This window comes from Euphorbia lathyris, chromosome 9, assembly GCF_963576675.1.
Source record: "Euphorbia lathyris chromosome 9, ddEupLath1.1, whole genome shotgun sequence".
NCBI classification, from domain to species: domain Eukaryota; kingdom Viridiplantae; phylum Streptophyta; class Magnoliopsida; order Malpighiales; family Euphorbiaceae; genus Euphorbia; species Euphorbia lathyris.
The window spans coordinates 32,406,504-32,550,682 of record NC_088918.1 but is presented as its reverse complement, the minus strand read 5'-3'; the positions used below and the strand labels follow the sequence as shown (position 1 = coordinate 32,550,682).

At 34.5% G+C, this 144,179-nt stretch overlaps 6 protein-coding genes, 1 non-coding gene and 1 pseudogene across 10 annotated transcripts; 5 read left to right on the top strand and 3 right to left on the bottom strand.

The window, feature by feature from the left end:
* Positions 1-1,689: 1,689 nt before the first annotated feature.
* On the top strand, positions 1,690-9,422 carry LOC136205514 (pentatricopeptide repeat-containing protein At4g13650). Of its 2 annotated transcripts, none has more exons than XM_065996144.1 (7): positions 1,690-2,217; positions 2,395-5,569; positions 5,741-5,822; positions 7,002-7,076; positions 7,180-7,297; positions 7,607-7,773; positions 9,289-9,422. In XM_065996144.1, the coding sequence occupies exons 1-2, from the start codon at positions 2,119-2,121 to the stop codon at positions 5,470-5,472; spliced, it is 3,177 nt and encodes a 1,058-aa protein (XP_065852216.1). In that variant the 5' UTR covers positions 1,690-2,118; the 3' UTR covers positions 5,473-5,569; positions 5,741-5,822; positions 7,002-7,076; positions 7,180-7,297; positions 7,607-7,773; positions 9,289-9,422. The 2 variants fall into 2 exon arrangements, with proteins under 2 accessions (XP_065852216.1, XP_065852215.1); XM_065996143.1 differs by having other exon boundaries at positions 7,176-7,297.
* On the top strand, positions 9,156-10,238 carry LOC136205516 (NADPH-dependent aldehyde reductase-like protein, chloroplastic). Its single transcript, XM_065996146.1, has one exon. It carries the CDS (start codon positions 9,282-9,284, stop codon positions 10,083-10,085), a length of 804 nt encoding a protein of 267 aa, XP_065852218.1. The 5' UTR covers positions 9,156-9,281; the 3' UTR covers positions 10,086-10,238.
* A 1,330-nt stretch (positions 10,239-11,568) lies between these two features.
* LOC136205515 (myb-related protein 2-like) lies at positions 11,569-13,473 on the bottom strand. Its single transcript, XM_065996145.1, has 5 exons — positions 13,212-13,473; positions 13,058-13,134; positions 12,911-12,968; positions 12,683-12,837; positions 11,569-12,594 (listed from the first exon to the last, which is right to left on the bottom strand). Exons 1-5 carry the CDS (start codon positions 13,420-13,422, stop codon positions 11,851-11,853), a joined length of 1,245 nt encoding a protein of 414 aa, XP_065852217.1. The 5' UTR covers positions 13,423-13,473; the 3' UTR covers positions 11,569-11,850.
* A 16,125-nt stretch (positions 13,474-29,598) lies between these two features.
* LOC136207449 (NADPH-dependent aldehyde reductase-like protein, chloroplastic) lies at positions 29,599-31,671 on the bottom strand. The gene is made up of 2 exons (XM_065998699.1): positions 31,243-31,671; positions 29,599-30,430 (listed from the first exon to the last, which is right to left on the bottom strand). Exons 1-2 carry the CDS (start codon positions 31,629-31,631, stop codon positions 30,022-30,024), a joined length of 798 nt encoding a protein of 265 aa, XP_065854771.1. The 5' UTR covers positions 31,632-31,671; the 3' UTR covers positions 29,599-30,021.
* Positions 31,672-50,485: 18,814 nt separating this feature from the next.
* LOC136207670 (small nucleolar RNA R71) lies at positions 50,486-50,592 on the top strand. Its single transcript, XR_010676800.1, has one exon. It is a non-coding gene; the product is annotated as a small nucleolar RNA R71 (small nucleolar RNA).
* Positions 50,593-73,467: 22,875 nt separating this feature from the next.
* LOC136207326 (uncharacterized) lies at positions 73,468-88,838 on the bottom strand (annotated as a pseudogene).
* Positions 88,839-91,354: 2,516 nt separating this feature from the next.
* LOC136205417 (uncharacterized) lies at positions 91,355-106,200 on the top strand. Of its 3 annotated transcripts, XM_065996008.1 has the most exons (17): positions 91,355-91,643; positions 93,969-94,100; positions 94,547-94,684; positions 95,956-96,006; positions 96,673-96,762; positions 96,866-97,012; positions 97,236-97,346; positions 97,558-97,614; positions 98,128-98,862; positions 99,262-99,441; positions 99,973-100,135; positions 100,219-100,364; positions 103,116-103,394; positions 104,136-104,270; positions 104,365-104,546; positions 105,412-105,521; positions 105,968-106,200. In XM_065996008.1, exons 1-16 carry the CDS (start codon positions 91,551-91,553, stop codon positions 105,476-105,478), a joined length of 2,706 nt encoding a protein of 901 aa, XP_065852080.1. In that variant the 5' UTR covers positions 91,355-91,550; the 3' UTR covers positions 105,479-105,521; positions 105,968-106,200. The 3 variants fall into 3 exon arrangements, with proteins under 3 accessions (XP_065852080.1, XP_065852079.1, XP_065852081.1); XM_065996007.1 differs by lacking the exon at positions 105,968-106,200 and having other exon boundaries at positions 91,356-91,643; positions 105,412-105,683; XM_065996009.1 differs by lacking the exons at positions 97,558-97,614; positions 105,968-106,200 and having other exon boundaries at positions 91,356-91,643; positions 105,412-105,683.
* Positions 106,201-131,025: 24,825 nt separating this feature from the next.
* LOC136205450 (glucan endo-1,3-beta-glucosidase 8) lies at positions 131,026-134,639 on the top strand. The gene is made up of 2 exons (XM_065996048.1): positions 131,026-132,104; positions 133,456-134,639. The coding sequence occupies exons 1-2, from the start codon at positions 131,776-131,778 to the stop codon at positions 134,567-134,569; spliced, it is 1,443 nt and encodes a 480-aa protein (XP_065852120.1). The 5' UTR covers positions 131,026-131,775; the 3' UTR covers positions 134,570-134,639.
* Positions 134,640-144,179: the final 9,540 nt, after the last annotated feature.

The window sequence follows — 144,179 nt, the reverse complement described above, 5'->3', positions numbered from 1 at the left end:
TGTGACACAAATACATTTTATGAGAACCAATGCCTATGAACTAGGGCACACTAACACTCTGTGGAGGAGACGCCCAAAACAACTCATGTACAAGCATGATGCGTGTTTTTGTGCAGGAATTTGGAGTTTAGGGTAGCTGAGAAAAGCTAAGAGGATGAAGGGGAAACAATCTGGTGGGCTATAGTGGAAGCGGAGAATCTAACCAGGATCGAGCATTGATTCAACTCAATGGCGGATAAATCATTGAGCCTAAGTAGGCATCAATAGAAGGAAGATAAATGGTGGCGCATAGTCAAGTCAGACGAGAACATCAATCGAACGGAAGTGGGGGTTATAAAGTTAACGAGCATCGATTTTAGGCAAACTATGGAAATGTCCAATCAAGTTGGGGAATTCCATTAGTGAGCTGATAAAGAGTCACAGTCAGAATGCATAAAGGTAAATTCGGTGGAGCAATAGGCTTACATAGTTCGGACGAGGAAGATTTTCGGGAGCATGATTTTAAAGCAGACATCGACCTCAACTTTAAACTCAAATTGAGGAAGAAGGACGAAGCAACCCAATATCGGGAGTCGATGCAAACGTCGGAGACAAAAAAGGGAGGCAAGCTTGTGAAGTTGGAACCTTTGGCCGACAAGGCCATATGTGCTACAGAAAATTAATGTGATCCAATTCAAGAGAGCGAAAGAGATCCAATGAACAATAGCAAGATGGTGGTGAAACAGTTGGTGTGGCAATTCTACTGAGAGGAAGCTGGATTTTCGATAACTTGAAGTATTTCATTTTCTTGTACACCTGTGTAAGTGTTCTTACTTTTGTCAAATGAAATGAGCCCCCCCGTATGGTTATATGCAATCGATATATTGAAGATTCAGACTAATATCATAATGAATAATAGAAGAATAAGATGAAGACCCTGAATAGTCAAAGAAGATCCAAATGCAAGATCCGTAATAATGGGAAATTTTTTCGCATCTCAAAACTTCAAATTTTTTTTTTTGCTATTATTAAGGAGGAGGGATTTTTCAAGTACTGCGGGAAAAGTTATTTATAAGTCGAAGATTGGAAAGTAGCGGAATGATGGTAGAAATCGACTCAATTTTTCAGTGATATCGAGTAGAGTTCAGAGAGAGCGGAGATCAGTTTGCGAATCAAGTGAGCAGTCGACTTGTGCGAAACCTCGTTTGCCATTCAGGGAAAAACAAAGATCTCCTCGTAGGAAGCCAGCTCGATCAACGAGGACATTGATCATCTAAGTGGGGAAGTATGTCATGGGGGGAGAGTTTTGCCATAGGCAAATTTGACCCAAGGCAGGGGCAGGGCCATCTCAAGGCATCGGCGCGCGAGAGTTGTGGCAGGCGGTAGGGAGGATCGGGCCCAATGGGTGGCTAGACATATCAATGTTCACTGACCGTAGACCGTGGGCTTCAAGTAAACGTAAGAAACACTATAAGGGACAAGGTCATCTAGCGTCGAATCTCCACCAAACTCTGGACCAATTATCGGAACTGGTTTAAGCGATCCATCTTAGTCTTCTAGGGACTAGGAGAGTCGGACATCCGACCTTTGAGAAGGGAGATTTAACCACGAGTTGGCCCATAGTGTGGGTCCTTTAGGACGAATGGATGGGATGCTCAATGTTCAAACGGAAAAGTCTATTTCGGTGGGAATTGACTGGTTTATAAATTGATCACAACACAGCCGTATGCAAGACACTGTGCTATAATATCACACTCTTTTATTCCTTTATCTTCGGACACCAACTTATCATAGGAGATTCAACGGCTGACTGCTTTTTAGATGAGTTTACTCTTTCACAGCCGAGGTTTCTCAGCCTGCACCAAACCTCGTAGAAGGCCCTCATTCCTTTTCACAAGATACCATTCCTCCTTCCTCTTTTCTATTTGCTTAAACTGACTCTTCGGATCAATTTCAACTTTTGGAGCCATGTTGTATAGTGTTTTAGTAAATGCAGCTATTCAACTCTTCAGTTCCTCGATGATTAACACATTGAAGTAGAGGCCTCGCGAATCATGATCCATATCTCTTCACCTTCGCCGTGGGGTTAATAAGGTTGCTCTGCATTCAGTAAACACGAGTCCTAAGCAGTTTAGCCCCATGTCTCTTCGCAGTTCGTTCTCGAAATCTTTCGCTTTCAACTTCCCGCGCAATTTCAAAGAACCGTTACATGGAAAGCCCACACATTGCCCCCGAAAGGTAGAACCCATTTCCCTGCATTCAGCTTATTGTACTTCTAACCTCTTGTCGTCTCTTCATTGCTTGTAATTTTAGTTTCTCCAGTTCCTTGTCTATAAATTGCAATACAAATCCATACTTGCAAGAAACACGAGTTCCTTTTTTTTTCAAACTGAACTGGGGTTTTGTTTTTCTTAGTGTTTCAGGAGGAGTTTGAGTGGTTCGCGATTAGCTTGTAATGCTTTGGATGAACCATATGAAGAGAAAATTGAAGGGAATTTAAAAGGAATTGAGTTTCTGCATTTGATGGATGAGCGTGGAATTCGCCCCAATTCTCAAACATATTTATGGCTTTTTGATTCCTGCTTGAACTCTGGGAATTTAATTGATTGCAAAAAGCTTCACGGGAAGATTCTGAAGGTGGCTTTTGATAGAGAAAGTGTTCTTTGTGATAAGCTTATTGATTTCTATCTCACAGCAAACGATTTGAATAGTGTAGTTAAGGTTTTTGATAATATGCCTAGCAGAGGTGTTACTACTTGGAACAAGATATTGTCCAGCTTTCTTTCTAAGAAAATGAATAACAGGGTTTTAGGTCTGTTTATGCAGATGGTAGAGGAAAATGTAGATCCGAGTGAAGTTACATTTGCCAGTGTTCTAAGGGCTTGTGGAGGTGTTAATGTTGCTTTTCGAAATGTTGAGCAGATTCATGCTAGGATTATTAGCCATGGGTTTGCAGCTAGTTCCATTATATGTAATCCTTTGATTGATTTGTATGCCAAAAATGGGTTTGTACACTCTGCTAGAAAGGTTTTTGACGAGTTATGCGTGAAGGATAGTGTTTCTTGGGTGGCTATGATATCTGGTTATTCACAGAATGGATATGAAGAAGAAGCTATTCGCCTATTCAATGAAATGCATGTATCAGGAACATGTCCTACTCCATATGTATTTTCCAGTGTTCTAAGTGCCTGCACCAAAATAGAGTTGTTTGATATTGGGGAGCAGCTCCATGCCCTAGTTTTCAAGTGTGGATTTGTCTTGGAGACCTATGTCTGCAATGCGCTGGTCACATTATATTCCCGCATGGGGAATTTCATATCTGCTGAACAAGTTTTCAGCAAAATACAGACTAAAGACGAAGTCTCATATAACTCGTTAATTTCAGGGCTTGCTCAGCAGGGATACAGTGATAGGGCATTGGAATTGTATAAGAAAATGCAGCTTGATTGCTTGAAACCAGATTGTGTTACAGTTGCAAGTCTCTTGAGTGCTTGTGCGTCTATAAGGGCTCTCTCCAAGGGTGAACAACTACACTCTTATGTGATGAAAGCAGGAATGTCTCTAGATATCATTATTGAAGGTTCTCTGCTTGATTTTTATGTAAAGAGCTCTGATATAAGTACAGCCCATAAATTTTTTCTCACAACACAAACAGAAAATGTGGTCTTATGGAATGTAATGCTTGTGGCTTTTGGGCAGTTGGATAATTTATACGAGTCATTCTGGATATTTCGGCAAATGCAGATTGAAGGATTGTCTCCTAATCAATTTACCTATCCAAGTATTCTTAGAACGTGCACATCATTTGGAGCTCTTGATTTAGGGGAGCAAATCCATTCCCTAGTCATAAAAGCTGGTTTTCAGTTTAATGTGTATGTCTGTAGTGTGCTTATAGATATGTATGCTAAAAATGGAAAACTAGATGTTGCCCAAGGAATTCTTAGAAGACTACCTGAGAAAGATGTTGTTTCATGGACAGCTATGATTTCAGGATACACACAGCACGACTTGTTTGCTGATGCTCTTAGACTTTTTAATGAAATGCTGAACCAAGGGATCCAATCAGACAATATAGGTTTTTCAAGTGCAATTAGTGCTTGTGCTGGCATTCAAGCACTGAATCAAGGACAACAAATTCATGCTCAAACTTATGTCTCTGGTTATTCACAGGATCTTTCAGTAAATAATGCACTTGTAACTCTTTATGCTAGATGTGGAAGAATTAAAGAAGCATATTTGGCATTTGAAAAAGTTGATGCTAAGGACAGTATAACATGGAACGGATTGATGTCTGGATTTGCACAAAGTGGATATTGTGAAGAAGCGCTAAAGATCTTTGTTCAGATGCGAAGATCTAATATAGCAGGCAGTCTATTTACATTTGGCTCTGCAGTTAGTGCTGCTGCTAATATAGCAAGTGTAAAACAAGGGAGGCAGATTCACGCCATGATTATAAAAACGGGATTTGATTCCGAAATTGAAGTTTCTAATGCTTTGACCACATTATATGCAAAGTGTGGTCGCCTTGATGATGCTGAGCGTGAGTTTTTTGAGATGCCTGAGAAAAATGAGATTTCATGGAATGCTATGATCACAGGCTATTCTCAACATGGATGTGGTATCGAAGCAGTGAATCTTTTTGAGAAAATGAAACTGGTTGGTCCAATGCCCAACCATGTCACTTTTGTGGGCGTCTTATCAGCTTGTAGCCATGTGGGTTTGGTTGATGAGGGTCTTGCCTACCTTGAGTCAATGAGCAAAGAGCATGGCTTGGTGCCTATGCCAGAACATTATGCATGTGTTGTGGATCTTCTCAGTCGTGCAGGTCTTTTGAGCCGAGCAAAAAAGTTTATTGAGGAGATGCCATATGAACCAGATGCAATGGTCTGGAGGACCCTTTTGAGTGCTTGTACAATTCACAAGAACACAGAAGTAGGAGAGGTTGCTGCTCGCCATCTGCTGAAATTGGAACCTGAAGATTCAGCAACTTATGTTCTTCTGTCCAATATGTATGCTGTGGCTGGGAAATGGGACTATAGAGATCATACCAGACAAATGATGAAAGAGAGGGGTGTGAAGAAAGAGCCAGGACGTAGCTGGATTGAGGTTAAGAACTCGATTCATGCATTTTTTGTTGGTGATAAGCTACATCCACTAGCAGATCAAATATATAAATTCTTGACTGATCTAAATAAACAGGCAGCCAAAATTGGCTATGTCCAAGATCGATACATCCTGTTGAATAATTTAGAGCAGGAACAGAAGGACCCAACTGGATATATTCACAGTGAAAAATTGGCTATTGCTTTTGGACTCCTTAGTTTATCTGATCCCATTCCGATACATGTAATGAAGAATCTTCGTGTCTGTAATGATTGTCACACATGGATTAAATTTGTATCAAAGATTTCAAATCGGACAATTGTGGTACGAGATGCGTACCGCTTTCATCATTTTGAAGGTGGTGTATGTTCGTGTAAAGATTATTGGTAACCGAAATTGCATGAGCATTATTGGAAACCAGGTTTCAGGGGGGTCCAGACACATACCAGAGTCTTGGTGGAATCTTCATCTGCTGATAAATTTCGTGGTATGAAATGAGCAAAATGCTAGTGGTGTAGACTAATAACTGTCTACTTTTTTTTCTTTTTAATTGTATGATCTGTTAGCTTGTTATAAAGACTTCTTTTAGAACTTTGGGTAGGTAACTTTCTCCTATGATAATTCCTTTGAGCTCTTTCTACTGTTTGTTTGTCCACAGTCAGTCCTCTCCAAGGTCCAAGCTATACCCTTTCATACATTATGGTAGGAGTGAGTGAAGTTCGTTTCTGTAGAAACTGCAGGTAATTTTTCATCTTTAACGTTTACAGGTCACCTCGACTGGCCTGTGAAGATTCCATTCATCTGTTTCTTCTTTCTTCCATTATTATTATTATTATTTTGTGAAACACTATTAAATTTCCAATCTTGCTTATTTATGGATTTCATTCTCTGTTTTTGTTTTGCAAGTTAAAAAATCTTAACTGCTTCTTGTTTATTGGGGAATGTTTCGAACCAAAATTCACTGTGATTTTCAATATGTAAACCTTGAAGAACTTGTTTGAATTTGAATTTGAACTTGTTGATGATGATATTACTGAAGTTTGGCTGAAGTTCACTGTTGCTACTCCTAGGTCGTTGACAACGTAAGCATAACAAGTCCCTTTTTCCTCATGGATTTCATACACCTGTCGTCTCTTTGTATGATTGAATGTGGGAGTTGGAAACTCCTTGATTTTCTGTGGTTTAAGAAGAATGACTTCAATTTTAAAACCTTTTAGCTCATATCTCATTTCTGCAATGATTTTCTCATCCAACCTTTTCATTTGAGCAAGAACCTGATAGTGTAATGAGATTTGAGTCCGTTTGTTGATTATTATCCTGCACATGAGCCAATTACCTTTGGTAGTCCTCATGTTAGTCTGTTTCGTGCACTAGGTGCAGGTCCTTGATTCCTGAAAATTATTTAATCCTCCAGTGTTGCTTTCCGTGCCACAGTGGAGTTGTAGCATTTTGGTCCCTTAACTACCTATCTTCGACATTAAATTGCTCATGCATCAACACATATTTTGTTTGGAAATTCCAATGCTTGAAAACAATTCAGGCTTTTCACAAGATTTCATGCTTCTATTTAAAAGGCATCTGTTTTGTTTAGTACCTTTGCTAAATGCTAATTGTATGGGTTGTACTACATTTCTTTCCCTCCAAACTCTCAAGGCACAAAGCTCCAGACCCCCCTGCGCCATGCACCTTTGCTAAATGCTAATTTTGAGCCAACACGTCATTGGATTGTCTAGTCTATGTTCTGAAGTCTTCTTTTCTCTCACTTTTCCCTGTTTATATGATGCATGAGGTGCGCGAGGGCTCTAATTATGCAACTCTTGTAATGACGAATTTGATGATGCATGAATTTAACTGACATTAAGTTTTCTTTTGCTGATGGTGCTAATTTAACTATTTCTTTTGCTGGTGAAATTCTTCAGAATGCAGAGGAACTTATCAGCATGGGCATGCATCCAAGTGAGATTATCAGTGGATACAGCAAAGCAATAAACAAGGTTTATGATTAGTTTATATGCTCTGGTTTCCTCAATTAAAAAACTGTATTTGAATTTTCCTGCTCGTAAAATCTCTTTCCTAAACATTTGCTCTTCTAGACAGTTGAAATCTTGGATGAATTGGTAGAGAATGTCTCTGAAAAGATGGATGTGAGAAATAAGCTGCTGTTGCTAGCAAGCAATATGGTCAAGGAGATATATTATCTATTCTTATTGCTGATGTGAGTTGTAGCACATCTCGTTGATTATAAATAGTTGGTTATACCTTGTGCTGAAAAGAGGGCGAGCCTTGGCGCAACGGTAAAACGTTGTTGTCGTGTGACCAGAGGTCACGGGTTCGAGTCTTAGGAGCGGCCTCTTGCCAATTAAATTGGCAAGGGAAGGCTTGCCCCCAATACACCCTTGTGGTGGGACCCCTCCCCGGACCCTCGCTCAGCGGGGACGCGTAATGCGACCGGGCTGCCCTTTTTTTTTTTATACCTTGTGCTGAAATTTAATCTTTCTACTCGTATTTTAATTATTTATTACAGGCCTGTATTCAAGTATGTCCAAAGAACCCAGCAAATTTTAACGTGGATAATGATTCGGCAGCAAACCTTGTGGGCTGAGAGGAGGCTTGCATGATTGTAAAATAGTTCGTGGAATGGTATTGAAAAGGGATGCTATAGGTACTATAAAGAGACTAGAGAAGGCAAAGGTGTGTTTTCTAGCATTTCTGTATATAGACTTTGTGGGATTTATGGGATCAAATTCGAAGGTGTTTATGACATCATAGAAAATGTTTGAATAGGGAATTGTTGCCTTAGAATTTGGTCTTGTTGCTCCTGGACAAAAAGAATAAAGAAAATATTTCCGGGATGATCATTTCTCGAGTTCACTTTGCAGCTCATTCACATGTTATTTGGTTTAATTTTTGTACCGGCACACTACCCATCCGCAATTACATTTATGATTTATCTGTGTGCTCAACTTGTGTTGCGAGCAGATCTTGAATTTCATTTATGTCAATGGTTGTTAGGTACTTGTTTTTCATGATTTTTGTTCTTTGGAAACTACTAAGATTTAGGCAATAGCAACTTGCAATATTAGAGGTTGATTTCTTCATCTTGATTTTATTGAATATTGATACTCCCTCCATTCCCTTATATAAGTCATTTTAGTTTTCCAAAAATTTTAGTTTAGTTTTTCGGTCTTAACATTAATTTTTTTTTATCTCCATGTGTTTTTGAACCTTCCAAGGTTTATTCCCCAACCAACCGTGACATGAGAGAGAATCTTTTTTAGTTAACCAATGTAAATTCATTAATTTGACTTTATATTAATTGTATTTCTTAATTTACGTGAAATACCCTAGAATGACTTGTATAAGGGAATGAATGGAGTAATATTTTTCAGCAGTGGGTTGGACTACTAGCATATATTGTCAAAGATGAAGTGCGAGAAACAGTTCAAATTTGTTTCCTGTTGAGAAGCTAATTGAGCCAAAAGTTTAAACTGATAGTTAAAACTTTTATTATTATTATCTCGGGTACGTCTTTGCACGCGAATGCTCCCGTGGGTTTAAGGCGTATACAACACAAATCTATCCAGCTATCTGTTTGAAATTCCATTTACGAATGGAGTTACCAAGATTTGACCCTTGACTATTTGGTGGTGTAAGAGGTTTGATACTATATCAAGGAATCAAATTGATTCAAAAGTATAAGCAGATAGTCAAGGCGCAAAAATAAATTCCATCGTTATCTTTGAGTGACCTGCAGCAATGGATGAGGACTGGTTGTAATTATGCAACTCTAAAGTGATGCTGTGATGACGAATTTGATGATGCATGAAATTGCACGGTTTAATTGATATTTAATTATTTCCCCTAATCTATGGTGTAAGCATTGACGCAATGCACTTATTGCAATCAACCACTTTGTTTGTGCTAATTAAGGCAATAAAATATAATAAGCGACTGCTCTAGCATGTTAGTTTGCTGACTTTGAATTCAATTTTCTTCCTAGCTGCAGTGCCCCTTTTATGGTTCTATTTTTATATGTAAAAAATTAGAGGGAAGGGGGCAGAAATGGAAATCTGACCGTTGACTTGTTTTGATAGAACTAAAATCGTATACAATTATGAAGATTATAAATAGAAATGGCATGAAATTGCATCACAGCATCTCAGAGGATCTGTTTCTTGCTTTTCCCTTATATATATCATATGGCAGGTGAAATTAGTTCTTCCCAGCTTCCACTGAATGGTCGTGTAGCCATAGTCACCGGAGGTTCAAGGGGCATTGGCCGAGCCATAGCCACACACCTTCTATCTCTTGGTGCAAATGTTGTGATTAATTATGTTTCAGACTCAACCCAAGCTGATCAACTTGCATTGGAGCTCAACGCCTCAGCAGCTTCATCATCCCATACTCGAGCTCGAGCAATTGCTATCAAAGCTAACATATCAGACCCAGGTCAGGTAAAACAACTTTTTGATACAGCTGAGCATGAATTTGGCTCAAAAATCCATATCCTCATAAACTCTGCTGGAATTATGTATCCAAAGTACCCAACTTTAGCCAATACAACAGTGGAAGACTTTGACATGACTTTCAATGTCAACACCAAAGGAGCATTCTTGTCATGTCGCGAGGCAGCCAATAGGTTGGCTCGTGGAGGCGGAGGAAGAATCATCGCCATATCGACTTCTGTTGTGGGTGCAAACTTGCCTGGATATTCAGCCTATGCAGCCTCCAAGGCGGCCGTTGAGACCATGGTTAAGATCCTAGCCAAGGAGTTAAAGGGTACTGGAATAACTGCTAATTGTGTTGCTCCAGGTCCAGTGGCTACCGAGCTGTTTTTCGCTGGAAAAACTGAGGAGACCATCAAGAGAATAGTTGATGCTGTCCCTTTAGGCCGGCTTGGACAGCCTAAGGATGTAAGTGAAGTTGTGGGATTCTTGGCTACTGATGCTGGTGAGTGGATTAACGGCCAAATTATCAGGGTTAACGGTGGATTTGTTATCTAAATGGTTTTGACTTCCGTATTCTTATATGTTGAATTCCAATTTTATTCTCCTTGCATTTCTTTGAATTTTCGTTAAAGCTTTGACCTTTATATGTTTCATTCTATGAGGAGATAAAATAGTTATAGTATATATAAATTTTGGGTAAATTACACTCGTCGCCCCTGAACTTTTCTATTACTTTCAGTATGGTCCATGAACTTTAAAATCATGAACATTGCACTTTACTAACATAATGACCACTTTTAATGTTGATTAAAATGATCACTCCAATAGAAGATAACATTTCGTTGCAGATATGATGAAACTAATATTCTAAGAAACTTTAATTCTTGAACTTTTTAATTTTGAAATCATTCAAGTGTTATTTGGTTAAGAGAGAAAAAATAGTTGTTCAGAGAAAAAGTTTGAAAAGTGGTAATTTGTTAAAATATTAACTTAGATCCTACAAAGTAAGTTAAGATATTTAGGAAATAAAATAATTTGTTTAAAGTTTGAATTTATATTTTTGTTATGTTTATTCTTTAGGCAGATTTTCTGCACATTAGTTAACTTTTTTATTTATTTATAAATAAGTGGGTACTACTCAATAAAAACATTGAATGCTTTTATGATTCTTCCTCCAATATTTGAATGTTCATATTTTCATATTAAAAATAATAATATTAAACAACTTCAATTTTTAAACCATTTCATTTTAAAATCAGCATGGGTCATTTTGAATTGTAAACATTAAAATGAGCTATTATATTAGTAAAATGTAAAATTTAGAAACGATAATGTTCCATTTTTCAAATTCGGGGACTATGGGAGTAATTTAACCTATAAATTTCTTAATTTACTTTTTCCCAATATTAGGAATATATTTTTAGGAGTTACCGATGCAACTCTAACCGCCGGAAACTATCCCATATATGGGTAGTCTTCCTTTTCTATTAGCTTGGTGATGATTGCAGCACCGAATAGATAAAGGGTTATGCATTTTTTTTCCCGTCAACACGACATTAGTTTTTTCCCTAGATAGAGGTGTAAAAAGTTTTAAACCTGACCATCTATATTTACTTTTTGTACTCCAAACAATCAAAAGCTTATTCTCCTACCTTCTCGCCCCCAGATTACTCCAAATTGGAAAAGTGATGACAAAATTTTACAATTTCTTAAGTTAGAGATAAATTTATACCCAAATTTGAACCATATCCCAGAAAATAACATTGCAATTGCTTAAAAGAAACAGTATCATCTGTTAAAAGAAATGAAGAAAATAACATGTAAGATGGTTTTTGAAAACATATTAAGATGTTATATGTTCATCTTCTTTGTGCAATATTTTTTACTTGGTTACTGCACTTTCCCTATGTTAAGATAAACAAGTTCTCAGCAGTAGTACCACAATAAGGCCTTTGAGTTCAGCATTTATTCTATGAACCATGAACTGTGATTACTTGATTTGAATCTAATATTGATTATTTTGATTATGAAATAAGCATTTGTGCAGCTAACTGGAATTTAATTTGTTCCTCTTTCAACTCTTTATCCTTAAACTCTAAATGATATATAAGGTAGAAAAGTACACGTGTTGGATTGATTAGCACCATAAGGTACTAATGCTTGCTTCATCTTCTGCTCCAACTTATTTCACTGAAATTGAATTGACTTTCCCGACTGCTTCGCCTGGAGGAGCAGCAGGTTATCAACCATAACTTGAACCTCCTCCGGTTCTAAAGTAAATTCAGAATCAGAGACCCTTTTTCCATTTCAGTGAACAATCTCAGTTCCAGCTGAAACCATTCAAGTCAAGTTGCTTACAACCTGAAGCAGCAGCAGCATCAATTTCGTCGTGCGAATTGAGATCCAGTTTTGTATCAAAGTAAGGCAATCTATATCCTTGTGACATGTTCTCATTCTGTTGTTTACTTGAATCTACCCTCTTGTTAGTTTGATCATTATCATTATTCCTAATTCCCTTGTATCTTCCCTCAGAAAAGTTGCTAGTACTTGTCTTTCCACTTTCTCCCTGGACTCCAACTCTCATGGATAAATCATTGCAACTTCTGTCTGGAGAAAACATTCTCCTTTCTGCAAACATTTTGTCTTTAAGATGTTCACTCCACTTGAATTCGGTTTGATGTAGCATGTGCTGATCTTCTGGTATATCTTTTGTCTCCAACAAAAGATTGCCACAATAGGGTCTCAAACCCATACCAGTATTATGCATTTCTTGTTCCTTTTGAGACCCTTCACAGGAGGTTAGACAACTATCCATTGAACAATCCGTGGGCGGAGCTGCTTGTGTTTGCTGGGGGCAGAGATCTTGTAGTTCTTTCAGCTCAGAAAATGCAGAATTAAGGCATTGAGTTGATACTTTGGACACTAATTCAGAGAGTTGAACTTTGGCCGCTTCGAGTCCCATAGTACCTAAATTCTGCCTTCCCAGAGTTTCTTGTGCTTTCTCTAGAACTGCTTGTAGATATTTTCCTTGAGCTTCTATTCGCAGTTGTAAATGTCGCTGCACCTGAGAAAATATGAATAGCAGGTTCATTAATGGTTAATGAGGGTTTTAGCAGCACCAGAAAATGTTTTTACAATCTTATGTTCCTTACCTCTAATTGCTCATGTAGCCTTCTTTGCACTTCAATTTGCATCTGCAGTGCTTCACTGATGTGTAAGCTCTTGTTTGTTTGTGATCCAGTGGTTAAATTGTTGATATGATTAACATTTGCTTCAGTTATTCTATCACTTGTCACAACAGCAGGACCTGTACCAAAGATTAATTTTCAATGTTTTGCAGCAACAAGTTGAAAATTTGGAGATAAATTGTTCATTCTTACCTATTTTATTGCTTCCATTATTAGGTTGCCCATGAATGTTCTTGCTAAGCCTGTATTTCTGCAGATTGAAAGATGATGTTCAATTAAAAAAAAGAAGCAAATGAGTCCTGTAATTGAAGAAACTGTGAGATTAATAATACACTTTACTTGAAGATGACTCTTTAGATGATACAAGGTAAGTCCTGGAATCCCCATAAGTTTCATAACAGTTTTTGGAGTAGCTTCTGCAAAGTAGTAGAAGAAGAATGATTCAATATGTGAAATTCACTAAAATATATAGGAACTTTTGTATGGTACTCACTATCTGCTCCTCCAAGCTGATTGACTGCTTCGGTGAACCGCTCATGGAGGTCCGGTGTCCATTTCAATCTAGGCTTTGCATCAGTTGAGAGGACCAATCCAGAGTCTCCAGGACCATTCACACCTTGCAGGAACAAATGCCTTTCCGGAGGGATTGCCATTCTGGACGAGGCGTGGACGTTCTTTCCTTGATGTTGATGATGATGGTACATCCTTTTTTTCTATTAAAATGTTGAACTTAGCTACTTAGTTTTATGTTGAATGCCTTGGCCTCACCTATCTGACAAACACAAGCTGGCTTTTTATAAAGCCAAGTTACAAGAGAGAGGGAAGAATAGAATCTTGAGTTGATGAAGACCTGACCGAATCCGGTGTTAACAGTGACTTTGTTTTCCTAATTATGATATGAATTCATATCAACATTAACTATAACGCATTGCATTAGATACCAGAATTGATGCATATGAGTCTTTTTTAAGCAAAAGTAAGAATCTTATTCCAGGATATGAGAGGAATCCACTACTACTTCTATTGATCTCTCTCCTTCTCATGGAAGATTCTCAGATTTTATTTATTATATGATTGATCTCTTGGTGTCAATGTTGTTTATATTGAAAGTAATGATATTTATCTGAATTTTAAGAGGAGGAGAAGATAGGGACACAAAAACATTGTTTGAAGTGGTTATATTTGGAGAATTTGGAAGAAGATTCTGTTGACTAAAGCACATAGAGACTTTGGGGAATTAGATACAAACAAGAAAGTAAACAAAAATGGAGCAAAGATGCTTGTTCTTAGACATAGTTTGAAGGCAAGGAATGGAATAAGGAATACATTCTAATTTGTCTGCTTGAGTAAGTTTGGTACTTATTCAGAAAAGAGGGCCCAATTCCTTTTTTCATCTTCAATTAGCATAAGACAGCCGGCGATGCACCGACGAATCCTAAGCTTCTGAGACCCACTTAATAAAGATAAGTTTGTTTGTACTTCTCTCTATACTTGCATTTTATCAAAGGAAGTGACAATTCTTGCCTTGACTCCTGCTCTGCTCCCATTGGCTACATTCTCTTGTATGAATCTATACATTGTTAAACTAATTCATATATGTTTTAACTTCTCATTAATGTTAAAATGGAGTCATCAACTTATTCTCTCAAATTTGGACTTACTTGCACAAATGATATGTAACCATGACGCCATGGTGAAATGTTTTAACAAGGAGTATACTTAAATGATGATGTTAAATTATCCCATATCAAGAGGGAGCTATATGACTCAGCTTGTGTTCACATGATATCATAGCCTTGTGTGCTATTAGGATTGCAAATGGGGCGGAGTAGGAATGGGGATTACATCCCCTATTCTATCTCCATCTGGACGGGAAATCTTCATATGGGTCTCTGTTTATGAAATGAAGAAAAAAGGGTTCTCGTCCTATTCTAAATAGATTTTTTTAGTGAAATTTAAACTTTTTGCAACTATAATTTATAAAAAAAAAGATTAGTATAAGTAATACATCAATTATAATTCATAAGTAATACTATCAATTTATCAAATATAAAAAATTCATTATTTTAAGAATCTCAATAGAGAATCCTCATGGAGATATGGTGGACATGCAAAGGATTGAGATAGAGGTTTCCATCCCTACCCTATCTTTGCCTTTGGGGAATTTTTTTCCCTATTCCCATCACATGGGAAAATAAATGAGGATTCTCCGTCCCCGTTTGGGCGAATCTCCATCCCATTATTTGCAATCTAAATGAAATATTGGATTATCCATTGATATTTGCTTAACGCTCCAAATGATTTGGTTACTTAGAGGGTGTGTTAAATATCTTAATGAGGGAGCTATATATGTGAAGCAATCATCTCTCTTTGAGATATATTTTCAAATGATTAGGCTTTTGTTTAGGATGACGAATGAGCTGAATACACGTCGAAAATGAATAGAGATTAACTGGACTATATTATGCTTTAAAATTGTGAGACCTAAGAAATGAAGCTTAAGCCAAAACGGATAATATATAGTCCCCGCCCCACCTCCATCTTTGGAGTCTCATATTCACTTTGATATGGTGGACATGCAAGGGATGAGGATTCCTATGAGGTGGAGATAGAGGTTTCTGTCCCCGCCCCACCTCCATCTTTGAGGATTCCCATCCCATGCAGAAATAAATGGGAATTCTCCATTCCGGTTTAGGCGAATCCCCATCCCATTAACCTATAAGCAATATTAGGTTTGATATTTGTTTCACATTCCAAATGATTTGAAAATTTAGGCATCGAGGGGTGTGTTAAATATCTCACATAGCTTAATGAGGGAGCTATAAGTTCCTTCCCTTATATATGTGAAGTAATCCTCCCCTTTGAGGATGTGTTAGGTTTTTGTTTACAGATGACGATGAAAGCCGAAATAAACTGAATTCCATGTCAGAAATGAATAAAGATTAATTGGGCTATATTGTGTTCTAAAGTTGTGAGACCTAAAAATGAAAATTGAGCTAAAACGGACGATATCTACGTGTTATCTGGAATATATTGCTTCACACTTAGAGTCCAATATTCACTTTGCTTTTGACAAATTTTAGAAAGGAATACACATAATGTTTCTTACAATTTCACCAAAAAAAACTAATGTGTTTGCAGCCTCCATGTGATAACAATAATCTCCATAAATGTAAAAAATAATCAGATTTGTTTATGGATTTGCACTAGTAAAAGGTAAGCATGTGTCAAGTGTATGTTGTTGATGCTTATGCTGTTATATTAAATTTCAATCAAGGAAGGATCAGTTCTTGAGTTGAGGTGATCATCAGGATTTATACTCTTTTACCTATTTAAAATATACAGAATATCATCATCATCATCATCATATTGTATTGATCAACAGCTAGCTAATGCAGAATAAATTCTTATAATAATAATATGGAGAAAAAGATCTACCAACTTACACTAAACTTGCACGACATCAAATATTTATTTGATCGAATGAGGACATTTTTGGTATGCAGATAGATAGATAGATAGATAGATAGATACCCATTAATTCAATTAGTGCTTCTGAAACATTTAAGTATGTTCATTAATTAAATAAACATTTTTTCTTTCTTGTGTAGGGTATAAATAAAATTCCTATTCCTTTGAACAAAATCTTAGTTCCAATTGGCCTTTTTATGAAGATCAATTTGATTCTGATATGTAAGGATATGTTATGCAGTTTGAGGAGGAATCTATCAAAAAGTCCTCTGCAAAAAAAGTATTAAAGTTGGAATTCCTAAATAGTTTGTATGCATGTGGATTGGAATCATTTACATTAGCCATGATAGCTACCACATTAAATTCTTTTCTGCAGTTTTGTTGTGATTTTCATACATGATCATATGAGGAACCGAAATGCACGCGTAGAAAACGGTAATGGAAACGGAAAAGAAACGGAAACGGAAACGTGAAAAAGCTAATGATTGGTATGATCATTTGATTAATATAGGGGTGGACATGCAGGCTATATAATTGTGGATGAATTATGTTAAAAAAACATTCTAAAGTCTGTATGTTTAGCCATTAATGGAATAAACAGAAGCATTATGAACTTTCATTTCTTGTCTGAATAATGATTATATTTGCCAAAATAGTGTTGAGTTTAATGAAAATTTAAAGGGGTTGTTTCTCTGGGTATGCAATAGAAGAAAGAAAGAAAGAGCAGTGTTTAATTATTAATATTATTCTCCACTTGATGTTCTACCTTGTACTTACATTTTCCTTTTATGGATTCTTTGATTATAATAATTATACTTTTTGGGAGAATGAAAAGGGGGTTAGAGAATCATGTTAATCATAAGCAAAGGGGTACGTGTTGGATTTTGATTGGTTAGATGTGGGTTTTTATTGACTACATGGAATGGAGATTGGGAGAAGTAGAAAGTGAGAAATGACCACGGAATGTATTCTATGCAGAAAAAAGGAAATGGGAACATTAGAATCTAACTCAAAGTAAGGCCAATGAGTCATATTCTCAAGTCAAGAATTATGTTATTCCTTTCCACCCAAAGCCACTCAAAATGGGTTCCCCAAACCCACCATCCCATACTTTTTCTTTTGGCTAATATTGCTACCTAGATAGATGCCTTTTACTCTTGGTTTAATCGCATTTACGGTCCTCCAAGTATTAGAAATAGATCGATGTCACATAATTTTATTTCTGAACGTTAAACTCATCTAACTTCGCATTTGATTTCTCATGTAATCCTTTTAATAACAGCCGAATATTATCCTCTGAGCATATGCGAGACGCGTGTGTCAAATGCTCCAGAGCTGTATATCTGATATCCGGACAGTGGGTGATAAACGAAGGACATGGGATATGCGCATGGGAGAGTCCTGTGTGGACAGGTCCCTAAAGAGGCGATATATGTAGTTAGGAGCAGAGACAGGAAGCTCTAACCCTAGGGGTGGTTCCAACCCATTGTCTTTAGTAGGTTATGGGTTAAGGGTGCAAGATGCTCCTTCCCTCCAAATCTATATGTTGAGAAAAACTTGGCTTGGAAGAGAGTAAAATGGGATAGAAAAAATTATTTGGCCTTAAAAGAATGTAGTTAGATTTTATATTGCCAAGTGGAGCAATCTTGTATTCGTCCGTTTACGTAGTAGCTTCTTATTGGGTCATTAATCCACCAATAGTAGGTGAGATCTTACCCTAATAAGGACAACTGAGAGAAAGAGCAGTCGACACCTCTCTTGTTTTGCAAGAAGCAGTCCGACATTAAGAGATCTGACGATAAAAAAAATTCCACAATTTAGCACCTTTTAACCGGATTTCGGTAAGAGCATTTACTGGAATGCACATGTGGATGACACGTCAGACAATTTTTCCATGAATAATTTTTTTCGATGATATGTCACCAAATCCAACCCTACATGTTTATGTTAAAAAAACCCGACATGGACATGTTCTCTTTTTTACTCGGGTCAGGTCTATTTAACCAGGTTGAGTTTGGTGACATGTCATTTAAAAAAAATCCACGTGGAAAAATTGTCTGACATGTCATCCACGTATCCATTTTGATGATTGTTATTGTTAGAATCTGATTATAAAGACTATTGGAGAAACAAAAATACAAAATTGGATGAGTTTAAAGTTTAAAAAATAAAGTTTTATAGCATTATTGTTTCATTTGTGATATTTAAAGGAGTAAGAGTGAAACTAACCCTTCACTCTTTCATGATTAGTGTTGTGTCCTTATAAGTAGGGAATATTTGCCATGTTCAGAGACTGCTTAGGTTTTATTTTTTAACATTTTTAAAACTTAGAATAAGTACCATTTTGCACTCTTAATCCTATGCTGACCATAGCCTATTATTCCTGTCTCTGTCTATCTCAATTTAAGTTTGTCTTTTTATGCTTTTATACACATTATGTTCCAATTTATATGCATTTTGGTATAAACAAAAAAACAAATGAGTTGAGAATATATATACTTTTACATGTCCATGTGATGTCCTCCTCCTCACAAATGCTTACTGGACTTTTAACTTAATTGTAGCTTTCACATCTGACCATTTTATGTTCAAGAATCTCAAGAATTATATGTAATTCATAACACTTTGGTTTTATTTTTGCTTTTTTAGTTAGACATTGATATGTATCTTATGATGAAAAGTGTTGTTAAACTTTGCTATAAAACAATAGTTTACATGTTTTTTTTTTTTTGAAGTAGTAGTTTACATGTTTATTCAATATTTAATACAAGTATTAATTTTGATTCATGTGCATTCTCTCACATTTTTTGTTATACAAAGTATTATTTTGGTTTATTTTGTATTTGTTGCCTAATTTCTTAATTTATACAAGTGCTTTAATTTTGTGTAGGGTGTGTGAATATATATATATATATAATAATAAGGTTCAACTCAAAAATGTGCACATATGACTTGTAGATTTTGTAGTCATGTTTGTGGTTTTGATGAGAATGTTGATTAATATGACACAATATTAGGTGATGTTTAATAAAACGGAAATTTAAATGCTGAAAATATAAATACTGAATTTTAAGAGTTGAATATTATACATGCTATTAAATGATGTAGTTGTTTGATAAATACAACAAATATTTGCTAAATGATTGAATGATAAAATATTAGTTGATAATGTTCAACTTAAAATTTTAAGTTAAATATTTTGACTTATTAAAATAAATATTTTTTTAACTTAAGTAATTAAAGAATTGTGGTTGTCAAACAGACTTAAAAGAAATAAGTGTTGAACTAGTCATATTCAATTAAGTGATTTTTTTATTTATCAAACATGGCCTTAGTCATATTTCAAATTTTGGATGGTCCAAAATAATAAAAATATATTTGTTACTCGTACTTGTAATTAGCTATCTTAAAATATGTTACAATTCACCTTGTTGGGGACTCTTACTAAGGCACGTTATAAAAAAAAAACTTAATTGTAACGGGCTTCACCGTCCATTACGAGATTATTTGTAACGTCCACAATTGTAATTGTAACTGATTGTCCATTACAAATAACTAGGTTTTTGCCTATTACAAATGATGTATTTTCTAGCAGTGGAATTGTCATATTGTCACGCAGAAATTGAAGTTGCTCCTTAGAGAACGCTTTAGTAAAGACATTCAAAGGTTGATCCATAGTGGATATATATTGCACAACTAGAGCCTTCGATTGGACCTTGTCACGAACAAAGTAGAGATTGATCTCTAAATATTTTCTTTGATTTGGAAGACCAAATTAAGTTGCAGAGGCAATATATAACACGACTCAATTGATGAAAGATCCAGCTATTGTATATTGTTCTTTAAGGACCACAAAAGTAAACATTTCCTAAGAAAGACAACATATCAGCACATGGATTTACAGTAACCCCTCGATCTGCATCGGAAAAAATAATGCAATTGATCAATTAGTCCCTTAGATTGAAAAATGCTATGCGTCAAAGTTCCATTTAAGTAACGCATGATGCGCTTAATTATGCACTAGTGAATGCCTATTATAGAATGCATCAACTTAGAATCTTGTTCATGGCAAAAGAAACGTCAAGATGGGTGAAAATGAGATACTATAGATATTAGTGTATGTCCTAGTCTTAAGATGTTGTAATCTTATTATTATTAATATAATGACATTAATCTTTCAATTACATTTTATCCTGTGCAATGTATTTAATTGAAAGAGTATCCGAGTATAGTGATTTGCACATGTTTGGAAGGTTGAGGACTTGGACAAGTGAAATCATGTGGCAACAAAATACTATACTAAATCATTCCTAGTCTGTTATCCTAGTGGGAACAATGATGAACAAAAGACTAGTATATATCTTGGTAGTGATGGTGTTTCACCGGTCATAGACATGGAGTGTCAAACCAATGACATAAGAGCTTACAAGATGGTAAGTGCTGGATTGATCCGCTTATGAGAATATCACATAGTCAAGTATATATCATAGATAGTTCTCATGTAACGCTTATAGTAGATTCCTTAGAACTAAAATCATCATTATAGAATCTAGATGAGACACAACATGCTTTTGTTATCGCATAACAGACGAATAAATTGGTGCCAAGTATGGATTAACTAGGTATGTTTTGAATCATGTTGAGGGACCATCAAGTTGACCAAAGATGAAAATGAAAAAAACAGTCAATCCTACGATATTCGAAGCTTGATCGGAAGTCTTGGATATTTGACTTGCACCCGGTCGAACATTCTTTATGCAGTCGGTTTGGTTAGTCGATATATGGAAGCTCCAACGGTGTTATACTGGAACGCAGTCAAACGAATTCTTTGTTATGTTATGGGTACCACTAATTTCGGTTTGCATTATTCAAAATCTGATGATTTTAAATTAGTTGGGTACTTTGATAGTAATTAGATCAATGATAAAGATGAACGAAAAGTACAACATCATGTGCTGACAATTTGAAATCTGAATATGTTGCTGCAACATCATGTGTCTGTCATGTAATTTGGCTTCGAAAATTGTTAAGGGAATTTCAAACGACTCAACATGATCCGATCGAAATTTATATTGATAATAAGTCTGCACTATTAGCTAAAATTTAGTGTTTCATGACATAGTAAACACATTGACACAAAATATCATTTTATTTGGAAGTGCATTTAGAAAAAAAAAAGTAAAATTGAAGTACGTGAAGATCCAAGATCAAATTGCAGATATATTCACGAAACCATTAATATATGATATATTCCGTTAATTGAGGATCTGGTTAGGAGTCACAGAAAATTAAATTTACAAGAACAACTTAAATTATATTAAACTTAATTTTATTAAATAAATAAAAACACACAACATGTGACATTGACGTGAAGAAAAATGCATTGTCTCGTGAATTAATTGGGTTGGTCATAAAAAAACAAAAACAAAAAAGTCAATAAAAAGTGGTGTAAATTAATACTATTTTTTAGTTTTTGGTCCATGTGATGCATGGATTCATCTTAACATATAAATATTAACGAAAAATATAATCTAATAATTACAATTAATGATATAAATGTGCTATATAAATTAAATATTATTATTTTATTTTCACATTTACTTTAAATAATCTTTTTATAGATAAATATAATAATATAATTAAAATTAATATATTATATATTATATTATATTTTTTAGCAGTAAAAAAGGAGGAAGTGACATCTCAGCTCCATCGTTACTGTTTTATATTATATATAGATATAGATATGCAGAGAATTAGAGAGATTTTAGGGATTAATTAAAATTCTGTAGAACTCTTAGATATAGTATGGATAAAATAATCTTTTTCATAGATAAATATAATAATATAATTAAAATTATATTATTATATTTTTTATCAGTAAAAAAGGAGGAAGTGGCACCTCAGCTCCATCGTTACTTTTTCACATTATATATAGATATGCAGAGAATTAGAGAGATTTTAGTGATTAATTAAAATTTTATAGAACTCTTAGATATAGTACGGATAAAATAATCTTTTTATAGATAAATATAATAATATAATTAAAATTAATATATTATATATTATACTATATTTTTTATCAGTAAAAAATGAGGAAGTGACACCTCAGCTCCATTGTTACTGTTTTATATTATATATATATATATATATATATATATATATATATATATATATATATATATATATATATATATATTATATATATATATAGATTAGGAAAGTATGGTTTTGAATTGTTTTACGATTTGTGGCGGATTTTGTGGCAATTGTTTATTGTAATGCTTTATAAATAAAAGTTGTAAAAAATGTTAGGCGCTAGTAGGGACAAGCTCCTGAGAATTAATTGGGGATTGGTCAAAGATTAATCGGATTTGTATTTTTGTATTTTTTATTTGTAAATCAATAAAATTGTTATATAAATTCAATTAAAATATGTATTATACTATCTAAAAACACGTATATTTCCATTAAAAAAAACACGTATATTTCTAACATATATATCTTTGAAAATATGTAAACATCAACATTTCAACAACAATATCATTGAAACAACTCAAACAAATAAAATATAATGTTCACAACTAATATAATTACCAAAAGTTATCAAACAATATCTTTAAGTCTTAAACCATATCATGAAAATAAGTAGAGAACGTAATCAAACCAAAATATTCGATAATAATAAACACTATTCATGAATAACCATGTGACAATATTCAAAAGTGAATTATAATAAAGCAAGAAAATATGAATAATAAAAACATTTTTGTTCATCTTTGCTTAGGTGTCGTCTAGACGGTCTAGGCGGAGCCCAAGCCGCTAAAAATCAGCTAGGGGCATAAAAACGCCAAGAAAAACTAATCGGAGAAAATCATGATGGATTCTCGATTTCCAGCGCCTAAACTATCCAGGTGGTATTGGGATAACTGATTTAGATAGAAAAGTCTAATTTTTCCCTCAAATTTTATTATTTATTTTATTTTTTGTGTTTTAGAAATTTAGTAGAATGTTTCAAATATTTCTCAACTTAATTTTAATCTTTAAACTTTTAAAAACTTAAAATTTTCCATATATTATTGTCGGGTTAAGGTGCAAAAATACCCATAACGTTTGGGTCAGAAGCAATTTTACCCCTAACGTCTAAAATGGTGCAATTTTACCCCTAACATCTAAAATGGTGCAATTTTACCCCTAACGTTTATAGCCAAGAGCAATTTTATCCCTAACGTTGGTAATTTGGGTCAATTTCAGACACTATTATAAAACACAGATATTTTTGTTCATTATTTTGCACCAATTGCATATCAATTCATTCTAAAAAAAAGGATTTCATATTTTTTGTAATTTAATTAATAATAGAATTGGAGATTAATATTTATAAATTTGGTGAATTTTTTGAATTTTTTGTCTAATTCGTACAAAAGACAGTATATTTTTTTTATTTTTTTCACATCAACATATGATTATGATTTGTTGCTGATAAAATTACGCACATGTGAAGTGTAGATGATAAGATTCATGATCGAGAAGACAGTTTGATGAATTATTTCTGAAATTGACCCAATTTATCAACGTTAGGGGTAAAATTACTCTTGGGTATAAACATTAGGGGTAAAATTGCACCATTTTAGACGTTAGGGGTAAAATTGCTCCTGACCCAAAACGTTAGGGGTATTTTTGCACCTTAACCCTATTATTGTAATATCAGTGTGGAATGAAATTACTTAAATTTAATCTATCATTTTAAATATATTTGTTATTTCATTTCTTTGTGTTTTGAAAATTTAATAAGTGGTCTAAATATTTCTCAAGTTAGGATGATAGATTAAATTTAATTAATTTCATTCCATGTTTATCCTAAAATAATATATTGATCTATTTAAATTTGGATATGAGTAATATAATAAAATGAATCATTTTATATCTATCTCTATTATACGGGTTATTCATATCTCCATATCTCTATCTCCATAGAATAGCAAACGTCCCGTTTCAGGTTTTGGAAATTAATATCGCACAAAGTTGGGGGTAGTCCGTGATTGGAACATTCCTAATTGAACTTTTAGTTGAAAGTGTCAATTTCATGCATATATTCTCCTTCCCCTCCCTCCCTCTCTTGGAGGAGAAGTTATTCGACAAATTAATATTATCATTATTATATGTATATATGCTATGCTCCTGCCCTCTAAATATATCATCCATTGCTTTAATTAATGATAAAAAAAAGATATGAGCAGTTCCCATTTTATTAGTTACATAGAAAAAAACAAATCATGAAAGTGGATCCAAAATCATATGGTCTGCTTACCCTTTGTTAGGTAAGAATGTCCTTGCAAAGCATATACTAGTTTTTACCCCCTGCCTATTTATTACTTTATTGTTTTTGAATAATTGTTGTTTTTTTTTAATTAAAAAAAAAACATCAATTCTCTCTTTTTTTTTTTAATTAAATCAATTCTCATTTTTTATGTACACTTGATACCCACAATCTTTTTACATTATATATATATAAAGGAATAAGGTGTTAATTTTCACTTTTAACTTAACATATAGGATTTTCTTCTTCCAAAAAAAAAAAAAAAAGAACTTAACATATAGGATTTTCTTAAAAAAAAAAAGAACTTAACCCATATCTTAGCATCAATTTTTTTTTTAGAAAGGTTTAATTTTTATTTATTGTCAAGTATATGATGTAGGTAATTAAGGTATTGAATCAATTTAACTATTCAATCATTCAAAGTTCGAATTCTAATGATAAGAATGTAGTTGCGTTAAAATAGCTTATTGGTCTAGCTGAAAAATCAAATAAATAAATATTTTTTTTTGTAAAAGTAATGATATAATTTAATAGAGATAAAAATATAAAATTAATGTTACCGTAATTGGAAAAAAAATTAAATTTGGATAAATAATTATAAAGTTTCTATGTCTTTTCTTAAAATAAATAAATTAGTCCTTATATTTTTTTAAATAATTATATACTACTAGTTTTTAGTTTTTGTTTTCATCAAATCTTTAAAATTTTCGCCTCTGAAATGTCCAAATACTCCACCATATCTACTTTGATTTGATAATGCATGTGTCTACTTCAGATGGTTGCATCCTTTACGAGATATGCCTGAAAATTCGGAGCATGTTCTTGTTAGAGGTCTCCAACAACTCTTAAGAGTTTCTTTCTTTTTTCGAATTGAATGAGAGGGAGCATGCCAGAGGTTTTATAATGAAAATTCCAAAGCGTTGGACGAAAATGCAATAATATGGTAAAAGACCGAAGTTGTTGAAGTTGAAAACATCATTCATGGAAAGTTGAATGTCATTTTCATAAAAGGGCTTACACTCTTAAAATGATTTGAAGGCACAGACCAACCATTAACAAGAAAGTGGATCTCGCTTCCGCATAACGCACCTGATGGAAGGAAATTATTAAGCTAAAAGTCTGATGCAGCTAAAATAAAAATAGGAAATCGACGCTTCAAAAGCATGCACCGGTGATCAACAGGAGCTAGAAGTCCATTTCCTCTTAGTGCGTCGGACAGATTTGCATTACTAACTTAAAGGTTTGGTTGTCCCACCAAACAACGGAAAATGATGATGTTATCTAAGGGTTTGCGGCAGATCGATACGACTGTATTGTTACAGTGATGTGGATTTTGAAGTACCTTATCTGAGTTGGGAATCAGGCTAGGACTTTGTAATTAGGAAGATTTTTAAAGTGGCAAAGGAAATGAATGAAATGCGAAGGAGAGGTAAGGGAGAAAGGGACAAAGACAATACCGAAGATCTAGGAATGATATTGGAATTTGGCGCCATGTTTGTCAAAGCAACGTCGTTTGGGCATCCATTGTAAGCGTAATTATGGAGCGTTTCCTAAATTATGTCGACAAGGAAGGGCACGTGGGAAGCCAAAAAAGCAGGAGCATGACCGAGTGCAAAAAGGGAAGAAGATGAAAATCCAAAAAATTAGAAGGATATAAATGGATCACAGGAACTCAATCCGAATTTTTGGACATTCATACTCAATTTTATTGTTCGTTCTCCCCACCTTTAAAGTGTAAATATAATTCTAAAATTCAATTAATTAATTATCGAATAAATAAATTTCAACCATTGAGTTCATGATTAATAATTAAGACTTATTAAATATGATCTTTAAAATTAAAACTGAAGTTGAAAGGAGAACTTACATCTAAATAGGTAAATTGCAAGTTTGGTGTAAGTTTCACAAATATCATTGAACTTCATTTTGTTTCAATCAAGTAATTAAACTTTTATTTTTATTTCAATAAAGTCAATGTGACCATTTCAAATAGAAAAGTCACTAGAATAATGACAGTCACATTGGAAATGACTGACTTTTACGTGTGACATGACAGTCACATGATAACAATAAAATAAAAATCATATCTTTTATTGACTTAATTCAACTGCTTGAAATTACTACGTGATTGCCAAAAAATGTATTTTTTATTTAGTTTTTTTTTTACTATCATGTGGCACACTTGCGACTCTCATATTATGTGTGGAAGCAAATTCTTTTCAGAGTAGCTTCCATATCACTGTTTGAGGGACTTTTTATTATGAATTGAACGGAATGACTTTATTAAAACAAAATATTAAAACAAAATGAAGTTCAATGATCATTGTGAAACTTACTTCAAAGTAAAACATTGCAATTTATTCCCATCAAAATGAATCTATAAAGCAAGTTGGAGTAAATTATACTCATGGCTCTTCAACTTTGTCTTCACTTTCTTTTCGACCTTGAACATTATATTCTTTGAATTTTACATATTGTTAATATAATGACCTTTTTATCATTGACTAAGATGTCAGTCCAATAATAATTAGTCCTCCATTATAGAGCTGGCAAAAATGATATTTAAACAATTTTAATTTTTAAACTTCTTTTTTATTTTTATTTCATTGATATGTTGTTTAGTTTAGTTTTTTTTTTTGGCCTAATACACAAATAACCCCTGAACTTGTTCAAATATTACAACTGCCCCCTTCAACTTTCAATTGTAACAACTTACTCCTTAAACTTGTTCAATTCTAAAACATAATCCCAAATTGGAAATTTTTTTACCCCATACTTGAAGCAACAGTAAAAGCATTTTCCCGGATTCGTATCACGCCAAAGATCTGATTATCACAATCCACGAGCGTTGCAGATTTTGCATTTCATGTGTTTCTTCAATTGCAGTCCATGTCACCAATTTGGGGTTATATTTTATAATTGGACAAGTTTAAGGGGTAAATTGTTACAATTAGAGAAGTTCGAAGGGTAATTTGTTACGATTGAAAGTTGGAGGGGACAGTTGCAACATTTGGACAAGTTCAGGAGGTTATTTATGTATTAAGCTTTTTTTTTTTTGAAGAATTGTTGTTTAGTTTAGTTAGGATGGATAAAGTGGTTATTTTGAGATAGAAAATTCTAAAAATGGTGATTATAAAAATAAAAAATATGTATCCATGAGATCATGCAATTCTAACCATTTTAATTCTTGAGTTTTTGCATTTTGAAATCATTGTCGGTCATTTTGATTTCTTCAACGGGTAAATTACAAAAATGGGTTATATAGAAGGTTCATTTACATATTTAATCCATTTACTCAACCTATTATATATCTAAACTGATTTTGTGTGACTTTCTCATAATACCCTCAATATTTACGCGCGTCTGTCTCCCTCCCATCTGACTTCGTAGATTCGATCTTATGCGAAGCCTGCGAAGCTAAGATTTGGGTTTACTTGATGAATTTAATTAGCATATGCGAAGCCTGTGAAACTAATGTTTGGTCTAGTTGATGAATTTAATTAGCATATGTGAAACCTGGATGTGTTTTGAAGCTAATTCGCGAAGTGGTATATAACAAAAAATGTCAAACAACAACGAATTCTAACATGAAAATCATAACATTATCAAAATTTACAACAAGATTGCCACAAGAAACTCCTAACAAATCACTTCATAATACATAGGCTCCTATTCACTACCGATGGATGGATGTGTCTCACGGTACAGAACAAGATTGTCACAATAAACTCCTAACAAATCACTTCATTATACATAGGCTCTTATTCACCAGCGATGGATGGATGTCTCACGATACATAGGCTCTTATTAACCATTGAGGGATGGACGTGTCCCACGGTGTAGACTCCTATTCACCACTGGTGGTTGGAAGTCCAGACCTTTTGGAATGGATGTCTCTCATGGCACCCTAACACGCCGGCTTCCAGGAATGAATATTATGTATTCAACCACCTTCAGAAAAATTTGATCGTGTTAGTCAGAAAAAATGAAGATTTGGCTTCGCGAAACGATGATTCGCTAAGTATGCGAACGTAAATGTGCAAGAAAGAGGGTGATTTTACTTAGCGAAACAATGATTTCGCGACGTCTACGAGGAGGAATGTGACGCTCTGACTTTGCGAAACGATGATTTTGCGGAGTTTGCGAGGAGAAATGTGACGCTCTGACTTCGCGAAACGATGATTTCGCGGAGTCTGCGAGAGAAATTTATCGATTTACCTCGCAAACTCCGTGTAATCATCATTTCGCGAAGTGAAATCGATAAATTTCTCCCCACAGACCTCGCGAAAACCGCATATGCTAAGTGGATTTATGGGAAAAATACAGAAAAAACAATATATACTTACATTTTTCGACGAAACCAATATGATAAACCGGAAAAAACGATGAAAATAACGTAGAATCACCATTTCTTCGATGGTCACAAGAAGAAAGAAACCAAGAAACGAGCAGGAACTGGAAGATGAAGAACCATGGCTTCGTTTTCTAGGATTAGGAAGTTGCAGAATCAAGAGATGAAGAAGAGAAATACATTGTGATTTGGAGAAATGGTGCAGATTTCGTGCAATTTAAAGGAAGATCAAAAGTCTTGGAATCATTAATGGAGGAACTGCCAACCGTTTCGCGCAACCAAGGAGAAGAGGGGGAGAGACCGTTCGCGTTTGGGGAAGTGGGAAGGTTAGGGGTATTATGGGAAAGTCGCACAAAATCAGTCTAGATATGTAGTAGGTTGAGTAAATGGGTTAAATATGTAAATGAGCCTCCCATTTGACCTAGTTTTTTAATTTTCCCTTTCTTCAACAGTAAAATGAGTGTAAAATTCAAGAGCTTTAATTGTCCAGTTTTCAAGTTCATGGCTATAAAAAGAAAATGCAAAGTTGAGGTGTATGGATGTAATTTACCCAAAGTTGGAGGATTAAAATTACTTTTCCAATAATCAAATTTCATGGCTACACTAAAACACGGCTCTCATCTTTTCTACTAATAATCAAATTTCTTTGTGAATTTCTCTTATATATGACCCAATTAAATTAGTCTAATTATATATACATGTATCTGATATTAGATTCATTTTTCCAATTGGATTGATTTGATTATAGAATAAAATTTGAAGGAACAGCATTTTACAACACTCAGATTACCATTTCAAAGCTAAATGATTGGTTCACTTTGTTCTTTGACCAAAGCAAATAGCAATCAGAAAATTGTTATTGGCAGGCCAATTCAATTTCATACCTCAGGGATGATTTCTCTACTTGAAGCTTCAAATAAAACATTGTGTAAAGAAAACCAAACTGATAAGAAATATTTTGTTATCAAACCATAAACCCTCGAATGAACGAAAATTTCTACTATGGTCCCGGACCATACTAGTCCCGACCACTCTGATTATGCCACATCAGTGCCACTGCTGCGCTGACACAATCTGAGCAGTCCTGGGCCAGTGTGGTCCGGTAGAATCACTCCAAATAAACTACTTTACTTGGTAGTGTTAGATATGCATCTGCAAATCCTAAACATAGCCACCATTGGCTCGAATAACCTGTCCGTTAATCCACTCACCAGCATCAGTAGCCAAGAACCCAACAACAGGTGCAACATCCTTGGGCTCACCGAGCCGGGCTAGCGGGCATTCGGCAATGCTCTTCTGAATTTGTTCCTCTGTCTTCCCAGCATAAAACATCTCTGTTGCTATAGGACCTGGTGCAACACAGTTTGCTGTGATCCCAGTTCCCTTTAATTCCTTTGCTAGTATCTTTACCATTGTCTCTACTGCTGCCTTTGAAGCTACATATGCTCCAAATCCTGGCTTCAATCCACCAATCATAGATGATGATAACATTATTATTCGGCCTCCACCGCCACGTTTGAGCCGGTTTGCTGCTTCTTTGCAGCACAAGAATGAACCTTTAGTATTCACACTGTAGATGAGGGCATTATTAGGTTATAATCAAGTTGGATTATAGTGAAAAGTAGAAGAATGTATATCATAGTTTGATACTCATTTGAGTTGCCTACCAACCAGTGAACGGGGATTAATCTGGATGTGGACATAGGTGCCGCCGCGGTGGTGCGGACCCTTATCTCGTGATTTGATCGGAAAAAAAAAAAATAGTTTGATACTCATTGATTCAACTGCAAATTCAATGTTAAGGGTGTCTCAGAAAGCAGCTCTTTCATGTTCAACCCCTTTCAGTTCTACCCTAAACTCAGCATTACAAGCTTCTTCATATTTTCTCCCATAATCAAACTAAATATCTTAACTAACATTTATAGGTAAATCATATTGAGGTGAAAATTATTTTGCAACCATATGATTTTAATCTATGTTCCCAAGGTAAGACTATATAGAAGTTTAAGGTTTTACAACTCTACTGTCTACAGTTAAAGATGCATTAGAAAAGCAATCTGCTCAATTGCGGAAAAAGGACCAAACTTTATGAAATTCAGCTTCATTTAACCTTCCTTGTCTTCCTATGTTCAAAACTAGGTTCAGCATTTAACGGATCAAATCAATTGAGGATAAATTGGTCCTGTTCCTCATTCAAAATGCATACAGATTGTAAAATCATTAATCAATCAATTTTCAATTTTCTTAAAGCAATGTCGCTGTTGCAAACAATTTCAAAATTAATCTTCAATTTCAAGGACGCCCATTAAGTATGACAAGCAAATGAACAAACAAATAGTCATCAATCAAAGAAATCGGGTGGGTAATAGTTGATAAAATTACCTAAAAGTGCGTTCAAAATCCTCCAAGGAAGTGTTAGCAATGGAGGGATACTTGGAATCCAAAACCCCAGCAGAGTTCACCAAGACATGGACTTGAGAGCCAAAAATTCTCTCAGCCTCATCGAAGAGAGACTTAACCTGGGTAGGATCGGAGACATTAGCTTGGACAGAAATGGCGCGAGGGCAATCATTAGCAGAGGAAGAAGAAGAAGAAGAATTAATCTCTTGAACGACGAGATCAGCCTGGTCTCTGTTCGAAGAATAATTGATGACGAGCTTTGCGCCCAATGAAGCCAAATGGAGGGCTATGGCTTTCCCAATTCCACGGGAGGAGCCAGTAACTATGGCGACTCGATCTTGTAGTGGGAGAGAAGATGGAGGATGGGCCATTGCGAGAGTTTCAGGATTCTGTTTACACTATATTTTCACTATTTATGTTTTATTTTATAGAGATTATGGACAAATTTGACACTAAACTTTCGATGAATAACTTACGAAATGTTTCAAATTTTGTCATAAATTTAGTCGTAACCAAAAATCGATTTTAGTTCTATATTATTGGAAATTTTGAGAAAATTATTTGACTTTTCAAACATCAATTACATTCAATATATTTTAATGTGTGACTAACACGGTTACAAAAAAAACTTGTTGATAAATAACTAAGTCTGTTAAATATTCTCTATGTTCCATAATATTCGTCTTTTAAAGTCAAAGTTCAAGAATTAAGAAATATAATTAATATTAATTAAAAGATTTTACTATCCTTGTATTAATTGCATTAATTAATTAATTTTTATCTATTTCTAAAATAAAAAAGATAATTTAAATTTTTAAGCATCTACAATCTATCAACAATCATGAAACCACTAAAATTAAAGTGTCGTTTGTGGTAGGAGTTCCTTCGTATAAAAAAGGAAAACCTTTATGGGTTTTTTTTTTTAAATGAGTCAACATCAATGTAACCAAAAAATAAGAAGTTAATCAAAACCAAATTAAAATTTGGTTCGATTTGTTTTTTTGTTCGTTTCATCAATTTTTGGTTTGGTTCTACTCATCCCTGATTTTGATATGTACTGACGAGTCAAAACTAAGAAATTGGAACTTTCCAGGTGTTGAGATTGTTACAAACAAAAGCAGGCAGGGGCGGATATATGGAGGAGTCCGGGGGATCTATCTAAAATTTCACTGATTCGAATTCAATTTCGTCGCCGAAGTTGTTGGACGGGATTGCTCAAAAATAACTCATATTTGAAACTGGTTTTTTTTTACTATTTCTTTCTGCTTTTTTTTTTTCCTTTTTTTGTTTGTTATAATTTTTTAAATATTATTTCTTTTTTTTTTGGTAAGAAAAAAAAAAAAACAGAAAGAAAAGGAATTTAATTAAATAAATTTAACTATAGAGTAAAATTATAATCTATGCTAAAAATGTAAAAATTAAATTACCCCAACAATTGCCCCCATATTTTTTATGCAAAGGATTGAAAAGGAATTTTGCACATAAAATAAGTCTTTGAAAATCTGACCCCCGAATTTCTAACTGCAAATATCTAGAGTCAAATTTTTCAGAATTTTCACTTAAACTCACTCCATTTCTAATAGAATTCCTAAACAAACCTCTTCCTCTTCTTCCCCTCACTCTTTGCGTCTCTTTCTCTCTAAACCTAGCAAAAAAAAATCGAAATTCACCTCCAAAAACCTCCAAACAAAAACGATTTTAAGATTCAAGATCACTCAAAATCACTCACAATGGGTAAGTTTTTCATCTTTCTCCTGTCCATTCACTCATTCTCCATGAAATTTCAAAGCTTGAAATTATGAAAAAAATGGCTATGGATACCTATTTTGGATTTTGATGATTTCTTTACTTTTGCTCGTAATTTTCTCATGGAAATTTATAATTAGGCTTCTAAGATCATAATAGGAAGCTAAAAATTGGATTTGCATGTGTGATTTTTGGTTTTGGTTTATGATAACATCGAGATATTCTCCACGGGATCAAAGAGGATATTTACTGAAACGGCAGCGTATTGGGAGCGCCAAGGAAGCAATGGCATATCAAACAAGTCATCCTTGTGGCGGATCACCTGGATTCCTCCACACATTATCCGTAGTCAAACCTACGTGAGACCCGCCATTATACCTCGATCCGCCCGCCAAACGGTAGAGCCGATTCCCAATAAAAGCAGTTAATGGAACAACGGCCACACTTAAGGAAGATCTGTAACCGCCATTAATGAGGCATTAATGGGGACTTTCGGGTTACTGGAAGTTATGATCAGATGACTATAAATAGTTTGCACCCCAAGCTATTGAGGTACACACTTTCATTCTCTCTCTTAAACCCTACCTTGTCAATACAGTTTATTCTCCATTTCCATACTGACTTTGGCATCGGAGCTTCCCCCCATCGAACCCAACGACGCCCCCACAGGGAAGGAAACTGATCGGAAATTCACCACTAGTTATCAATTGGTGCGGTGAACGTGGAGTCCTAACCCAATAAGGATTTCGTTCGCGTTTTAAACATGACAAGCGGATGGTCCAATCCCTCAACAGGAACAGAAATACCACCCATAACACCATCAACTAATCCTGTTACAAACGCTGGCCGCGTTGATCCTGATGCACCAACCGTACATGGAGAGGGGAGCATGTCACCTGACTCTTTCATTGAAATTTGCGTGGGGTCCATCGGAAGAGAGCATGGACCCGCCATGGAGAGTCGACTGAGGTCTTACCTGACAGTTCCCCCATTCAACCTCCGTCGTACTCCACCAGCTCCTACGCCATCATAATGGCAGAATACTCTCATAGGACCCAATGCTCGTGACTCGTCGTTTTTTCTTTCTCAACCTGCGGACTCCACAGTTGTTAATCCAGCGCTCGCCAATAGCCAATCGTTGAATTGAAGGCTATTTTCTGAGATACCGGAAGGGAGTCAAAGGAATGATCAAACTCTCCTAAGGGGCACCGCAAACCCTAGGATCACCATCGGCGGACGGGAGGGTCGGAGGCACAAAAAGCGTAAGAAGACGCATGGAAAGGAGCGATCTCGATCCCCTTCCCACCCCAGGCGTCGATCACCCCGGCGAGGTAGATCTCCTCCATCATCTAACCGAAGGAGAAGTGAGCGGCGAGCTAGGTCACCTCGACAGGTTAGGCAATAGCCGCCACCAAACCAGCGAGAAAATAGGCGAGCTCCTCCAGGAGGATGTGGCGGAGATGGTAGAAGGTCACCATCAGACCCATCATCCGACTCCAGCTCTTCGTCTTCCCAAAGTAGACCTCCAAGTAGGAGGCGTCCCAGGGAAAATCAAGGTTCTATCGCGGAGCAGATCAGAGCCGAGATACGCCGTCAGAACGAAGAGAATGCCAGGCATAACCCATTCGCCAATCGTGATTCACCCTTCACATCGTGGATCGAGGCCGAAGAAACTGAGAGGCACTTTAAGATTCCCAACATCCAAGTCTATTCCGGGGAGGATAATCCTGAAGCCCATGCAAGGAAGTATCGCATGTTGCTTGGCCTTAATCGGGCCAGTGAGGCCGCGCTGTGTCGGATGTTCATCACTACGCTAAAAGGTCCTGCCTACGACTGGTTCCAGTCCCTTCCCCCAGGATCGATAGACAGCTGGGATCAGTTAAGTTGAGAATTTTGTGCGAAATTCGCCGGATGCATTCCTCCAGTGGTTAAATCGTGAAAGCTCTTTGAGTTGAAACAAAAAGAGAATGAACACCTTCGGCAGTATTGTTGGTCCCTTATAACGTGACAAGTTAGTTCCAATGAGGGGATAGGAACTATTTAAAATTTTGTCCGTTAAGGCTGACTTCTTTTCTTATGAAAAGATTTACCCAGCGTCACTAAGTAGATTCAAGACACAAGCTTAGTCAATTTGTGACTAAGTCTGCTTCTTTACTTGAGTCAGGAAATAACACTTAGAGTCTATTCCTGAACTCAGCTTCTTAGTAAACTTAACTCAGCGTGAGTTCTTTACTTAGTCAGTTTTCATAGCAAGCAATATATATTAAAGGAGTTTAAGGGTTAGAAAGATATTACTCAGTAGACTTATCCTGGTTCGGCCTCTCCGCCTACGTCCAGTCCCCGGAACTCGTTCCGAGCTTTTTGAATTCTCTACTGAGCTCTTTAAAGGTAGAGCACGAAACCTTTTACAAATAGAAGCTGAGTATAACAAGAGTACCTTCCTCTATACCTCTACTCACTCCTATATCTACGATGAGTACTATAACCGAGTACTCAGCCTCTCCTTTCTATTCTTCTAGAAATGATAAAGTGTTTGTCCTAAACAACGATTGCTAAGACACTTTAGATGATTGAAAATCACTCTAGACTTTTACACAAAGATTAAGAATTGGTGTAAGGTATTTGCTTTGCTTTTCTCATAGAAACTTCAAGTATGAATTTGGTCAGCGTTTTGACTAGTTGAAGATCTGCATCGATTGAAGCAAATGGATGGCCTTTATATAGTGACACTTGAGGCAGCTGGTCATCTCGAATTTTAAAATAACCATTGGAGGGAAACGGCTTCCTGTCGTTGTCACTCTAGGCGTGCTCAACGTCGTTGGCCAATAGGATTCTTGCATCTTCTGTCTTCGTCAGTCTTCGGCAGAATGTTTCGCCATTTAAGGAAAAGTCCACGAGACAGCTTTCTGCGCCTTCTGAACTTTTCCCAAAGTAAAAATACTTTGTCTGGAAGTTTAACATTTTCTGCCGCTGTCCAGACTGCTTTGTCGTCCAACTCAGCAGCTTCAACTTGAAGCTTTTGCCACGAAGGCTTCTCGATCCTTCTCTTGCTGAGTCGTCGTTTTAGTTGATACGGCTTCGTTTTGAAATCTTGGGCTGAATGGTCTTGATGTGTTGACTTGAGTTTGACTTCCACTTTATGGGCCTTTGGGCTTTTTAATCTCAATGTCTTATACACAATTAAACTCAACATTGAACAAACACATTAGTGTAATAAATCAAAGCATTTATATTTAATGTGTTGGAATATTTTTATCATTACTTAAATAATTTTGTCAAATCAAAATCATATGAAAAGGTGTTTCAACAAACTCCCCCATTTTGATGTTGGCAAAAATATTCAGTCGAAGAACTCAGTGTTGAGCTCCCCCATGATAGTTGACCTTATTTTATCAAATAACTCCCCCGTAAGGATTGAGCTACTGACTTAGTTTTACTCTAAACATTTCAAGGTTTAATTGAGTAAGTCTAAGGTCAGTTTTCAGAGATAGGTCAGCTTATGGAACATATTCTATTTAACTCAGTTTTACGCGGAAGGTTTAAATATCAGAGAGCGCTGAGTATGCTTTGTTCAATGAGTTTTAGTCAAGTGGACATATACGAAGTGGTCAACATATTTGATCAACACAGCAAACATGTTATAAATTAATATAGACAGTGTAGCACAGTTGATTTAATGAAGATGCGTTTTAACAAATTATATCAATCACTTAAGTAAGCATCGAATAAGAGTAGTCAGTATGAAAGAGATGCATATAATTTGTTTTGGAATTTAAAGTCAACATAACAGGGTTCATAAAAACAGGAACACATATATAAAGGTTCAAAAAGCTAGCTATCCTAGTCAATACAAGTTAAGCTACTTTTGTTTGCCTTTGCCCTTGTGTTGCGGCTGACTTACTGAAGCTTGCTGAGTTCATGGGGCTTGTTCTTTCTCCCCCGTTTTGCCATCATCAGGTTTGGGAATGAAGGTGGCTTCAATTGCAGCTTGAGTGAGGCGTTGAGAAAATGCCTTTAGCTTTCTCGTGCTTTCATTCATTCCGTCGAAGATTGGAACACCATCATCTACAATGGATCAAGGAATTCCGATAGATACAACACTCAGCATACTCAAAACAGCGGCTTGAGACTTGCCAATCCAGTGCATAGTTTCAGTGAGCATTGCAAAAGCTTAATGAAACATCTTTAGCAAGGAGGAATCATAATACTCACGCTGAGCGTTGATTTGGCGCACATTGCTGAAAGTTGCTCGAGAATACTTCAGAATCTCGTTGGTTTTAAGCTCGTCAGTGGCCATCTCTTGCCTGTTTAAGTTCGGCAGACGCACAGCCTCGCTAATTTGCACAATGGAGCATTGTGAGGAGGTGGAAAGCTGGTGATTTGTTTTCTCTTGCTCAGTGTGAAGCTGGCTGAAGAGATGATGTACTTCGGCAGAAGTGGCATATGCTGAGTTCGAGCTGACAATTGATGAAATCCCTTTGCAGTGAGTTTATATGGTTGACCATGGTCAGTTGGAGTTCGGCCAGCTTCATTATAGAGTCCTGCCTGGGCTGTTGAGATTGTAGTGTAGTCATGACACTCATAAGATCCTTCATACCTTTGATCTCAGTAAGAAGCTGAGTGACAGATGAAAATGGAGTTGTCTCAACAGTAGTAGATTCAGCGGCATTGGTACTTGATTGATGGAGGTCCTGGATGAGAGCTTGAGCTGAGTCAATGATTCTTCGACCAGACTCAGAGGCAATGAGGTAGCTAAAGGATCCATCTTATGTTGGCCCAGATGCCGGAGGAGGAGTAGAACCGAATAGAGGCGTTGTTTGGTTCTGCTCAACATTAGAAGGCCCAGCATTATCAGCGGCTGGCCTAGAATTAGGATTGTCAGTAGAAACTGACTGAATCTAATTCTGCTCATTGAGTGGGGGAATTGGAGGATCAGCAGAAAGTGTTGCTTGCTCAATGTCAGGCTGAAGCTGACTAGGTGTTGGAAGTTGAGGAAGTTCATTGTTTACCTGAGTAGGTAATTCCTTGGCTTGCTCAACGTGTTGAGGAGCGGAATCTTCGAGCACTTGCTCGGCATTACTTTGGTTGGCAGAAGCATCTAAGTCGGCATGTTCCTTCAGAGAAATAGAGGCTTGATTTTCTGGTAAATCTGGTTGAGGTACAGGTGGGTTGGAGAAGTATTCAAGATGTACCTCGGTGAGGTCAGTGATCTCATCTCTCAGCGGCGAATCACCCATGAGATCAATAACGGGTGCTTTAAAAGCTTTCTTCTTCCTCAATCTCTTAAGCTTCGGAGGAGTAGGGTCACAAGGGATAGACTCAATGGAGTCAGTGGGTGAGGCTTCCCTTTGAACAACAGGAGCATTTACTTGGTGCTCAGTCTCTTCTTCATCAACCAACTCAGTGTTGATTGGTTCAAGATTCTCATCATCTGCTGGTTCCTCAGTGTCATCCTGACCACTTTCTTCTTCTTCAGACTCATCATCCAGTTCTTCTTCCTCTAACTAGTCATCCAACTCTTCCTCGACAAACTGACCACCCAATTGGTCTTGGTCTTGTTCTTCCTCAAACTGTTGCTCAGCGTCAATGCCTTAACTCTGTGCATAGTGTGAGTTAGGAGGAACGACGATATCTGTTGGTTGGGCATCGATAGGTCTTAACTCAAAATTGAGCTTTTTCTTCTTCTTTGACGGTTGCTCATCAACGTCCTCTCTTTCTTTTGTCTCAAGCTCAGCTTTCCTAGGTCCGCTGACCTAGATCCACCCTGAATTTGCTGAGTTTGAGGATTAGTTCCCCCACATACAACTTTAATCTTTTTTGGAGCAGAAGCAGCAGCTTTAGAGGTGCTCTGGACAGCCTTCCTCTTACTTTGAGTTCTTCCCTTTCGAGTCACTTCCCCCTCAGCATTCTGGACAGCTTCTCATTTTCCTTTCTTCGGCAAAATAGGTAGATCATAAGCCAAACCGAATAGGGCAGTAGCTGTAATCTCGGTTCCCCGAACTTGGATTTCCGTAATCATATCCACCTTGTGATCCTGGAGGATTCGAGTGATGAAGGAGCCCAGCCTAAGGGTCCTTGTACTTCGTAGAAACCCACCGATTATGAAGACAGGCATATTTATCGGCGTGTAAGTCAGCATGTGCCATATAAAACACTGCTCGAAATTGGTTGCTGAGTTGGTGCAGTTGATTTTAGGGTAAAGGAAGTTCGTCAGTATGTAATGGGCCATCTTTTGATGTTGACCCATAGAAGTGCTCGAAATTTCACCTACATGACCCTCAGGTTTACAGAAGGTCTGAACGTAGTCGGTTTTCTCATGGTCACCTGATTTACGAAGTATAGCTCCTTCGTTTTTCAATTTGAACAGTGAGGCAAGGTACGCTGGGTTGATGGAGATGTCCTTCCCTCGAACACGAGTCGCCAGGTAGTCCCTGTTGTCATTGGCGATTTTCAGGTTGGCGTAGAATTCTCGTACCAACTCAGGGTAAGTAGCATCCCGAACTGAGAACAGCTCGGTCCATCCATTGTTCTTGATGCACTCACAAAAAGGTTGCTCGGCCTCCACGAATCCTTTTGAGAACCACCGCGAGTGGTCAATCTTCCACCCCCTCACACTCTCGAAGACCTGAGTGTAGGTGCGTTCTACTACTTTCTTACCCTTGTCCTTTTGCTGTTGTTTCCCTTTGGAAGAGGTAGCTTGGACAGCTTGAGCTTTCTTGCTCCGCGTAGTAACTCCAGCGTGATCACGCTGAGTGGGAGAAGTGGGATTGTCATCGGAGCGGTTATGGAAGGGACCGGCACCGGAGATGTTCAGAGAAATTTTAGTCATTTTCTCAGAGAAGTTTTTAGAAGGTTTGGGAACTTTTCGAGAGAGAGAGTATGAATGCCAAAGATTTCTAAGCGTAAAGAAATAGAAGTGGGAATTCATCCACTATTTATAGAGATGTTGAGTTAATCCAAGGCGTTGAGTAGTCCGTTTTGCCTCGAGATTCTCAATCGATAAAGATTCTGGCATTTATGACACATACGGCGCGTGTATTTTCTAATTATAGCCTATACGTCATCCTAGGTGGCTATTTAATTCGCGTGCTTTGCATTAAAGTTTGCAACGGCTCTTTACTCAGTGTTAAGAATTTCAGGCGTTTAAAATTCTGAGTAGTCAGTGTTATGCAGAGGAATCGATCTTATGCGTAGTAACTCAGCTTGAGATAGAGACTCAGCATATATATATTTATCTACTCAGCATGTAATAGCATAAATCATTCAGCATGGTAATTCACTCAGCATGCATACTATACTTGAAATTTATTGAAGAGGATTAAACATACCAATGGCTTCTCTAAGTATGTTGAATTGCTCACGAGCCAGTGACTTTGTGAAGATATCGGCAAGCTGCTCATCCGTTGGGACATAGGTCAGCTTGATCTCTCCCTTGAGTACATGATCTCTAATGAAGTGATGTCTTATGCTGACATGCTTCATCCTGCTGTGTTGGATTGGGTTCTTTGATAAGTCAATGGCACTTTTGTTGTCACATTTGACTTCAATTGTTTTAGTCCGAACGCCAAAATCTGCAAGTTGTTGCTTAATCCATAAGACTTGAGCAACACAGCTTCCAGCAGCAACGTACTCAGCTTCAGTGGTTGACAGGGCTACTGACGCATGCTTCTTGCTGAACCAGCACACAAGACATCTTCCAAGGAAGTGGCATCCTCCTGAGGTGCTTTTTCGTTCAAGCTTGTCTCGTCCGTAGTCAGCGTCAGTGTATCCAATGAGTGTGAAGTCATGAGTGTTGGGATACCATAAACCTGCATTCACTGAGCCTTGCAAATATCTAAGGATTCTTTTTACAGCTATGTAATGAGATTCCTTAGGGTTAGATTGATATCTAGCACAATAACATACTGAGAACTGAATGTCCGGCCTACTAGCAGTTAAGTAAAGTAGAGAACCAATCATACTTCGGTACAATAGTTAAGGTTGTGATAAGGTTGGTCTCAACCGTGGCCAAAAGTAAACGGTACTTAATTATTCTTCCCTTTCATACCTCGATTGTGATAAGGTTGGTCTTAACCGTGGCCAAAAGTTAACGGTACTTAATTATTCTTCCCTTTCATACCTCGATTGTGATAAGGTTGGTCTCAACCGTGGCCAAAAGTTAAGAATTCAACTAATTGATTAATTAATTTGAAACATGAAATTGTAACTTGGGAAAAAGAAAGATAGCACATTCATCATATATTGACTTAAAATTCAACATGTATTATGGCTAAAGTTTCCTTAAAAACTTCAATTAGTGTTAATGTAAGACGAAATCAAACCGAGCTAAAATTGTTAGTTCAATTAATGTCTATAAACCTAATTGAAAACTTAAAATAAGATTTATTCTATCATGAATTGCATGATATAAAATAGAGATTGAATAAAGAATTTTTACTTAAATACATTCACTCGAGACAATTTTACTTAAAAATCGTATCAGAGATTTATGAAAAATATGAAAAAAAAAATATTACCCGTATAGAAATATAATTTCTAACGATAATGATAACCTAAAAATAATCATATTAACTTATGGTTAATTTTAAAAACATATGAAAATGTGTTGCAATATATTAGTGTTGAAAAAATAAAATGTGTTGCATTTATTCGTTTTGCAAAATAATATTTTCGTTGCATTTATTCGTATATGTGGAAATGATATATGTATATCTCCTCCCACACTTAAATTGGACCATGTCCTCAGTGGTGCAAAAATGGAGAAAACATAAAAAAAAATAAATACGAAATAAGGCATACGAAACAAAGATTGAAATTGAGCAAATTAAACATTCAACATAAAATTAAAAATGGAAAATTGTACCAAACATAGAAAAACGATAATTATACCAAATTATAACAAGATAAAAATAAAATGAAAGAAAAACAACCTAAGCTTGAGGTGGTGAATCGGGAGGTGTAGGTGACGTCTCCACATTGCGGCGTCGGAAAAAGGAAAGCATCCAATGCCGAGTCGAACAATGTTCACGCCTCAAAAGGTTGAGGTTGTCATTCATCACCATATTGTTTTCAACCAAATCATCAAATCTCAAGTTCATTTGACGATTGTTGGAATTGATTTGGTCCAAAATCCTCCGCAAATCTACCGGATCATTCGTTGCTTGAGGTGCTTGGGGTTGTGCTTGAGCCGGTGGTTCATCCTCCTCTCCTTCCGCCTCTCCGCCGCCTTCGGTACCTACAAATTGTGAACTTAAAGCGCCACCACCCATAGTGCCACGAAGATGGGTAATGCGGGTAGCATATGAAATAAAGACGGGAGGTCCTTGTGGAAGTAATAAATGAGCTCGCTCAAGAGCCGAGATGTCCAAAAGCGGAACATACCCACGGTAGGTGGACATGTCATAGTCGGCCAATTCACCCCGAGCTCCCAACACAATACCGGTGATAAAATTACAAAGAGGGATTTGAATGGTACTAGCCCTCGAAGCACGGAACAAATTATCAAACATTATGCCAATGCTATCAATCCTCAAACCTTTAAGCAAACTATCCAAAACATACAAATCCCGAACCTGAACCTTTGAACTCTCAACACGACCAAACAAGGAGAAACTCAAATACTTATGAAAGAAGAACACACAATTGTCCTTAATCAACTTGCTTGAAGTGTTTTTGGAATTAAAATAATCTTGGTCCGAAAGAGTTTGCCAAACCGCATCATTATCAAAATCTTTAGGCTTATCATAAAAATCAGAAATAGGGAAACCAAACATATTTCCCATTGCTTCATAGTTAATGGTGTAAGGTATACCATTATTCCTAAAAGAAATTGAAGTTTTCTTCTTATTCATGGACAAAGTGACCAAAAATTCCACCACATATTCATTAATACGCGGAAAATGCATATTAACGAATTCTTGCCAACCCAATGCTTCAACAAAGGCATCAATTCGAGTAGAGAAATTCAACGTTCTTACCGAATGGAAGTCTAAGAAGTGCATATCAACAAATTGGCGGTCGGCTTGTGAAAAATGTTTGAAACGAGCGGCTTCTTCCTCCGAATAGATGTCAAAATAAGCTCCACATTGAACCCCGAAGGCGATTAGCTTCCGTAACGGCGGGCTTGTTACCAACACGCTTAGTCCTAACCATGGTGATGGTGCTTTGTGTGTTTAAGGTGTGAGAAGAAGAAGAAGAAGAAGAAGAAATGGAGAGAGAAAGCAAAGCTTTAAGATGAGTTTGGGGTTTGGAATATGGAAGTGATTGAATGGAAAAGAGGATAGAAATCGGAGTGAATAAATTGGGAAGACAAAAAGTAGATTTTTGGGGAAGAGTTTAGAGTAAGGGATTGGGTAAAAATAGAGGTGATGTGAGGTTTGTGTAAGAGGTAGGTTTATATAGGGTTGTATAGGTAGGTGAATAGGTAGAATAGGAATAGGAATAGGAATAGGCAAAATTTGGTGGAAAAATCGGATGGAAAAGGGGAATTAATACGCGTGTCGCGACCGCGAATGGCAAAGCCGCGGCCGCGGCACGCGAATTTCAGGCAATATTCGCCCTGAAATCTTGCCAAAGTTGCTGCTCATACCGAGAATTAATAAATTCTCGGTAGAGAATTGGTAAAAATGCCTATTTTGGTGCCTTTTGACATGGTTTGTGTAATTTTGTTGAGAAAATGGTTCCTGAACTTAATATGAAGGGTTCATGCACTTAAAACTTAAATAAATGACATTAATTGCAAGGAAAACCAAATGTTTTACCTTAATAAATTGAATTAAAGTATAATAAATTGATTTATGAGTAATTAATGAAACTTAAATGTTCATTTATGCATATAAGTTAAGAGAACCATATTAAATGCATAATAAGTGCATGGTAATACATATTTAATACATGAATTGAATTGATTAAATGATAACTTAATTTATTAAAAATAAATTGAGTTACAAATGGAATTAAATGTGGATATACGTGTGGAAAAATAGAAAACCATATTTGTTCAAGGGAATCCTTTTTATCTTAATTTGATTATGAAAAATTAGAAAGTATCCATATGAAATATGCTAAGTATAGATAATGGATCAAATGGATAAAAATTAAGAATTGAACTAAATAAGATTTTTATTATTGTAACATATGTACAAATAATGAAAACAAATCAATAATTAAAACAAAACAAAAAAAATATATACAAAAACAAAAATGAAAAACAGAAACTATTCTACATATTCATCCCTATCTAACGGGATATTTCTGGCCTTAATACGATCAATTTGAAACTGCACGAAAGTTTCACGTTCTGGTGCAGACAAAAATTGAGGCCCTGCTCGAAAGACACGTTTCACAAGTCCTTCGTGCTCGAGAAATTCATAGTCAATTGTCGGGAAGAATTCATCATCACTCCAGGGAACATCAATAGTACCCTTTGAACCGAGAATTATTCCACAGATTATATTGCCGAACCCAATCTTCTTATCTTTGGATCGAGAGGCGGTGACAATACCTTCCATCAGAATTTTGGAAGAATCCACTGCATTGCCCTGGAATATATCTCCAAGAACATACAAATCTGTGTCACGGACCACACTACTGAATGTGCGCCCGAACAAACTGTGACACAGAAATTTGTGTAAATACAGCATGGAATTGGAGCGAAAAGAATGATTATAGGCGAGTTTTGAATTGAATCGCCAGAATCCAGTGAGCATTCTCCAAATGTCCGAGGATGTCATGTCTCGTCCAGGATGACGTTTGATTGTATCCCTCGGGGGAAAACCAAACCAAGCATGCAACTCAGGATAGCCGAAAGTGAAGATTTTGCCTTCTCGACGAAAACTGAGACGTACTCGTCGTTTATTAGTAAAACGCACGGTACAGAAGAATTCGAGTATCCAGTCGCCTATTATTGGAAATCGCATTTGGGCGAATTTTGTCCACCCTAGGCGCTCCATATAGCGGCTCATGTCATCATAAATGCCTAATTGGCTATTAAGAAATTCATCCATATACAACATTCCGGTGAAGAATTTGTAACGGTGATTCCAATAACGCCTACCTTCATCGTGATTAAAAATAGGAAAAGGCGCCCCATATCGCTTGGATAAGTCTGGGCGTTTGTTGATTGAGGCAGCATTGTGCCTAGGTGATTTGTATTTGGTAGGCATGGTGCAAAGTTAGTGTTACTTTAGCAAAGAACGGTGTTTTGTGAAAAAAAATCAGAGTTCTGACAAAGATGAAAAGAATTGTAACAGAACTTGAATCCTCTAAGATTAATTTATAAGAGTTCAAGATGAAAAGAGGTATCGTTTTAATTATGAAAAGGTATAAATTGCACCTTTCGGGAATGAAGAAACTTAATGTTTCAATTACCAAGAGGTTTGTCGAAAAGATTAGAGTGTTTCAGACCTGAATAGTGCAGGAAACACGCGTGTCGCGACCGCGAATGGCAAAGCCGCGGTCACGACACGCTGATTTCCTTGCGGAAATCAGGCGTCTAAGCTACCTTCTGATTCACGGTAGAGAATTTAAAAATTCTCGGTATGAACAGAGAAATCCGAACTTGTTTGTGACATTCTTAAATAAAGGGATTCCCGGCAGGGAATTCTAAATTCTCGGCAGAGAATTGCCTGAAACTTCAAATTCATCTCAATTTCCTAAAAATTAAATCTAAAATCATGAAATAGAAATATTTTATGCATTTTAATCATAACATAAAGTCATCTAATCATAAAAATGGCATTTTGAAAAAAAAAATATAACAAAAATAAAATAAAATAAATGAACAAAAATATAAAAACAATAAAACAAAATAAACTGTGTAAGAAAAACTGAGTAATTTATACGTCAGACAATCTTGTTACGAACTCAATTCCTAGTTGGGAAATATTTTCGTAATAGATTTTACATCGATTACCATTAACTTTGAATCAAACTCTGGTAGGACCTTCCAGTTCTAAAGAACCGTAATCGAATGTTTTTACGACTAAATATGGTCCTAACCATCTGGACTTAAGTTTTCCTGGAAATAAACAAAGTCGTGAATTAAATAACAGCACTTTATCCCCAATATTAAAGTGTTTGACTTTAATTTTGGCATCATGCCATTTTTTCACTTTTTCTTTATAAATCTTTGCATTTTCGTAAGATAGATGACGTAACTCATCTAACTCATTCAAATTGAGCAAACGTTTCTTACCTGCTTGTTGCAAATCAAAGTTTAGTTCTCTAATAGCCCAATAGGCTTTATGTTCTAATTCGACTGGCAAATGACATGTCTTACCATACACTAAACGGTACGGAGTCATTCCTATTGGCGTTTTAAATGCAGTACGGTATGCCCATAGCGCATTATTGAGTTTAGAAGACCAATCTTTTCTAGAAGATGAAACTGTTTTTTCGAGAATCCATTTGAGTTCTCTGTTTGATATCTCCGCCTGACCATTTGACTGAGGATGGTACGGCGTTGATACGCGGTGGCGCACTCCATATTTTTTCATAAGCGTTTCAAAACTCTTGTTTATAAAATGAGTACCACCATCATAACGATAACTCTTGGACAACCAAATCTATAGAATATATCGTCAAGAAAATTAACGACAACTTTAGAATCGTTCGTCGGGGTTGCAATTACTTCAACCCACTTCGAAACATAATCGACGGCAACTAATATGTAAGTTTTACCATTGGAAGGGGGAAAAGGTCCCATGAAATCTATTCCCCACATATCGAAGACTTCAACTTCTAATATGGTTGTTAGGGGCATCTCATCTTTCCTTCCTAAATTTCCTGTTCTTTGGCACTTATCACAACGAGTGATAAATGAACGGACATCCTTAAACATCGTAGGCCAAAAGAAACCGCTTTCAAATATTCTAGCAGATGTCTTGTTAACTCCATTATGTCCTCCATAAGAGCTAGAATGGCATTCCGACATTATGGATTCGTATTCATTTTCACCAACGCATCTCCTAATTATCCCGTCACCACAAGTCTTGAACAAAAAGGGATCTTCCCAAAAATATTGTTTAATATCGAAGAAAAATTTCTTCTTTTGTTGGAAATCTAATCCTTCCGGAACAATATTGGCTGCAAGATAATTAGCAATATCTGCATACCATGGTGACATGGCACTTTTTATTTGATAGAGGTGTTCATCAGGGAAATCATCTCGTATACCGGTAGTTTCACCTATAGGACCGTTTTCATCTTCAAGTCTCGATAGATGATCGGCGACAAGGTTTTCAACTCCCTTTTTGTCTTTAATTTCTATATCAAATTCTTGCAACAATAAAACCCATCTAATTAGACGTGGTTTTGCATCCTTTTTAGCAAATAAATATCTTAATGCTGCATGATCAGTATAAATAATAACTTTTGAACCTAATAAATATGACCTAAACTTGTCACATGCAAAAACTACGGCTAACATTTCTTTTTCTGTTGTAGTGTAGTTTAATTGTGCACCAGACAGTGTGTGACTTGCATAATAAATGACATGAAGTTTCTTATCTTTCCTTTGACCTAAAACACATCCGACAGCTAAATCACTTGCATCACACATAATTTCAAATGGTAGATCCCAATCGGGTTTAGCAATAACAGGTGCACTGACTAAAGCTGTTTTCAATGTTTCGAATGCTTTAACGCATTCTTCATTAAAATCAAAGGTTGAATCTTTCATGAGTAAATTAGTAAGTGGTTTGGAAATTACAGAATTTTTTTTAATAAATCTTCTGTAAAAACCAGCATGTCCTAAGAATGATCTTACTCCCTTAACAGAAGTTGGAGGGGGTAATTTCTCTATTACTGAGGTTTTTGCTCTATCTACTTCTAATCCTTTTTCAGATATTTTGTGACCTAAAACAATTCCTTCGTCAATCATGAAATGACATTTTTCCCAATTTAATACCAAATTTGTTTCTTCACACCTAGACAAAACTTTATCCAAATTTTCTAGGCACGAATCAAAAGAATCTCCATAAACTGAAAAATCGTCTATAAAAACTTCCATGATATCTTCAATGAAATCATTAAACATCGCAGTCATACAATGTTGAAATGTTGCAGGTGCGTTACATAGACCAAAGGGCATTCTTCTATATGCAAATGTTCCGTAAGGACATGTGAAGGTTGTTTTATCTTGGTCATCCGGGTAAATGTATATTTGAAAGAATCCGGAGTAACCATCAAGAAAACAGTAGAAAGCATGACCAGCTATCCTTTCGATCATTTGATCAATGAAAGGAAGGGGAAAATGATCTTTCCTAGTTGCTTTATTTAAATTTCTATAATCTATACAAACCCTCCAACCAGTGGTGGTTCGCGTAGGTATTAATTCACCTTCTTCATTCCTTACAACTGTTATGCCTCCCTTTTTAGGTACACAATGGATTGGACTAACTCATTCACTATCCGAGATAGGGTAGATGATTCCATTATCCAGAAGTTTAGTAATTTCATTTTTTACTACTTCTTTCATGTTCGGATTTAGGCGTCTTTGCCTATCCGCTTTAGGTGGCTTATCTTCTTCTAAATGAATTCTATGCATTACAATACTTGGATTAATACCTTTTAAGTCTGAAATTTGCCAACCCATACTTCCTATCCTATTTCTAACAACTACTTTCAATTTCTCTTCTTGAACTTGTGTTAGTTTGTTAGAGATAATAATAGGTAGAGAATCGCCTTCGCCTAAGAAAGCGTACCTCAAATGACTTGGTAATTCCTTAAGTTCTAATTTATGTGGAACTACAATTGAAGGCGGAACTGGTCCATCTTCTCGAATCAAAGGTTCTGGGTCCTTATCTTCTAGTTCCTCGCTCATTATAGGTTCTATTATTTCTTCTTTTTGAACAATGTCATTTACACATTCTTCAATTAAATCAAGTTTCATACAAGCGAAATCTTCCATACGATATTTCATCGCTTGGTTCATATCAAACTCAATCTTATCATCTCCTATTCGTAAAACTACTTTCCCTTCCGACACATCAACTAGAGCACGTCCCGTGTTCATGAACGGTCTACCAAAGATTAGCGGACAATTTACATCATAAGCAAAATCTAAAATAACGAAATCGGTAGGAAAAATAAATTTGTCAACTTTAACTAAAACATCCTCAATTATACCGTATGGTCTTTTAGTGGTTTGATCCGCTAATTGCAAAACCATATTGGTACGTTTGATGTCTTCTTCTAAGCCTAACTTATTAAAAATAGATAATGGCATCAAGTTAATGCTTGCTCCTAAATCACAAAGACAACTTGGAAATTCAATATCTCCCAATTTACACGGAATGGTAAAACATCCGGGATCCTTGAGTTTAGTGGGCAAATTGCTTGACACAATCGAACTGCAATCCTCAGTTAGTGAAATGGATGAAATTCCTTCCCAACTGATTTTCTTTGAAATTAACTCTTTGAGGAATTTACCATAATTGGGAATTTGCGTAATTGCATCCATAAACGTTAAATTAATATGCAAATTTTTAAGTTTGTCTAAAAATGTTAAAAGTTGTTTGTCATAGTCCTTGTTGCGGACTTTGTGTGGAAAAGGTGGTTTGGGTACAAAAGTTTTCGTACTAGAGTCAATCGGTGCATCTTTTTGTTTTAATGTATCTTCTTTGGGCTTTGGTAAATCAGTTCCAGGTAAGGTCGAATTTCCGGGCATTTCCGGGCCTAAGTAGTTTTTCCCTGAACGAAGAGTGATAGCCTTAACATGCTCTTTCGGATTTTCTTCCGTATGGCTTGGAAGACTTCCCTCTTTGCGGGATGGAATTGATTTAGCGAGTTGTCCAATTTGAATCTCCAAATTATGGATGTTGGATGATTGGTTTTAATAAGCTGATCGAATTTATTCTCGATCCGTTTAAAACCATCGTCGTGATTACTTATTTTTCCGCTCATCGCATCAATGAATTTGTCGATTTTAGAAGATAAAGTGCTAATCGTATCTCTTGATTGATTTTGATAATTATTAGTACGATTTTGATTAGCATTAACATTATTGTTATTACTATCTCTCCAGTTAAAGTTAGGATGATTTCTCCATCCAGGATTATATGTATTGGAATAAGGGTTATTAGTTTGGTTTTGTCCTTGGACAAAGTTTACCTGTTCAATTTCACTCATACCTTCATAATCCACATCCGTTCGGATTAGTTGACCATTCGGATCACACGGTGCCATAAACCGATCAATTTTGTGCGACAAGGCAGAAAATTGGGCTTGCAACATCGCTACTGGATCAAGATTCACTATACCTTTAACTGATGATGTAGTTGAGGATGATGGTTTCGCTGATGGTAGGTGTCCACGTTCCGCGGGCCACATACTGCTGTTCATTGCCATTTCCTCCAAAAGTTCTCTTGCTTGGGCAGATGTTTTCTTCATGAATAACCCTCCAGACATAGCGTCCAATGAACCTCTAGTTGTAGGATTTAGTCCATTATAAAATGTTTGCATTAAAAGTTCAGCGGGCAATTGGTGGTGTGGGCATAAACGTTGAAGTTCTTTAAAACGTTCCCAAGCCTCATATAGAGTTTCACTATCATTTTGAGAAAAAGACGTTAACTCTTTAATGACTCTTGCGGTTTTTGCTAAAGGGAAAATTTTTGATAAAAATGCTTGGGCTAATTGCTCCCAAGTCTCAATTGATGCGGCTGGCATAGAAGTTAACCATTCTTTGGCTCGATCCTTCAAAGTAAAAGGAAAAAGGCGAAGATTGATTGCTTCTGCAGTCACATTTTGTCAAATGGGTATTAGGATTTTCGTTAGGTAACCCGTAAAACGTTACATTATTTTGCAACATATTAAGCAACGCAGGCTTAATTTCAAATTGGTTTGCATTAATTTGGGGTCTAACTATACTGTTTGTTACACCGGCCACTCCTGGCCTAGTGTAATCCATAAGTGTGGCCATAACTTCTGGCTCGGTAATTTTAGTTTTTATTGGGGTTTTGTTTTTCTTTTTCTTTTCTTTCTTGTTCTTTTTAAGAGTTCTTTCAATTTCTGGGTCAATAGGATCTGGTGACGTGCCCGAACTTCGAGAACTGCGCATGAACTTGAAAATTCGCACGAACCGAAACTACCTACAAAACAGAATTTGAAAAATAAATATGTTAGTAATTAAAAATAAATAAAATGTAAAAGTTTGAATAAGTATGAATAAACCTAGATTCGTAATAAAACACGAAAAATTTAAAATTTTGTCAAAAATTTTGGCATTCCCCGGCAACGGCGCCAAAAACTTGTTGAGCGATTTCCGCAAGTGCACGGTATACGCTTGTAGTAATAAAAGATATCGATCCCACATGGAATGTTTTTTTAACAAAACTTATTTACAATCGGTTAATTTACTTTAAGGTTTATAATATGGGAAAATCGTTTAATCGGTTTTGGTTTTGAAATTGCTAGAATGAGAATTAGATTAGAATGTGAAGATGTTAGAAAATATCTGATTAATAATGAATATGCAAAACAGGAACGTTTTAGTACTTTAGAAAAGTAAACAAGTATATTCGTTTGCATTAAGCAAAGAAAACAACTTTAAACTTTGTACGAATTATAAAGATGAAATAAATGACGGAACCTCTAATTAATAGGCTTTGAACGCGACAAAACCCTTATCCGGGATAATTGCCCTTAACCAAATTAAAACTCTACCGAGATAATAATTTGCCTAAGTGTTCAACAAAGTTTCCTTGTAAAGATTTTGGATTAAACTACGTTTTAATGAAAACACCAGCAGTCACTTTAGTGGATTGGCTACCATAAGTGCTGCATAAAAATCTATCGAATAGAACGGACTTTATTAGATGAAATATAAATTGATACAAGTTTACAGAGAACATGGAGCATTGAATTCTTCGACGGCGTGCAAGTGAACGGGTTGTCAATCCTTTCCTTGGGTTTCGTTAGAGTTTGTGAGGCTCAGGGGCGAATCCTCTACTCAATCTTCTCGCTGAATCTTCGTAATAGAGACTGGGTCGGTCCACTACCAAAATGTAAACTAAACTGGAACAATGTCTAAACGCTACTGATTTTGTTATTATTTTGTAAACAATGTGTGTACATCATATTGCTTTTGAACAGAATCGAAATCTAACTTCTGAATCACTTGATTCGGAATTTCTGCATAAATTCTACACTAATCTCTTTCTTCTACGCATATATCACACTATATCATTATTATTTTTTCAACTCTCCATCAACTCTTTATTTATAGATGCTGAAGAGTCTTGATTGAAGTGTCGTGTCCCTTTGTGAAGGATCGTGTCCGCTGCGAAAGGACGTCTTTATCCACCCGAACGATCGCGTTTCGTCGAAAACGAAAGTGTGTAACTAGGCTTCTAAAATCTCTTGCTCGTATCGAGAATGGGGGAGCATCAATTGTACTTCGGACGAAGGGAAGAAAGGCTGAAGGACGCGTGTCGCGACCGTGAATTTGGGGGGCCGCGGTCGCGGCACGGAGCTTTTTCGGTTTTTCAGCTTTCGTTCGTGTCCTCGACTTGGCGTTATTAATTTTCGTCGTCTTCGACTCCTTTTGTAGGGCTTTTCTTCTATTTTTGAGCTCTTTTTACTCCTTTTTGGATTTTACCAAATATTTATGTACCTTGCATGAAAGAAACATATTCGAGAGTAAAAGTATTCTAAATAGGTATAAATAGCATAAATTCGTAGCAATATTGATGTAATTATTTATGATATTTTAGGTATATTTTGGGCTTAACACATGTGCAGAGGTTTGGCATTCCAAACCGACGGAAATCCCAGGGGTTCGTCCTTTTTCATCTTTACGAAGAAAAATCTTTCGTCCCAGAGATGGACGTTCGACATCTTACCGCAGAAGGGCGAATAAGTTTTGAATTTGGCGAAGGTATAAAAAGACTTGGACTTTCGCTTCGTGGGTTTGTGAAGAGACCGGAAGACTCGAGGATTACAGACTACCCCCAGGTTCGAAGCTAAATAACAGTCTAGGGCCATATCTAACCAGCCATTTGGATGCAGCTGGCAGACAGTGATCCCAAAGTACTCCATGATATCCGCCATCATTTTAGGAAGAGGAAGACGGAATCCCCTCTCCACATGACAGCTATAAATGGACAGGTAACCTATGGGCGGACAGGCGGGTCACTGATGAGCAGCCGCCAACTCAATCTTGTAATCTTTGATCCAGGGGTAACGATCCGCCAAATTAGCTAGATCCGAAGCGCTCATACGGGACAAAGTAGACTCCGCCCTAGGCAACTTTTTCCTAAACAGAGTCGAAGGAGAAGCCTCCATTCTAGAAAATCTCCTAGAATCTATTGCCGGAACAATATGGGTCGCGACGACGGGAAAATTCCGAGTCCTAACTAAACGAGTTTGACGACTTCTACTCTCCCTCGCCGAGTTGCACAACTCGGTTAAATCACAACTAGGTGTACTCTCAGAAGAATTAGAACTCTCAAAAGAAGTGGTCCAGCTAATTATAGTTTCAGAGGAAGTGGTCAGATTAAAGAGTTCGATGGTAGACTCAGAGGAAGAACTCATAAAAACCCAGAAAACAAGACGAAAAGGTTCACTTACATGAGAGTTGGAAGCTTTGAAGATTCTTGACGCTGGAAAAAGCTCTAGAAAAACTCAAAGCAAAATGAGGGAGGAAAACGCAAATGAATCGGAGAGAAAAGAGAGAAGTTGAAGAAGATATCACATCACACCTCGAGCAACGCGCCTAAGACACATGTCGCTCTATGAATGTCCTGGAACAGAGTGACCATAAATTTGATTCATCATGACGGCGTGCAAGGAAGTGCAAAAGCCCTAAAGGACTTTAACGGAACTTTGTGGGGGCTTCTGATAACATCGAGATATTCTCCACGGGATCAAAGAGGATATTTACCGAAACGGCAGCGTATTGGGAGCGCCAAGGAAGCAATGGTGTATCAAACAAGTCATCCTTGTGGCGGATCACCTGGATTCCACCACACATTATCCATAGTCAAACCTACGTGAGACCCGCCATTATGCCTCGATCCGCCCGCCAAATGGTAGAGCCGATTCCCAATAAAAGCAGTTAATGGAACAACGGCCACACTTAAGGAAGATCCGTAACCGCCATTAATGAGGCATTAATGGGGACTTTCGGGTTACTGGAAGTTATGATCAGATGACTATAAATAGTTTGCACCCCAAGCTATTGAGGTACACACTTTCATTCTCTCTCTTAAACCCTACCTTGTCAATACAGTTTATTCTCCATTTTCATACTGACTTTGGCATCGGAGCTTCCCCCCGTCGAACCCAACGACGCCCCCACATGGAAGGAAACTGATTGGAAATTCACCACTAGTTATCAGTTTAAGTATTTGCGCAAAAAATGTATGTTTAGGTGTGGGTGTTTTGGGTTTGTGGAATTCGAATTTGAAGGTGTTTCTGGTGTTTAGGCTATGTATATGAGCTCTATGAACTAATTTGAAGTGAAACGATTCGAAAATTTTGATTTTGACAGTTTCCACCATTAATGGTAGGGAGCTCGACTACTGCTTCTCTGTTTTGCGTTTTTTTCTCCATGTTCACTTGATTTTTCATAATTAATGAGCTTCAAACTTGTTGATAATCATTTGGTAAATAATAAATGCAAATGAATTGCTTGCAAACCAAATTTTAACGAGTTTGATCGCGTTCTTGACAGCTTCCTCATCACATGCTTACATGATTTCTCCCGGTTCATGGCTTGGCAAGAAGATGAAGCTCACCGAGGTAAAACTCATATGAAAATTGATGCTGCAAGTTTGCAAGTTGTGTGATGGAAATTATTTGATAACCTGCTGAATTTTTCTCTGAATTTGTAGGACATGCTCATGTCGTGCGGACCTACAGCTGAGCCTGATGCACCGCCGCCTCCTCCATTTCCGCTCTCGAGTGATCAAGATTTAGCTTTAAACATCAATACTCGTGAGCTCCATTCAACCAAAAAATCACTTATCTTTCCTCGATACTTTAAGGAATGGAATGATCTTGTTAAGAAAATTGAAGGTACTTATTCGGCAGCTTGGGAATGTATGGGCATATCTGGACTTGTTTATTTATCACTTCACGAGATTACTATGGCTGCCACGGTATTGGAAGGGGCTTTGAATTTTTGGTCATCTCACTGTAATTCTTTAATTTTACCTCTCGGGCCCATGTCGATTACTTTGAGGGACGTGGTGGTAATTACTGGGCTACCAATTTTTGGGGATGAAGTTCCAAGTCGGGTTAATTGTGATGCCTTCCCAAATGTGATAGGCAAGGGTTCGAGAACTTATGTTACTATGATAACCAAACTTGCAGGCAAACAAAACTTCGATGAAGATGATCACTTAATTTTTGTTTGGATTCTCTTGAGCCAATGGATTTTCGAGCCTATGGGATGTTCTCCGACTGCGGAAGTACTCGTGATCGCTAAGGCCTTAGTGATGGGACAGAAACTTGCATTAGGGACAATGCTTTTGGCAAACACCTATCACCGTTTGTCCATTACAGTGACAGACCATCCGTTTACTAAATTGAAAGGCGGCTTGTGGCTTTTCCAGCTTTGGCTTTTTGCTTATTTCCCACACTTGTCAACGGGGATTTACAAGCCTGAGTCATAATTCATAGGGATTGACATGTGTTACCGTACCTCTGATTTAAGCTTGAAAAGAAGTGTTGCAATATTTCTGGACTAGGATTCCTTCATCTCTCAATGACTTTTTCATTTTCTCGACTCGGGATGACACGTACTTACCTTCATATGCTAGAACCTTCTTTCATGCCACTAGACCAAAAGACCATGAGTGGTGGAAATTATTTTGTTTGACAAGGAAGTTGCATTATGGAACTTCTAAAAGTCGAAGTTCGAGAGCGTCAGCTACCGGGATGGTATTATATGCTCCTTGTTTATGGGCTCGACAGCTTGACTTGTTCCAAGGCATTCCTGGATCCTTGCCATTTCCTTCTATTCAAGAAAGGCATGGGGAAAGTGAGAATGACATCTCAGCTGCTCTTGCAGAAGCTGAAAGTGAGAATGACATCTCAGCTGCTCTTGCAGAAGCTGAGACTGGTTTGGAGAAATACCATGGGATAATTTTCCTTTATCCGGATCACCCGAGTTTCGATTCTTGTTGGAACAATCTTTTCAACTGGTGTATGCCTCCCACTGGTAAAACTCTAAACTCTTGATTCTTTTTTATTACTGTCTTCTTATTTTCTTTTTGTCATTTTTGCTTTTTTATGACTTTTTCATTTTTTTCAATTTCAGCTTGCTAATCTGAAATTTTCTTTTTATTTTTTCTTTTAACAGATGCAAGCGGAAGCTCGGGAGAGGAGTTGAGAACTCTTAGGCCTATAACGATAAAGTTTCCCAATCATGCGGAGCAAATTGCAAAGGCAAAATCGGGTGGACCAATTTATGATCGGAACACGAGGCGCTCGGGAAGAAACCATAGGATTGGTCTCGGTTTTCACAACACTAAAACTAATCCTATTGACATTACTGAAGATGAGCCAACTTCTTAAGGTAATAGAGCAAAAACAGCCTCGAGAACCTTGGTTAAAGGAAAAGAAGTCTTAATTGATATTTGAGTGATTTATGCTTGTCAAGATGATGAATGTGAGGATGAAGAAAAGGTGCAAAGTGATGAGCAAGGGAAACATAGAGGCAAATTTGATGGCAGAGAAAATAATGATTTGTAATGGTTTTTTTAAGAGAGTTTATGCAAATATTATCTTATGGGCACTTGGGTAAGGTTTCTTGAAATTCAATTATGGAATATGCAAAAGAAACAGTAGAAAAACATTAATATTTATGTTTGATCATAACAAATAATTACGATGGTATGATTTATTATTTAATTCTGATATAAGATAACCATATATAGCTAAAATAAGAATGACATGAATTGAATAAATAAATTAGTTAGTCTGCACTTTATGAGATTTCTTCAAAGACTTTTTTTTTTTACAATTGATCATTTCATCATCCTGGTGTCAGGATTTCATTTAGAAAATGTTAGTTCTAAAACCAGGTTTTGGATTAATGATTAAAACGGTGAATCAAACCTACGAAATAAAGATTTTATAATAGATTAAGGTTCATAGCTTGATTTGGTACTAAATAATTGAAGAAATGTTTATTAATTTTGTGTCATAGCCACTAGATTTGGAAATTCATGAAGAAAAGGTTATTGATGTTCAAATTTTTTATCACATATAATTCATTAAGTTGGGTTTGTTGGATTTTGTAGTTACGAGTGAGCAAAATAACTGATAACCGATTACCAAACCAAACTGAAATTTTATTGTTTGGTAATTAGTTATCGGTTAGCCAGAAAAAATATTGGTGTAATTAAATTCCAACGGAACTTAATATATAAATAAATAAATATATATATATATATATATATATATATATATTTGTTTGTATATTAGTAATTAACTAAAATGAAGCTCAAGTCAATGATTGCTTTAGTTAAAAATTTAAGTCCACCGAAAATGGTCCATCATGATGCTTGCCTTACTGACTATTTATATAGAAACTCCAAGTAAATGGTTGTCAATTAATTACAAATATTGATGTTTTTTTATTTTTTTTAATTTACATATATGTTGAAGTCATGTGATTTTAATGGTGAACTTTAAAAGGAACTAAATTTTATCATATATCTCTGGGATTAGGCTTGCCAAGAGTCTGGGTGTGAAAAGGCTTATGGTGGAATCTGATAACCTTGAGGCGGTTAACTTCATCACCAATAACAGAGCTGTGTGTTTGGATAACCAAAATTTAGTAAAAGGGATCAAGAGATTATGCCATTTCTTTGAGTCTATCAGCTTTGGTCATATCTATAGAGAGTAGAACAGGGTTGCTGATCGCCTAGCTGCAGAAGGTCATGAGAGGACGTTAGGGGTTTCATCATTCTCGCTTCTTCTAGAGTTCCTCCGTTCTTTACTCTCTGATGATCTTGTGGGGGTTAGCTTTCCGAGGCTAATCCCGGGTTAGTTTTTTTGGACTGTTTTGTTTTTCTTTTCATTTTCCTATCAAAAAAAATTGATTTTAATAGTCATTAATTAGTTTAATTTTTCTTAAAAAGGAAACTTAGATTTATGTGTGGGGATCATGCTTAATTGGGAAACTGGTCATGGTAATTAATATTTGATTGTGTTATATTTGAATTTCATATTTAATTTCGGTAATTTTATTTCTAGGAAAACAAAAGTGAATGTAAAATGAAGTTATCAATATCATATTACAATTTATAATGAATATATTGTGCCGGTCTATTTGTCAAAAAATGGAGTAATCAATATTTATTAATTTCTATTAAAATTGTCAATATTATATTTATTAGTAAAACACATTTTTATGATTTTTTTCTGTTGTTCTTTTTAAATTGTAATCATTTTTTTTTTTTTTGTATTTTATCATCAAAATGGATACTAATGAAGCTGTTGGGAATCAAAATCAGGAGCAACACCCACCTATTATTCTTACAAGTGTTTCTGTTACTGGAAATATTGGTGGAAATGTTAATGCTATTGAAAATGTTGCTAGATATGAGAAGCAACGTTTTGATTCTACCCAAAGCTATGCAAATTCTAAGGCAAAGACTAAAAATAGGAAACAAGTAAAGTCTAGATCCACAATGTCACTACAAAATAATTGACTTTTTGGGACAAAAATGAAGGACAATTTATATATACTATCCTTAAATCTATTTTTTCAATTTTTTTTCGGGGGACTAATTTATTAACAGTCTCTTTTGCTTTTTTAACTTAGAATTGAGGACAAAAATATATAATAAATATTTACTAATATTTATAAATTTTATACATAAATTTTTAGGGACAAAATTATATCCTTTTTCACACGTTCTTTCCTTTCTCGCTTCTCTCTCCTTCACGCCTCCTTTTTTACTTCTTCGTCCATCTCCGGCTTTGCCTCCCTCTTCGTTCATCCTCTCTAATACTTGTTTCTTTCTCCGACTACCCTTATCTGAGCTTCCTTATTTCGTTTGTTCTTTTTTATTTGGGTAAACCGATGGCAGAATTGTTGGCAGGGGTTGTGGTTACAACGGCTACCTCACGGCAGGGAGGACGTATTGAGGTGATTTTTCTATTTTGATTTCAACTGTTACATGAAATTGAAGGTTTGATTTCCTTAACTATTTTACTAACATTTAGGATTTTTAAGTTAAATTTCTTTCACTATATATAATTTGGGGATTTTGATAAATTTTGGGGGTTTTCTAATTTCAATTTTTCTTAGATTATATATATCTAGTTGATTAAATATATATAATTTGGGTGGTTTGTAATCGAAGGCCTCAGGAGACATAAAACATCAACTTTTGTTTAGAACCATCTAGCCTTTATTTTACAAAGGTTATTGAATATCAATTTATTTTCAATAAATTCAATGAAGTTCACATTTGATTTCAATGGTTATTCTGGTTTATTTAAATATAAATTCATTCAAAATATTGATTTGGCAAAAAAGCCGACTCACTATAATGTGAGTTTTTGGGACTTGGAAGACTGTCATATACATTTTACAGGAAGGAAGAATTGATTAACACAATTGAAGAAAAGCCCGCCCTAAATGATCCATCAGTACATTTATGCTTTCAAATGCCTTGTGTAACATTGAAAATGTAGGATAAGCTAAGCAAAATTAGGGATCATTTTAAGCGATTTAGCACAATAAATGGCTAGAAATGAAATTTTATTTCCTTCTACTGAACAACATAAAGAAATCTCTACGATTAATTATAAGCTTAGAATTTCAATTTAAACTAGAATTTGTGTGGACTATAGTACGTATATAACATATATATATATATAGTGGTTTGAGTTTTGTTAATTTGTTTTTCTTAGGTATCGATCTTCTTGATCATAATGATCGTTGTTATTTTAGTTGAATTGTTATTACATTCCTAATTTAGAGTTAGTGTATATAACTTCTCATGTTCTGTTATCTGTAGAGGTAAATTGATTATTGTTGTTTCGGAATCTCCAATTTTAAGTCTTGAACATTGTAGGGGCAATATAATTTAAGGATGTGTATAGTTAATCGAAATAATCAATTGAGTAGTTACCTTGTGCCTCGTCAATGAAGTTTGTTTACTTCCGAAAAGTTCTAAAATTGAAATAAAATAAGGAACAACCTCAGTAGAGTCTAATATGCAGACTTTTGTGATTGAGTTAATAATCACACTCTATCTCATTTTTTTTATCTCTAGTGTAGCCATAGATAATAGAGCTGTAATTTATAATTTCTTCACATAATCATTGATTTCAGTTGCCTACTTGTTGACTTTTTGATTCCAATCTTCCTTGTATTTATCAAATGAAACAATTTCAGTTTTATTATATAGTTTCTTTGAAAGTAATATGCAATATTGGAATGACTAAGATTATTTGTTTTGTACTATGCATATTGGTGAACTAGCTGGACTAGCAATTGGCTCTAAGGTTCTCCTGAACGTCATTATCGATGGGTAAGTAGGCATTTAGTTTATCTGCTAAGAATAATTTATCAATATTATTTTTTATTTACTAACTAAGGATTAAATATATGACATTTAGCTTGGTTGCTTGTACATTATTCTCTATGTAGACCTTAATATAATGTAGAAAGTAATATATTTTTTCGATTTATTATTTGGGTGGCTCATCTGCTAAAGAGTTCGATAATGAAATTGATGTTGTAAATGCAATCCAATATCAAGACCCTTTCAACGCAAAGTGGTGAAAAACCTACCAAATAGCATGTTTGAAGTTTGTAATGACCTTAAATTGATAATAATTCTGTAACTTGTTTATATCCATATCATATATATTTTCAACAAAAATTGGTACACTTATCTTATTTATTTTCATTGCATAATATAAGTGATAATTGCTTCTTATCATAGTGTTTTGATTATAATATATTAGTTCAGTTAAAAACACTTTTTCAAGTAAATTATTGCAGCTTATAGGTGTTGATTTGGATGGAGTGGAAAAACAAAGTAATTCTGATTCAAGCAATAAAAATCATTTTTCTGGGAGGAGCCATACCACAAGGCATCTTTAGGGAATCCATTTTCTCGATTCTAATTCTAGCACTAGTCCCTTACAAATGGTAAGCTGGTATTTTTATTATCAATTTTGATAGATTTGGTTATAATGTCCGAGTTTGTCTATCTCTAGCACCATTCTCCATTCCACTCCCTTTCTTTGGAAGATTTCTCAAGGTATCCAGTTTTTATTGTTACAACTTTTATTACTATTACAAGGTTCTAAATATAGTATTGCCCTTCAGATAAAATTATAAGCTTTCCAGTATTTTTTATGCTCTCATTTTGCACTAATCACCACTAGTGTTTGCTTGCAGAAAAGAACAATGTTTTGTATTTTTGCGTCTATTCAAGTAGCTGATATTTTATCATAAGTTTTTGAAATCTGGTAATTATTTTCATTTCAGGAAGGCAATAAGCAAAAGGTCACACCAATTATGAATGTAAAACTCATCGAGAGGATTTAGCTACACTAGCCAAGGTATATGTGTATCTTATAAATATCTTTTCTACTAGTATGCATACTTTTTTAGCTGCTATAATTGTCATACTAACTTCTTATATTATGTTATCTATATTATGTGTTGGTGCTCTCTTCAATCCAAATATTTTTTTTATTGGTTGGTGATGACATCATTCATTTCTTCATTTGAGGACAAATAATTGTCCCCTAATGAAGGGACAAAAAGTCGTTCACTTTGCATGGGGACAACAATTGCCCCTTTGTTTAGAGATAAAAAAAATCATCCTTTAAGAATAAGGATAAAAGTCGTTCCCTTTACATGGAGATGACAATTGTCCTATTCTTTTGAGATAAAAAAACTGTCCTCTTAAGAATAAGGACGAAACTTGTCTCCTTTGTATGAGGACGACGATCGTCTCTAGAAACGGGGACGATATTTGTCCCTTAGAATGGGGACGACATTAGTCCCTATGTTTAGGGACGACAATTGTCCCACAAAATAAGGACGACTCAACTTTTTGTCCCCTATAGAATCGGGTACGCTCACATAGGGGACGAAACAAGAGGATGACAAAAATTGTCCCCTAAAGGTATAGGGGACAATTTTCTTTATTTTTGGAGACACATTTAGCCGTCCCCGATGATCATTTTTTTGTAGTGTGTGGAAGCATTTCACAAAGTATGAAGATAAAGAAGGTCGTGATAGAGGTAAATGAATTTATTGTGAAAAGGTACTTGTCTGCGATACTAAGATAAATGGAACAGCTTCTGTTGGCCCAAAATAAATAAATTTTATTTTCATGTATATAGAAAGCTTATATTTAATTTTAGGGTATAGTTTCCATTTTTCTAAATAAAAGAAATAAAAAGGACGAATAATATATATATATATATATATATATATATATAAACTAACCTCTAGCTCGGTGAGGTGGCTGTCAGCTCGGCAACCTAGATGCCAGTCTTCGTCCGAAAGCCATTTCGGTACATCCGACTTCTCCAAATGCACCCGAACACAACCACGAGCTAACCTACGAAGCCTAGCCCATCCCCACACCTAGGCCCAAGCCTTAAAAGTCTCTCTAACAACAAGGTAGTGGGGTGATGTGGCATGGAAGTTAGTGGTGGTTTGTGGAGGTTGAGGAAGTTAGTGAGGTGGCAAGTTAGTGGTTAAAATTAGAGAGAAAAATAAGGGTTAGTTGGTGATTAATTACTCAAAATGCCATCTTAAAATGCTATAAATAGACCCTCCATTCTTCATAATTATTCACTCACTCAACACAACAAAACCCCCTTCTTAAGGTCCCTTCCAATGCTCTCTATTCTTAGTTCTTAGTTCTTGAGTTCTTCCTCTTTGTTCTTCATTTTTCTTAGCTTTAATTCATTCTTTTAGCTTACCTTTAGCTTTAATTCAAGTTCCAATAGCCTCTTTCCAAGTTTTTTCAATTCAATTTAGCATTCCTAATCCTTTAGTTTGCTCAATCCTTAGCTAGAATTCTGTTTTCAAATTAATTTTCCAGATTCGTCCAATTATTTTCAAAGCCCGATTTCATCCATTTAAATTCATTTTTTGCTTTCAATCCCTTCAACAAAGTTGTTTATGACGTCCTGAGGTTCAATCTAGTATATTTAATTTCCCCAATTCCATGCTCAGAAACTATAGTTACAAGCCAATCTTTACAGCCCAAATTCTTGTAGATATTCTGTTTCCAGAATTTCCCAGATTCGACCAGTTATTTTCAACTCCCAATTTCGTCTATTTAGAGTCCGTTTTAGCCTTCGGTCCCTTAAAGAAGTTTGTTCCTCACTTTCTGAAATTAAGTTTAGCCTATTTACTCATCCAATTCTGGGTCCTTAAGCACTCAATCGATCCCACCAAAGTCAAGGGTTAAATCTGCCCCATTTGCCTACCACACGTTTTGATATTGCCAAAATCGTATACCATACGGGCCCAACCGACCGTGGTGCATCCGAGGATTTCAAGCCGACATCAAAGTTCAACGTCCAGCCGAGATAGCTATTGTGGCTTCAAGTTTATCGTTGAATTTCAATTTTATTTTAATTGCATTTTAATTCCTTGTATTGATTTGTTTTTTTCCAATTCAATTGATTGTCTATATGTTTAGTATAGAAATCTTTCAATTGTAATTCATTTTCAATTTCATGCTTTTTGAACATATGTATTCAAACCTTGAACAAATCAATAAAATACCAATTTTTTCACCAAATCTCGTGTCAATTTCACACCTTTAATTTCTTTATTTTACCCGTCTTCAATTTATACGCTTAGCTTAAATCAAAATAATTAATCTAGCAAAGTTTTTATAACGGCGCTAGAGACCCAAGAGGGACTTTTTCAATCCTTGCGTCTCTCGCCAATCGCTTCGATTAGAATTCATATTTTCGGCGCACAATTTCACAAACTTAACCGTCTTTAATAATTGAGAAATAATTTCTCTGGCACGCCCGCACCCTAACCAGACGTGACAAGGTTGAAATTAGCATATTTCGAAAATATCGCTAACAATTTTTGGCACGCCCAGTGGGACCTTTTGATTTTTAAGCTTGCCAAAAATTTTAGAACCCGTTTTTGTACATGTTTTCTTCCATAACCTTTTTTCATATCACATTTATTTATTTTTTTGCCCCACTTCCGCTTTACCAAAATTTATTAGCTAACGCTAACAATTTTTGGCACGCCCAGTGGGACCTTTTATTTAAGCTTCGCCAAAAATTTCAATGCCCTTTTTCCTATAAACACGATTAATTTTTTTTTCTCACACTCAGCTTTTCAATTTAGCTTATTATTATTCCATGCTCTTACTTTATGCAATTTTATCTATTTACTTTATTTTCATAATAAATTTAATTTAACCATTTTTTCTATTATTCACGGAGAATGCCTCTGAATATTAATAGGTGCAAAGCAATCAAACCATGACGAGGAAAACATATGAAGATGCTAGGGATGCTACGATACCGGTGTATTTTGGTGGTTTCAATCGAGATCGACATTTTACAATAAGTGCAACCGGATTGTGGGTCCATTGGTATACCGTCTTTAGATGCTACGATGATGGCTATGTTCAGTTTATTCATAGTGACGAACATAATATTGATTGCAAGTGTTGTGCTTACGTTCAAACTGCGTCATTCTATGATGATCAATATGGTTGCTATGTGGAGCAAGTCCAAGAGTCCCATAAGAATCCACATGGTCCTGATTATGTTGAAGTATGGGAGCATCTACGGATGAGTAATCCTTATTGCCGAAATAATTATATTTGTAATTATAGGGATGAAAACCTCCATTTTCATCGTCCTTGTCGGCAATCTTGTTTGAAAAAAGTATGGTCAGGCTCCAGTCGAGCATAAGACATATGAAAATATTGTGTGCTCTAAAATGAGCTACGACCAAAATTCTCTCGAGGATTCCAGTCATGTGGCAGAGGTGTAAGCAGACCAAGTTGTTGAGGATGATGGAGAATCATTACTTATGGAGGAGAAACAATCAGCGGATGATGAATATCATCAAAGAATGGATCAAATCAAGAAACAGGCGGCTAATGTAGCAGCTTCTTTAAGAGCCTGCATTGAAAGCTATTGGGGGGGGCATCCAAAAGGGAGAATTTCATCACAGTACGAATTTAGAGGCATCTCCCACACGCCCAACTCCTCCAAAAACAAAGATTCCTAATGATGAGATGACAATAGAAAGTCAAGATGATGAAGACGACTCCTACGACTATGATTCTGAGTCCAGGCAAGAGGATGACAATAATTCCAATGATCTTGATTCGGGGGGCATCCACGAAGCACCTATAGAAATTCAAAAAGATGAAGGAGGTGTTTCTAGGAGCTATGTTTCAGAATCCAGCGAAGAGGATGATGTCTTGTCCAATGATCTTGATTCAGAGGGCAGCAAAGAGGAAACAATTCAACAAGAACCCACTCTATAAGTATTTCCCATATATGCAAATCCCCCGAAGTCAATGGAATTTCTATGGAGTCCTGACATGAACCAGAAGACAGTGGTACAAGCCCAGGAAGAGGAGGAAGATATATCTCATGACCTCCATTCGGATTTCAGCCAGGAGGATGATGACCCATCAAGCACTTCTAACTCGGGGGGTATCCACGAAGCACCTGTAGAAATTCAAGAAGATGAGGAAGATGTTTCTTGGAGCTATGATTCAGAATCCAGTCAAGAGGATGAGGTATCCAACCCGAGGGGCATCCAACTGGAAAAGGTGCAAGAATTTATTCTAGAAGAATCTCTCATTCTTGTCAAGTCTTTAAAATCAGAAGATTTTATGAAAAGTTGCGATATCAAAGAAGAAGCGGCTTCAGAAACTCAGGAAAATAAGGAAGATATTTCTACGACTGTAATTCGCAACTCATTCAGGATGAAGAAAACTTCTATGATAATGGTTTGGGGGACAGTCAAGATCAAGAGATTAATCGAGAATCCACCCCAGAAATACCTCTAATGATTCTTCCAACAACTCGTGTTTTTCCAGAGCCTGTGATCACTATGAAGTTTGTTAACTCAAACAGGGGACCAAGTTTGCAGACCATGATTCTTCTTTTCGCCAGTCTACTTCAACTTTCCTACCATCCGGACAAGTCACGAGGTTTCTACTTCTTAACCTTGTTTATTTATGTAAACTCTAGTTTACAATTATACTTTATTATGCGGAAAGAAAGTCATAAAAATAAGATCATCGACATGGAAACTCGCATCCCTCTTGTAGAAATATTATTAGGCATCTTATTATATGAGGCTATAACATGATTTTGTACTTACAACATAGCCCATAAGACCATTCGTGGCCAAAATAAGTTGGCATTTCTGTCGGCAAAAAAAAAAAAAAAATTTCAGTTTTCAAAATAAATTATTTTTGTACGTGTTTTCATTTTGTTCATATTTTCTATTTTTGTTTTTTCATCTCTTTAGTTGTTCGCTTTGTAAATAGGTTAATTAACTAGCAAATATATTGTTATTTTTGCGTTCATAAAAAATCATATATATAATAAAAAAAATCCACACACCGTGTTACTAACCATACATGTTGTGTGAGACGAAAAAAAAGAAGAAAACAAAGCCAGTTTGAAGGTAGATACGAGTACTTTCATTACTTCTTCTTTAACAAGGACAACCTTCAATTCTAGGTTCAAATTCGTAATCTTCAAATCCCAGTTTCTCAAATTCAGTTCAAAAGATCAGTTAAATTCATGTCTTCCAATAAATTTTTTCTCCAATTCTATTCTATATAATTGTCATCTGATGATTCAAATATCTTAGTTTAAGTCTAATACACGATTCCTAATCATTGATTTTGATTAATTTTATTCATCTCATAATCTGCCATTGTCATATTCTTCATTTGCTTCGAGCTCTAGCTCACAAACCGGAACACTCAATTATTACCCTTTTCTAAATCGTATTTGCAATCGATTAGTTGATTCCAATTAAATAAAATACCCAGAACCAAGATTTTGGAAATTATTGATCTCAAAATCATAATCTCCATCAAACAACTGTTCTGGTTAGCCTTTTTTTCCAAAATTGATTTCGGCCGCCATAAGCCACATTTTCCTTCAAAACCAATCTCAATCTCTTCGTTGATATCCAAATTATGACTCTCAACTTTTATTTCACTCAAAAAGATTTCTTATAACCCCAATTTTCTCACTCGAAATCACCCCATTGTCATTTGATTTGTCTTACATCAAATAACTTGTGTATTTCTTTCTCAATTAATTGGCAAAATTTCATTTGAGCCCTTCAAATTTTAAAATGATTCCAACACGTCCAATTTCAACATCCAATCCAACAAAGTCCAATTTGGTTATTCTAGAAGTCCATTTAGCTTGGATAAACATTATCCACTCCTCAATTCAAGCCAATTGTGGCCAATTAATTTTCATCATTATTATAGCTACAAGTTATTTTTCATTAACCTGAAATCCTTCAAACTCCAAATTACGAGCCATTCTCTTGTTACAAACCATTTCCATATCATTTTCAGAAGCAATCCCTTATTCTAAAGTATCAATTATCTCAGAACCAAGCTTTTGGTATTTATTTGATCACAAATCAAATTTAATCCCATCAAACAACTGTTCTGAACAACCATTTTCTTAAATTTATTCTGACCACTAAGACCATTCATCAGGTCACGAGGTCAAGTTTGTTATTATTTATTATTTTTGCATAATTATCTCGATTAATTTCGTTGTATATATTACTTTGTTTTGTTTGTTTAAATTACGTTTTCAAGTTGTAATTTTCCTGCTTTATTTCTCACATTTTCACAAAAAAAAGAGTAAAAAAAATCCATGAGCTCAAACGAGGCTCTTATGAAAAAAAAAACGAAGCAAAATAAAAAAAAGGAAAGAAAGAAAAAAAAAATTGGTTCAAAAAATCCTAAATACATTCTTTTGTGTACAAATTTTCAATCCTAGTCAATTTATACACAAAAGAGGGGGGCAATTGTTGGCCCAAAATAAATAAATTTTATTTTCATGTATATAGAAAGCTTATATTTAATTTTAGGGTATAGTTTCCATTTTTCTAAATAAAAGAAATAAAAAGGATGAAAAATAATAATATATATATATATATATATATATATATATATATATATATATATAAACTAACCTTTAGCTCGGTGAGGTGGTTGTCAGCTCGGCGACCTGGATGCCAATCCTCGTCCGAAAGACATTTCGGTCCATCCGACTTCTCCAAATGCACCCGAACACAACCACGAGCTAACCTACGAAGCCTAGCCCATCCCCACACCTAGGCCCAAGCCTTAAAAGTCTCTCTAACCACAAGGTAGTGGGGTGATGTGGCATGGAAGTTAGTGGTGGTTTGTGGAGGTTGAGGAAGTTAGTGAGGTGGCAAGTTAGTGGTCAAAATTAGAGAGAAAAATAAGGGTTAGTTGGTGATTAATTACTCAAAATGCCATCTCAAAATGCTATAAATAGACCCTCCATTCTTCATAATTATTCACTCACTCAACACAACAAAAACCCATTCCTAAGGTCCCTTCCAATGCTCTCTATTCTTAGTTCTTAGTTCTTGAGTTCTTCCTCTTTGTTCTTCATTTTTCTTAGCTTTAATTCCTTCTTTTAGCTTAATTTTAGCTTTAATTCAAGTTCCAATAGCCTTTTTCCAAGTTTTTTCAATTCAATTTAGCATTCATAAGCCTTTAGTTTGCTTAATCCTTAGCTAGAATTCTATTTTCAAATTAATTTTCCAGATTCGTCCAAATATTTTCAAAGCCCAATTTCGTCCATTTAAATTCATTTTTTGCTTTCAATCCCTTCAACAAAAGTTACAAGCCAATCTTTACAGCCCAAATTCTTGTAGATATTATGTTTCCAGAATTTCCCAGATTCAACCAGTTATTTTCAACTCCCAATTTCGTCCATTTAGAGTCTGTTTTAGCCTTCGGTCCCTTAAAGAAGTTTGTTCCTCACTTTCTTAAATTAAGTTTAGCCTATTTACTCGTCTAATTCCGAGTCCTTAAGCACTCAATCGATCCCACCAAAGTCAAGGGTTAAATCTGCCCCATTTGCCTACCACACGTTTTGATATTGCCAAGATCGTATACCATACGGGCCCAACCGACCGTGGTGCATCCGAGGATTTCAAGCCGACATCAAAGTTCAACGTCTAGCTGAGATAGCTATTGTGGCTCCGAGTTTGTCGTTGAATTTCAATTTTATTTTAATTGCATTTCAATTTCTTGTATTGATTTGTTTTTTTCCAATTCAATTGATTGTCTATATGTTTAGTATAGAAATCTTTCAATTGTAATTCGTTTTCAATTCCATGCTTTTTGAACATATGTATTCAAACCTTGATCAAATCAATAAAATACCAATTTTTTCACCAAATCTCGTGTCAATTTCACACATTTAATTTCTTTATTTTACCCATCTTCAATTTATACGCTTAGCTTAAATCAAAATAATTAATCTAGCAAAGTTTTTATAACAGCGCTAGAGACCCAAGAGGGACTTTTTCAATCCTTGCGTCCCTCTCCAATCGCTTCGATTAGAATTCATATTTTCGGCGCACAATTTCACAAACTTATCCGTCTTTAATAATTGATAAATAATTTCTCTGGCACGCCCGCACCCTAACCACACGTGACAAGGTTGAAATTAGCATATTTCGAAAATATCGCTAACAGCTTCATTGCACAATCATGCTAATTCTTGTTTGAAAAATCTTAGTAGTATAGAAACTCATCAAAAGCAATTGTCTTTACAATCAATTACGACTTCTAAAGCAACAAATAATGATAATATGGAACTTAACTTGTTGGAAGTTTGATCCTCTGTTAGTTAGAGAGTCCATTGAAAAACTGACTGTAATTGGTGCATTGCCTTTTAGATTTGTTAAGGGGAAGTCTTACAAAGTTTATGGCATGGCCACTACTTGTCATAGGTACAAGGTTCCATCTCGTTGGTCATTTAATAAGGATTGCTATCAAATGTACATGGATGAAAAGATGAAATTGAAAACCTACTTTAAAAAGAATGGTCAAAGAATTAGTATTATCACTGACATATGCACATCCTTGCGAATTTCCTTTATTCACATTTCTGGAATGGAGAAAGGAAAAGTACTATTTTTAATATTGAGTCTTCATTGTTTAATTTGTATCACGAGTACAAAAGTCTTCTCAATCCACCAACAATTGAAAATTTAAGTGTGAATGAAACTCAACTAGTGAATAAGGTGGGTACTGGTGGGAAGAAAAGTGTCAAGAAATTTTTATAAAAGCATATACAAGAAGCAAAGAATTGAGGATGGCGGTAGTGATCCTAGAAAATGTGAGTTTGAATTGTATTTGAATGAAGAACTGCAGGATGATTCCACAAACTTTGATATTTTGATGGGGTGGAAGGTCAATTTAACTAGATTTTCCGTTATTTCTCAAATGATATGAGATCTGTTGGTTGTCCCAATTTCAAGAGTTGCTTTTGAGTTTGCCTTTAGCATCGACATGAGAGTATACTTGATCCATATAAGAGTTCTCTATCTCCTAAAATTATGGAGTATGTACCCAAGATATGCTCAAAACTTCATCTCAACCTATATTTGTGGAAGAAGACTTGAGTGAAATGGAAAGGCTTGAAAACGGTATTTTCTACTTTCTGTCTAGTTCTTTTAATAACTTCTCATATGAAGATTGTATTTCAATAGAATTTACTAACAATTTCTTGTTCTTTTTCCTTTTTTGGAGTTTGCAAAAGCTAACATCAGTACTGACGGTGCGTGTGAGTCGGCTTTAAGTAGTAACAAGAATATTTAAACTTTAAACTTGATTATCTTCCTTTTGTATCATGTACCTATCGATTTGTTTTATAATGTTTTATTGCTTAATTTTATATGTTTTAACCGTATTCAATTCTATTTTTTTAAGTATTTCATTGCTTTGTTGAGCGTTTAATTAATTTTATATTAATACTGTTGTTTCTTTTAAAATTTTCAGGTCCAAGTCGAGTCAAGTAGGGCTGGTTAGTGGTCTTTGAGATTGAAAATGCATGAAAATATTTTTTGATGGAAAGTTTTTGTTAATAAGAAAAAGTACAATAATAAACATTATGGTTTGGTCGATTTGCAAACATAATATACGTGGTTTAAAAGTTGACAAACATATACATTGAGGTTGATTCCATTAATAAGATAGTCCAAACTAACTTACCGTGTTAAAAAAAGTCAAAATAACAGTAAAAGTTAAGGGTATTTTTGTCTTTATATTTATTTATTTTATAATTTATTTTTTATTTTTTTTCTATACATTTATATTTCTCTCTCCTCAAACTATCTCTCTCCTCAATACTCACCTATTGAAGAAGTATACTAACATGTATCCATAAACAAAATTGAAGAAGTTTCAAGTGAAGCTGAGCACAAATAACAAATGAGAAAACATGGTGTTTCCACAAATTCTCGAACTTTAGTTTCAGCTTCTCAGACATGATGAATCAATTGTAATGCAATTTAGTCTATTTATCTCTTTCACATGTATAATCGTGATAATAACCAAGGATAAAAAAAACTCTAATTAAGTCGAAAGAACGCAATTAAATTTCTCTAGAAGCAGATTCACCTCCTAAATCTTAACGATCAAACCATCCAAAATTGAATTGAAAAGACATACTCCCTCTATTCCACAATACATGTCTTTTAAGGTTAATGCACACTAATTAAGAAATGCAATTAATTTTAAGTAAAAGACTTTGTTACTCTTATATTAATTGCATCCACTGGTAAATTTATCTATTCACAAGACAAAAAATCAACTTAAATAGAGGTATATTTGGTAAAAGTAAATTAATGTGCATAGATTGAAATAAAATATCATGTATTGTGGAACAAAAAAAGTTCTTTAGAAAGACATCTATTGTGGAACGGATGGAATAATATTTAATATTGTTTTTTCATAATATTTAATACTGTTACTAAGATTACAAAAACATGTTTATGCTATTAAAGAACAAAATGACTAAGTTAATGGAGAAGGTTCAACCTACTTTGGATCATAGAAGAAAATCACTCCACTGTAGCATAAATCTATTAGCTTTTTAACAACAACAAAAAAAGCAAAGGTTTTTACAATGAGTAATGACTAATGGAGAATGGAATCTATTTTTGACAAAAACAAAGTCTTTTTCTTCGATAAGTATTTTGACGAGAGAGAAATGAGGTGTAAGATAGTGATTGTATAGAAAATAAATAAATTATAAAAGAAATAAATATGAATACAAAAATACTCATTTGACCTTTAACTATCATTTTGATTTGTTTTTTAACACCGAAATCAATCTTAAAATATATATTTATCAAATTTTAAACCACATAAATTATGTTTGCAATCGATCAAACCACAAAGTTTATTTTTTTTTTACTTTTCTCTCGTTAATATAATTCTCTTGAATTTTAAGTTTTGTGGATAAAAATGTCTAGTAAGGTTACTTTTTATGGATGATAATATCAATATGTAGTTAAGTATGACTAAATATTTATTTTTACGGATGAAAATGCCCATAAGTATAGATAGCCACTAGTAAGTATCAGTTCAGTGGCCTAGTTTTCTTGGGTTTCTATTGTTTTTATAACTTTTTATTAATGTGAAATTGATATTCTCCTGTTACTTTTATTAGATAAGTTTAATTGTTATTTCTTTTATTTTTGCCTTTAGATATTGACATTATTAACATTATATAATGGGCCTTACAATAGGTATGTTGTAATTTTTGTACATATAGTATTTGAAAATAAATGAAATAAAATTTATAATAAATGAAATATGATGAGTTTTCGGTTATTTAGTCGGTAACCAAACAAAAATATTATAGTTTTGGTAATATTTGGTTATCAATCTTAATCGATCCGATTTGATTATGAAAATAGAACATATTTCGATTTGATTAACTGATAGTTTGGTCCGGTTACTAACCGAAAAGAATCAATACTCACTCCTATAGTTGTTTTGTTTGTTTTTAATATTAAGTTCTCTTTTTTAGTTAATTGTTTTTGCTTCTACTACTACTATTATTATTGTTATTATTATAATTGTTATTATTTTATGTTTCTTTGTTTGTGTTCAATGGATTTGTTTGGTTTTGAATACACTAGGTATCATGAGATATGCATACCGAAGCAAAGTTGTATGACTTTTTCTATATATTTTTCAATTAATATATTTTAATGTTAGATATCATATTACTAGATTTAGACCCGTGCAATGCACGGAACTTTTTTCATTTTCATTAAAATATATTTTTTTCATTATAATTTTATTATAAACATCTATTATATATTTGCAATATTATGTAGGAAATAATTGTATACTTATAAATTACAAAATATTAAATAAATTTATTTAAAGTATAACTAATATAATAAACGATTCAATCGATATTATTAAAAACTTCCTTAAAAACTACATTCTGAGTACAATTTTTTGTTTTATTTTCCTCATCACAAATAAGGATTTTCAAACCTCTTTTACTTGCAACTCTAGAAACTGCTACATACATTTGACCATGACTAAAAACTGATCGAGGGAGATATAATCCAACATGTGCAAGCGATTGACCTTGGCTTTTATTTATTGTCATGGCAAAGCAGACAACTAATGGATACTGTCTTCGTTGAAATCTGAATGGTAATTTTATATCTAAAGGGGTCAAAGCAAGTCGAGCAATGAAAACCTTTTGTCCAATATTACAACCTGTAATTTTCCTTGCTTCAATGACATGTTTTCCTAATTGAGTTATCACTAAACGGGTGCCATTACATAAGCCTGAAGTTTGATCTATATTACGAAGTAGCATAACAGGTATTCCAATTTTCAATTTTAACTTGTGATTCGGCAAACCCGAGGATTTTATACTATTTAGAAATTCTGGAGTGTAGACATCATCCTGGCTTGATGACGCATTTTCAACTCGGCAAATAGTATCTGAACTTAAATAGCATACTTCATCACCCGGCCAAGCAGACAACATGAATTCATTCACTCTATTTACAATATCCAATGTTGGTGCAAGAATTGCACGTTCTTGTAAGTACTTTGGATCGGCGCTATTCTCCAACAAACTTGGATATGTGCTTTGGACAATTGCTCCAATTGGATCCCCTGTATCTTTAATGAGCAAATCTTCAGGTATGCAAAATGTAACTTCACCATCATTTGGCTCACCAACGGTTCCATTCCCAATGCTTAAAATCCATTCAGAAAACCATCTTAACTCTTCTGTATCTTTAAGTGTGTCCCCAGATTGAAGTCGCATGTTCTTTGTTAGCTTAAGCACTTTACAGTATTTCCACAAATAAGAAGCATTTATAGTAGCTGATACTATATTTTGTCTACTGCCTTTTGGAATGACAGGCAATATTTGTCTGAAGTCTCCACCAAAAACAACCACTTTTCCACCAAATGGCAAATTCATGCTATTACTGTTATGAAACCGTAGGATATCTCGTAAAGTTCTGTCAAAAGCTTCAAAACAATGTTTATGTACCATTGGCGCCTCATCCCATATAATAAGTCGTGCTCTAATAATTAGCTCGGCCAAAGGACTTCCTTGCTTGATGTTGCAAGTTGAATCTTCATTTATAATAATGGGTATACCAAACCTTGAATGTGCAGTTCTGCCACCAGGCATAAGAAGTGAAGCTATTCCGCTTGACGCTACTGTGAGGACAATATCACCTTCGGATCTTAAAACAGATGAAAGAGTTCTCCATATGAATGTCTTTCCAGTACCTCCATATCCATAAACAAAAAAAACTCCACCATCTTTCTTTCCTATTGCATCAATGATTGTTTGGAAAACTATTCTTTGATCATTGTTCAACAACAACATAAGATTTTGACTTTCTTCTGCCAAAGACCGTCTATCGTAACGAAGTTCATCTTGAATGAGACTATTGTGTCCTTCATGGATAAGATCTACATCTGGGAATGGTAATGCAGGGTAATCCCTCAAGCTTCTTCCATTTCTATTCAAGATTTTCTCTATCTCAAAAAGTGTGAGGTTCTTCAATTGCTCATCGTTCATCAGTAGATCTATAAAAAGAAATATGCAATATTAGTAAATATTTTACTTCTACATTACTTAGTTGTACGATTATATTATGTATATATGTTTGGAAATTAATGTAGCCTAAAATGTATCACCTGGATTATTAAGGAGATTTCGTTGACAATGTAGAATGTCATCGGAAAGACGTTGCCATGTCTGATTTCAAACTATTTCAGGGCTTGTGATGCAGTTAGAAAACAACAAAGAAGCAAACAATAAGCGAAGAAAATGACCTGTCCCCCAAAAAGATGCTTCTTCTATTGCATATATGTACTCTTTATCATCATCAAGTAAACCCAATGCCAAGCACGCCTCTTTAAAAGTGGGGTATAAAACACCATTCACTATTTTTATGTCATCATATTTGGTTGGCCCTTTTACAACATTCAACAATATTCTTAGATAATATAATTCTCCTGCCCCAGGATGGACGTAAAATATTCTACCTACATTCAGTCCGCGTTGTCTAGGACACCATTTCTTGATCTTTTTTACTGCGTTGGAAGTGTGATCGTTTAATTCAACTACTTTCCAAACAAACTTATTTGGAAACTCAACATAAGTCAATTGTCTTGCTTCTGGGTATTCCTCATTTGCTTTCATCCATTGCAAAAACATAGTTTGTACTTCGCCACCTTTTTTTACAACATCCTCAATTGGATCATCATCATGAAATATGATACTTTGTTGATCTGGAAGATGAAATGTAAGTCTTTCCATAGCAGGTTCACGGTAATTAATTGGAAATGCAAATATTCTCCAAGCTGCCTCACAAGGAGAAATGTATCTGCAATCATAATACATTTTAACTTCATCCTTTATGTCTTCATTATCCCCGTGTCCCTTTTTCTGATAAAAAGCAGTGGTTATCCGATCATTACCTTTGTTTATATACTTGAACAAATATTTGATCGCCCTATGTTGGTTGCACCATTCGACATTGATATGAGCATTAAACTTCAGTAACAACTGACTATTGTATGGCACCACAAATCTATTATCAAGAAGAATGTGATTTTTCTCAACTGTCCTCCCATTATCCCTTCTCATATACACTGGATATCCATTTTCATCAATGGTCGTCTCCTTATTAAACTTATTGGGGAAGTGTTTGGTACACCTTCCATCTTTCATACACTGCGAGTGTACATTATCAACACCACAAGGGCCATGAATCATAAACTTTTGTACTATATCATATAATTGCGGCTTCTCCAGAATATCAGGAATCTCAGCAGAAATAATCTTTTCAATGTCCTTTCCAGATGGATGCTTATCTTCTGGGTGCAAGAATAACAATATATGTGCATGAGGAAGACCACGTTTCTGGAATTCAATTGTGTAAATTACTGGAAAAAGGAAACATGTATGAGTATATAAAGTAATATATATTTTCTACGTTATAAAGAAAGTGTAATTTAAAAAAAATGATGTCTTACATGCTCTTACTCTTCCAAAAATTTTCTCATTTTTCAAGTCATGAACAAACTTATCCAACTTCATCTTAAAAACTCTTGTTATTATATCAGGCCTATCTTCTGGTCTCAAGCTATCTTTCTCAATGCATCTTTGAATTTCAGGCCACTTTGAATTGCATGTGAAAGTAATAAAGATGTCTGGATATCCGATACATCTACATATTGCCATAGCATCTTGGTAGTTTTGTATCATGTACCTTTGAAAAGTGGCAGATATTTATATATCAATAATTTTAAAGAATTACGTTGTATCAATTATTTATATACCATATGTGTTTCAACAATCTTAAAAATAGCATATGAATTATTAAGCATAATTTAGAAAATATATATACCTGGCACTACCAACATATGACGATGGTAGAATGATCCTTTTCCCACTTGAAGATGGATTGGTTTCACCTCTCAATACAGCTTCTGATAATCCCTTATATAAATCTGCCCTTAGATGTTTTTGGTTATATCTAATGAAGTTCAATCTTTCGGCCTCTATCATTGTGTAAGCATCAACCAAAAATTGCTGAAATAACTTCTTTGAATTCAAAATTGCTGAATGTTCATTGATTCGTTGTTGGGTCCTGAATCAAAAAAATTCACGCATACTAATTGTCTCTCTCTTTCCTTTCTTATCTCCACTAAACAAAATATCTTTTCGAAAACCATCTTCACCACGTGGAAAAAGCAATGGATATTGCATTGGAAGATAGGAGGGGTGCAACTCATTGATTCTCTTAAGCATACCAGTCTTAGACTCCACTATAATATCTCTAAAGTCTTCCGCGGTATCAACATCTCCTACTATCAACCCTGCAACTTCTGAAGCACTTGGCAAATTATACCTACGACCATCTATTTTTCTACCACCGATCAAACGTAACTTCAAATCTTGACATTCATAAGCTTCCAGTCTATCCCTAGCTAATCGAAATGATTGTGCTAAAACATTATTCTGGTCTAGCATGGTTTGAAGATCTTGAATAATGGAGTGGTCAAAATCCTTCTTTGATTTTGAAGAACTGTAAACAACAAATTATCAATGTTATATTTCATTAAAGGTTTTTTTATTTTATAATGGTAGTAATAACAAATCAATTAGAATCATACCCAATAGATCCTGCTCTGTTCGGAATCTCATTTTCAGTATCATAGATATATAACTGAGCGAACTTTGGATTTGACCCACTTTGTGGTAGGAGGCTACCAATCTTATGACAGTTTTGACCACTCAGTCTAAATACATACGGACCATTTCCGTTGTTCAATGATGAATCAATTTTCCCCCCATTGATGTAAAGGAGAACATCATATTATATGCTCGTATGTTTTCTAAAAACGTTTTACTTCTATGATCCATTCCAAATAGAAGATTCTTCAATGTGTCTGATACATCTCTCAGGAATGGTATTTTAACTTTGCCACCACCACAGCAGAGTGTAAATACAGGTGTAACACAATTTTGATTCTTACGAATTCGCTCATCAAACCACATCAGTGCGCCACAATTTGAACATGAATATTCTAGAGCGCCCAAATCCAAAATATCTAAAGTGGGAGAAAAACAAACATAATTGAAAATACTATATTGTAAAAATAAAAACTTATACCGAGATTAGAGTCATTATCACCTTGGTTGATATTTTTTGGATCTTTTACTTGTTCAGATGTTGAGGATGAAGAAAAACAATGTTTCGCTGCATATGGTGATTGTTAGATTAGTATATAATAAATGAAATAATATATAGTTCCACACATAATTTGAATTTGAATTGAATTGATAATATATATTAATCTATAAATATACATAAAATTTATATGTCCAATGTATTTAAATCATATTGTACTTATAAGCTATGAGTTTAAAAATAATAATTGGATAAGTTTTTAAATTAAGAAAAAGCGAATGAATATTCATTATTTCAAATTCTCACCTGTTTGAATACCTTCTTGCTCTAAAATATTCTTGATGAGTCGTTTTTCTCGTATCTTGTTTTTTCTATTCATTCTTGCTTCACGGCATTGCAAGATTCTATTCTCCTTAGATATAAAAAGTTTGTTTTTAAATAAATGTGTCCAAATATCAATATATGAGCATAGCTAAATATAGAATAGATTTTCGATCATAGCATTTTGTATTTACTTGTTCAGACATGGAGTTTCCATAATCTCTATCATCAAGACCTGTATAGGAGTTTTTAAACCTCGTTATACGAAAAATAAATAATATTAATTATTTAATTATTTAATTATTTTTAAAACAAATCTATAACTCTAAATACTTACCTGTTTGTAACACATTAATGTTTAAAATGTTATTTTGCGAGGACGGTTCTGATATTGATAATGGAGAAAAATAGTGCGTCTCTACAAAAATGAAGGTTTAAATTCATTATTAATAAATAAAATAATAAATTATTTTTGCACAAATAGTTATTTTTATTACCATTAGTTATGTCTTGCAGATGAATTCGTTTATATTCATTCTCTCGGAAACTACTGAGGTTGTTGCAATTAACAATTACATCTTCTGAAAAGTACATTGTTAAAGGACATTTCCAAAATTAGTTAATAATTAGTAGGATTGTTTTAAAAAAATATACATGGATAATAAAAAATCATCCATCTTATGTCAACCTTCTTGCTCCAAAACAGTATTGATTTTTCGTTTTCCTCACATCTTATTTTGTCTATTCATCCTTGCTTCGCGACATTGTTGTTGCCAATTCTCCTTTGATATTGAAATTTAGTCATTTGTGATATATATTAATCAAATCTTGTAAAAAAAGTATATACTAAATTCTATATTAGATTTATTATTGTGATGAGTTCCTTTATCAATAATGCTCATAGCTAGATTAAAACTCAAGTATGCATAGCTAATATATATATATAATTTTTTTAAATATTAGTATGTGTATTTACTTGTTCAGACGTAGATTTTTTTTTCCTTTGTCATCAATGCCTGCAAAGAAAGAAGGAAACATGAGAAATATGATATTAACTTAGCAATGATCATTAGTTAGTTTTCATTAGTCTTTACGGGTAGTGTAATTTATTAAAAAATAGTGATTTAAATGAAAGAAATAAAAAAAATCAAATATTGAAATTATTATAACTAAAAATTTCAATTACTGAAATTCTGTGGACAGACTAAATCATATTAATATAGTTTAAGAATTCATTAGTTAATATTTTTGGCTTAATGAATTTAGTTTGAAATATAGTCTCCTAGAATTCATATTTACAAAAAGTTCCCAAACTTCATGAATTCATATTTAAGAAAAATTGGTAATCTATTTATATAATAATACTAATATATGATAAATAATCTACTTTTTTATATTATGCAGTATTAATTATTATTCTTCAATTTAATTTAATATATACTTGAATGTGTATTTTAATTCATATATTTACTATAAATTAGCTAATATATTAATATTGATAAATTGTAAGAAATCTTATGTACACATCTATCTATAAACTATACTAAATCTGTAGACAAATTGTATAGGTGACAACAATAGAATGCATTGTTGCTGACATGTCATATTTTCAGAGCTTCTAAATTCATTTTCACATCTATCTATCTATCTCACAAACCGATGCCCACTCTTAGAAAAAAAACTACCCACACGTTTTCCCACTTTAACTCAGAAACAACTGTCTTCCCATTGTCACCGCTAATTATTCAACTACACTTTCATTCCACAGGTCAAAACTACCAATTACCAAAGCATTTGTTTACTTTGTAAGTTGACAAATCCTCTGCAACTCTTCAACAAATAGTTAATAGATTTGGAAATTTTCACATCTTCTGATGGAAATTTTCACATGTTCAGTTTTCCAACTTAAGAATCTTTCATAGGTGCAATTTACCATTGTTTCCATTGATTTAATACCTCCATATTCGGTTTCGTACAAGTTATTCTTCGGTTGTAGGAAAGGTGGAATATATATTCTAATTTCAAGTCTTCTATATCATTTTTCTCTCAACAGTTTCACTGAGCAGCATTTGGCTATGGGAGCATGATTTCAATATTTCAAGAGCGTATTTGGAGAAATGGTAAATCCCTCTTCCTTTTCCTTAAAAATTAATATTTTTAATTCCATCTGTTGGCTTCTATCCATCTCCCACAGGCTCTATTGTTCTTCACAATTTTTTTCATGTCGTGGAAAAGGCTCATGTGAAATTTAAGGCAAGTTTTCAACTTGATGTCTGTTTTTTTAGTGAATATAGATGTCCCTTTGCTGCTAACATTCAACAATTCATTAACTACATCTGAGTTGCATAAACACAATTATGAAAATGTAAGTTGCTGCTATTATATAATTTTTCATCTTAATAGTAAGGAGAATCGAATTTAGCAGCAGTAGATCCCTGGGTTATATATGACCGATTAAATTAAAGAGTAGAAACTTGGCCTTTTTTATGTTAAGAAAGAATGAGATAATAAAGAAACTCAAAAGATTACAGTTAAGGTATATCGTCCATAATTTTTTTTTACTCCTGAAAAGATTCATGACAATTGCAGGATTTACATTTATTAATTTAAGTGAATTTCTCAAAAAGTTATTAGTTTGTCTGAATATCTTTATGTGAGTTTTCAGTTTGCTGTGAAATTCCAATCGATGAAAAATTGGTGGATTTGTTCGATAACCATCAAAAGCTACATGATAAGCTCGATCCTAAAGTTGAGGTGTGTTAAATTTTCTTTTTATTCGTTTCAATAAGTTGAGATATCTATTTAATATTTTTTTCCTTGATCAGAAGATTATCTAATTAACCATTATTTGATACAAGCAAATGAGATAACATATTGGAAATACAATTAATTGTTAATTCCATTAGTTATGTGTGGCAGAGAGAATCATGATAGACCATGCAATATGTTTATCAATAATTCAGGGAATAACTTAAAATGTTGGCCAAATCTACATGTATTTGCTTTGTAAACTATGATTGTCTATGGGATCAATTGCTGACCCCAGTTCAGTACTGCAATATTTTATATTATACAATATTAAAATATATTTATGTGTAGTGTAATATTTATTTAATATTTTCATACTTCTACTTAATATGGTTCTAAGGTTCAAATTTCCTCCTAACATTTCAGGAAAATATAGATATACTCTGAATATATAGAATATTATATGTAACTTTTACGTTTGCAAGCAAGATCAAATATACTCATATATAATGTAAAATTTGAATATAGTAGTTTGTCAGTTTTTTAACTATTATATTGGATTTATAAAAGAAGTTTGTAGATAAATTAAAACAATTTCGTGCATTTTAATAGAGTATTTGCAACTCTATTAAACGTTTTGGATATGTTGACAATGTTTTTTGTGATTAATTTATATGTGACATGCTTAGTTATTGACATTTTAACAGGTTGCAACTATGTTAGTAATACAATAAATATTTTAAAAATAATTGATGTTTGAAAAAGAAAAAGTTATTTCGTACATGCATTGCACGATTCTTACTTTATAATATATTGACAAATATATAAATATTATTTCCCTCAAATTAGAATGCTAATATAATTTTTTTCATGTATTAATATACAGATTGGACATCCGTGCATTACACGGGTCTTCTGCTAGTTTAACTTATATATTCAATATCTTATATAATTATTATATTTCAATATCAGTTTGGAATCTCTCGGAATTGGCAAACAATTTCTACTAAAAAAATAATAATAACAATAATATTTTAATTTATCACTCAATTCATATGCACGGTCAAAATTTAGTTATAATTTATTGCTCATCCTAGGTGAAAGATTCATTTAACAAAAGTAATTACTATCATTAGTATACCAAAAGATGAAAGATAAGAGGTCTCAAGATGACTTTTTTCTAGTTGACGGTAATAAATAAATATAAATAATTTAAATATTTACCTATTTGACCCTCTTCCGTTTTTAAAAATCTTTTTTGTAAGCGAAGTTCCATCAACTTATTTTTCCGACTAATCCTTGCAAGACGACTTTGTAATTTTTTAATGTCATTTGATATGAGATGTTGATTACTTGATATCATCTGATTATAACACATATCCATAAATCAATAATAACGTAATTTAATATGATTAAAACTCAAATTAAAGAAACCTAACATTAAAATTAAAAACATACCTAAACTTTGTATTTTTTTCACCTCCGCCAAAATCAATAAAACTCAACAAACTGAATATAAAATTCATATAACTTGTCAAACATAATTTGATACGATTAAAAATCAGATTGATAATTATCTGAACTATATGAATATGGTATTTTTTTTAATAAGAGGAAAAACAGAAAAGAAAACATATCAGACATGAAGCCAAATAAGAAAGCCACGTACCTAAACTCAATTTTGAACCAAAAACCAGCCTGCAAAAGTAAAATAAAAAAATATCTGAACTATATAAAAATGGTCGTTTTTCCCTAAGAGAAAAACAGAAAAGAAAAAAATCAGACACAAAGCCAAATAAAAAAGGCACGTACCTAAACTCAATTTTGAACCAAAAACCAACTTGCAAAAATAAAAACCAAAAATATTAGATTATCCGAAAGACACTAATAAATATCCATGGGAAAAACAACTAAAAAATTATCTCAACAAACAATACACTCACCTAAAAGATGAAGATGGCTGCTGTGCTAGAAAAATATGCAAGACTGCATCCGAGAATCTATATAGTGTTATTTATAGATTTGTGGGTACAAAGGTATTTGGTTCCATTAAGGATTGTGATTTCCTAATTGGTTTGGAATTCTTTGGGTTGCCTATCATTAACGAATATTTTTTTATTGTATTTGGTGGGTATAAGTGGTTGGTTCCACTAATATAATCTAATTTGCTATTATCGTTTAAGGTAAATAAGTTATTAGTCCCTACTTTTTTATTCAACACATTGTTTAGTCCCTCTATTTTAAAAAACACATTATAAAGTCCATATCTTTTATCAATATTAATCATTTGGTCCTTTTATCTGTTTTTTTAGATTTTAAACCGAACATATCTTAGTTTTCAGGATAGTCAGTGTACTATACAAAATGACCATGTTACCCTATTATTTTATAGCTGTCTGTTTATACCAAATATAGCGGTTAAAAATCTAAAAATAAATAGACAAAAGGACCAAAGAGTTAATATTGACAAAATACATGGACCTCATAATTAGGGGTGTTCAAATACCGAACCGGATCCAAATAACCGACCAAATCGATGAATTTTGATTTTTCGGTTCAGTTATTCAGTCTGTTTGGTTCGGGTTCGGTTTTAGTTTATAAAATATATTGATCTGTTCGGGTTTTGTAATAAAATTACCGAATTAATAGAACCGACCGAAATAAAAGTTAATCAGATTTATTATTTATAAATTATATTAACAAACTCATCTGATGTTTAAACAAATTAATAACTTTTTAAGTTTTTTTATTTATGAATTACTTGAAGTTATTTTGAGGTACAAAAAAAATGGTTCGATTTCGTATATTGTCAGAAATGGTAGCTGATAGTTACAATGGCTCAAGTAAAAAAACCATACAACAGTATATAATTTTCTTAAATGGCAGTATTCAAATGCTTTTACATTATATTTGGTGATAAAAAAATTCATTGTAATATATAATGTTATAAATGCAGTACTTTTTTTTACAGTATTCATAAATGCAGTGTTAAAATTTTATAAAATTATATCTGTTAATTTTTTTTTGTTTTAATTTTAATGAAACCGAAAATCTAACTGAAGCGAACCGAATTGAACGGTTCAGTTCGGTTCGGTTTGTCAATATTATTTGGTTAGGTTCGGTTTTTATTTTATTGAGTTTTTGGTTTTTGGTTATTTCGATTCGGTTCAGTTCGTTAAACACCGCCACTCATAATGTGTTTTTCAAAATACGAGGATTAAACAGTGTATTAGGTAAAAATAAGGGAACTAATAAATTATTTACCCTGTCTTTTATCAATATGAATTGTTTTTTGGAACCAACTGATATATAATTGGTACATAATAAAGAACAAAGTATATACGTTTTATAATAATGTCTAAAATTCACCCAACATACCAATGTTAAGAGTAAAACTGCTCGTTATTACCAACATTAGAAGTAAAATCGCACAATTTTAATCGTTAAGTTTAAAATTACTTATAATTATAAACGTTAGCAAATTTTATACATTATCCCTAGTTTTTCTAAATATTATATTATATAAAGAGATTCTACTTAAATAATTAGAAAATTACTTTTATCATATAATTGCCATCTACAAATTTGAATCGATAATCTATTATTATAAATTAAGTATAAATAGTGTAAAAGTAGGGATTTTACATGTCCTCATATTATCTTTTCATTATTTATAAAAGGGTTAAGGTGCAAAAATACCCCTAACGTTTTGAATCAGGAGCAATTTTACCCCTAACGTCTAAAATAGTGCAATTTTACCCCTAACGTTAGAAGCCAAGAGCAATTTTACCCCTAACGTTGATAAATTGGATCAATTTGAGAAATAATTCATCAAACTGTCTTTTCGGTCATGAATCTTGTCATCTACACTTCAAACATGCGTTATTTTATCAGTAACAAATCACAAACATATATTGGGATGTGAAAAAAATAAATAAAATAACAAAAATATAGTCTTTTTTGTACGAATTAGACAAAAAAATTCAAAAAATTTCACCGTATTTATAAATATTAATCTCCGATTCTATTATTAAATTATAAAAAACATGAAATCTTTTTTTTTTTTGAATGAATTGTTATGCAATTGGTGGAATAAGGAACAAAAATATCTCTGTTTTATAATAGTGTCTAAAATTGAGCCAAATTATCAACGTTAGGGGTAAAATTGCTATTGATTTCCAACGTTAGGGGTAAAATTGCACCATTTTAGACGTTAGGGGTAAAATTGCTCCTGACCCAAAACGTTAGGGGTATTTTTGCACCTTAACCCTTTATAAAATATGTTTTAATAGTAGACAACGGCTTTACTTCTTTCCCTTTGTTCATATATGTTCTACGCAAAATTCAGAGCACCGATCACCACCGTCATTCTAGTTCCACTTCCGATCCCCATTGTGGCTTGTCCAGTCTTGTTCTGCAAATACCAGAAGCCTTCTCCCAATAAATGAAAATTGAATATTTTTAGTATTAGATTTTATCAAAGCATCAATGAGAAAAAAATCAGAAGCTATTCAATTTTACATTTTTCTCTTTCACTCCGTTATTTTGAAATACTTGAAATTTCATATTTTAAAGATATTATTTTACAGTTCTGCACATAACTCTCAAAGAAAGATGAACAATGGGATTTGAACTTTGAAATTTTGATGTTTTATTGTTGGCTTTTGAATGTTTGTTGCCATGTATCCTCAATTTCCCATCTAATTTTACAGTATTGTTTTTTTCCTTCTCCTTCCCATTGATCTCCGGTGGTGGCACTGTAGAGGCCATTATTTCCTCTTCCGGTGATTCCCTCCCTCTACTGTATTCTTTCAGTTGAATTAGATTCATTAACGATTGGAAGGTGTTTTTTGTGTTGGGAATACCCAACTCTTAATATAAAATCCCGTAAAACTATTATTTCATTATTTAGTCCAAATTCCAGTTAAAAAAGTGTAGTTCTTTTTTATTCCAAATTATGACAAAACACAATATTATATAATTATTCAATTCTAAAGATCAAATAACAACATATCCAAATTAAAAACTCCAATAAAAATCTGTTAAAAAAAAAACTCCAACAGAAATAAAAGCTAACAAAATAATAATACATCAAACTTGTTTCTCAATTTTAATTTTTTTTAGAGAAGCTTTTGGATGTTGAATATTCATCATGTGCAAAACTATTTTCATCTGAATCTGCAGCTTCTGTTCGCTTTCCCTTTGATCTTGTAGGTGTAGTAAAATTATCTTGCTTTTGAAGGTCATCAACACCACCAATTAATTCCTATAATAAAATTCATATTTTTCAAATATTATGCACGGGTTATTGCAAATGTTAATAACTAAAAGAAATTGTTATTTTTCAAATCATACCTGGTTTTCTTCTCCATTTTTTTTGTATATTTTGCAATCAAATCGGCATCATCGGTTATCTTCGTGATGCTATAAGGGGCTGACTCATATTGCATGTTGAAGTTACTTATTCGAATCTTGAAGATGAATTTTTTTCCGATCAATTGTTTAAGCTCAATTGGATATTCTTCCAAGTTACCGTCCTATATTTTTTTTTTTGCAGCAAAATAACAAATAAATAAAGTTAGAGAAGTCATTAGCTTTTTGTAGAGTTCTTAGTTGTATGAAAATTAATTTATAATTATATGATTATCTAACCTCATTGTGCTTTTCTTTCAGACAAGTAGCAGTTTTACCAATTAATTCCAAAGCTTGACGATCGAAAAGAGTAAACGAAGCATTTGATGTTCCATCACTCACACGCATTTGAATTTTATACCTAATAAGTTTTAAAATTTTATTCTTCTGAAATTAATTTTTACATCAAATATCACAATTAAAAACAATGTAGTTATTAAGATTACCTTATGATGGCGACATTGCTCTCTTTATTACATTTATGACAAATATATTTATTGTCCTCCTTAATAACTTTTTTTGGGCACTTGGTACATGAGAAATAGTACCAATTATTATTTGTTTCAATAGCCACCACGTTTGCAATCACTACACATTGACTTTCCTGAGACAAACCGTATAGTATAGGATGTTCAATAAAACACAATAATTAAATAATTAAAAATGCAATAATAATTTTAAAAAAAATAAGCTATTGATATATTATAATAAGAGAAATAATAAAATAATTTGTCACTTTGAGCTTGTTTTGGTTTGTATTTTTTTTTCCAATGCAATAAAAGGAAATACCTCTGTAGCTTCTTTCAATTCTTCCAAGCATTTTTGTGTACAGTTTTGCAAATCAGTTGTTGTGTTTGATTGATTGTTATTGGAAAAATAGCTTAATGACGTCTTGTCATTGAAACTCAACTTCAAACTGTTCATTCATTTCATTTAATGAATATTAATATAACAAAAAAATGGATGCCTTTTTAGAAGATAAAATTAATATTTAAATCTATTTTTTAAATTGTACCTTTCTTTATAGGTATCAATATGCAGATGATTATAGAAGATCCTTGAACTGTACGAATTGGATAGTGTGGCAAACCCTTAAATACAAATGTTTAAACGGGTTATGATTCAAATTGTAAAAATTTAAATTATACGTAAATAAATAATAGACATATTTACCTTGAAATTCTCCAATTTTTGCATATTGGATCATGATAATTATTGGCCAATCACTTGATTTAATGTGTTTTTCAAAATCCATAGCAAATTGGCCCCAAAGTGTACATTTAACCATGTGTTTCCTATGTATATATAAACAAATATTAGCATTACATAGGTAAATACAACCATTTAATATATAAAATATATAGATTGTTAAATACGATCACTAAATACAATTACTTTCCATGATAATTATATATTCAAGTGATAACAAATTTAGTTAAGAAACTGACTCTTGATCTTCTAACGAAATTGTTAGGCGAGATTTATCATCTTTGTTGATCAGTGGTCCTTTATCAATCACTTGTGCTATTATATCTGTGAATAAAGTAAAAAGGAACATTAATACAATTTAATATATTATTATTGTACAATTATAATTTTGACTTAGTGTTTGTATGAAACTTACCCACTAAAAAATTCGGATCTAACGTTTTGGATCTAACAGTATCTAATGATGTAAACTGAATGATTTCGTTCTTAATCTCCGGACAATCTGTTTCTTGAACACAAGTTTTTAGCATAAACTTTAATTTGTATTTATGTGTCGTCAGTTTGAAAGCACCCTTATTCTCGAAAACATCAAAAAATTGAAAAGTATAAGCTTTGCCTTCTTTCAAGTCCGTTCCAAACTTTTCAATCAAATTTCCTCTAATTTGAGCTTGGATAGTAAAATCCTAGAAATAAAAAGAGCTTCAAAAAAATCAAGCTAAAAATACATAAAAGAAAAAGAAAATTTAAATTATATAGTGTAATAAATGAAAATAACCTTTTCATCGCACAAAACCATATCAATAGCATATGATCCTCTCCATAATGTCAAAATTCTAGCTCTCATTCTCCAATTTTCTTTAGTTGTATTAATATCAGATATGAAATCATATCTCGGTGACATGTTTACCTACATGAAAAAATATATAATCATATTTTATAATATAGAAAGAGCAGATACTTGAAGATTATATTTCAGGTATAATATATTTTACTGTATACAAAGGAAAAACAGTAAAATACCTCTTTAATTTGATACGATTAAAAATCAGACTGATAATTATCTGAACTATATGAATATGGTATTTTTTTTAATAAGAGGAAAAACAGAAAAGAAAAAATATCAGACATGAAGCCAAATAAGAAAGCCACGTACCTAAACTCAATTTTGAACCAAAAACCAACCTAAAAAAGTAAAATAAAAAAATATCTGAACTATATAAAAATGGTCGTTTTTCCCTAAGAGAAAAACAGAAAAGAAAAAAATCAGACACAAAGCCAAATAAGAAAGGCACGTACCTAAACTCAATTTTGAACCAAAAACCAGCCTGCAAAAATAAAAACAAAAAATTTCAGATTCCGAAAGACACTAAAAAATATCCATGGGAAAAACAAATAAAAAATTATCTCAATAAACAATACACTCACTTAAAAGATGAAGATGGCTGCTGTGCTAGGCAAATATGCAAGACTGCATGCGAGAATCTATATAGTGTTATTTATAGATTTGTGGGTACAAAGGTATTTGGTTCCATTAAGAATTGTGATTTCGTAATTGGTTTGGAATTCTTTGGGTTACCTATCATTAACGAATATTTTTTTATTGTATTTGGTGGGTATAAGTGGTTAGTTCCACTAATATAATCTAATTTGCTATTATCTTTTAAGGTAAATAATTTATTAGTCCCTACTTTTTTATTCAACACATTGTTTAGTCCCTCTATTTTAAAAAACACATTATAAAGTCCATATCTTTTATCAATATTAATCATTTGGTCCTTTTATCTGTTTTTTAGATTTTAAACCGAACATATCTTAGTTTTCAAGATAGTCATTGTACTATACAAAATGACCATGTTACTCTATTATTTTCTGCTTGTCTGTTTATACCAAATATAGCGGTTAAAAATCTAAAAATAAATAGACAAAAGGACCAAAGAGTTAATATTGACAAAAGACATGGACCTTATAATTAGGGGTGATCAAATACCGAACCAGATTCAAATAACCGACCGAACCGATGAATTTCGGTTTTTCGGTTCAGTTATTCAGTCTATTTGGTTCGGTTTTATTCAGTCTATTTGGTTCGATTTCGGTTTTAGTTTATAAAATATATCGGTCTGTTCGGGTTTTGTAATAAAATTACCGAATTAATAGAACCGACCGAAATAAAAATTAATCAGATTTATTATTTATAAATTATATTAACAAACTCATCTGATGTTTAAACAAATTAATAACTTTTAAGTTTTTTTATTTATTAATTACTTGAAATTACCTTAGGAATCTAAACGGAACACACTTTATATATAAAAAATAATAAATAGCTAGTTATAGATTGAATAAAATACAATTGAGTTATAAACTCTTGAATTTAATATAGTGTTACCTCTGTAATACAAATTAGTGTTTGTATTAAAATAATATTAAGAAAATAGACTACACAGATAAAGGCATGTGGGTGTATAGGAACTGTTGAAATAGGAAAATAAGAAAGGCATGTGGGTGTACAGGAACTGTTGAAAATTGATTAACTTTTAAAATTGACACGTTAGTTTCTTCTCCCTGAGGTTGCCACATCAGCTTTAAGAATTAATATGCGGCCTTCAAATGGCTTTTTATTTCCGTGCTTTATATATATAAGAGATTAGTTATGTAAAAATCATATTAATCTCATAACTACGAGATATATATATATAAAAAATCATATTACAATTAATTAAATAATTAAAATAATTATATATATTTCGTATATCGTACAAGCCATCGACTGGTTTGACATAAAATGAATTAATCTCATCTCATAACTATTAGATATATATAAATTTTGTTAAGAAGTATAAGTTACATACAAAAACCCTTATAGAAAGTTTATATTTACATTCGGTTTTTAAAAGTTATCCATAAATATAAATATGTTATATAATAATTTGAATGTAAATTATTAATTTTCTTTAGAAAATGATAACGTATCTAGTTTTATGAAAAGTGTCAATTTATGCTTTACGTACAACATAACATAAATTTAGACTTAACATTTAAAAAAAATATCAATCTAGGCCTCGATAACATAACATGACACATTATTTATATTATTCTGTTAAACTATGTCAATTATACGTGGAGAGAGAAATCAGAACTGAACGGAATAATATGAATAACGTGTCACATTTTATTATTAAGACCTAAATTAGTATTATCTTTTAAACATTAACTTATATTGATACTATTTTATACGTGGATACTAAATTGATATTTCCTCGAAAACCATACCGGTGCCTTGCTATCTTATCCTAAAAAAACATCACGCTGCTAGGAATTTTGAAATTCACACGCTACCTAACCCGTGTGACATTTTTAAAATATATTTAATGTTTTTGATTAAATACAAGCCCAAGCCCAAACCAGAGAAGTCGATTATACGCATACACATCTCCATCTCCATCTGGTACTTCATTTCACATCTCTCTCCATCTCCGAATCTCCCTTTCACAGCAAAATAAAACCCTAAAACCGGAATTATCATCTCACTCTCTTGCTCACACAAGGAAACCCTCTCTGTTCTTACGTTTGATGGTAAAGCCTCTTATTCGCTTCGCAGTTCTAAAACTCGACAATGGGAGCAAGTCGCAAGCTACAAGGCGAGATTGATCGCGTCTTGAAGAAGGTCCAAGAAGGTGTTGATGTTTTTGACAGCATCTGGAATAAGGTCATCATTCTACTCTGTTTTAGCTTTCTGCGTTTCCTTTTTTTTTTCTTCTTATTTTTCTCTTTACTTCTGTTTCTAGCAATGTTTGGCTGGGTTGTAGAAATCATAGTTAATAACCGATTCAGGAATCTTAAATCACTTCTTTTACTTGTTAGAAATGTGAAGCTGCATTGCTTTAGTTTGATTGTATTCTCTTCCCGCCCTCTCTTTTGGACCTATGTTTGATTGCCTAGAAAATGCAGGAAACCAATGGTCATAAAAACGATTTGAAACTACAATAAGTTGTTATTGCCGTTACGGTATGGGCTTACTTGAACGGAGTTGAGTCATGCCTCTTTGTTTACCGCTTCCACAATTAAATTACCTTTTCTATGCATACAAAATGCAGCACGTGTTTGATAAAACTGATTAAGTGCTGAAACTGAATTTTAGTGTTTAAAAGTCCAAAAGTAACTATGTAACCGTTCATATTTTGACTTATGGTGATTTTTGACTTAATTGAATATTGTAATATTGTAAGGTGTTGAATAACTGCAGTTATTAAGCACACTTAAATAAGTGCTTAACTATTAAATTAAGTTAGTTTAAGGTATTTCTATTATATCTGCTGCCTATAATGACTTGTGCATGCAACACAATTTCCCAAATTTCACTGATTCTATATATAACCTTTGTTCTGTCTGCTGCCCAACAAAATGCATTTCCTATAATGCACTTTCATTTTGTTTCCGAGCAATTATGGAATCAGTTTGTTACTCTGTAGGTTTCTTGTTCTTTAAGTTTTTGGTTGGTTTTTCTAATTGTCTTTGGTGTTGACCTCTAAACTTAAAATTTAGCTCTTTAATTCATGAAGTGAATGCTCTTAGTGTGAAAAGATGAAAGTAGGAATAGTGATGGCACACTGATATTGGTCCTGATGTACGATGAATACTGTGGCCGTTCTAGCAGTCCTTGTGGTTGTTATGTTGTTAATAATGCTAATTATATTTGTTATTGTGATATTTGCGGTTGTGGATGCTGCAAATCAAGGTTACAATGATGATAGTGGTGGTGGTATATTGGTAGGGCTCGTAAAGGCAAAGCTGATGGTGGTAGTACTGGAAAATTCCATGAAATCTCCAGCAGTAATAAATGAGTTTGGAGTTTTCAAAAAAAAAAAAAAAGTGAGTTTGTTGGAATAATAGAAGACTAAGGCCTTGTTTGTTTGCTAAAAAATATTGGATAATAAGGTAAATTTTTTTGTTGGAAAAAAATATATTTCTGGTGTTTGGCCACAACACTGAAAAAGGGAAGAAATGGTGGCTGGCTGGCTGCTATTTGCAAAAGGGTAAAAGAAATGGAGTAGGGTTCCAAATGGTTTAGGAAAACGTTATACCCTTTTCAAAGGGTAAAACATTTTCCTCACTTCATATATTTTTTTTGTTGACCAACCTAAAATTTTCCATTGCAAGCTTGGGAATAGCAAGGGTAATGTAGATGATTGAGTATATCTTGAGGTGTCAACCTTCATGTAATGAGTTTTTCAATTTAGGATTTTTATTATATACAGCATGAGAGATGTAGACAAGGATGTCAATATTAGGATCAAAAGTAAGGTGGTTGAAGTGGAGAAGTTTAATAGGGTGTTATGTGATAGAAATTTGCCTATAAAATTGAAAGCAAAATTTTATAGAACGATTGTTGGTCGGGCAGTGCTTTATGAAAGTGAGTGCTGAGCAATAAAAAGACAAAAATATTGAGAAAATGAGTGTAGCAGAGATGAGGATGTTGAGATGGATGGATGATTGTGACCACAGATGGATAAGATTAAGAATGAGTATATCCAAGAAAAGTTAGATATGATTCAAACAATGGAAGGATTTTCAAGGTGGTTTGGACTATTCAACTCTAGCAACCTGGGTGAAGGAAGGTCATTGAAAATGATCTCAGATTGTTAGACTGTTCAGATGATCTTACAATTAACAGTAATGAACGGAAATTGAAAATCTATATAGGCCCCCAACTAGTCGGGTCTAAAGTTGGCGGTTATCATGATATCAGAAGCTTCATCTGGGTTATCAGATTTGTTTTTTTTTTTTAATATTTCTAGAAATTTGGATATCAGAAGCTTAATCTAGGGTTATCAGAAGCCTTATCAGTATTTTCTTTTTGTCATTGTTGTGACTAATGCTGTATTTTTTTTTCCGAGTCAAGTGCAGGGTTGTTTTCTTATTTGCTAAGCTTGTAGTATTGAAAGTTTCTATATAATTTCCCTTGGCTGAAATTTAAACTGTAATGGTTCTTATTTAGAAGATCGTTGTTTATTGATGTGCATTATTGCTTTAGGTTTATGATACAGACAATGCAAATCAGAAAGAGAAATTTGAAGCAGACTTGAAGAAGGAGATAAAAAAGTTGCAGAGGTACAGAGACCAGATCAAAACATGGATCCAATCTAGTGAAATCAAGGATAAGAAGGTCAGTCCTCTCTGTTTCTTTGTCTTCAATGTTGAAATATGCATAACAAATTTAGAACTCTCCAAACTTGGCTGGATCTAATTGTGTAACTTAGTTTTCCTTGGGTATGTAAATAATTTGTAATCTTATTAAACATGAGTTCCGTACATCCAGTTGTTAAACTTTCTGATTGACAGAAATTATAGTCTTTTGTTTGTTGGATATGCAATTTTAGATGGACTTTATGGGAAAACTTGTGAAATTCATTGTTCCTTGGGTACATGTTGATAACATGCCTCTGTTGGTTTTCTCATTATAACTTTTTCTCTTATGTAGACCCCTTTTATTTCTTAACAAATGATTAATCAGATATTGCAACTGAAAATTGATGAGATATTTTTATTCATTTCTTTCATGTTTTACACTGATGGAAGTCCTTTTTTCTATTTTGATTCGTGTTCATGTAGGTTAGTGCATCATATGAGCAGGCATTGGTGGATGCTCGTAAGCTCATTGAGCGTGAAATGGAAAGATTTAAGATCTGTGAGAAGGAAACAAAGACAAAGGCGTTTTCTAAAGAAGGGCTGGGCCAACAACCTAAAACTGTAAGCATTGGGAACTTATAAGTTAATCTATCTCATTGCGGAATTGCTGAATATGTATTGGGGTTATAAGGTTGAAAAATCCTTTGGTCTCTTGTCCTGGCTGGTGTGGTGAATCAGTGAAACATTGATCTATAAGGAAATTGTTATTTTTTTATAGGGATAAAGTCCAAAATTGCCCCTAACATTTTTGGGCAAGTACAGATATACCCTTATGTAAGAAATGGTAAAATTTTGTCCTCAATGTTTTCAAGTTGGAGCAACTTTGGGCCCAAATAATAGTATATGGAGCAATTTTGGACCCAGGTAACAAAACCCATAAAACAGAACTCTTACCTGGGCCTAAGGGAAGGGGCACAGGGGTGCCGACGCACCCCGCCGTCGGGAACTATCCCTTATCGTGGTGGTTAAGAGGTAGTTCCACCTGCCCACCCCTCCATCTGCTGATTGCACCCCAGCAGATAAAGGTTTGTGCATCTTCTTAGGCTAGGCCAAAACTGTGTTGTATTGGCCTATGTAGGGGATTTTTTTTTTTAATCCCAACCCATGTGGGTTGGGTTTATTTTTTGCACTCTAATGAGCCAAAGGTTGACTGCTCCACTGTTTAGGCCCAAAGTTGCTCCAGGTTGGAAAAGTTGAGGACAAAATTTACCATTTTTTATTTTAGGAGTATATTTGCACTTCCCCAAAAGTGTTAGGGGCTAATTTAAACCTTGTTCCTTTTTAATATCATGTTGGTTGACTACCTGTTAATTAGAGTTTTATCAATTTCATGTGGAGGAACCACTTCTCATTTTTACTGTTTAACACTTTGGCTCTGATATAGCTTCTGAAAAGAGTTTTATATATTTCATCCGGAGGAACCGCTTTCCTTTTTTTTTCTTCCAGTTGTCACTTTGGCCTGAGCTGTAAATTTATATGGGAAGAAAAAATTTAGTTGAACTTAAGCTCTTAAGCTGTTGGAAAACACCTTTTATTGCACAAAACTGTGTGAATCATGAAATTGCTTTGTTTTAATTTCACTGTTCATATTCTTAAGAGAACTAGAACTGGTGGTAATAACTACTTTGCATGTAATATTTTCTATTCGTTGTTTTTAAGTAGTAGTTTTTGATCATATAACTGCTTTTTTGGGATTTTAGTAATATGTAAATCCTACTCACCATCACTCTCTGTTTTATTTGAGATGATGTACAAGTACAATGACTTCTTTTATCCACATGAAAACTTATTTCTGCAGTCAAATTGTGATTCTGAAAATTATGTTTTGATAGGATCCAAAGGAGAAGGCTAAATCAGAGACAAGGGATTGGTTAAACAATGTGGTAAGTAATTATACTCTCACAATCTCTTCTATCGAATTTTCTTTCAGTTACTATACGGTTTTTGTTCCTCCATGGTAACTTTCTTGCGGTTAGATTATGCTGAATGCATGTTTGTTGTGTGGCAAGTGTTTGGTGTTGCATATGCCACAAAGTTTCAAATGGTTGATGGCGTAAAAGTCGACCTGTTGCATTTGAATTTATTCTTGAGCTCAGTGTACGGTTGTGCTCTTGCTTTCTCTCTCACACAGTCACTCTCTCATTCACACACATGACATTGTCAGCTGTGCATGGAGTTTTAGCATAATAATTGATTATCTTTTACAGACAGTTAATTATTATGTCATGTATTTCTTGTAGAAGCTATATACTGCGATGACATATTTGTTGTGTGGCAAGTGTTTGGTGTTGCATATGCCACAAAGTTTCAAATGGTTGATGGCGTAAAAGTCGACCTGTTGCATTTGAATTTATTCTTGAGCTCAGTGTACGGTTGTGCTCTTGCTTTCTCTCTCACACAGTCACTCTCTCATTCACACACATGACATTGTCAGCTGTGCATGGAGTTTTAGCATAATAATTGATTATCTTTTACAGACAGTTAATTATTATGTCATGTATTTCTTGTAGAAGCTATATACTGCGATGACATATTATGTCCTTTATTAGGTTGGGGAGTTGGAATCTCAGATTGATAGCTTTGAAGCTGAGATGGAGGGTCTATCTGTTAAGAAAGGAAAGACACGGCCACCCAGATTGGTAGGCAAGGAGATGAATTGTGCTCTTCAGAAATTTGTCTTTTCTTGTTACAGTCCTATATTTATTTGTTCATTTGTTTATTTATTTGTTGCTTGGTGTTTAGACACATTTAGAGACGTCTATCGTGCGACATAAAGCTCATATAATGAAGTTAGAATTGATCTTGAGGCTATTGGATAATGATGAATTGAGTCCAGAGCAGGTCAATGACGTTAAAGACTTCCTAGATGATTATGTGGAGCGAAATCAGGTTTGCTTTTTTAATTGTGGTTTACTTATATTGCAATAAGATTTCTATTTCAAAGTGCAATGATTTGAAATATTACTTATTATAAATGGCTTGTCAATGATTTGCATTACCTGTGTTGTTTATCTTTGTTCAGTGTTAAACTGTTAATATTCTTGATGAATGAGCTTTCTACTATTGTTCTTGCATAATCTTTATTTTCTCCATGACTCTTTTTTCCTTATAGGAGGATTTTGATGAATTTAGTGATGTTGATGAGCTTTACAGTTCATTACCACTAGACAAGGTGGAGTCTCTTGAAGATCTGGTAATCATTGGTCCTCCTGGTCTTGTTAAGGTAAATTTTTTATGTCATGCTCTTGATGTTTCCAACTCTTAGAATGCTGAGGTGGAAAATTGTTGTAATTTTTTGATTGTTTCTTTTTTATTCCATGTTTGAGGTGGAAAATAATACTGAGCTTTTCCTTTTTACCCCGTACATGTACATATTACCGGTTACTTTTTATTTGTTCTTTTCACAATGGTTAAAATATGAACATGTTTCACAGGGTGCACCAATTCATAGCTTGAAGACTTCTCTGGCAGCACCTGCTTCTCAAATGCCTGTATGTTATTCATGCTGATTGCTGATTTTGTATTTGCTTGATTGCTTCTTCTTGTTAAGGGTTGAGTCCATGATTTCTAGCCTCTCTGGAGATGATTCCTTGTATTCTAACTTTTGACACCTCTATTTCCAACTTCATTGTGGATTATTACATTGTGTTTTACTCTATGTACCATGTCTCTCCCTGTTCTCAATTTCAATCTTTGACAATATTATTCTGGGATTAAATTCCATTGGTTTGAAGGGTTAAGAGTGTTTTATATTAAATCTGTTGTCTAGGCTATTACCAGTAGTGCAATGATGTTGCTGTAATTCCAATGGACATTTATCATTGTAGAATTGTTTAATAATTATGTGAATCATTTCTCACTTTGTATTGTGCTTAGAAATATGTTTCTCAGTCTGCATTTAAATGAAAATTACATGGTTTAGTTTTTCTGTTAATTCTCATTATCTTCCCTCAATTGGGTTTGTTATAATATTTAAAGTAATGGAATTTATGTTTTCTTTCTAGGTTACTGTGCCTTCTGCTCATCCACAGACTACTGCTGTTCAGGAGCAGGCAGATGATACAGCTTCACAGGATAGTAATTCTGATATTGTTGCAAGAACTCCACCTTCCAAAAGCAGTATAATTAATTCTTCTGCTGCGTCAACACCCACTATGAATCATGCAACTCCTGTTCCTGTGAGTGTTCCAGCTCATAATTTGTCTGCTGTATCAGCCTCTTCAATTCTTCCAAGTTCAACTTCTGTACGAGGTGCACTGGAAAATGCAGCAGCTACTAATCCGTCGTCTCCTGTAACACTGACAAATTCTGTGAAGGAGGAAGAAATTCCAGGCTTCCCTAGTCGTAGGCCATCGCCTGCTCTTTCTGATACAGGACTAGCAAGGGGCATTGCTAGAGGTGGCCTCTCTAGTCAGCCCTCATCTAGTATTCCTCTCAGCTCTAGTACAGTTCCTAGCAATGGAGCTCTTGGCCCAGTACCTTCGGCATCAGAAATAACAAAAAGGAATATCTTAACAGATGATAGGCTTGTGAGTAGTGGAATGGTGCAGCCTTTGGCTTCCCCACTAAGTAACCGGATGATCTTGACTCAGGCTGGCAAGAGTAATGATGTAACGGGTTTGGTTGATTCTAGTAATGCTAATGATACTTCTCCAATTGGTGGGAGAGTGTTTTCTCCTTCTTTGGTCCCTAGCATGCAATGGAGACCTGGAAGTCCATTCCAAAATCAAAATGAGCCGGTATTTACTCTGTCTCATGCACATGGATTTTACTTCTAAGGCATGTGAGTTAGTTCATTTGGGATTTGCAGGAATTTTAGTGCAGAAACCCACCAAGTCATCCACACATAAGAGAGAGAGGGGAGGGAAAAAATATAAACTATAATAAGAAGGTTATGTACTATAGCATGCCACTACAAGCCATTCCTCGGAACTGTCTTGATTGTTGAATTGATCATTATAGTGGCCATCAAATGTCAATATTTCAGCTGTTCAATCTAAAATCACACTGATAATTGTGTTCCTTTCTTAAAAAATGTGTATCCAAATTCATACAACTTTATTATTGTAGTTCAGGTCTTTTTCTTTTTTGAATTGAAGTTCAATTACACAGCATGATGATAATTATTTTCCTCTCAGGGACAGTTTCGTGCAAGAACTGAAATACCACCTGATCAGAGAGAAAAGTTTTTGCAACGATTTCAACTAGTCCAGCAACAACAAGGTCATAACACTCATAACACCCTCCTTAGTATGCCCCCTCTTGCTAGTGGCAATCATAAACAGTTCTCTGCCCAACCAAATCCACTTTTGCCGCAGGTTCTCTTCTTATACATGATTTCTTAATTCTTGCGTCTTTACTTATCCCACCAAGTAATTATGTATGAACTTTGTCATCGGAAAAATACTTTAGGGTATTGTTCCATTCCATATAATTGTTTTAGTAGTGATTATATAAAATCTAGCTCAGCGGTTTAGTTCCTAATATCCATCTCTATTATAATTTTGACATAGTTTGTTCTTTTTAGATAAAGGATTCATGATTAGAGAATTATTGATTGATTCTTCTTTTCTTTCTTTGTTGATACAGTAATGAGAATCATGTGAATGCATAATAGGGTTCTAACAATTCAAATAATTTAATTTCAGTTCATAGTTAGAGCCATATGACAGTAAAGTATTTCTTTGTGATTATGTGCTGGAGGATAGATGATGGATGCTGATGTTTTTTTATTGTAATTTTGTTCTTTTAGTATCCGATCTTTGATACTTTTTTTTTGTTTTCTGCCTTTTCAGTTCTTCTGTTTATATAAACAAATTCTTTAGTATGCTTTCTGACTATTTTGGCAGTTCAATTCTCAAAGCACATCTGTCTCTCCTCAAGTTAGCCTGGGTCTTGGAGTTCAGGCACCAGGTCTCAATTCTGTTGCATCTGCTGGTTTACAGCAGCCAAATTCTATCCATCCGCAGTCTAGTCAATCAGTTGCAACATCCGCTGGTCCAAAAGATACTGGTACTGCTCAATTATTACCTCTACCTTGGTTGACAGGCTTTAATAAACTTATTTTAGGTCAATGTTCTGAATCCATGATGCAGATTTTGGCCTTGCAAAAGTTGAGGAGCCGCAGCAATCTCAGAATTTACCTGATAATTCGACTCCTGAATCTGCTGCCACGTCGGGGCTGGCCAAAAATCTTGGGAATGAGGATGAATTGAAAGCTCCATATGCAATGGATACTCCTGTATGCAGAATGATTTTTTACTCTTTCCAATTATACTATTTCACTGAACAGTATCTTTTCAAAATATATATAGTGGGTGAATTTCCTCATCAACTTTTGGTGATTGTTTCCATTGGGCCTGTGTCCGATTTTCCTTGCTTTATTTTCTTTGGTGAGATTGACTAACTTATCAAAACAAGCACTATACTCTTTATTAGTTTAGTTTAGGATAGCAACATACTCAAGGAACGCAAAGCTAATACTAAATATTTCATATTACCCCAATTCAAAGTTTACTTGAATCTTTCTTATCAAAGCAAGGAAGTCGTTTCAGGCGAAATGAAATCATAAGCGATTTTCGCTCTACCATTAATTTTTGCGCAGCCGTCTTTGAGAAAGAAAGTCAGACATTCATAAAGGCATAAAGGAAGAGGGGCACTTGAGTCAGCCGCCGGTGCCCCACTGCCAATCGCTAACCAGGAGGTGGTTTCATCGAGCCCTCTCTGTAATAAGAGTTGCGCGAGCTTAGTCACTCCCCTATGGATGGTTTCATAGGTAAGTAAAAAGCTAAAGAACATAGTTGCCTAGGTAAGCCCGGGAGAAGAATACCTTTCATCTTTCATAAGAGGTTTGCCCTATTTTCTTTGTACCTGGAGAATGGTTTTCTCTATCCACTAGTTCCTTAACTCTTATTGAATAATATGTGGGCTGGTAAGGTACGAACTGAGGCGTTGAATCTTCTGTAATTTCAGAAGCATGGGATTCACTTAGTCGTGGAATCTGTGCTGGGATAGTTTTTCCCTGAAAGAAGGGTGAAACGAGCTTGTCAATGGCAGTGAAAGACGAAGGTATTCCATTCTTGGTCTTTGAGTAGGTTAAGAAGCTCGCCTACCAGTACAGAAATGCATCTCCTTCGCCTGCGTGCAATAGCTCTATCTGGCGTGTTGCCTTGCATGCAAGTGAAGCGCTATTTATTGGCGGCAATAAGATAAATAGCTCACCGAGCCTTGATTGATGCAGCCCCCACCTCTGAAAGCTGAAGGAAGGCAGTGCCCTTGATTGTTTTGTTCCACAGAGAATTATCATGGCACCCCAGAACCGTGACATCCAGCAGCGTCATCCCCTTGCATGCGAGAGACTTCTATGCCAGCTGCTATTCCCGGCTCTGTTATGAAAGAAAGTGGTAGACTAATCTTACAAGTGTTCCCTAATGAGGGATTTTTGAGATTAATTAGGGTTCTCCTTTCTCTCCTTCACCCATCTGCTGAGGGTTCAGCTCCTATTGAAGATGGCCACTAGTTCAAAAAACGAAAAAGAAAATGAATGGCAGAGAGGATTCAATCACAACTGATACGAGAATGGGCATGGCAATTTTTTCCTCTCCCTATTCATCAAGTACTTCGTAACTGTTGACTAGCTTACTTCGACCAGACTAGGGATCTCATTAGTGGTCAAAGGTGAAAGAACAGTTGGTGAGTAAAGCTTAGAGGGCGGCCTCCGAGAGCAAAAATGGGCACAGAATTGAGGGTAGGGGAATAGAATAGAATTGGGTAGAATTATTGTTGTTTTGGGCCTCCAATCTGTCTGACCTATCCAAGATAAGCAGAAATGCCTGGAAAATACAGACTCCATGCATGCGTTTTTTTTCCTTCTCCTCTCAGCCCCAAACTGACGTGACTTGGAATCCATTCTTGCGAACAAACACAACCAAACCCTACACACCTAGGGCGGCCTCCAACCTAATGAACCTATTCGCCACAGATGACCAAAGCGGACAAGATTTTCATCTTTAGATGCTCTTGCAAACCTTTTTATTTTAACAGGATATTTATGACATATGGCATAAAAACCATACCAGAGGCTGACCCACTTTGTTTGTTCCTTGGTTGGGATCTATCACTACTTTGTGAAGAGCCATAACAAGCAAGTACACTTTTTCATGCCATTATCCAGTTATCTTAGCAGAATGCTATATTAAGTCTTTTTTGTTTTTTAATAGCAATTTCATATCAAGTCTTTATATGATGCTATTGCATTGCATTCATGAAATTCATTGACAAGTGACTTGTCATTTTCAGTATGCTAGTGGTATTGCATAAAGATAGTTTAGTGTCAGGATCACTGTTGTTAGAATCTTACAATTCACGATTCGAATCATACGATTCGATTCAGCTCTATTTCGAGCTGAATCTGTAGGGTGAATCTAAATTGTACAGAATCTTACGATTCGCGATTCGAATCTTACTATTCGATTCGATTCAGCTCTATTTCGAGTCGGATCTTCATCATTGTTCATCAAAAACTTCAACAACACTAATTACTAAATCCACTATCCTCTAGTCGGATTGTTATTTATCAAGCTATCAACTCAAACTAGTTTCATTCCATCATTATCAAGTTGACAACAAAGCCAAAAAAAAGTCAGAAGCTCAAACTCACCATCTCAAGTTATTAAACAGAGTCCGATTTGTGAATTAGTTTTATTAGGATTGCATTTGCATTAGATTTGAATTGTAAGTACTTGGTTGATATGATTTCTTTTTTTTATTTTAACATTAAAATTGCATTGCTAGACTAACATTTGATAGTATTTTGTGTTCAACATGGTAAATATTTTAATTTTTTATAATATTATGAATTTGAACTGAATCTTACGATTCATGAGTCACGGTTCATAAAATGTGGATTTCGATTCATGAGTCGAATCTCGATTTGACAACTATGGTCAGGATTATGTGCTCTGAACTATTTTTATGTGCATGTTTGCTGCAGACAAACACATCTGGCATGATTGCGGAACCTGTCCAATTGCCAAGAGATACTGATCTCTCTCCAGGGCAACCCATACAGTCCAGTCAACCTTCCACTGGCCTTGGGGTTATTGGTCGGAGAAGCAACTCAGATCTTGGTGCAATAGGTGATAATCTCAGTGGATCTGCTGTAAATTCCGGGCCAATGCATGAACAGTTATATAATTTGCAGATGCTAGAGGCAGCATACCACAAGCTTCCTCTACCAAAAGACTCAGAACGTGCTAGGAGCTATACTCCAGTATGGATAACTAATCTTTCTTCATTTTTATTGGACCTGTGCTATCCAAAATTTTGTCATTCTTGTGCTATCATTTGGTAACGTTTGCCTTATGTGGTACTCCCATAGGTGACATTTAACCCAGTTCTTATGAAAATTCATCCGATTTGTTAATTTGTCTTGCATGACAATTTTTGACACGTGGCATCTATACATGACAATTGTTTTAATTTTTTTTTTTTTTCCATATAATCTTTATATGTGGATAAAAAAAAAGGGCGGCCCGGTCGCACTACGCGTCCCCGCTAAGCGAGGGTCCGGGGAGGGGTCCCACCACAAGGGTGTACTGGGGGCAAGCCTTCCCCTGCCAATTTATTTGGCAAGAGGCTGCTCCTAAGACTCGAACCCGTGACCTCTTGGTCACACGACAACAACGTTTACCGTTTTCCATATAATCTTTATATGTGGATAAATAAGAAAAAATTATTTCCTTATTTATCCACATACTAAGTCTATATTTAAAACAAAAATTAAAACAATCGGCATGCCACGTGTTAAAAATTTATGTCATGCGGAAAATTTAATAAATTGGATAAATTTTCATCCAAAATTGGTCAAATGTCAGCTATGGGAATACCTAAGAAGACAAATGTTACCAAATGAAACCACGGGGACAAATGACAATTTTGGATACACAGGGGCCAAATGGGGGGCTTTAATCACTATAAAAATAATTGTTCCTATTTTACTTGGTCTTCTCAGAGGCACCCTGCAGCTACACCTCCTAGTTATCCTCAAAATCAGGCACCTATTGTAAATAATCCTGCATTCTGGGAACGCCTAACCATTGATAGTTATGGAACTGATACTCTGTTCTTTGCATTTTACTATCAACAGGTGACATGTCATACCACGATTAATTACATGCACTATTGTTTTTCTGGGATAAAATTACTATGATCTCGTTCTCAAAATTGTCCATTGTATGCAGAATACCTATCAGCAATACTTGGCTGCAAAAGAGCTAAAGAAACAATCCTGGAGATATCATAGAAAATATAACACCTGGTTTCAAAGGCATGAGGAGCCTAAAATTGCAACTGATGAATATGAGCAGGGCACTTATGTGTATTTCGATTTCCATATTGCCAATGATGACCTCCAACATGGATGGTAAGCTGCTTTTGGGGTTAAATGCAACTTTTACTGTTATCTTAAAATGGTCACTCAACTTTAATTTGTCTCAGTAAAATCATTCAATTTTGAGTTTTTTCCCAATAAAGTCACACTCCGGCCACTTCCAGAGCAAAAGGCACTAAACTTTCTTGGTTGTGTCACAATGGTTACTCAACTTCAATTTGTCTCGATAAAATCATTTAACATTGGATTTTGTCACAATGAAGTCATTCTGGCTTCTTCAACAACAAAAAGACATGTAAATTGTTGTTTCCACATTAGCAGTAGTCACCTTTCACCGCTGACCGACACGACACGTAACTTCCACCTAGCTAACCGAAATGACACTTGGTTGTCACATGGTTGACGCTTGTCATTTCGGCTAACTAGGTAGTAGCCACACGTCGTTTTGGTTAGCTATGTTGTAGCCATGCGTTGTTTTGGTCAAAGGTGAAAGTACTACTAATGTGGAAGCCACATCAATTTTCTGGTGTCTTTTGCTGTTGAAGATGCCGGAATGACTTTATTGAGACAAAATCCAAAGTTGAATGATTTTATTGAGACAAATTGAAGTGGAGTGACCATTGAGGTAACCATAAAAGTTCACTGAAGAAGTGTGCATTTAACCCGCTGCTTTTGATAGTGAAATTGCTTGTTTCTGCATTGATATTTGGAATATATAATTTGGTAGCATAAGCCGTTTTAAATGACAGATATTAATCTGCTTCCTGAGCCAATTTTTGTTTTTCAAGCACAATTTTTTAATCAATCTAATTATTTTAGGCATAGCAGCTCGCTCTTTATTAAACAATGAGATCATTTTAGAACAGTCTTAACAGGTTTCGGTCTGTTTTTCTTTCAGGTGTCAAAGAATAAAGACGGAGTTCACTTTTGAGTACAACTATCTTGAAGATGAACTCTTAGTTTAGAAGATGTGCACAACGCATAGGATTCAGGCCAAATTAATTTCTGGTTTGTGCCATGACGAATATGCATGTTGATTTTTCCTTTTTAATTGGATTACAGGATACCTATTTGTAAATTGTAAAATGTGTATTTGAGCTACCTGTAACAAAACAGAGACTGCCAAGATTGACAGAACTATGATTCGCCTTATACAAGTCATCTTTCGTACATGATACACTCAGACACAGGCTTATGCCCCTTAATACAAAGATAATGATGATGAAAAATATTTAGGCATAAAGGTAAAGGCTTATTTGGCCGTTGTGGATGAAAAGTTAACGGAATTGTTAATTATTGACACATGACATAATATTTGACTCAAACATGTACACATGACAATTGTTTTAATTATTTTTCATAGACTTAAAATAAGGGCTTTAATCCAAATATTTATAAATAACCGTGCAATTGGTTTTCGGTGATTTTGCTAACTAATGAAGATTGTGGTGCAGTATGAAACAAATCTTCTTAACTTCAATTTGGAGCAGCTCAAGACATCAGAGTTGAGCTCACCTCTTAAGCAGCAGACTGACCAAAGACTAGGAAATCACTTTCTAGCTTAGTGATCCGATTGTAATATTGTGTTTATCCATGGTTTATTATATTTGTCAACTGCTTCGCAAGAAGTGTGATGATGAATTTCTACTGAAACCAATTGTCTTTTTTCCCGATGGCTGTTGAAGTTTGCCATTTGTATCACAAAATTATTTAATTCACTTTTTTTTTTCAATAAAGATTGTTCTACATGTGACAAAGCGGCAACAAAAAAAAAATCGTTATTTTGCTTGAAACTGCTGCATCCAAAAAAAGAATGTCGATGGGAAAGCTCTATTATTATGCACTGATGATGCCCTTTTCTTTAACTTTCTTGTCTTTAGCTTGGTAATATAATTTTTTTATTTGATTTTTGGTAGAGTAAATTATAATTAAATTTTACAATTTGCAATTAATTTTTTTTTTTTTTTGATAGTAATTTGCAATTAATTTTATTAAGATGCATTTGCACTAGATTTGAATTTGAAGAGTGACTTGTCAGGTTTGAAGTGACAGGACATCACACTTAAATTATGGTAACTAATGAGCGGTTTGATTTATCTGCTACTTTTCATGAATAAAAAACAAACAATAGTTTTCTAATCAAACATGTAAAACTCTTATTTTCAATATAAAAAGAACAAACATGATGAGAAAACGAAGTAAACAACCCTAACATTGTGACATAAAATTGAACTTAGGCTTAACGTTTAAAATAGCACAAATATAGACTTAACGTTTACAACATAATATCAATTTAGGCTTAACGTTTACAACATGGTATCAATTTAGGTCTCACGTACAAAATAGCACCAATATAGACTTAACGTTTACAAAATAATACGAATTAAGCTTAACGTTTACAAAATAATACGAATTTAAGCTTAACGTTTATAAAATATATCCAATTTAAGCTAAACGTCACAATTAAATTAACCATATTATATTCTTTTCCTATTAACTTTATATGTTATCTTCTTTTTTAGTTCTATTTTCTTATTTATTATAATACAATTAATTAGTAGGGAAAAGTACAAAAATAAACCTTGTGGTTACACTCATTTTCGAACAGCACCCATGTGGTTTAAAAGTTTGCAAAATGGTACCATGTACTTCATTCCGTTAGCAAACACATACCAAATTGACTAACGGTGTTAAAAGTCAAAAGGATAAGAGTTAATTTGGTCCTTATATTTATTTATTTTTATAAATTGATCCCCTTATTATCTAATTATCACAAACAAATCCCAAAATAAAAAATAAAAATCAAATATACCATCTTCTTCATCTCTTTTTAATTTTTTTTTCTTATTTCTCTCTCTTCTCTCTCTCCTCTTTGTTAATTTCTCTCTCTAAAATCAATTGAATTTCGATGTTTTCAATTTCAACTTATCCTAATTTATAATAGTTTGATGCAGTGGTTGAATAATATGATTCACATGGCTTTAATTCAATTGATCTAATTCTATCTCAAAATTATACTCATCATGTATTTGGGCAACCAATTTTTGCTATCAATGAGAAGTTTTTGACAACGAGATTCCCAGCATCAACATTCACAACTATTTACACTATTAAACTGCCTTGCACAAAGAAATCCATCTATAGCTTTGCACTAAGAAAGCTACTGCTTCGTCCTCTTTTTCTCATTGTGACAACTTTATTATCAATGATGTTTCCTTTCTTCAATGGAATTCTGGGTCTGCTAGGAGCTATAGCCTTTTGGCCATTAACAGTTCAATTCCCACTAAAAATGTATACAGAGCAGTTCAAGATCAAAAAATGGAGTTTTCGTTGGATATGTTTTCAAGTCTTAAGCTTAGTTAGTTTAATTGTGACTCTTGTTTCAGGTATAGGTTCAGTTGCAAGTATGTTAGATAGTTTTAAGAAAGCAAAGCTGTTCCATATTAATTTGTAATAGTTATTCTTAGTTTGTTTTTGCTTTTGGTAGACCTTATATTCAGTTTTCAGCTTCCTGACATTTTTTTTTTTATAGAATGAAATTTTCATATCATTTTGCTTTACCATAATGTATGCAATTTACATAGAAGATGAAAACATGGAAACATGGTTAGGCCGGAAAGAGAAGAAGAGAGCGTAGAAATGTCATTAAATTGAAAACATGGAAATTCAATTGATTTTAGAGAGAGAAATTAACAAGGAGGAGAGAGAAGAGAGAGAAATAAGAAAAAAAATTAAAGAGAGATGAAAAAGGTGGTATATTTGATTTTTATTTTTTATTTTGGGGTTTGTTTGTGATAATTAGATAATAAGGGGGTCAATTTATAAAAATAAATAAACATAAGGACCAAATTAACTCTTTTCCTTTTGACTTTTAACACCGTTAGTCAATTTGGTATGTGTTTGCTAACGGAATGAAGTACATGGTACCACTTTGCAAACTTTTAAACCACATGGGTGCTGTTCGAAATGAGTGTAACCACAAGGTTTATTTTTGTACTTTTCCCTAATTAGTATTATTGCCCATTAAAATTTTATATTTGTTTTTCATCAACCATTCCATGACTCCTAAATTTCATGGCTCGTGTAATATATGCAAACTAAAAGTAATTGATATATGTCAGTGTTCGAAATGTTGTGGATATTCAATTACTTTCAGTTTGCATATATTACATGAGCAATAAATTTAGGAGTCATGGAATGGTTGATGAAAAACAAATATAAAGTTTTAATGGACAAGAATACTAATTAATTGTATTATACTACCTCCGTTTCATATTACATGTCTTTTTAGAGACTATTTTTTATTTCATATTACATGTCATTTTATATGATCAGTACGCGTTAAGTCATCTTTTTTCCTGCTATAAAACGTGGGTTTATGAAAATTAATTAGCATAATGTATTTATTATAGAATAAATAAATAGTAGAATCAATAAATAAGGGACAACAATGTCTTTCCTCTAATATCCTTAATTTCTATGCAAGTCTCTAAAACGACATGTAATATGAAACGGAGGGAGTAATAAATAAGAAAATAGAACTAAATAAAAAATAACATATAAAGTTAATAGGAAAAAAATATAATATGGTTAATTTAATTGTGACGTTTAGCTTAAATTGGATATATTTTGTAAACGTTAAACTTAAATTCGTATTATTTTGTAAATGTCAAGCCTATATTGGTGCTATTTTGTACTTGAGGTCTAAATTGATGCTATATTGTAAACGTTAAGCCTAAATTGATATTATATTGTAAACGTTAAGCCTATATTGGTGCTATTTTGAACGTTGAGCCTAATTTGGTACTTCCCAAAAAACCTTAGACCTATTTTGGTACCTTATTTAAAAAAAAAAAAAAGAGATATAATATTAGTAATGTTATAATTTAGAGTCAAACCCATGTATGTGATTACCCAATATAGTGATTCTGGCTTTAGGACAGAAAAGTTGTTTAACTCAAAGAAGAAACAAGTGTATCTAGAATTGTGAGTAGTGAAGCCAAGTATGACAACTCTAGATTCTAGACATGCCCTATAATTATTATGAACTATGTTGAAATCTCTATCCACAAGACTTAGTAAGGCGGTTTGAATTACTTGTCGTTTGTCGTTATGATTTATTATTTATTATTAGAAAAAACTGTTTTTCAAAAAAAGCAGGATCTATTATTTTTTTTAGGTATAAAAGGCAAACATGGGGTTTCTAACCGAACACCTAAAACTCTTCCTTCTAAGGTGTAGGTAAACAAGAGAAGAAAAACGAGTAACCAAACATCCCCTAAGACTCCTCAAAAACTATTAGTTTTGCATTTTGACTTATTTGATATCAGTGCTTTAATACCATAAATATGTCTTTTTTAATACAAACAATGCGTCTTTTTTTATTTTAGTTGATTTCAATCTTTAGACTATTGGTATTAATTTTGACATTAACGTTATAAATAACATAATTATATTTCTAATATTTTCAAGTTGAATCAATTTTATTTCTAATGAATGATCAATTTTCAATCAGTATTATCATAGTACTTTACTCATTCACGAATCTCGTATTCTACACTCAATTTGTGCTCATGTGTACATATTTATATATTTTTTTTGAATTTTTTATTTTTTTTTTCACATGCATACACGTATCATCTGATGTGTTATTGATAAGTAATAACATGATGCACACAGTGAAAATAGATAACCAAATTCATGACTGTACAAAATACAATTATAACCGGGATAAAATTGGTCAAAATTACAAATTTTAGGAGTATAATTTTATCATTTATCGACGTTAGAGATAAAATTACTCTTGATTTTATATATTATATATAACAACCATCCGATGAAATTTTAATGAGAAAAGAAAAAAGAAAATGGAGGATAGTTATTAAGTGTTGATTTTTGGTGAAGTTGATATTCTGAATTTGTATGACAGAGGAGTGAAGTCACTATCAATAAAGAAAATTATCGACGAAAATTAAATCAGTTATGATAGTGACGTTTTTACGCGTCAAAATCTACATTCAATTCAATTCAATGGTGTCTCTAATTTGTTTCCATTATTTATCAATATTCAATCATAACTCAATAAACCTTATCTTAACTTTATTCTATTTTCCAAATTTAAAATCTTGTTATTTCATGTCGACAATATAATTAATATTCTTATTTTTATATATAGGTAATTCCAAGGTCTTATAACAAATTAAATTCCAAAGGCTTAATACATCATTTGTCCCCTGAACTTGTCCAAAAATCTTGATTGGTCCCCTGAACTTTTAAAGTGTCTCGATAGCCCTCTGAACTTTCATAAAATATTTAGTTAGCTCCTTGAACTTACGTAAAATGTAATCAATTGATCACTCGGTCGCAAAAAAGTAAGTTAAATGCGGAAGATATATTCCACGCATCTTAGAATGTTATTACATAATACAAAAATAGATTAAAAATGAAGTTATTGCTTGATGAACTATACAATTTATCTTCTCTAATCTAAGAACTGTATAGCCCGATTTCGGTCATTTTACTTTTTTTAAGACTCATACAATACATATTTCACATTTAACTTACTTTTTTACAATCGAGTGATCAATTGATTACATTTTGTGCAAGTTTAGAGGGCTAACTAAACATTTTATGCAAGTGCAGGAAACTATCGAGACAGTTTGAAAGTTCAGGGAGCCAATCAAGCTTTTTGAACAAGTTCATGGGGCAAATGATGTATTAAGCGAATTCCAAATGATCTAGTATATGCATATAGATATAGGATAGACGCAACAACTATAATATTTCACGCAAAACAAATTGAGTTATCAATATTTTTATATAGGGTTAAGGTGCAAAAATACCCCTAACGTTTTGGGTCAGGAGCAATTTTACCCCTAACGTCTAAAATGGTGCAATTTTGCCCCTAACGTTTGTAGCTAAGAGCAATTTTACCCCTAACGTTGGTAATTTGGGTCAATTTTAGACAATATTATAAAACACATATATTTTTGTTCATTATTTTGCACCAATTGCACATCAATTCATTCTAAAAAAAAAGGATTTCATGTTTTTTATAATTTAATAATAGAATTGGAGATTAATATTTATAAATTAGGTGAATTTTTTGAATTTTTTTTGTCTAATTCGTAGAAAAGACAGTATATTTTTTATTATTTTTTTATTTGTTTCACATCCCAGCATATGTTTATGATTTGTTGTTGATAAAATGATGCACATGTGAAGTGTAGATGATAAATTCATGACCGAGAAGACAGTTTGATGAATTATTTCTGAAATTGACCCAATTTATCAACGTTAGGGGTAAAATTGCTCTTGGCTACAAACGTTGGGGGTAAAATTGCACCATTTTAGACGTTAGGGGTAAAATTGCTCCTGACCCAAAACGTTAGGGGTATTTTTGCACCTTAACCCTTTTATATATATAGTGTCTAATTTGTCCATTCGAGGGCTTGTCGGATATTTTTAAGTTTAAATTAAAACTTTTTATATACATTAGGACTCAAAAACGATATTCTCGTTTAAGCTACTTGATGCCCTTAACTATAATATGTCAAATTTTTTTTTTTTTTTGAAAAAACTGCAGATTGCATTACGATGAAAAGAAGTTACATTTGTCCGCTAAACAGAGCGTTTCAACACCATTTGGTACTTCCTCTATCAGAATCAGAGGCTCGGTTAACACTCTCGCTCGTCTAGCAAGCTCATGTGCCACGCAATTCCCTTGACGTTTCACGTGTGACACCTTCACTTCTTCAAACTGGTTTAACTCGAACTGTAAGTCACCAAAGATCATTGAACCAGCCCCAAGGATCTGTCCGCTTGCCTGTAGAGCATCTATCATAAGTTTACAGTCCGATTCGAGGGTGATACGTCTCCAACCTCCATCCCGCGCAAGCCGTAGGCCCTGGACAGCAGCAGCCATTTCTGCAATTTCTGGATTCATCATCAGGCTTGACGGAACAACAGCTGATAGCAGTACATCACCCGCTCTATCCCGGATAATCACCCCGTAACCGCTGTTAATACCATCAGACCAAGAAGCATCAACGTTTACTTTAACAAACGGATCAGCCGGGGGTCGCCAGCTATTCTCATTAACTCGTGCAGTCCACGGCTCATTATCCACTCCACCCTCCCTGTCTCCGCTATTTCCATCACCATTTCCCTGATGTTTCGTCTGATGCCATTCCGCTTGGAGCTCAGCGGCTTTTACACAAATATCAATTTTCAGTCCATCGCATCGTTTATGAACCACGTTGTTCCTTTGAAACCAGAGCAGCCAGGTCACGCAGATTACCAGCAGTAGCGTGTCCCTCGCCACAAAGGACCGAATCCACTCTAGCCATTAGGGCTGGGCACAGTTCGGTCAAAGTCGGGGATTCATGAATCTCCAGTATTGGATTGAAATTCGGAGATTAATAAAAGGAAATCTCCAGGATTGGATTGAAAGAATAAATCTCCAGAATTGAATTGCCCCAAAATTTCGGTCCAGTCCAGTTCGGGGATTCGGAGATTCGGTTCCGGTCCAATCTAATATAATTTTTCGGTGATTCGGATAAATATCTAATAGTTTAAGTCCTAAAAAATAAATTAAAAATTTAATTTACAAAATTTTATTATCTTACATAACTTGAAATAAATGATATTTTTTTAGGAAGTAAACAACATTCATTAAAAGTTACAATAGACAACAAGGCTAAAAAAAAAACCCACAAAATCAAAGTATTAAAAGTTACGGTAGACAACGAGGCTAAAAAACCTACAAAATCAAAGTTACAAAATAACAAATCCATAAAAACAAACAACCTTTAATTCAAAAAAGACAACACTTCATTAGCAAAATCTCTCTAATCATCATCCCAATATGTAATTGAATCTTCTTAACACAACACATTTCTTGTTTTCCAAAGCAAAGGCAGTAAAAGCCAAATATCAACATAAACATATAAAATTTACCATATTAGTGAATCAACAAATGTTAAATTAATTAGCTTTCACTTCAATAAAATTAATCAACACACTAACAAAAAGTAAAAGGAAAAAAAATATGCTTACCAAAGTGCATTTGATTCGGTTAAAAAAACCTTAGATATCCAATTGAAATATGGATAAAAGAGATGATGCAATTTCAGGATCAAAACTAATTTCTACAAATTAAATAACATTTATATAGTTACTATTCATAAACATTTAATTAAAATAAAACTATGAAATATAATTGGTAAGTAAATATTACCTTCTTCAATAGCATCAAAATCTTCAACTTCTTCTTCATGTTTGAAAGCTTGAGTTGAAGTTTTCAACCAATCTTGACAACAAATCAAAACCGCAGCTGTAGCAGGAGTTAAAGAACTCCTAAATTGATCCAAAGTTCTACCACTTGTGCTAAACGTAGATTCAGAAGCCACAGTTGAGCATTGAATTGCAAAAACATCTTTTACAACTTTGGATAAAGTAGGATATCGCATAGCATTAACCTTCCACCACAATAGAAGGTCAAACTCAATTACATATTTTTCAGGTGCCTCGTTGACATATCTTTCCCATTCTCCCTCAATTGACATATCTTTATCAATATTAAAAAAATAATCATCAATCTCATCATCAATGTCATCATCCGCTTCATCCAAACTAGAAGAATGTGCTCCAAGATTCACATTTTCTTGCACATTTTGCACTATATACTCATCTAACAATGCAATAATAATCTTTATGACTTGTACCACCAACTCATTAGCATCCCTTTTCTCCATTCCCATTATTTCAACATAATATAAACACACAAAAAATGGTATCTCTTATGAGGATTTTCATGATATTTATTGTAATCTCTATTCTTTTCTTTAGTGATATTTCACAATCACTTGAAGAACAAAATGTCATTGACAATTATGAATTCTTAACAAATGATCAACAATCTGCTTTTAATAGAAAAGTTGTCAACTTTCTAATTATTCACTGAAGATTTGGATGATCAAATTTCTTTGATTCTTGGTTATCTGACTAAGGGCGGATGGGGTAGGCAAAGATAGCTGCATTTCTATAGGTTCAATTCATCAATGTCGGTATCTCAGTCATAGATTGATGTTGTCCTCCATTGGCAGATTAAGCAAAGCTTTTTTAGCTATAAGACCCCATAATACCCGATTGAACAAGAGGTGATGAGATGGGAAAGGTGGGAGTGGCTATCTAGAAAATTTTCCATGGCTGAAAAACCAGGTGAAGAAAATTTTCCTAATTGATTTTCCATGAGAGGAAGCTTCTGTGAATTAATTAAGAACTATATCTAATACCCTAACATATAAAACTTCAAATATAACACAGAACATATAAAACTTCAAATCTACACCATGTACACAACACATAGTTTAGAAATTGAAATATAAAAGTTCAGAGTTTAGAAAACTTATCAGAGTTTAGATCGGTAAAAGGTGGAGGTGGAGGTGTGCAAGGTGGAGATGGCGGCGTGCGAGGTGGTGGTAGCAGCGGTGTGCAAGGTGGTAGCGGCGATGGAGTGCAGTGGAGGAGATAGAACCCTAGAAAAAAATCGAAGCAGAGAGAATAGGTAAAAAAAGCACGAGATTCTATTTTATAAAATGTTTAAAAATTTTAATATTTAAAACTTCTAATATTTGTTACTTAATTAAATGGTTAATAAGAAGTAGAATTGGTTTAGATGGTTAAGGCGATTAACAATGTTCCATTTGGTTAGGTGTTTGATTCTCCATGTCTACATTTTAGGTAAATATTTTTTATTTCATTTTATAAACGGGAATTAATCGGGATAATTTTTATGACTATATAATAATGTTATACCTTATTAATAAATTATAAATTTATATTATTGTAATTAGTTTACCAAACCTTACAAAATATATATTATATAATATTTCTCCTTATATAAAGTTAATGTATGAAATATAAATTTATTATTGCTGCACTTTCGGTTATTTCAGTTCGGTCCAATCCAATCCAATTCAATCCGGTTATCGGTCTGGCCCTGGATAAATTTCGGTCCAGTTCTTTGACAAAAAGTCAACGGTCCAATCCAGTTCGGTTCTCCAAAAAAAGTCAACGGTTCGGTCCAATTCCGGAGTTTTTTCCTCGGATATTCGGTCCGGTCCAGTATCTCCAGGATCCGCGCCCAGCCCTACTAGCCATTCTCCCATCGACGGAGCCATGCTCTTCCATCGTTTATCTGAACCAAAGACCTGTTTCCACACCCTTTTTGCTGACTCGCAGAGTACCAAGGCATGTAGAGCGGACTCATCACCCCAACCACAACTTGGGCACCTATCCTCAGCCATCACGCCCCGGCCTCGTAGCTGACTAAACGTTGGGAGAATATTTCTGCAGCACCTCCAGACAAAGTGTCGAATTTTCAGCGGTACATCAAGTTTCCATATCCACTGCCAATCCGTTCGTTTATCTAATGTCGATGCTCCCCCATTCTCACACATGTGCATCTCCTCGGCAATATAGTAGGCAGATTTGACCGAGAACTCTCCAGACCGAGTCGCAGGCCAGTAGATCTCGTCCTGAGGTCGACGCCAACTGAGTGGTACTTTCTTAATTTCCATCGCTTCATCCTTGCTAAATAATGCATTTAGTAAGGGTGAATTCCATTGATTTGTAGTACTGTCAATCAACCTATTAACCTTACTAAAATCCACCTCGCCTAGCTTGGTTAGAGGTTTTTTAGCATTTAGTCCAGGGACCCAATTAGATCTCCAAATATCGATGTTTTCTCCATTTCCCACCTTCCAGCATATACCTTTTCGGATCAAAGTTCTAGCCCTAAGCAGTCCTTTCCAAACATAGCTATCATTATACCCATTCTGAACTAAGAGGAAGTCAAAATTTGAGAAGTATTTACCTTTAAACATTCTGGCACATAGACTGTGCGGATTAAAGAGGATTCTCCAGGCTTGTTTTGCAACCATCGCCAGATTAAAAGATTCAAACCAGCGAAAGCCCAATCCTCTTCCCACTTTAGGTTTACACAGCGCTTCCCATGATAGCCAGTGAATAGCTCGCTTCTCAGCATTACCCCCCCCCCCCCCCCACCAGAATCTCCCAATCAAAGACTGGGCATCCCTGCAAAAAGAGTGAGGAACAATAAAGCAAGATAGTAAGTATTGTGGGATAGCCTGTGCAACAGCCTTAATTAGGATCTCTTTGCCTCCTACTGACAAGAATCGTTCACCCCAGCCATGTATTTTTTTACTGAGCCGTTCAAGCAGAAACTGAAAAACTGCCTTTTTTGACCTCCCAATACACGTTGGCATCCCCAAGTATTTGGGAAAGTGCCTAACCTCTTTTACTGCAAATAAATTCGTGAGCATACTTTTATTATTCTGACTGACTCCACTGCTGAAAGAGATATCAGATTTCTCAAAATTTACAACCTGCCCAGATGCTTTTCCATACTCTCCCAAAATGGATTTCACCACATTGCCTTCCTGAATATTGGCCCGACCAAAAATGATTGAGTCGTCCGCAAAGAGCAAATGGCTAACCACCGGGCAGCTCCGCCCTGCTTTGATCCCATGGACCCTACCCCTTCGCACTTCAGCTGATATCCGAGCTGATAACCCTTCTGCACATAGAACAAACAGGTAGGGGGACAGGGGTCTCCTTGTCTAATGCCTCTGCTAGGCTTTACAAAACCCCTCGGTCGACCATTAATAAGAAAGGAGAAGGTAGTTGATGTAACACAGCACATAATTAACCTGGTAAACTGTACCGGGTAGCCCATTTTGCTTAACATGCCCTCAAGGAAAGACCACTCTATTCTGTCGTATGCTTTACTCATATCCAGTTTAAACGCAAAAGCACCTTTCTTGCCTTTTAGTCTGTGCTTCATGGAGTGGAAGACTTCAAAGGCAATAAGGGTGTTATCAGTAATAGCTCTTCCTGGGACAAAAGCACTTTGCTCCTCACCAACCACATCATTCAAAGTTGTTTTCAATCGATTAGCAATGACCTTTGAAAGGATCTTATACAGTACATTGCATAGACTAATTGGCCTGAGGTCTTTCACTGTAGTAGGATTTTTTAATTTTTGGTATCAGGGTTACAAAGGTGTGGTTCAAATCAGCCGGCATAATACCATTGTTGAAGAAATCAAGGGCTAATTTAATTATATCAGGGCCAACAACGTCCCAATAGGTTTGAAAGAAGAGGGAAGACATACCATCAGGGCCTGGCGATTTATCCGGGTGAATATGTCAAATTTTAATATTTGATTACATGAGGAAAATTTTCTTGACACTTTCCATAATCTGATTTCTAAAAAATACATTTAAATTCATTATTAATCTAAGAATAAAATTGTAAAACAGAATAATAGTTTTATTAAATTGAAAAACATAAATAATAAAATTAAAATAAATTGGATATAATAATAAATCTTTGTATGAACTAGATTAAAAGAAGAAGAATATTTTGAGGTCTAATGAGATCAGTCTTCTTAATACAGATTTTACCGTAATCTATAATCGTCTCCTAAGATACAACAGAAGTATAAATCAAATTTTGTGTTGAATTATCAATAGAAAATAAAAAAAAACTAGGATGGAAAATTTGAAATGAAATTTTTGGAATTGACACAAGGTAAAATTTTCAAATGAATTGTCTATCTATTTCTAGTAAGCAAAAAATCACTCTTATTAGGAGATTATTGAAATGTTTTTTTCTCAATTAATTCACCTGTTGAATTAATGTTACTCACATTAATGACAATTAATACAAGTGTAACTACTAAACCATTTTACATAATCAATAATAAACACTAATTCCATTAATGAGATTTAATTCTCTAATAATCACCGTTCAATTTTTATGTTGTTAAGAGATTACTAAAAAGAAAATATTGATTTTTAGTTTTTTTTTACACACCAACATTTGTTGATATGTCACTTTTAGAAACGCTTTAAATTAACCATTAATTGAAGAACAAAAACTGGATATAATAAAGCATCAAATGAATTGGATAAACGAAAAAAAAAGATTATTAGGTTTGATGAGATCAGTTTCTTAAGACATTTTGCCGCAATCGACAATTATCAAGATACAAATAGAAGTGTGAGTTAAAATCTAACTATAGGTGTCGAATTATCACGAGAAAACCAAGAAATAGGACAAACAAATTGAAATAGAAGTTATGTGAGCTGCAAAAAAATTGGCACAGAGGAAATTTTCCAGATGAACTGTCTATTTGTTTCAAAAGAGCCAAAAATCACTCTTATAGGCATACTATTTGAATGTTTTTTCCTCAATTAATTCACTTAATGATAAATTAAACTTACTCAATTAATTCACATTAATGACAATTAAAACTTCTGTAACCACTAAAACGTTTTACCGAATTAATAATGAACATTAAGTTCATTTTATGTTTATTATAATGAGCAAATTTTTATAATTATGCAAAAAAATTCACTATTTGACACATCATATTTGCATGACATGACATCCTCGTAACTACACTTATGATAATTTTTTCTCTATTTGACACATTATATTTTTATGATAATTTTTTCTCTATTTGACACATTATATTTCAACGACATGACAAACACATAGATGACCTTTTGAGTTCGGCTTTATATATATACTCGTCGAAGATCTGAGCATTTCGGGGATAATATAGTATGATTTAATTAATTTTATAATTTTTAGTTTAAAATATTAAAAAAAAAATATCGATCATACTTTAACACAATTAAATTATATTTGCTAAAATTTTAAGTTAATGTTCACATTCTTTTTGTATTAGATCTTGAAGAGAGAGAGAGAGTATTATAAGGAGAAATTTGATAATGAATTTTTATCTCTGTCGTAATTGTTTAACTGAAAATGCTTATCGTTATAATCTTTTTATGAAAATAATAATAGCTTATTTTCATTTTTTGTTTATGCGGAGTTTTTTTTTAATTAAAAACACTACTGTAAATCATAAAATATGTCAAAAACCGTTATTTCTACGATGAAAAAGAAGCATAATATATCATAATCTCGTGGTAAAATTATTCTAATATATAATAATGGGAGAGTGTAAATGTTGATCTCGTTAACTCAGCTTGAGAGAATCCATCCAACTTCATTTTTGCCCATTTTTTAGTTCTATCCCTTATTTATTTTAATTTTTAACCACCTATTACAAATTCAGTGCATTAGCTTCCATGTTTTTACAAAATATACTCGTTAGTTTCTATTTATATCCTCTGTTCAAAACCAAGACTGCCTGTACCATTTTGATTCTGCCTTGGCGCTCGAAATCGAGAATTTGTCCCGATTTTCTTTGATTAGTCACTCTAGACGTTTTTTTGCCCCTATGCCAATTTTAGCTGCATGGGCTCGGCATAGGCCATCTCTATACCGCCTAAGCAACAATGAACAAAAGTATTTTTTATTATGAATTTATTTTTTGCTTTATTATAATTTACTTTTGAATTGTTTCAATGATATTTTTGTTGAAATGTGATGTTTGCACATTTTTAAAGATATATGTTACAAATATACGTCCACAAGGAAAAGAAAAAGAAGAGGAAGACGAACAAATTACCACAACTCTTGGAGAAACAGGACTGCTGATCATAGCCATTGGAAAGAAAGTAAAGATCGCCATAGGGTTAAAACCTGAGATAAAAGAAGCCATTACTAAGGTTCTAGCATAATGCGAAGGTGTATTTGAATGGGAGGATGAAGTTCTGAATAGAGTAAGCCCATAGGTTATAACTCACAAGTTAAACATGGCAGAAGATGCAACACCAGTTGCACAAAAGAAACAAAATCACGGACCCGAAATACAAAAGGCCATCGAAGAAGAGATAGCAAAGCTAAAGAAGGAGGATGCCATTGAGGAAGTGATATACACCAGTGGTTAGCCAATTTCATCCTCGTGAAGAAACCAGACTGATCATATTGAATGTGCATCGACTTTACTGATCTCAATAAAGCTTGTCCTAAAGATAACTATCCTTTGCCCTGCATTGACATCTTGGTAGATGGAACCGATGGCTATGAAGTATATTCCTTTACTGATGTTAAGTCCAGTTAGGGTTTAGGGTTTAGGATACAGATGGATCCAAAAGATCAAATCAAAACCTCATTTGTTACTCATCCGGCCACATACTGTTTTAAGGTCATACCTTTCGAATTGAAAAATGCCGGTGCAACGTACCAAAGGATGATGAACAAAATCTTCGAAGGAAAGGATGGTAGCAATTTTTCAGTGTATGTTGATGAAATTATCATCAAAAGCATCTCCATGGAAAAACATGCTGAAGACATCAAAGAGATCCTACAAGTCCTGCAACAATATAATGTGAAGCTCAACCCTGGGAAATGTACATTCGGCACCATATCTGGAAAAATTTTAGGCTATGTCATTAGCCATAAAGGAGTGGGCACGAACCCATATAAACTGAAAGCAGTATTAGAAATGAAAGCATCCGAGAACATTAGAGAAATAGAAAGGTTGAATGGGCAGATAATAGCCTTAGGGCAATTCGTTTCATGTTCTGCTAGACGATCACTACCTTTCTACGAGGTAATAAAAAAGCGAAAAGCATTTGAGTGGACACCAAATTGTCATCAAGCTTTTGAAGGCATAAAACAATTCCTAGCCGAACCTCCTTTAATGAGTAGGCCAATTTTGGGAGAAAACTTGTATCTGTACATGTACATTACTGACAAGCCTGTTTGCACTGTGGTTATCCGAGAAGAAGGACAACAATTCCTCATCTATTATGTCATCAAAGTGTTGAAAGACATTGAGACCCGCTATTCAAATTTGGATAAAATGGCTCTTACATTCGTAACAACATCCATATGACTTAGACCTTATTTTTAGGCCTATCTTATAATTGTATGAACATGTATCCCGATGAGGAAAGTATTGCAGAAGCCTGAAATATTGGAGAGATTGGTGGAATGGTCCATATGACTGGGGGAATTTGATATTCAATACGAGGGAAGAACCGCCCTCTATAGTCAAGTGCTTGTGGATTTCATCAACGAATTTACGGAAGAAGCCAAAGATTCGCCAAAAGTAGGAAAAGAAGAGTGGACAATGTACACTGACGGGGCATCTTCGGTAGAAGGAGCATGAATTGGTGTTGTTATAAAAGGCCCTTAATACATCAAGATCCATTATGCAACAAAACTTGCTTTCCCTACCACCAACAATGCAGAAGAATATAAGGCAATGGTATTAGGGCTACGACTATTAAAAGAGATCGCCCCAAAGCGGATCGTAATCTATAGTGATTCCCAATTGGTTGTCAATCAAACCACTAAAAATTATGAAAGACGAAACTCTACATTTATATATCGAGGAAGTTCATAGTCTCATTCATGTCATGGAAGAGAAAGAAGTAAAATGGGAAATGGTGCACATACAACGAGGATCCGCTACAAAGGCGGATCAATTGGCTTTTCATACAAATCAAAATGAAGTTATAGAAGCTTGTTCATTAGAGACTAAAAAAAGTTATTCTCAATGGGATTGGAGATAAATTCCTTATTTTGATTAATGAGGCCTGATATTGTTTAGTTAAGGAGCATATGGTTGTGGTTTTGAGATTTGTAAATGATAATGGAAAAGTGATCTAATGGCTTATTGGATTAGTGCATGTTCGTGAGACATCTGCACAATGTTTGAAAAAAGCGATTGATGCATTCTTTATTGTGAATAGATTATCAATTACAAGGCTTAGAGTTCAAGGGTATGACGGGGCTTCTAATACACGTGGTGAGTTTTATGGACTAAAAGCACTCATTTTAAATGAAAACAAGCATGCACATTATATTCACTGTTTTGCTGACCAACTTCATTTAGTTGTTGTTGCTGCTGCAAGGGCTTGTCGCCCGATGATTACCTTTTTTTATTATGTTCCTATTATTATGAATATTTTTGGTGCCCCTAGTAAAATAAAGGATGCTCTTCTACAATTACATCATGAGAAAATAGCACAACAAATAGAAAATAATGAAAGTTCTACAAGAAAGGGCGAGAATCAAGAAATAAATTTAACTCGTCCAGGTGATACATGTTGGGGTTATCACTATAAAATGATAGTCCGCCTTTTTCACATATGGGATTCAGTGATAGAATTGCTTTAAGCCGTATCAAATGAAAGCATTAATCCTAAATGTCAAGGCACTATTGATAGTTTGATTACGGAAAATGTTAGATTTTGAATTCGTGTTGCTCGAAAATTTGATGGCATTTCTATTAGGCATGACAAATGGATTATCCCAATTCTTACAAGTTAAAAATCAAGACATAGTTAGTGCTATGCGCATGATTAAATTTGTGACAAATGGCTTGCGAGCATTTAGGAAAGATGGTTCAGGGAAGTTGTTAAAAGAAGTCACTAAATTTTGTCAAACACAAGATATACATGTGCCTAATATGGAAGATACCATTCCAAGTCATGCTAGTGTTGCGAGATTTCCGCAAGTGCACGGTTTCGCTTGTAGTAATAAAAGATATCGATCCCACAGGGAACGTTTTGATAATAAAATTACTATTCTGATTAAATTCGTTTTCTCGAGGCTAATAGAAAAATCGTTAAATGGTTTTAAAAGGTTTCTAACTCTAATTTTGGTTATAGTTGAGATTACAATTTATAGAAATTATATTTAGATTAAAGTTCATTTCAAAGTTTATTTATACTAAGCGAAAACACAACTTATAACTTTGATTTGTTTAGAAAGATATAACAAATTATCAGTTTACTCAATTTAAAAGCATTGAACTGTAATCAATCTTTTCCCTCGGCCTTGATTGATTACCTTAATCAAATTCGGTGTTTATATCCGATTAATTGATCTCTCGCAATGACCAAATATAAATCCGAATTTTCTTAAGTGTCCAACAAGTTAGCATGAAAAATACCAAGATCTTTTTATAAATACTTTGCATGAAACACCCGTTAGAATTACTTAAAGAAAATCGCTACATCAAACTTAAAATAAAACAACAGTAAAGATGAGATTGAATTAAAAGATATTCATTAGTTTGAGTTAAAACATCTCAAGTTAATAGAGAAGAAGAAGTTTGAATGGCATTTGACTAGGAAGAGTTCCGGGTTGTCAATCCTTTACTCAACTTCATAGGTTTATCAGACCGTGGGTCGCCCCCAACACTGGTTCTTCTCGTTGAATCCTCGAAATAGCACCCCTCGTGATCTATAGAGTATAAACTCGACTTGAGTAAACTCTAATGTAAATAATAAAATTTGTATCTTGTATCTCTAACTATTTGTACTTTAGTCACAAGTGATTAATTTGTGTAACTAAAACAACCAACATGAATTCTGAGTTTCTTCCTCTATTTATAATATTCCAAGAGGTATGCTGAAGAGATGTGTCTGTTGGTGAAGGATTGTCTCTATTCGGATGAAAGGATGCGTCACTTGGAGAAATAAACATGTTAAATGTGCTAAATGCCTTCGCTGTCACTGTAGAGATTCAAGAATCCCGTACGTGATTTAGGGAAGAGGAAGGAAGACGCGCATTTCAGGCCGCCCCTTAGCGTGTCGCGATCGAGATTTTGAGAATCGGTCATGACAACAACTTTTTCTTTTCTTCCTTGGTTGTGCACTGAATTCTCTAGCGTGATTTCTGATTCTCGTACATGATTTTCACTAAAGCTTGATTTCTCACTCATTTCTATTCCATTTTTGTTCCTATTTGGATTTTTCCAAATAATTAACACTTTGCACACAAATAACAAATACCAACGTGAAATCTTTCCAAAATAATATAATTAATATATTTTTTACATGAAATTGACATATTTATGCATGCTAATTTATGTATATTTTGGGCTTATTAGCTAGACAACTTATTGATGGATTTCAAAAGACATATCTCCACTGTTTTCGTACTTATGTCTTGCTTGATGTACTTGATTTTTTTTTATGTTATCTAATAATATAACTATATTTCTTTATGACATTAATCTTGATTATATTCTAAATTACTTTTATTTGTACATATATTAGACTGTTGATTCTATCATTTTTCAGAAATACAATCGTTTTACATAATCAACTTCCAAGTTACTTTTGTGTATATCGTGTCTTGTCCTTCAAATTCATTTGCTAAGTTTGATCAAGAGAGACTACTTCATTTTGCTAAGTTATATTTAGATAATTTTTCTAGTTGTGATATAACCGAGCTTCACCATCAACTTAGTCTTTACATTCATGATATGAGATCAAACGAAAATTCTTTGGTCTTCGTGATGTTAGTGAGCTTGTTAAAAAGATGGCGAAAATACAATATCATGTGTTTTTTCGTTTAGTCTATCGACTTATAGAGTTGGTATTAATCTTACTTGTTGCAACATCTGCCGTTGAAAGATGTTTTTCTGCACTGGATATTGTTAAGACGAATTTACGTAACTGGATAGGAGATGCGTATCTCACAAATTGCTTGTTGTGCTACATTGAGAATATTGTTTTTAACAATGTTGAAGATGAAGCCATTTTGCAACATTTCTAAAATTCGGGTGTCGAAGACTAAGTTTGCCAGCTATCGATAGCTCATCCATTGTAAAAAAAAAGGTACATTTATCGGTAATATAGTACATGTAACAATTACTTTTTTAGCATTTATCAATACACTTAAAATGTTATATAGTTTGATTTTAATTTTTTATATATACATGATTTTTTTTTGTAATGTCCGGCTAAATTACCCCTATTCAGAAATCCTAGATTCGCCAGAAGATGTAAGTAAAGAAAAAAGTTACTACCGTAAGAAAATAATTGAATTAAATTTATTTTTTTTTTTTTTGAAAGGAGAACAATTAAAAATATTATATATTTTTATTAGGAAAAATTTGATGTCACGAATATATAAATACACTGTAAATACAAGTTTACATTTTGGATGTTTTCATAAATAAGTACAGCTCATCTTTAACTATAAATAATCGATTCTTACAAAAAAAAAAAAAAAAAACTACTATAAATTATTTAAATTATCAAATTTAATATAAATTAAGTAATTTTTTTTATCTCTTCTAAAAATGTAATTTTTTAATCAGATCACTTTGTTAATTAATAATAAGGTGTCTTCTATGCTTATTTTATTTTTGACAAAATAAGCTTTACTTTGTCTTTTTTACCATTGGATAAAGTTCATCACCATTCAATGATGGAAAAAACAAAGTAAAATTTACTTTGTCAAAAACAAAGTAAATATAGTCTAACCCTTAATAATAAATATTAGTAGCACTATTTAATATTTTTGATTCCGTGTATTTATTTATTTTTAAAGAGGGAGAATTGATTTATGTGAAAAAGAAAAAAGATTAGACTCAATTATGAAAATCATTTTTTTCAAGAGAATAATTGTAATATTGGACACGTGTTCCAGGATACGAAGAAGTTGAAAAGGAAAGTGCATAGGATAGGAGGTTGTGACAATATCTTAATTTGCTTTTCAAATCCAAAACCACCACCGCACCTTCTGCCTCTTGTCGGTCACCGACCACCTGATAATGTACCCATAAATTGAATCCCACGCATCAACCCAATTAAGAGAAAAGGATAACTGTACTTGGGCTAAAAAAAATTAATTTAATGGTTTAAAATGATATATTAATTATTTAAATTTGTTTAATTTATTCGGGCCTAATTCTTTTATCCACTTATTTAAAATGATATATATTTTAATTTATTTAAATTTAATAATGTTCTACCATGTGGACTTAAGAGGTTAATTATGTTATTTAAGCAAGTACGAGAAACTAACGAGACACTTTATAAGATCATGAGGTCAATTGGTTTTTTAGGCCAAGTTTAGGGGGCTTTTGATATATTAAACCAATAAAAATATAAAAAAATTCAATAAATTGTTGTTCCCATGTCACCAATGTTATCCACATTACAATGATGAGATCCAACACTATATAAAGACATATAAGTTCACCAAAAAAAAAAAAATCTCTCTCAACTTTCTCTAAATTACTTTTTCCTTTACTACATATTCCTTCACAAAAAAAAAAACTTCATTAATTTAGGCATCAGAGTGTAGGCATTGGTTACCAACCATCTTCTTACCCTTTCTTATTTTGCAGATTACCTTAACAAGTCTATGACAATATATTTTCTCCAGATCAAATTAGTGCGGTAAACATGGGCTGAGAAAAAAAGTTGTGGCTCACTCTAACAGACTATATTCCACTATTTCGTCATCACCTTGGGTATCCAACACCACCCCTGACGAAAACACCCATATCCAAATATCCAGGTCCTTCAACTGAGTCGACCACCCCGGTAGATGCCAATGGAAGACCTTTGACTCTGCAACTCATCAGACTGGAACTAGATCTAGGTTTAAATGAATGTGTAGGTTCTCTGGAACCCTAAGCGGCAATGATTCCTCGATCGGATAACCAAAAAACTCATATATAGTGTAGAAATGGTCCATGAAGCCGTGAGTGAGAAGAAGGATGAACTCACTATCGAAGTGGAATGCATCTAGATAGAGCTTTGAGCCACTCAGAAAATGATCCCATAATTTTCTCAACAGGAAGAATCCATAGAGTGCTCTATTAAACATCACACACTTTGTAGCTTCCTCATGTGCCGCCAAAGTAAAGATATGTCCCGCACATGACATCCACCATATCAGAGAGCGGAGCACACATAAGAACTAGTATGATCACTCCAAGTACCCCCATATATTTTCGAGGAAATAAAATAGGAGTCATAAAATGAAAGATACTTATCCAAAAATTGATACCGTCCCTAAAAACCGAAGGTCAGGCACCAACATACAACTTTTCAAGCTCCCCTCGATAAGGAATGCATGTTTAACCTCATTAGTGAAGAAGCGAACAAACAATTTAAAATGACCATGATAGATGCAAGTATCAATTTTCAGATTTCTAAAGTCACTGACAGTAATTCCCCACTCTACACCTAAATCCTCGAAGACCCAATGTCTCGAGGCTTTAAGTACCCCTTCCCTTAAAGAGTATAACAGGTTGGGAGATCCCATTGTGCACATAAGAAAACATTTAGCGATCATTAGAGGAAAAAAATGGCCACCAACGCTATCACATGTAGGTTATTCTGAACCACTCTTAAAGAGACAACAACGTACTGGTATGATCAACTTCTTATTGAGTCTATCCTAAGCATCAATCAGGTGGCCATAGAATGTGCTTAATATTTCATCAGCTCCATACCAAAGTATAAGATTATAAAAGATCTGAATCACCTGGTTCAAGATCTAAAACCTTTTAAGAATGGGTGAAGCGAATCTAGAAAATAACAATCCAAGTCAAACAATTTAACCTCGATGGAACCATTGATGCAATGCCAACTAACTGACGAAGCAATGATTTATCGAAAGAGCTCACAACATGTTGGCCCTGATCCTTTGCGAATCTGATGTGGCAGACTGATATTTCATAAAATAAGATGGACATCGCCTGAATCCCCTACTCCAAGATAAGAAGCTAATGATCTTTTGCCCCGACCAGTCGAGCGGATCGTGAACGAGACCAGAAACATATGAAGGAACGTCCAAAACGAGGTTTCCTTCCTCTAAATTCACATAGGAAGGAAGTCCTATAATGGATAGAGTGCATGTAATAAAAAAATGAGTAACCATCAAAACTCAAACGTTCTAGCCACTGAAACAATGAGACTTACTTGTGATTTCACAATACTGAAGGACATGATGAGGGACGTATTCTAATTTTTCTGGCCTGTTAGACTCTCTATATCCATTTTTTCGAGAAGTTTTGAATTGGTACTTAAAAAATTAGATCCGCATGTGTAAAATCCCCCCTGAACCGACCAATCCTGTCTTATTCTAAAAAGAATTACGGTTTGTTATTATTTTTATTAATTCACTCTTATTCCACGCTCTAGAAAAAAAAATGGGTTGTTAGATGTATCAAAATGACTCAATTAGAAATTTGGAATATTTATATCTCTCAAGTTTTTAACAAAACAAAAAAAATAAAATAAGGGATAAGGTATCAAAATAGCCCTACGGTTTTTGAGAAAGTACCAATTTAGGTTTCACATTCAAAATAGCACAAATATAGGCTTAACGTTTACAACATAACATCAATTTAGACTTAACGTTTATAGCGTAGCATCAATTTAGGAATTACTAACAGAACGTGACACGTCATCCGTTAAGTCTGCCAACTCAGTGCCACGTCACATAAGGTGCCAAAATAGGCCTAAAGTTTATAGAAAGTATCAATTTAGGCCTCACGTACAAAATAACACCAATATAGACTTAACGCTTACAAAATAATACGAATTTAAGCTTAATGTTTACATAATATATCCAATTTAAGTTGTGTCAAAAAGATAATTTTATTTTTCTAACATGGTACAAATCAAGGAACTGATATTAAGCACAAAATATTTTGTTTATTCCTATCTCATTTAAGCTAATATTTACAAAATATCTCATTCAAACTAAACGTCATAATTTTATTTTTCTAGCGTGGTACAATTTAAACTAAACGTTACATACTTTTTATTTATTTAAGATAATACCATTAATTATTGTTCTTGCCTATTAAAACCTTATATTTGTTTTTCATCAATGATTACATGACTCCTAAATTCCATGGGCTCATGTAATATATGCAAACTAAAAGTAATTGAATATCCACAAAATTAACACTAGTTAAAATGATATTGATATATGACCACATTGACACACAATATATCAATTGTCAACTGACAACTCATCCAAAATGTATCCAAAATGTTACCATACAACCACACAAAATCCAAAGTTCCTAATATCAGTTTCTTAATTTGTACCATGGTAGATTGAATATATTTTGTAAACGTTAAGTCTATATTGGTGCTATTTTGTACGTAAAGCCTAAATTGATACTTTCTACAAACCTTAAATCTATTTTGGTACCTTATGTGACGTGGCGCTGAGTTTGCAGATTTAACGGATGACATGTCACGTTCTGTTAGTAATTCTTAAATTGATGTTATATTGTAAATGTTAAGCCTAAATTGATATATGTTGTAAACGTTAAGCCTGTATTAGTGCTATTTTGAACGTGTAACCTAAATTGGTACTTAACCGAAAACTTTATACCTATTTTGGTACCTTATTCTAAAAAATATATATATTTTTTGCCGCCTTGCACGAAATAAAATAGCCCCTATCTCATTGCGAATGGACAAGGTTCAAGCGGAATCGATCGACACGTGGTTAGATCTTTGCTTGGAAGCTCTCCCACACCATGAGCGTCGTCTGGCTCTGACCGTCATCTGGTGGATGTGGTTCAGACGGAACAAGCTGTTACATGAGGATACATGGATTGAAGCGGAAGTGATTTTACAGAAGGCGGCAAGTTACATTAACGAGCTAGACGTTTACACGAGCCATGAAACTCCGGACCCGCACCAAGGTAACATTCCCACTGCAATTAATTCTGATTCTACGAGAGTATGGTATCCTCCACCGAGCGGCGTCATAAAAATAAACTGTGATGCCAAATTCGGTGATAATGGCCATGCGTGTAGAGCCGGAATAATTGCTCGGAATGACAAGGGGGAGGTTATGGTCACAGCAGGGATCCCGCTTCGATACTGCGAATCGGCTGAAGAAGCAGAACTTCAGGCGGTTTTGGAAGGATTACTACTAGCACGTGATTGCTGTTTCAACAACATAATCATCGAAACAGACGCACAGACAGTGGTCAAGACCCTCCAATCTCAGGTTTTCCTGGCATCATCTTTGAGGTTTCTTTATGAAGACGCTGCCACGTGGTTTTCTATCTTCCTTTCTTCGTCTATTCACTTTGTAAGTAGAACAGGAAATCAAGTAGCTCATTTTATTGCTCAATGGGCCAAGGACTTAAAAGACTCTATGGTGTTTATAGAGGACTGCCCGGCTCCCATTTGGTATTTCGTTCATAAGGATGTAACCTTCATTATTGATTAATTCATTGATTCTTTTCTCAAAAAAAAAAAAAATATATATATATATGTTATTAAAATCTATATATAATATAAAACAGTAACGATGGAGCTGAGGTGTCACTTCATTATTTTTTACTGATAAAATATATAATATATTAATTTTAATTATATTATTATATTTATCTATAAAAAGATTATTTAAATTAAATGTGAAAATAAAATAATAATATTTAATTTATATAGCATATTTATATCATTAATTGTAATTATTAAATTATATATTTTTTTTGTTAATATTTATATATTAAGATGAATCCGTACATCGCACGGTCAAAACTAGTAATAATAAAAGAAAGTAGGCAAATAAGAACAAAAGAGGCACGAAGTCCTAATAAATCTTAACTAATAGGAAACCTTTAGCATCTATCTACCTTTGCAAATGGAAAAATAACTCAATTTTGAAAAGGAAGGCACCTTTTCAATTCCTCCATTAATATATCTCAAAACCCCATTACTATCTTTGTACGTTTCTTTCAACCTCTATAATGATATTTATGAAAATATCAAATTCTAGCCGTTAAGATCTCTAAATAGTTAAATATCTCAGATATTCTGTATTCCGCGTCCCCTTTCCGTGTCCATTCCCTTGTTTTTCACCTTTTTCACATGCCACCATCTCACTTTCTCGCTCTCTTTATCGTCTTTTTGTATTTTGTTTCCATTGATGACTGTTCCAGTTTTTAATCAATTTAACTCATACCATTCCAGTCCCCCTGTTCTTTCCGATTCTTATTTTTGATTGGTAACCCCATCTTCCAATTTAATTCACTGTGTTTGGCGTTTGATTCTTTTCAACTCATCAGTTTCGATTTGTGCTGTTACTGTTTGTTTCTCCTTTAATTACTCTGCTTCTCTGTACCAAAAACTGTTTCTTAGTTGCGGATCCTCCATTGATTGGAGGAGAAAACAACTCTTCAGTTTCCTATTTATTTCCCTCTTTCTGTGAGTTTCTTTTTGTGATCTTTTCCCCAATATTCTTTGGGATTCTTTTGCTTTTAAGCCTTCTTTGTAACAAATCGCACGATCTCAATACTCTCCATTCCGTATTTGCTGGTTTCGCGTACCCACCTGGCCAAAAAACGGTTACTTCCTCTCTCCTCTCTTTTTCCATAAACCCCTTCCAGAACAAATTAACAAATAAGAGTTCAAGTTGCAACAAGAAACAAACCATTTACACTGCTTTCTTATCCCTTATAGATCCAACAATCTGATTTCCCTTTTCATTTCAGTTTCTAGAGACTTCCACTAAAATGGGGAGTTTCTGGTTTTTCAGATTGGTATTGCTTTTAGGTGTATTGGGGAATTGCGTTCATGGTTTAGGGTTTAATTGGGGAACCCAGGCTACTCATAAATTACCACCAAAGTTAGTTGTGCAAATGTTGAAGGATAATGGGATCCAGAAAGTGAAGCTTTTTGATGCAGATAGGAACACCATGAGTGCTCTCGCTGGAAGTGGGCTTGAGGTTATGGTAGCTATACCTAATGATCAGCTTGCTGTTATGAATGAATATGATCGTGCCAAAGATTGGGTCAAGAGGAATGTTTCTGTTTACAACTTTAATGGAGGAGTTAACATCAAGTAAGTTCAACCTTTTCTTCTTAATCTTAATCTTAATCTTTCTGCTTTTTTGTTACCTTTTCTGATTGAACTTGTATTTTCATTTTGGGCCTAATCTAGTTTGAGTTCATCTTTCCTTCTGTATGCTACTGCTTCAGTTTTTCACTTTCACCTAAATATTGCCTAAAGATAATATGGTAGTTGAATCTGACTATATCTTGTTAAGCAGCTGAATCTGACTATATCTTGTCTTCATTTCAGTCTAAATCATGATTATGATTGTTCACAATATATATCATGAATCAATTTGAGAAATCTTCGTTTTAAAATTATGGATTCATCCGGTTTATGATTGATAAAAAATGGAAATAGGTTGATTCTTTTCTGTGGACATACAAATTTTGCTGAACTTATGTTTTGCTTTAGGAAAAACTATAAGTTTCCTATTATTGATTCATATAAATGTTTCAGCCTAAAATATATATATAATAGTACTATATATTTTTGTGGCCGTTGTGGTTGAGATTTATTAGTCGGAAAAGTTAGAAACCTGATGGTCATTAATGCAATGCTGATGCATAGGAGTTTTATTGTCCATACCCTAGTTTATTTATATAAAGTTAAATATTTTTTCAAATCTGAGTGTTGATTTTGGATCTCTGCTATCAAGCACATGATGAGAAATTCAATAAAAGGAAAAGGTACTTGAGAATCTTAAGAGGGACTCCAACTTTATCTTCCTTTTCTTATGGACTCAGCAATCTGTCAGAGAGTATAAGATTCTTTTCTGTGCAATCCTCCTTTAATTTTTGTCTGAGGACTTTATTATACTCAAAGGATAAAACAATTGGCAAGAATCCAAGAGATGTAAATTTTGATTTTGATGAATAAAATAAGTTTTGTCTGATCCAATGAATTTTAGAAATAGATTTTTAGAATTCTTTTCTTCCAAAGACTTCTTTTTGGCATGGTTTATCCTTTAGTATCCCTATAATACCATTCATTGATTTTTTCTATTGCTCTTTTTATGAAGGATTAGAGAACCATAGAAACTCAACTGCTTTTTCCTTGATAACTTAATTCATTTTCTGTATTTTGGATGAAATCTTGTTGTTATGGATGCGCCTGTTGAAATTACACGGGATACGATTTAATCACAGAAAGATTTCGGTATTTTGTGTTACAATTTTACAGACCACATCTTTTCTTATGCTTTCTCAGTGTGGAAGGAATATTATGCAAATGTTTTGGGATTAGATTCAATTATGCTTGTGATTAAGCAAGCTGACGGACGATTTAGCATTAATTGCTTGTATTCTGTTCGTTTATTAGATATCAGCGAAAAAACTAAGTTGTTACAATGTCTGTGTAGGTATGTTGCAGTTGGAAACGAGCCTTTTCTTAGTTCATACAATGGAACATTTGTGAACATTACCTTTCCAGCACTTCAGAACATTCAGAATGCCCTTAATGAAGCTGGACTTGGAGAGAACATAAAGGCTACTGTGCCTTTAAATGCTGATGTCTATAACTCACCCCCTAATCAGGCTTATCCGTCTGCTGGAAGATTCCGTACTGATATCCTCGATCTCATGACTCAAATGGTTCAGTTTATGAATAAGAACAATGCACCATTCACCGTTAACATCTATCCTTTCCTGAGTCTATTCGGAAACGATGACTTCCCTATTGACTATGCTTTCTTTGATGGTGCACCCCAACCTGTTGTAGATGCAGGTACAGGGATTCAATACACCAACGTTTTCGATGCAAATTTCGACACTTTGGTCTCATCTCTCAAAGCAGTTGGTTATGGAAATATGCCCATTATAGTTGGGGAGGTAGGCTGGCCGACTGATGGAGACAAAAATGCGAAAAACGATTATGCTTACAGATTTTATAACGGGTTGCTCCCACGACTTGCGAAAAACAGTGGCACCCCACTCCGGCCTGGATTTATAGAAGTCTATTTGTTTGGTCTACTTGATGAGGATGCCAAGAGTATAGCACCTGGAAACTTCGAGCGTCACTGGGGAGTGTTTCGTTACGATGGGCAGCCTAAATTTGCCCTAGATTTCTCAGGGCAAGGTCAGAACAAGCTTCTTATAGGCGCACAGAATGTGGAATATCTACCAACTAAATGGTGTATGTTCAATCCGAATGCGAAGGACCTTAGCAAGCTTGCAGATAACATAGATTTCGCTTGCACGTTTTCGGATTGCACAGCGCTTGGTTACGGGTCGTCATGTAATAGTTTGGATGCAAATGGAAATGCTTCATATGCATTCAACATGTATTACCAGGTGCAAAATCAAGACGATACGGCTTGTTATTTTCAAGGTTTGGGAACGGTTACTACGAAGAATCTGTCGACAGGGACCTGCAATTTTATGATTCAAATAGCTTCAGATTCATGTGTTGTTCATCCTACATTGTTGCTGTCTTTAGCAATTGTAACAGTATTGACATTTTTACTGGTTTTGTAGATAGATATTTGGGTTGTAATATTTACATACAATATTGAGCTTGTTTTATGAATTTGAGTTATTATAGATTTATTTCTGGCAGAAAAATCAAGAAATATTAGTTATATGGTTCAGTGTTTCTGTGTTGGATGTACCCCTATGAGAGACGCATGACCTTGAAATATTAGTTATAGCGTCAAATTAAAAGATTCTCGTTTTTAGCAAAACGAAAACTCAAGTTCTCGTTTCAACAAAAGAAATGTCACTGATACTTGTTTCGACAAAACAAGAAAGCACGTGAGTTTTTTTTTCACTTCAAAAAATAAAGGCGTAATACATTACCAACTCCCTGAACTTGTTCAAGATAGTAGATTGGCTTCCTGAACTTTACAAGTGTCTCACCAGCTCCCTAAACTTGCTTATTTCGTATCACAGCTTCCTAAACTTGTCCATAAAAGTAGATTAGCTTCCTGAACTTTGCAAGTGTCTCACCAACTCCCTAAACTTGTTTATTATGTAACAACTATATACAAAAACTTATTAAACCTAAATTCTAAAAATACGTCTTCATCTATTCAAGAGGTAATTTTTTCGCTTCTCCTACCTTTCAACCTATTATAAGAGTTAGTGTTGCAGGTTTGAGAGATTGAATGGCTGAGAATCGAGAGTTAATATTATGGCTTTTGTATTTAGTTATTACAAAATAAGCAATTTTGGAGAGTTCATGGGACACTTACAAAGTTCAGGGAGCTAATCTACTTTTATGGACAAGTTTAGGGAGCTAGTGATACGAGATAAACAAGTTTAGGAAGCTGGTGAGACACTTGCAAAGTTCAGGAAACCAATCTAAGATTTTGGACAAGTTCATGGAGCTAGTGATATATTAGGCCAAAAATAAATGACTCGAATTATCATTACTGATTCTTATATTAATATGAAGATCATCTTTACTAATTTTAGATGTCACAGATGAAAAATTCTCCATATTGAAAAATATTGTTTCTTCAAAATTGACATCATAAGTGCTCTTGCAAAAAGTTTAATGGTTTTATGATACTGATAGAGAATGCTCACAGATTAAGGTAGAGTTCATATAATTAATAGAAACAGATGATGAAGAAGATAATGGATAGTATTGATAAACAATAAAACAATAAACTTACTAGCTAAGCAAACATATCCAGGGACACAGTCCCACTCCCCCCTGCCCAAAATACAGGTGGTCCCAAAATAGGTAAACACTTTTCTGATCCCCAAAATAACAGATCCCCCTTTATTTATACTAAATTGTCAACTACCAGACAAAAGCCTATTGCCCTCCCTTCTACTAATTTCCCACTTTACCCTTCTTCCTAGTGTAGACCCTCAACACTTTTGGCCCTCCCATTTCTATATTCTGATTGTTAACATTGCCACCCGCTGGGGAACTAGTCTTGTCCACAAGACTAAAGGACGGGTACTGAGTCCGTATCATAATTTCATCCTCCCAAGTTTCTTCTTTTGCTCTTCGATCTTTCCATTGAACGAGCCACTGCTTGACTTGTTCTCCTCGCTTTGTTACTGTACGGTTTGCTAGCACACGGACTGGTTGCAAGGAATCATCAATGTCAATTTCAAACCCTGCTGACAACGATGGTTCTACTGAACGAGGCTGGTCTGCCCATTTTAACATGGATACGTGGAACACAGGGTGTACTCTAGACTGTGGAGGCAATTGTAACTCGTAGGCCACTTCCCCAATTCGTTTAATGATATGAAACGGGCCATAGAACCTTGCTGCCATTTTTTGATTGATTCGCCTAGCTACAGACTGTTGTTGGTGCGGCCGTAACTTTAAGTAGGCCCAATCTCCCTTCTTAAACGTTATGTCACGTCGACTCATATCAGCCCTTGACTTCATTGTTTGTTGCGCCTTTTGCAAGTTGAACTTCAACTGAGCTAGAGCACGTGTCCTATCTTCTAACTCCCTCGCAACCATTTCCACTCTTACTTCTCCAAGTACGAACTGAAAAGGGGTGGGGGGTTTACGCCCGTAAACTACTTCAAAAGGGGTCATGCCTGACGATACTCGATATGTGGTATTGAACCAAAATTCAGCCCAATGTATCCAATTTGCCCACGTTTGTGGCTGCTCTACTGCAAAGCATCTCAGGTAAGCCTCCAAACACCTGTTTGTTACTTCCGTTTGCCCATCAGTTTCTGGGTGGTAGGCTGAAGACAGTTGCAATGCTGTCCCTTGTAATTTAAACATTTCTGACCAAAACGAACTCATAAAGATGGGGTCACGATCGCTCACAATTGCCTTCGGGATGCCATGTAGTCTAACAACTTCTTTTGTGAACGATTCTGCTACCGACTTAGCCGAATACGGATGTCTTAAAGTAATAAAATGAGCATATTTGCTCAGTCTGTCGACAACCACTAATATCGAATCAAAACCCTTAGACTTAGGTAACCCGGTGATGAAATCCATCGACAGTTCCGTCCACACCACTTCCGGAATTTCCAACGGCTGCAAAAGACCAGCAGGTAGAATCCCGACATAATTCTGAACTGACTTGCTCATTCCAACCCAATAAACGTTCGCTGCTAGACGTCTATAGGTCCGGTAGAATCCCGAATGACCCCCAATTGGAGATGAGTGAAATTCATGTAGCAGAGAACGAATTAAAGATGAGTTGGCTGAAATGACTAACCTGTTTTTGTATAATAGAACCCCACCTTGCACATGAAACCCTGACTTAGACGTGGGATCTTTGAGAAGTGCTGCTCTTATCTTAATCAACTGTGGATCAGTTTCAGCCTCCTTCATCAATTGCGATCCATCTTCCCATTTCGGATATGAGTTTATCCACTGTAACTCTCCACTTTCTTCACGTCGTGATAGTGCATCAGCGGCATTATTTAGCTTGCCGGGTTTGTAGAATATGTCAAACTCATAACCCAGAAGTTTCGCCACCCAATTCTGTTGGTCACAAGTTGTTATCCGTTGATTAAGGAGATGCTTTAGGCTCTTTTGGTCAGTGAAAACCCGGAATTTTCTGCCCAACAAGTACGGCCTCCAGTGATGGATAGCAAGAGCCAAACCCATGATTTCTTTGTCGTAGGCGGACTTTGCCAAATTTCTGTCCCCTAATGCCCTGCTGAAATAGGCGATTGGTCTTGCTTGCTGCATCAACACCGCACCCACTCCCCGTCCGGAAGCATCACACTCAATGTTCAAAGGATCTTCAAAATTTGGTAACGCGAGGACCAGCGCTTGAGTAATGGCCCTTTTTAGCGACTCGAATGCTGCTTGAGCTTGATCATTCCACCGGAACCCATCTTTCTTTGTAAGATCAGTTAATGGCCTAGCAATTTTGCCATAGTTCGCAATAAACTTTCGATAGTAACCAGTTAACCCGAGAAATCCACGAACACCTTTCACTGTTTTTGGGACTGGCCAGGATACCACTGCTTCCACTTTTGCCGGGTCCATTTGCACTCCTTCCCCATTGATAACATGACCCAAATACTCCACCAAACGCCCACCAAACTGACACTTCTTCCCGTTGGCCACGAATTGATGTGTCTCCAGTTCCTTCAAAACTTCTTCCATGTGTCTTATGTGTTCTTCCCAACTTTTGCTAAAAACCAGTAAATCATCGAAGAAAACGAGCACGAACTGTCGGAGAAAAGGTCTAAAAATGTCATTCATCATTGCCTGAAATGTTGATGGGGCGTTCATCAATCCGAACGGCATTACAAGATATTCGTAATGGTCGTTGTGCGTCTTGAAGGCCGTTTTTTCAATATCATTGTTCTTCATTAAAATTTGATGATAACCCGATTTTAGGTCTATTTTAGAAAAATAATGAGCTCCATGTAATTCTTCTAACAACTCATCAACAATCGGGATTGGGTATTTTTCCGGAATTGTCACTTTGTTGAGAGCCCGATAATCCACACATAAACGCCATGTCGCATCCTTCTTTTTCACCAACAGAACTGGACTTGAGTAAGCACTGTTGTTGTTTCAAACTATGCCTTGTTCTAGCATGTCTGTGACTTGTCTCTGAATCTCATCCTTGTGGTAGTGAGGGTAACGATACGGCCGAACGCAGACAGGGTTGCTTCCCGGAATTAAAGTGATGGCATGTGACGTCTTTCTTGGTGGAGGTAGACCCCTTGGCTCTACAAACACTGATTGAAACTTATTCAACAACTCCTTCAGTTCAGTTCTCTGTTTCCCTTCCCCATTATTACCCTTGCTAAATTCCTTTGTCTTGACCTCTATAGCCCCTTTCTCATCTTCATCTTCATCTTCTTGCAACCACAATTGTAATGACGGTGCTTCCCGACAACTTTTGTTTGAACCCATAATCTCCACTTGTTGTCCCTCTTTCCAAAACTTCATTTTCCTCAACTTCCAATCGTGGCAGACCTCCCCTAAAGTTCGCAGCCACTCAATACCCAGAATCATATCCAAATTCCCCATATCCAGGACCAATGCTCTAACATGACAATCACATTGACCCATACCAATTTCTAGCTTACGGCAGAATTGAGAGACCTTAACTTGATACCCATCGCCCAACCGAATGGTCAGCGCTCTTCCTTCTTCACAATGCAAACCCAACGACTCCACCAATCGCCGAGATACAAAGTTATGCGTCGCTCCGCTGTCTATCAGAACAGTAATGGGGATTCCAGAGATTGTACCTATGAATTTGAACGTTCTGAGGTCCTCCTCGGTATTGCTAGCCATTCCGTTCCATTCCAGCACCTGGCAGTCTCCATTTCCATCTTCTTCGTTGCCTTCCTGCATATTGACGACTTCAGCCACGACGATTTCCCCTTCTTCATTTACCATCTCGTCATCGGCTAATAACAAAATCCTCAATTTTCCTTCCGTACAGCGATGTTGCGGGGAGTAGGGTTGTCCGCATCTGAAACAAAGACCATTTCTCTTCCTATCGTCCCACTCTGCCTGAGTAATATGCTTGGTTCCTCTATTTCTCACTGTTAGAGAATTTTGCACTACTGAGGTTGTAGAAGAAGCAGCCATCGATCTCCCACTTCCACTTTTTGCCCCATAATTGTTTCTGTCAAGCCCAGCCCATCTCTACCCATCACGACCCAAACTATTTGGCCTGCTAAAATTAAATCCCCTCCATTGTGTCACGTGACCAGCTCCTCCCTTCTATTTCATTCCTAAAGTTAGCCCTAAATTAGCAGCACCTCTCTTCTCTTTTTCGATGGTGGAGTCCGCCGTCCGAGCAAGTTTCATTGCTTCCAGACGTGTTGATGGATGGTGCATCCATACCTTGTTGCGGATTTCTTCTTTCAACCCTTTTACAAAATACCCAACGTACTGTAACTCCGGTTGGCGAGGAATCAGCGATGCGACCAACTCAAATTCTTCTATAAACTCAGCCACTGTCCCATTTTGTTGCAAAGCTGCGATTTCCTCATATGGGTTTGGTGTGTCGGTGTGACCAAACCGCTGTAGAAACTCTGCCTTAAAGACTTCCCATGTAAATTCCGGATTCGACTCTCGTAAGAGTGTGAACCAGGTAATTGCTGGCCCTTCCATGCATACCTCGGCATTGTCAAGCCACAACTCCTCCGGCGTACGATTAATTCTAAAATAGGTCTCGGACCTTGTCAGCCATCCCTTTGGGTCAATGCCATCAAACAATGGCAGTTTTACTCTTCTTCCTGCCAAATACGGATCACTTCCATACGACGTTGTGTTGTTGACTGGAGTTAACCCACCCATCTATAGTTGTCTCCGTGGAGCTGGAGTGACGATATTGCCCGTCATGAGAGCGTTGCCGGTGCTCTCTTCTGTCCGGTCAGCTCCATCCCGACCCTGCGAAACAGACTCCTCCTCGCTTTGAGGGAGTTTCTCAAGTTTCTTTACAATGAGGGCCAGTTGGTGTCGTATTTCTTCTGATGATACTTACAATGAAGAAACATTTTGAGATAACACAGTGGTCTGCTTCCCCATGCTGCTAAGTTGTTTCTCAATCCCCACTATCTTAGCATCAGTAGCTTCAAATTTGTTCTGGATTCGTGAATCCATTTGGTCGCCGGTCTTGGACATCCGGCAGGTCGGACCAAATTGATAGAGAATGCTCACAGATTAAGGTAGAGTTCAGATAATTAATAGAAACAGATGATGAAGAAGATAATGGATAGTATTGATAAACAATAAAACAGTAAACTTACTAGCTAAGCAAACATATTCAGGGACACAGCCCCACTCCCCCCTGCCCAAAATACAGGTGGTCCCAAAATAGGTAAACACTTTTCTGATCCTCAAAATAACAGACCCCCCTTTATTTATACTAAATTGTCAACTACCAGATAAAAGCCTATTGTCCTCCCTTCTACTAATTTTTCACTTTACCCTTCTTCCTAGTGTAGACCTTCAACACTTTTGGCCCTTCCATTTCTATATTCTGATTGTTAACAGATACATCATACAATTTTTACTGTTTCATGTTTTTAATATTTTTCACGTTATCAAGCAAGTCTGTTTACGTTCGAAGGAACAAAGTAAGCTAGTCAAAGGAACGTAGTAACTCAACTGAAAAGAGAGGAACGAAGCAACAGTAACGAATAGGAAGAAATGTGAAACCGATGATGATCGATACATATAAAAGAGGTAATTTTGGAATCAAATGAAATATTAGTTATTAGTTATGAAATAACTATTTTAAAAATCTCATTCTACAAAGAATACAAAAAATGTTAAAGAATAGTTATTCCGAAAAAATATAATGAACCAAATGGTAGAATAACTAAAAATAACTAATAATCTATTTCACGAACCAAACCGTACCTAAATGAATGTCACCTTTATGTAATTTCTTTCATTTATAGTTAGGTAAAAAGCCCAACAATAAATACCTTCTGGTTCTGAAACATGGGGGCAGGCCTAAGGTTGATCCTAATACGCCCATTGAACTGGATCTGACATTTGCTCTAATAGTGTATATTATTATTTATTTATTTTTTTAAGAAAATATTGTATTATTATTACAAGAATTAAAGTTGCAGAAATTAATTATATCAGAAATGGGACTTTTATAAAAATATAGTTTGTAATAAATAAATTGACATTTTATTATCAAATTATGTTTAAGAAAGTATTTGTTTACTTCATTTTCGCCACTTGTTTTACTTTTCATTTTTAAAAACGAGAGTTTTAGGTGTTTGATTAGAGAATTCAGATTTGCCTTTTTATATATGAAAAGTAGTTTAAAAAAAATTGGAAAAACAGTTTTTTTTTCAATAACAAACAGCAAACAAAAAATAATAAACACGAATAACAAACAACAAGTAAATCAGACTGATAGGATATGAGATATATTCATTGTATCATTTTTCTTTTTCTTTTATGTAATACAAAATACTTTATTAGTTTTCTATTATCCTGATGATGAATTTCAAAAAAGAAAAAAAAGAAATACAGCACCAAACATGTGAAAATGTTGTATTAAAAAGAAGCATAAATTATTGTGAATTAGCCAAATCATGTGATATTTCACTAAAATTTAATACATGGGATGGGATCCCATTTCATTAGCTATACAAAAGAAAAAAAAAACATTAGGAACTGCCCATCCTATATAATACTAAAGGCCCTTTTGGTTTAAGGACTCGTTTGATTTAAGGGCCCGCTTAGTTTACTGTTATGTTGTTACTATTTTTTTTTTTTGTTTATTGTTACAGTTTGTTGTTGGAAAAACATGGATTTCTTACTATTGGAAAAATCTATTTTTTACGTATAGAAGATAAATAACAGTTTTCTAATTAAATATCTAAAACTCTTATTTTTAATGTAAAAAGACAAACAGAATAAGAAAATGGAATAACAAGCACGGTGAATATATTATAAGTATGTATATTTATCCAAAGTTTCAAATTTAAATAATTTGATAGACCCTATTCTCTCAATTATGTCGTATCAAACACCTACTAACAACCCACAACAATCCATAAAAATATATGCCCCTTTTTCATAGACAGCTATTTATTTAATTATTTGTAGCCATATAATATAATTATCTTTTTGACTAATTCTATGTATACTACTTTCATTCAAATTAAAATTCCAATTGGTGAGTTTTCATTGTTGGAAATAAGTTTGTGAAAATTGGGTTTGTGGGGGTGTCTTAGCTTTATCAGTTTATTCCTTAGAAAGTTACTAGCGACTTTTATTTGTAATTGACTTGAGACATAACATCTCCGACAATCTTTTAGTTTGACTCTTAAGTTAAAATTTGAGGAATGAGAGTTAAATATAAAAACATCTATATCCTCTCTATTAATAGACAGTCTTTTTACATCTCTTAATGTATCCTTAATTAATTTTTTTACTAATAATTTCTTATCGTGGAGTCTCTCACCTCTTACTATTGATAAATATTGTTTAATGGTAAAATATTATTGTTAGAGATGATATATCTTAGAGCATCGACAATGGATCATACTACTAACCACTCAATGTCTATGACACATCATCAATGTGGGACCATACCCAATAAACTTTATTCCATCATACTATCTTTCTCAAATGGTTAAATACTTAAATCACTCAATCATATGGACCCGCTATTAAATCACATTTATTATTATTATTTTCTACCATTAATTTAACTACCCAATTAATTTTTTTTTATTTTAATGGCTAATTTTCTAACAGCTAGTTTTTTTGAAAATTGTTGGTATTCAATTAAAGCATTCAAAATATATTTTTAAGGACTTTTTTGAAAATAGTTGGTACTTGATAGTGGACTAATTAAAAGTTTGGTGTTTTTAATAGAAATTGCATTAAAAATAAAAATTACATTAAAATAGAAATTGCATTAAAAATAAAAATGACATTAAAAATAAAAATTACACTAAAAATAGAAATTGCATTAAAAATAAAAATGACATTAAAATAAAAATTACTACTCCTTATATCGGTTTTTGATTGCGGCACATAAAAATCGATGATTCTCGAGTTGCTCTTCGTTCATATGGCCGGTATCCGCAGTCAATACTTGGTGATCATACATCATAATTTCTTTTATTATCGTATTGTGCTTTAAAATCGTCCAATTTGCGCATCCTTTCTTCGTTTAACTCAACCACTCTAGTCATAAACATGACATATTTTGTTTCATTATCCGTCTTCTCCTTTCTCTTCGCCTTTGCCTTTGCAGCCTTTTGTCCGATAGGACGTATTTCACGGTCATCAACTTGAAAATCTGTCTCTACATTTGACGAGGAAGAGTACGCACCACTTTCATCAAGTCTAGTCTTTTTAGAAGCTCGATCAATACCATTGGTTGCCTTCCATTTCAGATCATCTTTCACCATAAGCCAAACATGCTCAAGACTGAAGTCCTTCTTTTTGTTTTGTTTGTAAACTAATCCTGCATTTTCTTTCACTTGATCGTCACTCCAACCACTATGATGTTCTCCCAACAATTTATTATAAATTTGATTGAATTCATTAATAGTTGGAAGCATCCAATACCATTGTTGCTTGACGGAAGTAGTCTTTCTTTGTGAACCGGATGGGCGATTTTCATTGAAGTAATCAGTGATTCGCTTCCAAAATGTCTTTGAGTGTTGACTTTTTCCAATAACA

Excerpts from the sequence above, each read along its gene's own strand:
- LOC136205514 (XM_065996144.1), top strand. The coding sequence starts at position 2,119 with ATGTCTCTTCGCAGTTCGTTCTCGAAATCTTTCGCTTTCAACTTCCCG. Across the intron at positions 2,218-2,394 it reads CCACACATTGCCCCCGAAAG|TGTTTCAGGAGGAGTTTGAG; the intron begins GTAGAACCCATT and ends TGTTTTTCTTAG.
- LOC136205516 (XM_065996146.1), top strand. The coding sequence starts at position 9,282 with ATGGCAGGTGAAATTAGTTCTTCCCAGCTTCCACTGAATGGTCGTGTA.
- LOC136205515 (XM_065996145.1), bottom strand. The coding sequence starts at position 13,422 with ATGTACCATCATCATCAACATCAAGGAAAGAACGTCCACGCCTCGTCC. Across the intron at positions 12,838-12,910 it reads TAATGGAAGCAATAAAATAG|GTCCTGCTGTTGTGACAAGT; the intron begins GTAAGAATGAAC and ends TCTTTGGTACAG. Across the intron at positions 12,595-12,682 it reads GGCTACATGAGCAATTAGAG|GTGCAGCGACATTTACAACT; the intron begins GTAAGGAACATA and ends ATATTTTCTCAG.
- LOC136207449 (XM_065998699.1), bottom strand. The coding sequence starts at position 31,631 with ATGGCCCATCCTCCATCTTCTCTCCCACTACAAGATCGAGTCGCCATA. Across the intron at positions 30,431-31,242 it reads GATTTTGAACGCACTTTTAG|TGTGAATACTAAAGGTTCAT; the intron begins GTAATTTTATCA and ends CCTCATCTACAG.
- LOC136205417 (XM_065996008.1), top strand. The coding sequence starts at position 91,551 with ATGGGAGCAAGTCGCAAGCTACAAGGCGAGATTGATCGCGTCTTGAAG. Across the intron at positions 91,644-93,968 it reads TTGACAGCATCTGGAATAAG|GTTTATGATACAGACAATGC; the intron begins GTCATCATTCTA and ends TTATTGCTTTAG. Across the intron at positions 98,863-99,261 it reads TCCAAAATCAAAATGAGCCG|GGACAGTTTCGTGCAAGAAC; the intron begins GTATTTACTCTG and ends TTTTCCTCTCAG.
- LOC136205450 (XM_065996048.1), top strand. The coding sequence starts at position 131,776 with ATGGGGAGTTTCTGGTTTTTCAGATTGGTATTGCTTTTAGGTGTATTG. Across the intron at positions 132,105-133,455 it reads AATGGAGGAGTTAACATCAA|GTATGTTGCAGTTGGAAACG; the intron begins GTAAGTTCAACC and ends ATGTCTGTGTAG.